A 140,422-nucleotide genomic window follows, 5' to 3' on the forward strand; every position below is an offset into this window, starting at 1 on the left:
AACATCTTCTGCAATACAAACCCCTTGCTTGCTTGCTACCCCCAGCTCCCAAAACACAGCCTGTACAGTCCTGTACTTGAGCACTCCCATACTCTCCTTTTTGCCCTGCCTCCCATTCCAAGGAGAAAGGGAAGCCACTCTCACTGTTTACAGGGCACTGCATCCTCACTCTCCCCCCTGCACTCATCCTGGCCCAGCAGATGAGGACAAGGGGCTGTGGACAAACACCCAAACTCCTGGGGCAGCCATAGAAACCATAACATTGGATAAAGCCCTGCCATGAAGCCCAAGCCAAGGGCTGCTCCTTGCACATGCAGCATGCTGGAGCTGGCCTTGATTTCCAGCACACTTGTGAGGCCAAATCCTGATTTATTTATGGCAGTTTTCCCATCAACTGGAGTAGACCAGGCCTTAGACTGAGACATTCTCACTAATGTTTCAGAGAGCTGTACTTTTTCTTCCAACACGATGGTCTTGTTAGTAGCTGGAAGGCTTCAGAAATGTGCAGAACAGATGCAGGTAATTTGGGATTTCCAGTCTTGGGAATACTTTGTGCACACTGAAGTCAGTGGGAAAGCTACCACCACTTGCAGTAGGTGCTGGAATGCCTCTGAGCTATTTGGCAGAATAAATTCGATTGCCTTAATGAGTAAAGGAGGGCTTAGGTTTTCCACAGGATAAAACATTCAGCAGCAGTGAGCTCTGGAAATGGCTGTGTTATCACTCAGGTCTCTCATAAAAACAGATCAAACCCAACAAAAGCAGCAAAATCCTGGATGAGGGAAAAAGGAAACATTTTTTTCCTTGAAAGCTCTGGGAATTTGGAGCACTGGGAACCATCTCAGTGAAGGGATCAGTTTGAAAATGAAGATGTTTCCTAACCCCAGCTCGTTGTGGGAATATGCAGCCTGGTATTTCTGTTCTGAGCAAAGATCTTATCTGGCAAATGAGCCAAATTACCCAAAAGGCCTGTGTGTATCCCATTTCCATGGCACAACAAGGCCCAAGGCCCACTCCCCAGACTCACATAGCTGTGTGTGCAGCAGAGCTCATTTCAGGAGTCCCTTTGAGATGGAGATTCCCAGGAGTTCCACAGTGTCCATGGGCTGCTTTTTTCCCTCATCATGGGTGTTCCATGCACTCAGCTCACAAAGGCTGTGTCTCCTCAACCACCCAGGGAAGGCTGCAAGGCTGGAGTGAAAGGCTGAGATTCAAACCTTTGGTGCACCTCTCCTGGTCTATAATGCCCTGATTTCCCTTCCTCCAGCAAGGAGGTAACTGTTTTCTCTCTGAAAAGAGGTCCAGCAGAGGCAAAAAGGGCTCTCCATGCAAGAGCCAAATCTCCTGCATGGTGCAATGACAATTCACAGCCTCTGTTACACTGATAGGTAACAAGAGTATCACCTGTGTAGTGGGGAGAATATTCCCAGGAGAGCTGAGGAATCTTGGACTAGACACAAAAGAATCTCACTATGGAAATTGTACATCATGAGGCGTCAGAGGCTGTTTAAAGAAATCATGAAAGCCACAGCCCTCTGAGCTTGCTGCTCAGGGAACTGCACATTTTCCTAATGTGGGAACAGGTGATGGAAAAGCCCCCTTCCATTGTCAAATGCTCATGACTGACCCCAGCCAGGAGAGTGTTTTCCCTATGGTGTATTTTCCCTTCACATTGTGTTATTTCATCAGTTTAATATCCCCTGCTTGTGTTTCTTCAGTTCCCAGCTACAGAAAGCAGCTTCAGCTGTGGCTGTGCTGCAGCCAAAGTGATGTGCTGCACGTAGGAGACCCTGAGGTGACCCTGCAATGACTTCACTGGGTGCCTCACAGTAACCTATAGATCCTGGTGCTGTAAAAATGCTTTTGTGAGAGGCATAAATACAAACACTGTGAGATCACATATTCCAGGCTGTAACTGAATGCAGACTCTTGGAAGGAAAACAACTCAAAGCCCTCCTGGAAAAAGCTGTCAAGTACAAGCACACTCCATAAATTTTTCCACAGCCCCAAATGTACCACGCAACAAACAGGCTACTCTTGGAAAGTGGGGCTGTGAACCCCACAGTGGCTGGGCATTGCTTGTATTGTTATCTAGGAGGAAGGGTTATCTCAAGCCCTTGTTGTGCTGATGGCCTTAGGATCTCCATGGGAACCAAGAGCATCAGGAAGGAGCTGTGCTTGCTCTGCAAAGAGAGCCTGGTGCCTTTGGTCTGGGGCCACACAGCAGCTGCCCCTGCCCAGGGAGTGCCCAGCCTGGCTGCTTCAGGCAGTCCCAGCAGAAAAACCAACCAGGGACTCAGGAGATCAGCACTGAGAGCCCAGCCCTGACACTGGGCAAGGAGGGGACAGACTGTGCAGGAAAGTGATGAACTCTGCCTTGCTGCACTCAAGTGCCACCAAAGGACCTGAGACTCAAACACAGGCCTGCCCAATACTTTGATTTTTGCTGTCTTTTCTCCCTATTTCTAGGCAGAGCAGGACAGTCCAAGCAGGATTCCTATCATCTTGCTCTGGGGCCATCACCCTTCAGATTTCCTTGGAGAAGGTTAACCATCCTGGCAGATGCACCTGCTTGCAGCCAGAATAGCAAACATCTGCTGTGCAGGTGATTTAGTGACAGCTTACCTGGCTGTGCAAGGTGCCCCAACAATGACAATTACAGCATGGCCATAGGGAGCACAGAGCTCCCCACATTCCATCTCACACTTGTCTATTGGTGTCTGGTGATGTTGCACAAATGCCAGGAGCAGGCAATCAAAAAGAATTATGAGCTTAATTAAAACCCACCATGACCATTTAACTAGGCATAATGAAGCTCTCCAGGCTGGAATTTGCCCAGCACTCAAACACTTGCTATTTCAAATGAGTGAGAGTGGCCAGCAGTGGTTTTGCAGTTCAGGGAAAACAGCTTGTCCAGTCCTACAGTCCCTCTAGGTCCGTGCCAAGGCCTCGGAGCAGCACAGTTGTTTGTGCATCTCCCATCGAGTCCTGTCTGGGCACAGAGCCACCCTCACACAGCCCCTGCCAGGAGCTTGGCCCAGCTCAGTGTGCTGCACAGCACCTTCTGCCACTCTGCATGGTTTTCTCCCTGTTTCCAGCAGTTACTCTCTAATTACTCACCGGAGCAGGGGCTGGATGCTGGGACAACAAAGCTTGTGCCACAACCCTGCAGAGTCCCTCCCAGACCAGTAAACAGTTGTGGATATTTAAAATAATCTATCTGGGCTTCTGTTCAGCCTCAGAGGAGGAGAATGCAGAGGCTGCACCCGGCCTCCACTGCCATCTCCTGCTCATGCTGCTTTTAATGAGCCTTAGCCATGCTCCTCAAGGCTCTGTCGAGCAGCACAGGCACATCTGGCTTGGGAGACGTGCCAGGGCTTGGCCATGATGCAGGACCCTGTCCATCAGCAGGGTCAGCCCTGGTGGCTGCTGCAGAGCTGTCCCTACAGGCACTGAGCATGGGCTGGGGGCCCACCTGCACTTCTGGCTCCCAGACCTTCTCCTGTGCTCTGTGAGCACCCTGAGCTAAAGGTGTCCCTGTGCTCACAGAGCACCCTGAGCTAAAGGTGTCCCTGTGCTCACAGAGCACCCTGAGCTAAAGGTGTCCCTGTGCTCACAGAGCACCCTGAGCTAAAGGTGTCCCTGTGCTGTGTGAGCACCCTGAGCTAAAGGTGTCCCTGTGCTCTATGAGCACCCTGAGCTAAAGGTGTCCCTGTGCTCACAGAGCACCCTGAGCTAAAGGTGTCCCTGTGCTCACAGAGCACCCTGAGCTAAAGGTGTCCCTGTGCTCTGTGAGCACCCTGAGCTAAAGGTGTCCCTGTGCTCACAGAGCACCCTGAGCTAAAGGTGTCCCTGTGCCCTGTGAGCACTCTGAGCTAAAGGTGTCCCTGTGCTCACAGAGCACCCTGAGCTAAAGGTGTCCCTGTGCCCTGTGAGCACTCTGAGCTAAAGGTGTCCCTGTGCTGTGTGAGCACCCTGAGCTAAAGGTGTCCCTGTGCTCTGTCCACCCCAGGCATTTCCCTGGGTTTGGAATGTCTCAGCTGTAATAGTTCTGTTCTCTGTGGCCAAGATTTGGGACAGATATGCAGCTCTGGGCATTCTTGCCTCTGCTTTGCTGTGAAAACAAAGTGCTGCCCAAGCCTGGAGGTTTGGCAGAGAGTGCCCACTTTGAGGGGGAGGTTTTCTGCTTTGCCCAATCTGGACAAGTCACAGGTGTCTGAAAAATTTCTTGTAGCACTTGCTCAGTGTGATGGGGCTTGTAGATGCTCACTGATATGGCCGATGTTAATATTAAATTGTGCTCTAGATAGAACAGATATGCCACACTCTGAAAAATCAGCACATTGATGCCCCAGTAGGCACACCAAAATTTGTTGCTATATTTCATTTTCATTTTTTGTCGATTAATTTTATACAGCTAACATGGAGCTAATAATATTTATTTCTATCACAAAGAAATTAATGAATGTCAGAGCAGCATTTAGAGACAGCACAAAACACTCAGAAAAAAAGTTGAAAGTGATGTCCTCAGAGCAGTATTTAAACACTTGCACTGAAGCTACAAGCTGAAGAGGAGAAGACAAAGGATGAAATTGTTTCATATGACATGAACATCTACTCTGTGGTGTGAGCAAACCCCAATGCTGAGGAGGTGGAGGAAGGAAGAGGGAATAATGGACAATATGCCCTGGAGATCTCCTGAAGAGAACTCAGCTCACAGGAAGAGCAGGAAGCAAAATAAAGCACCCTTAGCTCTGACACCTCTGATTTCAGAGAGCTTCTCATTATCCTTCATTTTCCTTGGCCAGTTTAGGAACTGAGAACTTCCTTGCATGACCTGATAAAGGCATTTATTTGTGGTTTGCCTTCAGTGCCCCTGGCTCCTCAGCCTCTCCTGGGCTTGCATCACTCCTGTGCATCTCTGGGGTCCTCTGCCTCTTTCAGAAACCCGGCCAGGCTCAATGTGGGTGTCTTTTCATCTTCCTGGATTACTGGATGAATGTCAAACCCACCTAATCCTGTAACTCACAGTGGGGGTGCATTTCTTCTGCTTTCTGCAAGGTGCCAGGCTGGGGCTGAGGGCAGGGAAGGCAGCAGGACCAGAACTGAGGGCTGGATGGGATGAGAGAAAGGGGGAGCTTCCCTAGGGTAGTCATGAACTTAGGCCTCATCAATTTCTATTTATTAATTTTTCTCGGTGTCTACCTGCTTTCTGGCTTTATATTGTGAGATCCTGAGAGAGGGGGACTGAAGTTTTATTATTCTGGATTTTTACAGCACTTTGCCCAAATCCTGAGTGCTGTCATAACAGATAAATTATGTAAAAATTCCTGTCTATATAATAGGTTATGTTGTTTCCTGGCCTCATGAGCAGCTCCCTAATTAACCTTGCATCTTGTGCTTGGACCAGCTCCATAACTGGTGCAAACCAACACAGTTCCCTGTTTCTTGCCCTGTGGTAGCAGAGCTTGACCTGACAGCCACTGAACTACTCCATGTGTGGAGGGACTTCTGTGTGATTTTCTGACATGCACATGTCACTGTGAGGATCATTTTGGTGCAGGGCACTGTTAGTTACCTCAGCCCTGCAGAGGGAAATAGTTGCCCCAGGGGGCTGATCCTGGACCTGTGTTTTGCTGACCTTACAGGCTGTGCTGGAAATCAGCAGAACCTTTTTGAAATAAATGGGTAGCACTGATGCATGACAAAAATACAGCTCAGGATATGTTTAAGGGAGGGATAGCTTGGTCTTTTCTGTCCAAGCTGTTTGGATAAAGGAGTGAAAATATAGTTAAGACAAAAATAATACAACCAGGATGGTTGGAGGCCTGGGGGAGAAGAGGCTGGGCTGCATTCATGGGTGCCTGCCTGGCCCTTTCCCCCTGACATGCTGAGAGGAGCTCACAAATGCAAGAGTTTATTGTCTGGGTGTCCCATTGCTGAATGTCACTGAAATGCCTCAGACTTCAGGTTTTCTGTGCTAGGTGCAGAAGAAATCTCCATGGCCAAGCCACTGCAGAGATGAAGCACTGCTGGCATCAGCTGGCAGCTGCTTTCTCTTGTATTTGGGGCTAACTCTGGCCACTTCTGTGTTGACCCTGCTCATTGCTCAGGGCAGAAGAAACCCAGCCTTGACATAGCTTTTGGGCTGGACACAGGAAAACCTCAAGTATTGCTTTTTTGAGCACAGAAGCTCATTCTATTCACACAGGAATGTTTGTGTGCTTGCAAAGCTGGGGGTGCAGCATGGGAAAGAATGAGTTCCTGTGATGTTTTGTGATGAAAAAGTGGACACACAGTTAAAGAAAAAAGGTCCCATTTTATCCCAGCCAAGCCTCATTGGGGAAACTCCAACAAAATCAGTGATGTTTGGCCCAGAGATTGAGCATGTTGGCATAAGCATAAAATGAAGCATCCAAATGGTCACAGATGATTTATGAGAATTCCTCCTGCCTTTACTGCCATTTCCTCCAGCTGTCCGAGCTCCTTCCACACCATTCTCCCATTGGAGAGCAGGAATTAACCTCCTTTTTCCTAAATGCTACATTTGGGGAAGACATCTGACTGAGCAGGCCCTCTGTGCACATGGGAATGGCTTCAGATATTCAGGGGTTTCCCTTAACATAAACATGCTGGCTCCAGCTCCCTGGAAAACCAAACACCTCCCTGGAAAACCAAACACCTCCCTTGGGCTCCAGATCCCTGGAAAACCCAAACACCTCCCTTGGGCTCCAGATCCCTGGAAAACCCAAACACCTCCCTTGGGCTCCAGATCCCCGGAAAACCAAACACCTCCCTTGGCTCCTTTCAGGCATTGTTTCCCCTGTGGAAAGTTGGTGTGGGATGGATACAGCATCAATTAGGGAACACCCAGCACCAGCTGAGGTGTTCCCTAATTGATGCTGTATCCATCAGTTTGGTACCTCCCCAGTTGTTTTACTTTGGTTGTCTACTTGCTTGTTATTTCTTCCTGTCAAGTTTGTCCCAGAGCTGGAGAATGCTTTTACATGTGTCCTTCTCCAGTCTTCACCTACATCTTCAGGGTTAGGGCAGGGTCCTCTGGGGCCTCTGGGTTGTTTAATGTCCTGCAGGGACCTGCCATGGCTGCTGAGGGAGGAGGAAGGCCACAGGCTTTTGGTGTTCCTGTCAACCTGACCACCATGAGCTTGAAAAATCTCACTTCCACTGGAGCACAGTGCTCCTAACAGGTCTTGCTGATCCCTCATGCCTGGGGAGCAATGCTCAAAGCTGCTCCTTTGCTCCCAGGTGACCTCTGGCTGAGCTGTGCCATGCTGAGGATAGGAGCCAAAAGGAATGACAGTGTTAAAGCAGCTGGGGCTTGAGGCTGGGGCACCAAAAGCCCTGGGAGGTGCCCTGGGTTGCTGCTCCCTGGTGCTGACCCTGATGTCAATATTAACCCACAGCACTGCCATCACAGCTGGATTTTGCTGTCTCCTCTCCTCAGGGTCTGTCTCTGGCTGTGTTGCCCATGAGCCATCCCCTGGCCTAGGGCTGTCCCCTCCATCTCCACCAGGATGCTGCTCTTTGGGGAGGGAGGAGTTGAAGGAAAAAGCTGTGGGCAGAGCCACTCCAGGTGCCACTGAGATACCACAGGATCCTGATGGCAAGCTGCTTTCATGGAGCTGGGGAAAATCCCCTGAAGTCCTAGCAGGTAGGGAAGCTCTGGCCAGTGCAGAGAGTGAATTATTCTGCTCAGTGCAGAGGGAGAAAGGTTTCCCAGGGATGACTCACAAATTCCTGAATGTGCTGAGGTTTTTCTGAGATGAGGTCAGCTCTCACAGAAGCAGGACTGCTGCAGAAGGGGGTGAGCTGATGGCTTGGTCTCCATCCTGTGTGTGTTCAAAGAGACACCACAACAGCCCTGGTGCACAGTCCGGTTCTGGCACACATCCCTCTCCAGCTGCTGAGCAAATACAAGGATCTCTGCCAGCCTCCCCTTTGCCACCTCTCCCTGCTGAATTAATATCTCCAAACTCATCTGGAAGCAGAATATCAGCAGTTCCTTGGGATTTGCTCAGTGCTTATAACCAGCAGTGTAGCAGGCTTAGAGGCAGACACAGAAGCAGAAAGAAACACAAGGAAACAGTGCAGGCAGTGCTAACATCAGACATGCTTTTATTTCAGCTTTCAAGGTGGTTTTCCAGATCTAATTGTGTTCAGTAGTTAAAAAGCACATTCATTTCTTTGTTACCTGCAGCCTATTGGGTGTCCCTGTTCTTATGTTGTTTAGATTTCCAGGTATTTGAGGATTTAATAAGGTCTTGTGTTTGTTTAAGGAATTATTGCCCACCCAATTGAAAGATAATGGGACGCTGTGGCCTTGCCAAGTGTTTTTATGCTTCAATAAAACAACAAGCAATTTACACAAGGCAATAAAACAGTACCCTGCCTCCTCAATGAAGAAACACAAAGCCAGGTTTGAAACCACGTCTAGCTCAGAGAATAAATCCACCCTTACTCAATGCACTCCATAAAATTAACTGGGTACAGAATCCCCCACACACTCTCCTTTTCCCAGAAGTTTGGAAAATCAGCACAAGATGTGTTTGAAAATCCTGTAATGTAGCAGCAGAATTTGTCCAGGTTGCTGTCTGTGAAACAACAGACTGATTACTCATTGAGGCTTCCAAAGGGGCATAGGTTTGATCACATACCCACCAATCCCTTATTTCTTTTCTCTCTGGGCTCTGTTACTCTTTGAGCCCAGCCTGGTTGTGTAGAATGCTGAAGAACCCCCTCTTGATGATGTAAGGAATTGCCCCTTTACACACTCTGCTGCAGGGCTCAGGCATTTGAGGGCATTTTCCACACTGGCATTCAGAGAATTCTGAAGGCTGTGCTGACCTTTTGCCCTCTGAACGGCTCTGGCATCTCTGTTCAAGGGCTGAGAGCATCCTTGAGCCCTCAGGGTGGGCTCTTGTTGCTCGCCTGCTTCTTCTGTGGTGGCAAAGGAGAATTTAGGAGTCCCATGGAGACTGAAGCAGGGGAGAGCCCTGTTCCCTCAGAAGTCTCTTGCCATGTGTCTTACCTCAGTTTGAGTCCTGAGCTTCAAAGACCTCTTGGCCACAAGGATGCTCTGGCCTCCCTGTTCAGGGACTGCCACAGAGGAGAGATTTCAACCACTACTGTGACTAAAGTGGCAAGAAGAGATCTGAGCCCAAAGTGGAGTAGAACCCCCCTCTTGTTCTCACACAGCACTTTACTCTTCATCAGAAAAGGATTTCTGCTGGCTCTTCCAGTGGGAAATGCCACAGCAAAACTGAGCTTTGGGTTTTGCTCTATGCAGTGCTTTGTGCTGTGAGTGGTGCTGTTGGTAGTGCAGCAGGGGCACCACCTATAAATAAAGGATCAATTTTGCCTTTGGAGATGCCAACTAAACTGAGGCCCTGAAGCACAAAAGGATGGCAAAAAGGATGGTGGACACTCACTCTGGGGCAGGAATACTGCCCTGGATTGCAGCTGGAGCCAGCAAGGAGCACCCTCCCCACACTCCCCAGTGCATCCCCTGCTCTAAAGCCATCGGCCCAGCAAATCCAAGCATGGATTAAAAAGCTGGGAGTCAATCACAACAGCATTATCCCTGCTGTCTCCCCCAGAGTGCCCCTCAGCTGTGGCCAGGGACCTTCTGAGATGATTTTTAGGCCTGCATCTCCACCCAGCCGGGTGCTAATCCTCTGCAAGGTGACCTTTGCTTTGGGGTGCCCGCCAGCCCCTGCAGCAGCTGCTGCTCCGAGTGACCTTCCTGGCTTACAACAATGGAGGCTGCTTGAAGGAATAAATACTCAATCTGGCCCACTGCAAAGCCAGGTTCACAGCAATCTCTCCTGACAAGAAAAGGTCAGAATCTCCTTAAATAGAAACACAGCCTGGTACTAAGATGAAAGCTTTCCCATATCTCTTCTGCCATTAAAATCCCACTTCTCATGAGAAACATCTTTTCTCCTTCCCTAAAGGATGCAGCTCATTTGAGCCATCAGCTTGTCAAAGTATGATGGATTAATGCAGCAAAGGTTGCTGAGGCTTTTAGCTATCCTCCTCTGGACATATACTTCAAAAACCACTCTTGACCTGGCATGCAGAGCAAATTTCACTCCTAGTCCTGAAGGCTTGGCCAGGGGATGCTTGTGAGACCAGATCACTGCTCTCTGCAGAAATGACAGGGGTCAAAGAAGTAACCACAGTCTAATTTCTAACAGCTGAGACCTTCGATGCAAGGAGCTGATACAAAAGCAGCACTGTCTGTGCCTTACTTCTTTTCCATTAAAAGCTGGAACAGAAACCAGAAAATTAAGGAAAACTCAGTCCTTGCTACTGTGTTTAGACATCATCTCCTCTTGGCTACCCTCCAGAATCTTTTTTTGGACAAGTCCCAGAGGTAATGCAATGTAGGAGAGAGGGAGCAAATGCACACTAGGGTCTATTTTTAGTGATTACAGTAAGGCTGAAATCCGTTCCCTCCGCCCAGTCCATCCTCAGCCAAAAAAAAAAGGCCCCAGAGAAACTGCTGAGGCTGTACTGAACAGGCTGTGCTCTTTGCTGGGCTGCTCACCTTCCCTGCCTGAGCCAGCAATGGGTGTCCCCTGCAAGGAGCAGCAGAGCTGGTTCCTCTGTCCTGGGTGGTTTCAGGCTGCTTGCTCCCTGCCTGGGTGCCCAGCATGTGGTGTGCTGGGAATCTGCTCTCTCCACAGCCTCCTGCTGCTCCCCTCAGAGAAGCAGCCTCTAACCAGAGAAACATCAGCTTTCACACAGTGCTACACCACAGGCAGCACAGAGGCCATTTCCCTTCCCGTTCTCCAAGAGTGCTTCTGCTCTGCAACTCCTATAATTACAGGGAACACTCCAGTGAGACAGGGTGTTTGCTCCTCTCCATTATCACCATCTGGATCTGCTGCTCCTGCCATGTGTCCCACGGCTGCTGTTGCAGTCACCCTCTGTGCCTCACTGCTGCCTGTGGGGCAGTGGTTTGCCCTGGAGCCTGGCATCCCTTGCAAGGGCAGGAGAGGGTGGCACAGGGGAGCCTGGGGCAGATCTGATCTCACAGTGTTGCTCTGGAGCAAACTGGAGTCACTCCATATCCTTACATTGCTGCTCCACCACATCCCATGGTTTCCATAGCCAGTCTTTCTGCACTGTGAAACCAGAGTGAGTTTGCTGCTGCAGGGGAGTTTGTCCAGCTTTAATGAAGCCTAAATGTTATCCATGTGGGAAGAGAAGGAAAGAGAGAGAATGAGGGAACTGTCATCGCTTGGATTGGCAGAATCTTTTCCAAAATGAATGTTTTCCACTGGCCTGCAGTAGTTCAACAAATAATTACATTAATCCACTCCTTCCAAGTCTCCTTCCTCCATTCACCCCTTCCAGCCCTTTCCCCAGCAGCAATGGCCCTACAGAGCATCTGTGCAGCATCCAGCTCTCCCCAGTTACTGACACAGGTACAGGGGATGGGATGAGAGGAAGAATGGTGCTGCAATCTCCTGCACACCTTAGCTGGCCACAGAGCCTCAGCTGCCTCATTCCTTTCAGCTGCAGCTCACTGTTAGGAGGTTTCTCATGGATTGGAGGGGGGCAGGAGGCACCTCTGCTGCTCTGTGCTCCCAGGCTGGTGCCAAGCATGGCAGTGCAGGTGTTATGGACCCACTGCCAGGGGGATCTGGGCATGGTCCATTGCAGGATCTGAAACCTTTGTGTTTGCTCTCATTTGCCCCAGGGCCACACGTTGGCTCCAGCACTCTGACTCCAGTATTACATTTGTAAAGACTGACCAAGACCCCCCAGAGGACTCTGCATTACACAAAATGTTAAGAATTCCAGTTCTGCTTCCTTTCCCAGGAGTAATTTCCCTTAAGACAGGATTTTGCTGAGATGTCCTGGGTTGGTTGTTCCCTTCCCACATCTGGGTGGGAAGCAGTGTGCCAGCAATCTGTCTGTCTAGCAGCTGTAGTGAAGTGAGTTTTATGTGTATAGCATTAGCAGAACGTTTTGGGATTCTCTAGGATGAAAACTATGGCCATATAAACCTAACACCTTGCATTAAAAACGATTCAGCCAAATGTGCTCTGGAGTATAATCACCTCTGGGCCTCTCTCTCTGCATGCAGTGTGCCTGTGATCTGCCACAACAGCACTTCACCCTCATGAAGGTCTTTGATTTTTAACCAGGGCAGGTCTTTAAGGAGATCAAAAGCTATTCAAATTTATACTTAAATGTACATAGTTTCTTCTGTTTCCCCTTGTGCTGCAGCTGACAGGGCTGTAGGTGTTATTTGTACCTCTTGGTCAGCTCAGTCAGAACTGCATTAATGTACAGGAAAGATGGACTTAGGAAAGTGAGCCACAGGGAACCCAGTGCTTGTGAAAGAAGTCAGTTTAATGTCTTTCATGGTCTCTCAGCCCCCCACTTTTACACTGAATCATAAAATTAAAATTGGGAAAGGCTGACAAGGCAGAAGTCCCCTCTAGACCTCTGCCATGCCACTGCTGGTGAGAGCCTCTGGTGCTTGCTGTGGTCCTGGCGGGGGATGGATCACAGTTACCCCTGCTGGTGATAACCAGGGAGCTCCTCCCTGCTGAGTGTGCCCTGCCATTGCCAGGTTGTTTGTTCATTTCCTCAGTGGACTTTGCCTTTTGGGCTTCCCCTGCTGCTCTCTTCCCCGCTCAGGTTTCACAGGCAGGACGTTGGGTTCCCCCCCAAGCTCTCCATTCTCTCCTCTTGGGCTGGCCTCCTTGTGGGCCTCTTCGCCCTGCCTGACATTTCCTTCTTCCTTCCCTAAGTTGGGGTCTGGCTCATGTGGAGGGCTCTGTGGGGAAGACAAATATTTACTCTTGGAGTCACAGTCTCTCACTGCTGGGCAATGCAGGGAGAAAGGTCTCTGGATAAAACCTTGCTGTTTCCAAATTATATTTTGAATGGGATGCAGCATCTACCTGAGCTGGCTCAGCTGCCCCATGGCTTCTGCATAATCTTATTTTAAAATGTCTTCTGAGTCCTGAATGATATTTTGAAACCAGAAAAGAGCTGATAAGAGGAATGACAAAACCAAACCAAACCAAACCGAAAAATAAAAACCAAAAACCAAGAAGATAAAACAAAACAAACAAACAAAACAAAAACCAACCAAAAAAAACCCCACAAACAAACAAAAAAGCCCCAAAAAACAACAACAACAAGAAAGAAAAGCATCAAGGTGCTCAGATTATAAATTATTACATACAAAAAATAAGCATGAGGTCATACAGAAATATATGGCCATACTGGATTAAGGGTAGTTATATTGATTTTAATATGGTTTATTTACCATTTCCACTGAAAAAACACAGACTGCTTCAGATAGCTTTTGAGAGGCCCTTGAGCATTTCCCTGTTGTCCCACTTCAATGCCCACATCTGACTTTCACAAACTCTGATTCCTCCATGTCACTCAAGTCCTCACTCAGCTGAGGTGAGGCAGCTCAGGCCAGCCCCATTGCAGCCAGCACAAGGAAACCTGGGGATCAAATCCACCTCATGTTACCCCAAAGGCTTTCAAGGGCAGGATTTTCATGGGAAGCTGGTGGTGAGTCTGCAAATGCCCCCACCAGCTGCAGGTGAGCCTGGGCCTCTCCATCTGCACACACACATCTCCATCCACCTCATCTGGGGCGCAAGAGGAGGTTTGCTCTCTGCGGCCTCTCTGCCATCCCATCTTTCTTCTCCACTCACACACCACCACAGAGGGCTGCAGCTGATCAGCCAGAAGTGTCACCTGTGGCCCTACATGAGTCCTGTGTCCCTCAAACCCACCTCAGGCAGGCTGTGTCACCCCCAGGCACTGATGCATGTGAGCTCCCGGGGCTCAGCCAGGCTCCGGCTGTGCGAGCGCACGCTCTGCACTTGACCCATCCTTTTGGCAGTGTCACCCACTTCAGTGCCATTACAGCAGCCATGAATTGGACCCTGTTCACGCTCTGAAACTGCCACAGCTCCCAGCTAAAGTTCAGACAGTCACACAATGGAGCCATTCACACGTCTCATTAACTCCGGACTATGCATTGAAAATAACTGTGTCATATGAGTCTCCGATTCAATTCTCCCAGTTTATATCATTTATAGGTACCTTCCTGTTCATAACAGCAACTCCAGTTATGTAAAACTTTTTGTCTGTCAGTGGAGGAAAAGTGGTATGTAGAGCACAATAGAATAATTCTTTAGTGTTATTAATTGTTGTCATCCCAAATAACATAGGCCATAGAAGTATTTTAAATCCAAGCTCAAATGTGACAGGCATGGAGCCAACTCCTTCAAGACACCAGTGTGCCTTTGGTTCTGTATTTTAAACTTCTTGAACTTGTTTTTATCCTTTTTTAATTTACAACAGCAGTAAAGTTCAAGTTTCCGAATAAGAAAAGTGTGAAGGCACTTGGAATTCAATAAGGCTCATACCATTGCCTACACATGGGAAGACACAAGGATCTTCTGCTTATGTGATTTATAGGATTGTATTTCTCTGCCGAGTGCCAACAGCAAGCCCTATGTTGTATCTGTCTGTGGTCTTGTATTAAGGTTTTTATAACAGATGCAGCACAGGGGTTTCTGTGTATCACATAGCACTTGCAAACTAAAGCACACATGTCCAAAGCTTCAGGAGGCACAATGGAGGGGTGAGTGCAGAGATGGCTTTGGGGAGTTAGCTTTGGTTTGTGCTGCAGTGGAGAAGCCATGGCAAATTCTAGAACACAAAACCCTGTCCAAAACAGGCAGGGGTACAGTAAATCCCAGAAAATGAAGCAGAGAGATGGGACAGATAAGGACAAAGAAAAGAACGAGCTGTCAAGGCTGGTATTAATAATGATGCGCAGCAGAGAGAGAAGTAGACAAGCCTGTGCCAAGGCAACTTTGCTGGATGCTGCAAAGGAAGTTATGAGATGACCTTGACAGTCTGTGTGAGGATACAAGAGCAGGTCAGGCACTTAGAGCAACACTGCAAGCAAAGCTTTGCTGGCAATCATTTTGTGCTTCTGCAGAGGTAATGTCAAGAGGAAGTCATTAAGGAAAAGGAGGCTGTCATCAGCAAGATATGAGGTGGACATGCATTGGAGAAATGTCAGGACAGAGGGCTGCTAAGACAGAGGACATCCCAGGTTCTTGAGGAAGTAGCTCATGAAATAACAACAGCTGGCATTTGATCACAGGTCAGATGTCCGGGAGAAAGTGATAGCTGCTCCCAGGTCCTGAGCCAACAGAAATATTGCTAGAAGGAAGTAAGAGTTAAAATGCTTTGGAATAAAAATTAAAGACCTGTTCACCTGTGCTGACCTCAAGTTATCAGCAACCCATGCAGAGCAATGCATCAGAGACAGGCCCAAACATACAGGGGGACAGCTGTGGGGAAGCAGATTTGTAAGCCACCAGCAAAGAAACAACAGGAAGAACCTGGAGCAGATGGAGAGGCATCCCTAGCAGGCACCTTGTGTTCTCTCACCCATGTTCTACACTGCTGCATTGTGCTACATCTTGCTATACCAAGATTAAAAATTTACAGAGAAAATTCCTCCTTGGTCACTCATCCTTTCACTCTACCCAAACCCAGACTAGTTTTATACAACTCTGATGATGGATTTTTCCTGAAAGGAGAGTCTCAAAATATGGTGCATGATTAATATTGCAGGACATCTTTTCATTTCGTATAAATTTCCTGACATTTACTGACATTCACAACCACTCTCACACCTTCTTGAATAAAAAAGGTGTTGGGTAGATGGAGGCATTCTATGGAACTCCAGTCTGGATTTGGGTCTAAATCATGAAGTACTTAACTAATGGATGTGATATATTCAATTAACTTGCACTTTTGTACATGAGGCAAAACCCAATGCTCTTTAATAAAGGTATGTTGTACTTTTCCATCTGATTCAAAGCTCTCTATCTCACTTAGGTACATGGCTGAAGGGGTCACCTGTGTTTGATTTGGAATTATAAAGTTTGTCCATGATTAAATATGAAAGCAAGTCTACAAATGAAACAGAGAGGGCTTGAAACCTAGGTCTGCTTATACAGTGCACGTTGGAAAACCATTTCGAAAGGCATTTTAAATTTTGCTCTTATCTTCTTGCCAAATCATCAGTGGTTTGACTCACATATCAGAGTTTTCAAGCAAAAAAAAAAAGCTTCAGATCAACCTATTTACGTAGGAAAAGATTTTTCAAAACAACTGCACAGGGGCCAGGATCAACATCTGAACACGGGCTGAGTTGTTACATTTTTAGAATTATTCCTTTCATTAAAGGCATGAGGGATATCTCATGCATCTTGGGGCATAATTCAGAGTTGTAACATCCTAAACCAGTAATTGCTGTGCTGGGTGAAACTCTCTCTTTGTATTTGTTTTGGAAGCAAAGCTTCCAAAGCCAGTTCCTTTCCAGCTCCATGGAGGAGAGCGTACCTTGCCTGTGATGCTGGTGGCTGCAGCAGCACTGCTGGATGTTATGGTGCAGATCTTCTGCAAGAACAAGACAATAAAGGGACCAGCAAACTTCTTTCCATCTGCTTGCTGCTCTGGCAGTGAGCAGGCTCATAAAACTGAAAGTGGTTGTTCAAGCAACTGCACTGAGTGTCGGGGAGATACACTGGATTAAGAGCCTTTTATGTGCCAACTCTTGTTGAGCTCTTTGCTGCAATTAGCTAACAACAGACCACCAAAGTGAGGGAAAGCCAAATGTCTGTGAACAAAGACAGTGTGACTCCAGGCAGGGAGACTGCCAAGTGGGGTGGTGGCAGTGGTCCTAAAGTGAGTGGCTGCCTACAGAGAAAACCCTGCAAGAAGGGCAGCAGAATGGTCAGAACAAATAACTTTTTCTTCACTGTTTTAAAAAGGACTTTTAATGAAAATAAAGATATGGACTAGAACATGCAGCAGTGTGAAATAAAACATTTTGTTTGACTTCTTTCTCCCTCCAGTCACTCATGTACTTTCTGCATTCCTTCCTATGCAGGGCCTCAGTTATCACTGCAAGTGCAGAGATGTTGCTGACTTGGAAGCAACATGGAATTTGGTACAGCACTTCTGCAAACAGATAATCTGAGATGTACCCTTCAGAACATTCACCCAGAACATTCCCAAGCATTTTATCCCTGTGATTTGTAGCAGAGCTCTCCCCAGCTCTGAACTTCTGCAGTCACCAGTGGCACCTCTGGAGGCCTTGAGAAGGTCTAAGTAGCTCTCTTATAATGTCAACTCTTCTCCCAGAGGAGTGCTGATAAACTTTTCTTTGCAAAAGGCTTTATCTGGACCTGAGACCTTTGTTTTGCACAGGCAAATGGTCACAGCACATACCCCTCCCACTGCAGATACCCTTTCAGGGTTGGGTTCTCCTGTCGTGATACCCTCCCCAGCATGCCAGCCTGGCAGGAAGAAGGGTGGAGGGACACCCAAATCTTTAAAACATGTTGTGCTGATTTGCAAGAAAGCAACAAGGACAATTGTTATGAAATCTTTGCCAGATGAGAAAGATCTTCACCAAGAACCCTAGTAATGTCTAGTCATGTGGGAAAAAACTTCCTTTATGAGAAACTGTGGTAAACTGACTCCATAATCTGACCACTTGCCCGATGAGAGGCTGTTTAGCCCTGTTTTTGATCTGGGACACAGCAGTATAAACAAGGCATGATTTGATCAAAGTCACTGGAGCAGCAGAGGGGGATGCACAGCATGACCGTGAAGGACATCTGGCTTATTGCAGTAACAGAGTCTGCACCAAGTGGATTTCAAGCATCTCCCATTTCCAGCTGTTTTATTCTATGAGAAGATAGGCAATATCTGTAGAGATATTCCTGAAATGTCTGAAAGAAATAAGGCCACAATGCCTTGTGAAAAACCTTACTGAGAACTGTGCTGTATGCACAGCCTTTGGAGCAGCAGAGCCCAGAACATCTTACTGTACAGCACCTAGCCAAATCCAGGGTTTGGTCACTCCCCCTCACTCAGGAACAGCTGATTTCAGCCAAATTAACTGTGTTAATATGAAAAACTTCTTGGTGACAGGTGTTCAACACTGAGATTATTTAAAATGCCAGCTATGATATTTTTTCATGTGTCACCAGTTTGCATTGCCGAGCGTCTCGTCACAAGAAAGCATTAAAATTCTTGCAAAAAAAAAGAAAAAAAAGTAACATTTTTGGCAGGGCACAGCATTGCAGCATTGGAAGAGAGAAATCTTGGAGGAATCGAGACAAACACACAGCTGGGAGCTGAAAAAGCTTCGCCAGCCACTCACTGTGCCCATCCCAGATTATTTATTTGCAGAATTCCCGAAGGCAGGAGGGTGCCGGGGTAAGAAAAGGCGAGTGGGGTGGAGAACCCAGCGAAAAACGGCTCCAAGCAGCAGCGTCGCAGGGAGACAACACCAAGCATCCTTTGAATAATGCCGCCGGCGCGGGGATGCGGGGCGGCAGGAGGAGGTGCGGAGCGCGGCAGGGAGAAGCGGGAGCCAAGTCCGCTGCCGCTGCTGCCTCTGACATCACCGCGGGACGATTTACATTTCCCGACGTCACTCACGAGCCCCGGCGGCCGCGGTGGACGGGGATGCTCGGAGCAGCCCCGGCTGCCGCCGCGCCCCCTGCGCGCCCTGGGCTCGCTGCGGGGGGAGCGGGGCCGGGCCGGGGCCGGGCGGGGCGGGCCGGGCCGGCGGCGCGGGGCCCTTTAAGAGGTGCCGGCGGCGCGGGAGGCGGCACAGGCCGGGCGTGCAAGGAGCCGCGGCCCCGCCGCCACCGCAGCCGAGCCCCGCGCGCGGCCCCCGGAGCCCGCCGCACCGAGCCCCGCGTCCCATTATAGCGACATCCATCGCACGGATCCCCGGAGCCCGCCGGGCGGACTGCACGCCGCGGAGCCCGCATCTCACCGCGCCGGGATCCGCTGCACGGACCGCACCGCACGGAGCTGCCCTGCGCGGCGCGGAGCCCCGCACCCTCCGCATCCCGAGCCCCATCGCCCCGAGCGCGCTGCCCCCGGCGCGGCGGGCATGGCCCCCGGCAGCCGGCGCGGGGGGGCCCGGCTGCTGCCGCTGCTGCTGCCGCTGCTGCTGCTGCCGGCGGCGGGCGGCGGGTGCGCGGCGGACGGCGGCCCGCTGGAGCCCTTCGATGCGCTCTACGCCAGCGGGGTGGAGGCGTACTACGGCGGGGACTTCGCGGGCGCGGCGCGGTGCCTGGAGCGGGCGCTGCGCAGCCGGCGGGAGCTGCGGGCGGCGCGGCTGCGGTGCCGGCGGCTGTGCCGAGCGCAGGTGCGGCTGGAGGAGCCGGGCCCGGGCACCGCAGGGGACCTGCGCTTCTTCGGCTCGGTGCTGCGGCGCGCAGAGTGCGTGCGGCGCTGCGAGGAGCCGCGGCTGGGCGCCGTGTCCCGGCACCGCGCCGCCGAGGAGGTGCGCGCCGACTTCCAGCGCAGGGTGCCCTACAGCTACCTGCAGCGCGCTTACATCCAGGTAGGCACCGCCCGGCCCTCCGAACCGCCCTCTCCGAAGGGTTACCCGCGCTTCCACACTCCCGAGCATCCCACGTGTGCCCCTCTGCCAGCTCTCCCAGCCGTGCGGGTGTGGTCCGCACGACTTTCTCTGTGGTGTGTGCGGACAGTGGTCGTGGCCAGTTCCCCAGACAGGGAATCCTGGATGGCAACGTAGATTCCCTCCAGCTTTGGTTCACCTGTGCTTTTTCTGTCTTGTTTTGGGTGGTTTTCCTATTTGCTTTTGGGAAAGGATATTTTTGTTTTAATGTAACACAGTATAATTCTGAAAATTGACTGCCTTCAGTTTGCAGAGAAAAAAACCCCAGAAACCCCTCAGTAACCCCCCCAACGCCCTCTGCCAGAGGTGTTTCCCTTTCAGACAACCTGAACTGATTCCATGTTTCTGGAGCTGGGGCTGTGGGTGAAGCTGGAAATCTGGAATGTACATAACCTGTGTTCCAGGAACCTGATGGTCATTGTCCTGATGTGATGTGAAATACTTATCAGTATTTCTGCAAAGTAACAGTGTGCAGTCAGTATTTAGCAGCTGCTGATATCCTGAGTACCATCCTCTTATCCCACTAACTTCTGCCTTATAACTGGTGCCTTCCCTGAGAAAAATGGTGTTACTCTTTGAACTTCCTTGCCAAAAAGAAGAAAAAAAACCCAGAGGAAAAAAACCCCAACCCCCTTCCACCAACCCACACCATGATAATGGTATTTTTCTTATTCATTCAAGACTTCTGGTCTGTCAAGCCAGCTACCTGTAGTAAGTCTTCCTGTTCATGACTAGTAAGGACAAAAACTCTGGGAATTTTGTTTCATGCCAAGCAGAATGTTTAAAGCATTTCTGGAACATCTCCCTGTGGATTTCTGCTTTATTTGAGCACATTCATAACCTTTTAGTTGCTATAGGCAACTTAATATGTGAAGACCTGCCTAGTGGTGCACAGGGAGGGTGGTTCTGCTGAAGCCCATTTCTAGGTGGAGAAACAAACATCTTTCCTAGGCAGTGCTGGTGGTGCAGCTCTTATGCAGCAACATCAAGGAGGCAAACAGTCAGCACTCAAACCTAGCGGAAAATCATGGCTACATTGCTTTTCCTGTGCTTCCTTTTCTGTCATTGCCTTAATGTCAGTTTTACAAGTCAGGGACTAGAACTGCATTGGCTTAAACTCTAGTGGCCATGTGATGCACAGAGTTCCTGAAAGAAATCCTGGGGGTGAACTGGAGCTGTAATTTGGCTTGTGTGCAGTGCCAGTGCCACTGATGGTCCTTCCTATAAAAGATACTCTATGTAGTGTCAGCATCTGTGGGAAGTGACACAAAATTTGTCATGCTAAAAAACTAGGTGATTTCCTACTCTGATTTCAAAGCCTTTTTCAGACTCACTGATGTCAATCTCACTGAAGAACTTTGCTCTAAATTAAATAATAGGATTTTTATCTCTCACTTCACTAAAATTGATATATAAAACCCCAGAAAATCCTGGGTTGTGGGCTGTTCTTGCATGTATGCTTCTACTGAGACTAGGGTTATTTTCCTCATTTAAAATGGCATTCTGAGCTTATCAAAGCAATGTGTTGAAAACAGCCCTTTTAAAATTTATTTTATGTGTGACTCATCTTAATTTGCTTTTGCAACATCTGGGGATTTTATGTTCATGCTAACACTGATTTCACTGCTCTCAAATGGAGTAGTGGATGTTCTTGTTATCTGCATGGCCGTCCAGGTGTCAGGCACTGGAGCCCAGGGAAGCTACTCTCTGATTAGACTTGTTTGTGTTTTTAATACCACTTTCTTTAACTCTTTCCGATTCTCTTGGGTTTTGTAAGCAGCACTCTGACCAGCCATGTCCCTCACAGCGCCCTGCAGTGATTTGTCCACGTCCTCAGCTGGCTGCTGCCTGTACCTGAGCTCTGCTCCCAGGATTGCCCTTTTGCTCTGGCTCAGCAAGTCTGTGCACAGGAGAGAATGCCCCACATGGGATTTGCCTGCACTTGCACCAAACACGAGCTCTGCTGTCGTGCACTTGGAGGTGAACCATGCCCTCATGCCAAGGCTGAGTGCCAAGGCTTTGGCATGTTCCCTGGGGGTTGGGATGCATCAGCTCCACATCCTCTGCGTTGACTTTGGCTGCAGCAGCTGCTCAGCATTTCGTCTAAAAAAGGGAGCTTCAAAGTGGGGCTTGTGCAGAGCCCCCCTGCCTTGCTGTGGCAAGCTGCACAGCTCTGGGGGTGGCCACTTCACCCTTGTGTTTTGCTTCTTGAAACCAAAGAGAAATGAGATGAGGTGCAACACCCTGCCGCGTACCCTGTCCAGCTCCTCCCTGGGCTGCAGCACCAGGCCAGGATGCTGAGCACTGGGAGGATGGCAGGGTTTGGTGCCATTTGTGGTTTGAGAGAAGAGGAGCAGCCTGGAATGTGCTTCCCACCTCCCACTCTTGCTGACCTCGTGCTTGTTTGTTTCTCAGGAGGGGAGAAACACATCCCGTCAGGAGGGAGTGACAGAGCAAGGAACAGATGAAAAAAAAGGAAGGGTTTGGCTCTTGTGCAGCGCTTTGAAAAACGGTGCTGAATATACATGAACTAATCCTTGCAACACTCCTGTGGGGTAGGAAAAGCAAAGGCTTTCAGTCCTGCTGGACAGATGCACAGCCTAATGCTGGCCAGCACTGTGTGTGCCTCTGCTGTTTTGGGAGCAGCAGAGCTGCCCAGATGCCCTGGGAGCAGGCAGGGCTCCCCACTGCCTTTGGTGCCCTGGGAACAGGTTGGGGTCTCTCACTGTCTCTGGTCTCAGTGCAGAGCAAGCACCAGCACAGCCTGGCCCAGTCGTGGTGTTGTCAATGAGACTCTGCAGTAAATTGCTGGAAAACTGGTGCTAGATTTAGAAGTTTTGAGCTTTTTTTGCTCCTTTTTTTTGCTTTTTTGGGACTTTTTAATCTGGATTGTAGCAGCAGCTGCACTGGGCTGCATTGCTCCTGCTTCTGAGCAGATGCTGAAGATTTTCGTGCACAGAGCACTGTAAAGGGGCAGGGAGGTGATGATGTGTGTAGGTGAAATACCAGTGCTATCCCTCTACAGAAACATGTTCTATCAGCCTTTGATGTGATCATCCCCATCATCCTATCAATTATTTCCTCATTTATCCATTTTTCTGAAACAGAAACAAGTATTCTTCTGAAGACCACTTTTCTATTTCAGAGACATGATCTGAGTGTTTCTGGTGACTCTGGCACACCTGGGTGTGGCAGGATCACTTTGCCCTCTCAGATATTTTATTAGTCATGTCCTCCTTGCTTTGCTGCTGTAGTCATCTTGTTTCTGTAAAAACCTAGCCTGCAGGCCATGATGTTCCTAATCCTGCTTTTTGGAGCTTTTCTAGCTCTGAGGGTGAGTGGAGGAGGAAATGTACACAATGTATACTGTGACAGTGTTTGCTGCTGCGAGCTGCTGACTCAGGAGCCGTGTTGGAGCTTGCCCTGGATCTGCCATGAACCCTGTGACAGAGCCCTACTTCCAGTCCCCAGTCTAACTTCTACAAGTCAGCTTGGTCCAAAAACAACGAGTAACCTGGAAAAGTTGATCAGTGTGTCAATTGCAAAACCAAATCTTGTTTTTCTTCTACCTTACTGACCCTCCCCTTGAGGTCTCTTTCCTTTGTCTCATCCTGTTGCCAGCCACAGCATTTCCTGGTCTGCTTGCTGGGTTGATCCTATAGCCTATTTTAGTTTTCTGTGGATATTGGTGTGCTGTTGCTGAGCACTTCCTCCCACTTAGTAAATGTGAGTTGCAGTGGTCTTGTCTCCCCACTTCGCTGGATGCCTCGTTGCACATCAGTGAAGCATGGCAGGAATTGTGTGTATGTAGTCTGTAACCACCAGCCTTGGATCTAGATGATGAAAAAGCCTTTTAGCCTGTGCTTGGGTTTAAAACAATAAATAAAACAAGTCCCCAGCATGTTGGACATTGCTTCTCTCTTAGTAATGCCAGATTGTAGGTGGAACAAAAGGGGCAAAAGCCTCACTATGTCTGGCTTATCCTGTCTTTGGCTTGAGCTCCCCCTTGCATGTCTGAGATGTTTTTCAGTTCTGTTACCATCATGACTTCATGTTTGCAAGCATAAAACAATAATGTTTAGGTTTTCTGTGTGTAGGAGAGACTGTTTATTTGTTCTTTAAAGCTGTTTCTTTTTTTTTTCAAACAAGGTCTTGTTTGGGGAGAGCTTCCACTTTTATCTTCAACGCTGGGTTTTCCACAGTGCAGCAGATGGGGCAGTGCTGGAGGCACCACTGGGAATGTGTCCTTGGGTCACACTGGGCTGTCCTGCCCAGCCACACCACCAAGATGTCTGAAAGGCAGCAGGCACAATAATCACTTGATAAAAGAGCACAGGTGAGAAACAGAAGAGACAAGTGTGAGGCCAAACTTCAGAAACACTTGTGATACAGATTATTGCCTGACTCCAGTTCTGCCTTTGAAAACTCTGTATTTATGACAATCCAGACCCAAGGGAGGAGAGTTGTGTATGTAAACCTTGGCCTTTAAGCTCTCCAGTCTGGTTGTTCTGTCCTCTGCCAGTGCTTGTGTGATCTCTCCACCAGCCACATTTGGGTGTCTGAGTGTACCAACCCTCAGGGTAGTGGTTGTTGAGACACTTCAAATCCTTTCCACCTCCAGTAACTGCTCGCTGCCCACCTCTGTGTGTTTCACAGGGCCAGGGATTTCTGTCTCTATGACAGGTATGTGGATCACCTACCTAGGGGCCGTGGAGTAATTCTGGATTCACACCAATGCAATTGCTTAGGGAATCTGGTTTGTTTCACTCAAGGACTGCTGTTTTCCATGAAGGTTTTGCTCAGTTTTCCTTCATACCACAATGCTGCATGGACCTAAGCAGGTAATGGGGTCCTGTCCTGGGATGAGCCACAGCCTTTGGGAAAATGTGGTTTCACATGCAGCATCTCATGGGCACTGACACAGAATAATGTGTAAAACTTCTTACTTTAAAGTCTTTGGGGGAGCAGCTGTTTTCCACCACAGGCACCACCTGTCCTGCAAAGTCTGCCTGTGCAGTTGGTCTTGTTTTTGCAGGATTTATGTGACATCTCAGTTGAAGACCTATAGTAAAACTGTCAGATAATCATTATTATTTGGATTTTTACTATTAGTGGTGTTTATTTATCTTCAATCTTGAGAATTGGTATTACTCAGATACTGGATAAATAAACAGATCTGAGACTTAATCTCTTGGAACGTCTCTTTATTTAGATTTTCTGAGAAAGCATTCCTACTCCTCAGCAGAGGGTAAATGTTAGTGCTCAGAAAGTTAAAATTATTTAGGACAAAAATAAACTCAGTTTATGGGGATGGAAAACTTTCAGTCCTGATGGTTGGGTCACTGTCCTGGGTTTAGAGCAGGATATTTAGTCCTGCCTTAAGCCCGGGACACTGACCCAACTGCCCCTGCTCCTGTTCTCGCTGACCATTTCAAATGAAATGCTTCTAAAATGTTTAGAGTTGAAAGTGTTGTCAAAGAGGGAAAGAGGTGAGCCAGTGGTTCAATTCTGCTGCCAGCAAACGCAGACTAGTTACATCTTTGTCACGAAGCTGTCTCAATGTCCTCACAGGAGACAGTCTTGACTTTCTGGTCTTGAGTATGGGCTTGTGATGTACTAAAAATTAGACTAGTTGGTTGTAGTGATTTTCTGCTGGTTTCTTTTGTTTTTCGAGTGTTTGGGTTTGGTTGTTTTCTTTTTTTTTTAATAGACTAAATCCAAAAGCAAAACTAAGGTGTTAGCAATTTGCCACATCATTTCAACTGGTAGTAAATTAGCACAGCACTGCCCAGCAAATCAGGACACAACCAGTAAACACCTACTGGTCTTAGGCCCACTAAGCTCATTTTATACAGCCTAGTAATCATCTATTTGATAGCCAGGGCTGCTCTTTTTGTCTTGCCAAATTCCTCTCTCCCAGTTCATGGCTATGCAGTTGTGCCAGGGCTTCAAATTATACTAAATACTAAATAGAATAATATAGAAAAACATACTAATTACAGACCCAGTGCAGTGGGTCCCAGCCTGCAATATTTTGCAGTCTTTTGGAAAAAACAAGGTAACCCTGAATTCCTCCTTATTTCTTGGCAATCTCTGGTGATGTGGCTTGGATGATGGATGAGACAGGTGTGACCCACATGGTTTGAGTGGATTTTTTGAGACCTTGATCTAAAGGCCTCCCAGTGCAGGTTAATATCCCAAGTGGAACAAAACTGGGCGCCAACAATGCAGGAGAGCCCAGGCTCCTGCTGCTGGGATGGGACCCAGGAACCTGCCCCTTCCCTGCTCTTGCATCTCCTTAGTTTCTCGTGGATATTGCACTTTCCCCTGCTGGCTGCTCCTTGGCAGAGCCCTGCTGCTCAGCTGCCCTGTCAATGCGTCGTGGTGTGCTGGGATTTGTTAAGTGGCTTTTTGAGCTGCCTGTTAAATCTCATCCATACGTCTGAGAGCTCTGCTCTGGCTTCTGCAGAGCCTTTTTGTTGTCCTTGGCCACAGCAATAACAAACGGCAGCTGATGATGAACTGCATGTGAATGAGCAATGCAACTTAGCCTGCTAAGCAAACTTGTGCCCAGTGCTCTTGAGTTGTGGCTGAGGTTCCAGTAGGGATTATTCCAATTTCTTGTACAACTGGTGATTTCATTGTGGATGGCACTGGCAGTGGTGAGAAACCATCCTGTCAGTAGCTGCTGCCTTACTGCCAACCTCCTGAGCACTGCTGGAGCCTTGCTAGCAGGATTCTGGGCTCAAAGCACTGCTGGACGTCTGGAGCAAGGAATTGAGGGGTTATTTATCTTAGTTTTTTCCTTTGGAGGTGGTATGAATTAGTCATTGTGATTGGGTTTGTTCCCAAGGAGTAGGAACCCCTCTGCACAGGGCACATTTCCATGTGTGTAGTCTGGAGTGAGGCCAGGCTGAGTTGGGATAAATGGATGTGAACCCGGAGTGACCCAGCTGAGGGCCCTGGAGTTACTGGGGAAGCTGAGATCAGGACTTGGCCGGTGTGTTTCTGCAGCAAGGGATGGCAGGAAGGAGGGTATGAACTTCCCTGCACGCTTTGGTTTCCAGCCAATGTATCAGCAAGAAGGTATTGACATTTTTATTTCTTGGCCATGAGCTGGTGGTGACTAATGAAGGCAGGGGGTCTGCCTGTGGGTGGGTTCAGGCAGCAAAGAGCTGTTCCTCATCATCCTGTACCTCCCAACCATCCTCCTCCTTTCCATGACAGCTGGTCACTTAAACAGACCCTCCAGGGCTGACGTCAAGGGTCAGGGATTTGGCCACCAAATAATTACAGCAACCAAAATAGCATCACTTCCCCACCCCTTCCTTCCCACACGATCCTGCTGAATCCCAACTCATAAATGTCCTTTTTTTTCTTTCTTGGATGAGAAGCAAAGCCCACATGTATTAGCTGGAACATATGGCAGGGTTTGGCTGCAGCCCATAAGTTGTGAAGGCCAAATATTCACTTGTAGCTTCTTGTTCACTTAAAAAAAAAAAAAAAAAAAAAAGGGAAAAACACGTTCTTTCAGGATTGGATGAAAGGCTGAGTCTGTGCTGGTGCTGGGCTGGGAAGCAGATAGGGTGTGGGACAGCAGGCTGACCATGCTGTTGTGACAGGGAACGTGTCCCCTCGCAGCCACTGAGAGGTGACCTGGTGGCAGTGGCCACTGTCCCCTGCTCCCTGCCCTAATGCTGTTTCTCATGTCAGGCACAGTTTGCAAACAGGCAGCTCAGGAGAATGTCACCAGCACCAAGGGTGCAGAACAGTCACTAGGTTTTACATGTGGGTTAGTCACAGACAGGAGAAAATTCTGTCTTTGCAGCACTAAAGGTTTTATTAAGGGTCATGGGAACATCTGGGAGGGTGCAGAGAATTTGTGAAAGAGAGGAAAATGAAGGGACATTGTCAGAAATTGACTGTCTGCACCACCAGAATGTACCTGGTGTACCTGAATGAAAAAAATCTGAAACATCACAAAAATGCTTGTTAGACACCAACATGCTGCTTTTCACCATGGATTTTCCAAAGCAGCTGCAGTGGTGGCCTTGATCTCACACCATATCCCTGCAGAAGGATGAGCCTGAGACTGTGCTGTGTCCTGTCAAAGTCAGAGGTGGGAGCACATGAATCCACAGAGCCTTCTGCCTGAAAAGAAAGGGTGAATCCTGCCCCAGAGTATTGCAAGTAGGGCACTGCCTCCACCCACAGCTCTTTGAGGTCAGGGCTGGGCTCCCGAGGGTGCAGTGGGGAGATGTACTGAAGTTCATTGCCCAGGGCTATGAGTGCAGCTTCTTTTGAAGATGGAGCCAGCCATATTCCTTCTCAGGAAAGATCAGTGGTGTAGAAAGAGCTTGGAAAATGTCCTTCAGAATATTTGCTGAAGGTGTTGCTGTGACTGCCCAGGGACTGAAGCACAGTCTGTTGGTTCCCTTGCTTAGAAAGCTGCTTTTAAAGTGGTTTTTGCTAAGGCACTGCCTGTTCTAAGGTTTATATATATTCTGGGGCATCTGTGACCTGAGTTACTCTTTGGAAGCAGATGAGAAACTGCAAAGTTTCATTGAAATAGTCTGAAAGGAAGATTTCAGTGAAATCTTTTAGTGAAAGAGAGGAAAATACTGTGTCTTATCTGCATTTTTCCTATATAGAGCTGCTGGTCTCTGTTGCAGGGGCTGAGAATGGACAGCAGTTTTCTTACCTGTGGGCAGCACTGATCCTGGGGATGTGTTTGCAGGCTGTTAACCAAGAGTTGTGAGATGCATGCACTGAGCTCCAGAGGTGGCTGAGGAAAGGCTGTTTATGTAGAGGGACCTAGGCTGCTTTGGGAGAGGCTTTATTGCATGGTGATGCTGAGAGCAGGTGCTTGGGGCAGGGTTTGCTGAGTGAGTGGTGCTGGTGCATCTTGTGCTCTTAATTACCCTGGTGCACTCAGCACTCTGTGTAGGCACTGCAGGATGCTGCTCTAACTGCAGATCCCATTGTGGGCTGCTGGGGAGGCTGGTCACCACTGCTCCCTTTGCTTTAACTATCTTTTAAATATCTTTTAAATGAATTTTGGCAGATGGTTGTTCCTTGGTTGGCAGCCCTACTCCATTTTCTTTAGCACAAGTGTTGCACCCTGGTACCCGGGTGGCTCTGCTGCTTCTCTGGAGTTGTCACTGCAGGGTCAGGCACAGGCTCCTGCAGCCAGCTACCTTGGCTCACTGGGGTGCTGCTGTAAAACTTGGGTTCAGCTTGGGTCCTGCTACAAGGCAGGCAAGTACCAAATAAAACAGTGATGGGCCACTTTAGGAAGCAGCTTGTCCACTCAGCTGAAAACCGCGTGTCCCTTCTGTGCAGCCCAGGCTGGGCTGCAGGACTGTGGCAGCTCACTGCAGCCATGTGCTGGATGCAGAGGACTCCTCAGGCTCCCCCAGAGCTGTTTCCCCAGGTAATGTCCATGTCTGGGCTGTAGAATCCAGCTGAGTTCCAGCTGTAGCCAGCCTCAGACTGGCTTCCTGCAGCACTTTAGCCTGCATGGGGGAGCAGAAGCTGTTGCAGCCCTGTGTGCCATCAGCATGACCTTTGTGTGCTCTCCAGCCACCCTTCCTGCTGCTGGAGTTTGCTCTCCACCACCCAAGCTGCAGAATCTTCTCAGTGTACCCTGAGCACTCCTTGCCCAGGCTCACCACCCTCTAGAGGGGCAGATCCTACCCACACTCAGTGCTTTAATGATGGATTCAGGTCTCATTCCTGTAGCCTCAGTGACGTGGGTGTAACAAAAGCACAACTTGGGACATCAGTGCCTGGTTGTGCAAGCACTGTGAGAGGAGGCAGCTCTGCAAGGCACTGCTTTGTAGAGGACAAGGCTTGTAGCTCCCTGATGGCCTGGGATGTGCAGGACAGTTTCAGTTTTGGCAGCTGGACTCTTCCATGTGATAGCTGAAGCTCTGGGAGTTGGAGAAGGCTATGATTCTTTGAATGTTGCCAAACTCAGATCTGGGCTTAACAAAAGAGATTTTCCCATCTTGGGAGACTCGTTCCAACCTGATTACTGTTTGGGTTGTTCAGCAAAACAGTCCCTAGAAAATGACTTTTGCACTGTAGCTCAAGGCTCCCATGGTGGCGTTTTTAACTCCAAATCACTGTTTCTTTATTCACTGTGCTTCTGTTTTCCAAATATATTTTTGGATCCTTGCTGGGAAATCTGGCTAGATGACAGACTCGTAAATAAACCATTTTTAGCTTCTAATCCTTTTTGAATCAAACCAAACCAGGTAGAGACCTGAATAGTCATTCATCTGGACTTTCTCTTTGAAAGTTACAGCTCTTAAAGTTGTCACTGAGTTGCCAGCAATCAATACACTCAGCTATACTGAAAAGCACAGTGTAGAAGCCATAGTGTCCTTCATGATGCTTTTGAGAAGTATTAGATAGTGAAGGTTTGCATGTTTCAGGCTTATTGTTTACATTCCTGTCCCTCTGCTGCTGTTTTACATGGTGGCTGTTACAGCTCAGCTCCTCAGTGGTGGAGCCCTGCTCAGAAAGGGTTCCAGGTCCTTTGGGATCTTCTGTGCTGCTCTTTGGGGTTGCTTTGGTATTGCAGCCAACCTGTGCTGAATAACAAAGTCCTGCTAAGGAGGATTGCCAGCTGAGCTCTTGCATGCTCTGGGTGTGTGCACAGATGTGCATGAAGCTGGGGAGATGGACAGCAAAACCCTCCTGGTGTTTGCCTACCTGAGATGGGAGGGAATGCTCAGGTGTAAGAGCTGGCAGTGCTTAGCCCCTGAGTCAGGGATTATTTTATCAGGATAAGAATGTACTCAAGCCCAGAAAGGCCTGTGTTTGGGAAGTGATCAGGATTGCTGTGCCCAGTGAATGCTGCTGTTTAAGTGCCAGTTGGTCAATGGCACAGCTGGGTCAATAGTGCTTTATGTCAATCACTTTACTCTCCATCTTATTTAAGCCACCTAATAACTTCCAAAGCTGCCATTTTCTGCTATTGAGGGAGGAGAGCTAAGCCCAGACAGATGAGAGTTCAACTGTTTTAATTTTACTGTTTGCTCTTGAGTCCTAGGGCTGGAAAGGTAAAAATTGTAGGAAGACAAGGAAGGGAGAATCTTCTTTTCTTTTCATAGTGTTTCCTCTGTGTCAGGAGGATCATCAGGCATTTTGGAGGTTGTCCTTGTAGATTCCCCTGTTGCAAAACTGCAGTAGAATTTTGGCTGTGCTGTATTCTCCCTTTTATGTGCCAGCAAGCTTGGCTCTCTGCTTTTATCTACACTTAGTGCTTTAGCAGTCCTGAGCATGGAAAACTAGATCTGCTTTTGCTTAGCATTATAAGCCAAAAAGCAGCACTCAGCTATCTCTTGTTTCAGAGCCAGGGTGCTGCTGAGTGCAATCAGAGACTTTGTCCAACCAGTGACGGGTGACAACAGAAGGATGTCAGTGCTGGGGAATTTCAGACAGAGATATGTACCAAAGGCTGCTGAAAATAGCCGGGTTTGAAGCCTTCTGAGCTGCACACTTTGATCTTGGTCCATGCTGAGGACAACTGCTCTGACTGATGGACTGCACTGTAAGTTGGTGATGGATTTAGCAGAGTCCTCACAGGTGTCTGGATTTGAGATTTGCTGATATTAGCAGTAAAGTTGTGTAAAATGTCTAATGGTGTATGTGTCCTTTAATCTGAAAACACTGAGATGGAGGTTGTTAGGATAAATGGAAGGGAGTGTGACACAGCTTATTCAGAAAGAAAAAGAGCTGAAGTGGTGCCTGTATTTGCTGTGGGCTCACATCTGTTCTAATGACTCAGGTTGATGCCTGATGACTTACTAAAGCACAGCTGTGCATTGAAGTGTGTGTGTTGGATGCAGCCTGTTGGGTTTTTGTTCTGCACAGAGCTCAGATGAGATCTGGCAGAGCTCGGGCTCAGGCGCAGCAGCCCCTGAACGTCCCAACTGTGCTTGATTTGGGAGCCTGTGAGCCAGACACCAGCACAGTCCAGGAGGCAGGACAGCAGTGGCTGGGTTTGCTCCAGCCCAGCACTCCCAGCCCTGATTTGCCCATGTGTGGGATGAGTTTGATGTGCAGTAATTGCACACCAGGCACTCTGTGTGTGTGGCAGGGCTGACATCGCGTATTTGGGCAGTGTCAGATGCGCTGCGTGGTGTCCGTGCTCCGCGAGGGAGTTCCAGCAGGAGCAGCACACACAAACAGTAGCAGATTAATTAAAGATGTCCTGCTCTGCAAAAGGCCAATTATGGAGCAGCTTGCTCAGAGTCAGTGGTGCTGCCTGGCCTGTTAGCAGGGTGTGAGCTAACTGTCCCCTCAGGGGAGAGCAGCCATCCAGCTGTGGCAATTCACTGTCACAACTGTCCTGCCTGTCAAAGAGGGGATGTGGCTGTCAGCCATGCAGGTCCAGGGCAGGTCAGCTTCCAGCCTCTGTTAAAGCTGCTCCACAGGCAGCAGAGCAGGGTCTGTGTTCCATGCAGCAGACATTTGCAGCCAGGTGTTCCTTACTACCTTTGCAGAGACTTCAGTACCTTTGGTATGTTTATTCCAGATGTTTCTCCTTGAGCTGCTGCTGCTGCTGTTTAAAGGGCCCTCAAAACCTGATAATATTCCTGGGACATGGGGAAATTGAGCATTTCAGATGAGTGGGAGTCCAAAATCATCATCAGGCTGCAGAATAATGGTTGTCCTTGTTTTAGGCCTTCAAAGCCCGATAGGATCATGGTAAAAAATGTGACTCAAGGGTTTTCTTTGGAGTGGTTCCTGAGTTACAAACATTTTCTGGTTGGGACCTGGACTGAATGTGGAAAGCCAGCTGCTTTGTCCAGGGGCAGCAGCTTTCATTTCATGGGACTCATCTGGCTGAGGATGAAGGCTGAAGTGTCCTAAATGTCCCAATGTCCTAAACCCAATGCCATCCCTCTGTCCCACCACTTTATGGCCCAATGCCATAAATCCCATTCTCACCATAAATTACCCTGTGAATCTTTTCTACACACATCCCTGCTTCTTCCTGGTGAATCTCACCAGCAAGACCCCTACAATCAGCATGAGCTACTGCAAGGAGAGTCAGACCCATCAGCCATGGGGCTGAGCAGGGCTGACAGCTCATCCTGTCTCAGCTGCACTGCTTGAGGAGAGTTGCTGAGAGGGATTCTCCCTTTCCAGCAAGGCTTTATCTATTTTTCATATTGCTTTACTTTAAACAAACAAAAAAAAATTGCTGGAAAAATAATTATTTCAATATCCACTGAGATTTGTTTTGGAAAGCTGATACTCTGCTTGATTTCAAATTCACGAGGTGAACTGAAATTTCAGCTCTGGAGCATATTTCACTTTGTCTTCCACCCATGGGAGAGCTGAAAGAGAAGTGTAAGCAAGAAAGAGGGGCAGGGAATAGAAGTAGCAAAGGAATCAGAGAAAGGAGTCACAGCATCAAATGTGTTTGGCAGACTCCTGTGCCAAACTGGAGGAGGAGGTCATGGGGATGCTGTTGTATTGAGGGGCACTTGCCTGTACCAGGGTTTGAGGAGGATGAGCAGTGATGGGTTTGTTAGTTTTGAAAGGAGGAACTTGCCAAAAGGTTGGATTTGAACCTCCTCCTGTGGAAACCTGGAGCAAGAGTTCCTGCTGGGGCTGAAGCAGCCAGGCAGGCTCACTGTGGCTGGGGAGAGGAGCTGGGGTCATAGCTCACAGGCTCTCAACCCTGCACAAAGCACACAGCTGCTGCCCATGTCTCTCAGCTTGTCACTTTGGAAGGTTTTGCAGGCCATGTAGCTCTGCTTTCACCTCTAAAGCCTGTGTGCCAGGGGTAGGGAAGAGCCAGCACTGTCTCACAGGGGATTTGGTCCTTCCTGGGGAGGGACTCATCCTCCAGGCCAGGTAGGCAGAGCGGTTTAACCAGGGTTATTCTCAGGTAGTGTGCATTGGGTTTTCACATCACTGAAACATGTCCAAAAATTGTTATTACTTTTTCTCCTAGTTCATAGTAGATTTAACATTTACAATGGGACATTGGTCTTCAGCAGCAAGCATAGACACATTTCTAAACTACAGAGACGTGGACTGCTGCAAAAGAAAATTCACAATGATTGGTGTTTTGATGGGCCCCAGGTTAGCAATTGGGAGTGTCATAGCCTGTCCATAAACACCTTTTCTACTATAAAGTGAGGCTTTCCAAGAGCTCTTGGCTTTTGCCTTAGCAAAGAGGATACCCTTCCCTGACATGGGATGCAGTACCCCAAACCCTGCTTTACCCCAGACACGCATCTTTGTATCCTATTGCACACGTGTTAGTGTGTTAAACACCTGTGTGATGTCTTCCACAGAGCTGGGCAGGCAGGTTTGTAAATTTGGGAGATCTGGGAGCTTGTTTGTGCATACACACTCATGTGCACTCATAAGTGCAGAGCCTTAGGAAGGAGTGGAACAGCTGTATTCCTTGGATCTTTCCTAGTTCCTCAGTAGAAGAAAACTTGCCAGAAATATGGCACCCTGAATTTGTAACTGCTCTCTTTGTTCTCATTTGCTCATATCTCCAGAGGAATGAAGTCATTTATTTGATTTGCCCTGCTGCTTCACACTCCTGCTTATGAATGGCTGGGACAAGCCTGGCTGCGTGTGGTTTGGAAAGATGTGTTCACTTGCACGTTGGTGTCCAAACAGAGTAGCTGGCTCTGAAATCCTATCAGTAAAGCTTTTGAGTAACTTGAAACCCTTCTCGTAGATGCTTTGAATTTCTTCCACTCTGACATTGTGTAAGCCCCTGCTGAAGTTTCATTACCTCAGTAACCACGGAAAAGCAGCCAGCCTTTTCACTGAAACCTTCCCCACAAAGGTCTGGATTCATTCCCTCACCCCCCTTTTTCCTTGAATGCAGAGCACAGCTTATTGTAGTTTAAATAACAGGGGAGAAGGCCAAGTCTGCATATGGATCTGGGTGGCATCCTGCTAAAGAAGTAAGAATGTGTCCTGTCCCCTGGCTGTCTCTGTGCCAAATATGGAATATATGTATAATTTTAAACATAATTAGGATATTCAGTACTTTATTTAGAGTAACTTATAACAGACCAGTCCCAAGCAGCTGCTGTTTCATGGGCCATTCTTGGTATTTTCTGTGCTTTAAATAACTCCAGAGTTTTGTGATGTGCTCTGGTGAGACTTTTCCCTACTTTGTCTCTAAAATTTGTTCCATAGCCTTGTGTATTGAGTCATTGATTCCCCATTGGTTTAGCAGGGCATTGTGGTGTGAGCAGTCAGAAGATTTCTCTATTGCTCCTTCTCTTAGGAGCAGTATTCCTGGCAGAGGAACTTCAGCCCTGCCCAGAATGGTACAAATCCTCCTCAGCACAAATATCCCTTTCCCACATTCACTACTGAGCCCCATCCAGGTTGCTTCTAGCCTGACTCCTCCTGCTACTTGTAACATAGATCAGAAGAGTTACCCAGGAATAAAAAAATGTATTTTTTTGCCAATTTTTCATCTCATCTGGTTTCACCCAAGGAGACAACCACAGTGTATGCCACTACTATGTAAAGAAGCTAAAATATCCTGTTAAAAAATTGAGACAAACATCTGCCAGCAGCCACTACATGGAGCTGCTGAGGACTTTTCCTTGCTGTGGAGCACTGCTAGGATTTGGGAGAGATTTTAATTTTTGCCCTTTTTTTTTTTTTTTTTTTTTGAGTGGCCTAAGCCCAAACAACTGAAGTTGATGGCAAACTGAGCATCAAGTGAAAAGGTTTCTTATTTGAACCCCACACTTACCAGTTTAAATCAAGTCAAGTTCCACTTGCTGATGCTTGGAGAGGAAAAGGAAAGACCTTTTTAGACACCAGGCAATGCATTATATGTGCCTCCCCAGACACTCTAATTTTCAGCCTTTTTTATATTCAGACACCTATAAAATTAAGGGATTATTTTGTTTGGCACAAGAGCCTGTCTATTTTCAGAAGCACCCAGAGCTGCTCCAAATGCTGCAGTTTCTGCTGCTGGGGGAATTGGTGCCAGGCAGCTGCTTCTCATTTCTAGGGAATTTAAGAAAAGTTCACAGTGCTTAGCTGATGTTTTGTGTTTAGTAAAGCCTTTGTTTTCTCCCTCAAAATTTCATTAATCACATTATTAGTTCCTTAAGCAGCAAGGTAGCAGTCAGGCAGAAATGATTGATGTTATTTGCTCATATGCAATCCAAAGTTGTTGAAGCGAGGAAAGAAGATGAGAAGACTTCTCAGTCCTGAGCAAGAAAAGCTGTTGCTTCTGGCTGTGCTGTGGGAGATCCAAGGCAAGAAGTTTACCTTAGCTGAGTGAATAAGCACAAAAACCCCTCTAACAGCTTTCCTCATTTGTGGTGGTTTTTTTCCCCCCCTCTAAGTAATGATTTTTTGATGTGCAATGTGCGCAGAGCCATTGTGTGATTCTGCTCTGTGCTAGAGGATGGGATGCTCAGAGCCTGTAACAGGTGTATAAACTTTTGGAGTTCTTTCATCTCATAGAGCCTGGAGTGCTTGCACTGGTAGGGTAAATAAATTCCTGAGAGTGTCCGTGTTCAGCAAGGTGAAAGCAGGAGGAGTTCCTGCTCTTGGTTTGTGCCCTGGTCAGAACCTGCTGGGCATCAGGCACCCACCACCCTGCTAAGATCAAAAGGTATGAAGGCACTAAAGTGTGATCATGTGCTTTGCCACAGATCACAGCATGTCTTGTTAGAATTATTCCATTTAGAAGAGTAAAAGTGCCCAGTAAGTTGCCTTGCATAGAAAAGGTTTAGAAAAAGAAACCAAAAAACCAATGCCAGAAGGGTGGTAGGGGGGAAACAGTCCAACAGAATCTGCCCTGCTCTGGAGAGCATGAGCCTCCCTAGAAATCCATCCTTTTCTTGATTTCTTAATTAATTTCAGAGGTGTAGCTGTTGAAACTCCTGTGCAGGTGGGAGGATTTGGTCTGCACATTTTCATTGCAAGTAACTGCAGAAGGAAAGAGGCTTCACCAGACCACAAGGGGGGCTGAGCTCTGTGTGTTGGCAGCAGGACAAGAATCATCTCTTCATTAGCAAGCTGTGAATGTTTGCTCTAAACTGTTGTTGTGAATTGACTCCTGCAATTCGTGTCCTTCCCATGCCAGATGCTGTCAGGCTCATCAGTAAAGCCACTCTAGGCCACCCTGTAATTCTGGTTAGACCTAACCAAACCCACAAGTGGGGTGTGAGGGGAAACAGCTCTTGGTGCTTACACACTTGTGAATGGGTGAGATCAAGAGACAGCTCTTGGTCTTTTCTTAATGTTTCCAAGACAGAGCTTTGCTGTGTCTTTGGGTGGATGCTGGCATTGCCCCTGCATCCCTCTCTGGCTGATATGCAGGAAACCATTTTACCATGAAAGCTGTGGTTCTAGAGCTGCTTCCCTGAGACAGCTGACATTTCACCCTCCTTGCTGAGAAAGCCTTGCTGTAATCTGCTAGATAAGGAAAGTATTTTTATTTCACCTCCAAATACTCTGCTTGCTCAGAGTCTGGCTGTGCCACAATTTTTGCAAGGAGAGAGGGAGGCTCTTGTTTAGCACAGATGCTGATCTTACCCCCTCACAGCTTGCTGAGTCACACAGATGCAGCCCAGACATGATGTAGGCTGCATCTCAGACTCCCCAGGCTTTCCCACCCTTGCAGACCTCCCATTGTGGTTTCAGCTAAAAATAGAATTGAGGGACTTGGTTCATCCTTCAGGGGAAGAGCAGGGGAATGACCTGGATTTTCATGTCTTTTTCATGCAGGAGTTGCAGTTCCAAAGGCAAACATTGGTGTTGGCTCCTGGAGAGATGATTGGCTGCCTGCTTCATTCGTGGGGACTCGGGACACTTTCTGACTGTCACGTTTTAGGCTGGGTGCTGGCTCCTGTGGCACTTAGAGATGGGAAACCTTGCTGGGCTGGGAGTTTGCTGTGGTGCTGATTCAGGAAGGCAGATGGGGAAGATGCTGGAAGATGCCTGTGTTGTGACATGTGACCAGTCTGCTTCCAGGAAGAGAGCTGCTGTGCTTCTTTCACAACTTCAGTGATAAGCAGCCAGCCTGGAGCAGAGCCTGGAAAATGTACAGAGTCATGGGCTTTTTAATTCTTGGTTGTGCACAGCTTCTTCATCTTGGCCCTTGAGAAAGAACAGAGCTCTGGTTTATTATTTTCCAGCTCACAGCCAAGGCAGACTAGTGTCATGGAAACTGGATCCTTGGGGGAGGAAAGTCTAGAGGGTGTTGGTTTGTTTCCTTTGCCATTTATCTTGCTTGAGGGGATGAAGGACTGGGAATGAGACAGGTATATCACCATCTGAATAATGTGGATTGTCTAGTGTGTTTTGGGATGAATCCCAGTTTTCTTTGGCTGTTTTTATCCTAAAAGGTGTCAAGTGCTTATGTGCATTTCATCAAGTGCCTTGTTGATGTTTCCCAAGCAGTAGATGCCTCAGCTGACCTGGGGCCTGTTTCCCAGCAGGAGGACACAATCTGGGGCTCCCCAGTGCCCTGGCTGGGAGCAGTGGATCAGGCTGGAGGTACCAGCTGAGGAGAAGGCTGATGGAGACAGTGCTGCACCAGTGGCTGCCTGCCTGCCCCTTACACACCCGTCTTGCTCTACACTTTGATTTTCTTCTCTGTTTTCAAAGATGTCCATGATATCAGTCCCCCAGCTCCTTTTCATCACTTTTCCCATGTCTATGCCACTGGGTTCAATTGGGTGCCAAGGGGCAGCACAAAATCAGAGGTGCCTGGCCAGCACCAGGGCTCCTTTGACTTCTGGTGTCAGGAGGAGGCAGAGTTGGATGAGAAACAGTTTCCTACCTGGAATTTCCTGTTTGGGTGCTGGGAAAGTTGTTAGGGATTCCAATCTTAATTACAAATTTTCAGTTTCAATTAAGATCCCTCCCAGATAAACTTGAGCCCAATACCAGATGTGTCACAAACTATTGCCTGCCATTCTGCTCCTTTGAAGCTCCTTGCAATAAGAGACTGTGGAGATGGAATGCAGTGCAGAAACTACATTTGGATTTTCTAGTGAGAAAACCTGTTTGTCCCAGGCTTTTTGTCGTTGCTGTTGTTACTCTTAGTAACGTTTGTGTGCACTAGAAAATACATGATTAATGGTATTGGGGGAGGAGGAGGTTTGATTTTGGTTTTTGTTTTTATGCAACTGACAGAGAGAGCAGATGTATCCAGTTACAATAAAGGTCCCCAAGAGTGGCCAGCACTGGGCACTCAAGGAAGGATAGAAAAACATGTTCAGAGCACAAACAGGATGCTTGTTTTCAATATACAAGGCAGTTAGCAATTGCAGTGGTTCATTAAGAACTGGGGCAAATGATCTGGCCTGGCAAATTTTCTGAATTAATAGTGCTCAAGGTCTTTCAGAAATTGTAATTAATTCTCAGAGATCACAGATTCATGTGAATGCTGCATTGAGAGATACTAAAAAAACTTCTGTAGTCCAGCCATCTGCTTGAGATGGGTACATGCCAGGTTATTATATGTGTTTTTAAAATCCTCCTGAGGAGAATCCTGAATTCCCAAAGGAAAATGATCTTGAAGTTGGATATTCTTTTTCCTGATACCTAGATAAACATTTTTACATGGTACAAACTAATCAGTGCCTATACTCTGGTTCCTCACCACCTTTCTTTTTATATGTCAGCCTGCATCTGAAGTGTGTTTTCAGCTCCCCTCTGTGTTTTTGATTCTAGCTTGAGAAAGCCAACTGCTTTCAGACCTTCCAGAGTAATTTTCTCTTGCCTCCTGCCCCTGCCTCACCTCTGCTGGATGTGTGTTTAACTTGGTTCCACTTTCCCCAAAGCACAGACTTGGCATTTCTGGCTGCTGGTGTCCTGCAGTGGGAATGCCAGGACTGATGTTCCTGTGAGATAGGCTCTTTGCAAGGGCAGCCCACATTCCTCAGGTTATTCCAGCCCTTGCATTTCTGCAGAAATCAGATCACTGGCAGGACAGGTGTGGCCTTGGTGTTGGTAGGTCCAAGGCTGAGTCAAAGGGAAGAGTGCTTGTGAAAAGGCTCTTGCTTGGCACAGGCACAGCCAGGGGGATGTGCCCACCCCAGAGCACTGACAGCATGTGCAGCTGTTTTGGAGACAATGGGATGGACAAAGGCAGCGTTTCCTGTCAGAGAAGGCTCATTTGCTGAGGAAGGTGGTTCCAGGGCCAAAAGAGCAAGAGCAGAAGAGTCCCGTGGGTGGTTTCTTGCAGTGTTTTTCCAGAGGAGATGCTGATTTAATACTTCCTGTTGTTCAGTGGGATTCTGCAGCTCCCAGGGCAGGAGAGTTCATGGTGCTGAGCCCTTGTGTAGTGGTGTGCAGTGCAATGGCCACACGTGCTCCCCACACCAGCAGCTGTGGGAGATGCTGGGTGCTGTCAGGCTGGCAAACACTGCCAGGTTCATGAGGAGGGCCTGGAGGGCAGGGGCAGGACTGCAGGGTGCTGCTCTGGAAGCAGCTGGCATTCAGGGATCCTGCTGCCCTGCTGGGAGCTGCTGAACAGGGTAAGGCCACAGCAGAGGGTCAGAGCCAGCTCCACAGCAGCTCCATAGCTCCTGAAGCTGCAACTGCTGGTGAAGACAACAGTTCCGAGGTGTTTGACTCACAAGCAAATTGCCCTGCACTGGATTATGAATTATCAGATCCAGACAGAGGAAGTCTCTCATAATTCTCTTCCTCTGAGGTAACTCAGATTCTTTGTGAATTAACTTGTTTTACAAACTAGAAGCACAGGATACAAAAACAGTGGTTAAGAGTCTCCTCCAAGTAGTACTCCAGTGGATGGAAAGTTAATGTAGGTCAGGCAGCTGTGCCAAATCCCAGCTATCCAAACTGGGTAGCAGACTTTCTGCTTTCCTATTTCCCTTCACATCCTCTGTGATGTAGGCACCAGTAAGCAGCTTGACATGTGTCTGTCCCAGTCATGTCAGTGGATAAAGCCACACAGAATGTGTGCTCCTTGGGCTGAAGTTGTCTTTGGAGAGCTGGAGATGTGTTTTCCACCCCTCCTCCTCACTCTGTTATCTCCAAAGAGAGCTGATAACCTGTCTTCCCTTCCTCCTGGCTTTTTACTTGCCTTAAACTGCTGACAATTGCAGACCAGTCTGTGGTGAGCTGTCACAGAGCAGGGTTATCATCCCATGCCATGCAAAAGTGACAAGTGTTTGATACCATTTGTTTTTTCCTTTTTCCCTTTTCCATTTTCCATCCTATAGTGAAGTTAAAGTTCACTTGTTTATGGCTGATCACATTTTGTCAGCCTTCCCAGCAGCAAGTAGAGCTTGGCAGGGTAATGCTGAGAGTGCACGGACCAAAAATTATAAATACCTTGAAATTTAGGTTGCACGCTCCAAATTTCAGTTTTTATAGGGGAAAAAGTATTGCTTCATGTTACAGAAAGGAAGTGGAAGAAGTGGAGAAAATCAAACGCCTCAAGCAAGGTCTTGTCCAGGAATGGAATCCCAACAAATGCTCTCAGCTTGTGGCCTGTGCAGCCAGAGGCAGTTTGGGAAGGGCACATGAGCTCAGCACTGTGCTCCTGTGTCCAGGGAGGACAGGAGCTCTGCTGCTGCTGCAGGGTGGCGAGGGGGGCCAGGGGGAGCTGGAAGATGCTGTTCCCTAAATGAGGAAGCCTCCTTGAAAGCAGGGATCAGGTGACAAGGGCCCTCCCCACTGATCAGGTGGAGGGGGAGATGGATGGGTGTGGGTGTCCCCCTTAGGTGACCCCTGTGAGTGGTGATGAGTTATGGAAAGGAGGTGTGTGCTGGGGGTCCCATCTGGAAAGAGTTTTTCCTGTAAATTCTGGATTGCAGTGAAACCTAGGTGGGAGGGGAGGTGTGTGTGAGTGACATTTATCCTGCAGAGTTTTGGGATGCTCCAGGGTTATTCTGGAGTGTTGGCTACCTGGATTTGTTGCTGCAGTGTAACCACCAAAGCTCTCACCACGTGCACACCTCTGAAATGAGGCTTGTAGCCATGGATAAATTCATTCTATTTGAAAATTTTCATCATACTTACATAATAAAAAAAGGCCAGATACAAACCTGCATTAAATTCTGGGTGAGAACTGTTAGAAAGAAATTTTAGTAGGAGATGAGCAGTGACTTAGGGGAGAGATGATAGTGGGGATTATGGAAGAGTTGAACTGATATGTTTCTGCTTTGTTAATTGAAAAAATATCCTGGGGAGAAAAAAAAAAAAACAACACAGTAAATTTCTTTCAGGAGCTGGACACCAGTGTTTAAATACCCACTTTGGTTTTGCCCTGTGGTGTGAGAGAGTAACCCCATTCAGCAATATATTCTGATTAATTTGTCAGTTCCCTTCTCTGGAACACAGAGATCAAAGGTTTTATTCCTAGTATTATTTTTGGAACTGGGGTTACCAGAAGTTTTCCAGGAAGAAAATTGCAAATCTCAGTGCTCTGTGGGCCATCTGCTTAATTTATTTTTTTTCTTTTTTATTTTTTTCTTACACACGAGACATTTTGGAGCCTGTACGTAAGCAGACAGTTGTGTTGACTGATTCTGGCATGTCACAGAACGAGCACCTTGTAGCCTGAACCAGATGTGGGGAGGCTAATGAGGTGTCTGTAACCTGAGTGTGAAAACCTGAAGCTGCAACAGAAATTTGGAATTTGATACCTCTTGAGGTAATGGAAATTAGTACTTTAGGCAGAAGAGAAAGTGCAGATTTGGAGTAAAGTGCTATTAAAGGCAATGAAGCAGTACATTAATTAGAAATTAGGGATATTACTAATTACATTTGAGAGTTGAATGCTGGCTAGAAAGTGAGATCCCTGGAAAAGCTTTCATGATACTTCTTTATATTTGGTTATTTTTAACTGCTGGGGAAGCCTGCAAACATGGAGTTTAAATCCATAGTCATGTTAACCTGGAGTATGATTTCCTCTCGTGCACTGAGAGCCAGTGCAGTGCTGGTGGGAGTTGTGGTCCCGGTCCCTGCACAGGGCCTGGAGCTCAGGAGTGGGCCATGAGTGGTGACACAGCCACTTCTTCCCACCAGTCACATGTAGATGGAGATGGGGACATTAGGGAAAGAAACTATTTTGGAAGCTACCTTGGGATGCTGGATTTTCTTCTGCCTTGGCAGGAGCGAGAAAACTCAGACTTCCATCTGTGTGCAGTCCCTTCAGACCACTGTCAGTCATTTTGACATGCTTGGACCTCCAGCCCTATAGCTCAGAACTGTTAATGACACTATTTTCTCTTCACCTGACCTTTTGACAGCTCCCTTGAATTGTGAGAGCCTGTGGGGCAGCACAAGTAGCAGGGGCAGAACCAGCCACTCTCATTAGCTGGAGATGTGGCTTTGCCTTTGCTTTTCTGGTTCTGGATCCTTGGCATGCAGATTGTGGGGCACATCCCACCATCCCTGGATAGCTGGGAGTGTGCAAGCCATCTTCTCAGAGCTAAGGCAGGTCCCCCATAATCCCAGTGCCCATTGCCTCCTTGGGAGCTGAACCCAAGGAGTGGTACCAGATGGGGCAACCCATGGAGCCCAGGACATGCAGTGCACCCTGCTGCCCATATTGGTGAAATCAGGGCTAGCCTGTGTGGTGGCTTTGAATCTGGAACTTGCAATTTGGTGTTCCCAGGGGGTTCAGGCTGTAAGGATCTCCCTGTTCTCTGGGGTAGGATTCCTGCCTACTTGCAGCATAGCACAGGAGCTGTGAGCTGGAGCAGGGACAAACTGCTTGTGCCTGACCTGGGGCTGCTAAACTCCCCTCAGATATGTGAAACTGCACTTAAATTTGAAAGCAGAATTCTTGTGGTGTAAAGTAGCAAGGAGTGTTTTTATCATCTCTTGGAAATAGAAGAAAACCCACATAGCTTGGGGTGCAACCCCAGGCGTTGCATGTGGTACAACTATCTAGACAGATAGAAATAACTACTTTAGTCATCCTTTTTACTTAGGGCTTTTGCTTTCCTTAGGGAGAGGGCTCTTCACTCTCTCACTCATATTCCTTTGAGAAACTTCATATGTTTGTTTTTGTCTTGTCTGTTTGGCATGTTGAAGCAAAATGATGTGATTGACCTTTAAGGGTTACAGATGAAGCCTGGTTTCCGATCCTTGTTAATTTAGGATAACTGCAGCAAGATTTCAGATACACTGAGATAGATATTTCAGATGAAAGCAGAGGCTGAATGGCCTGAAGAGGTTCAGCACTTGGGAAATTTGTAAATATTCAGCTGAGAGGAGCGGAGCATGTGTGTGATTTACTGGGTGTCCTTGGCAGCCTTCGCCTGTTTATTGGAGCAGAGCAGAAATAGCCATTATTAAAAATAATGGCTGAAAAATGTAGCCTTTTTTTTTTAATTTAAAAAACCAACAAGCTAACAAAAAAAAAAAAAAAAAATAAACCCAGGAAATCTTTTTAAATTTTGCTTGAGGCTTGCCTGAGCACACAGATTTGGTGCTCTTAAGTCCCAGGGAATGCCAAGGGCATGGAGAGGAGGCAGAGAGCAGAGTGGTGCTGTTCCCATGGTGCTTCCCAGTGCATCCCAGCCTTAGTCCTGGCTCCCCAGCACTGCTCACTCTGCTGCTGCTCAGCTTTTTTCTCAGGGATCTTGGAACATGTTGGCAGCACCACGTGGATCACATGAAGCCAGGTCCAGTTCCCTGTCTGTGGGATGGAAACCTGCCCATCCCTGTGATCTGCTACAGAGAGAGGAGGGAGCAGCAATATGTGAATTCAGCTCCAAGGGGCTGTGGAAAACCAGCCTCTCTCCTATGCAGTCTGCTGGAATAAACATCAGCCCAGAGCCCCTGGGACAGATGGATAAATCCTCCAGGACTATGCTGAGAGGGACCACTCCAGGTCAGCATGTACAACACTGAATATTCAGCGAGGTTGTTCCTGTCAAGTGTCCTGGGCTTTGGTTTAAGCATCAGATTGAACCCTTTAAGCATCAGATTAACCCCTGCTTGGTGCAGCACCCTGTGTGCTGACTCAGCCCCCGAGGAAGCCAGGGCTCTAATGGAGTGAAGCAATTCACTGGAAGGCATTGGGGTGATTACTGACAAGGCTGTTTACATATCAGGTTCCCTCGTTGTGATGCACTGATTTGGCTCTTTGTACACAGCTGCCGGTTTAATGCTGAAGCCAGCCCTTTCCCAAGCTGGGCTGTGAGAGAACCGCTTAAAAATGTGTTGCCTAATTGCTGTTGCTTAATTAACGGTAGGAGCATGCCAGCTCTGTGTCTTGGCTGTGCCAGGGAAGGGAGGCAAGCAGAACTGGGAGGGGGAAGCTCAGAGGAAGCCTGGAGCCCAGTAAGTTTGTGCAGGTCTTAATGATCTGCCAAACACTGCTGAATTTTTTCTCTGGCCTGCAAAAAACTGTTTCAAATTTTTCTTTCTCTTGTCCTTTCTTCCCACAAGGAGCCAAGTCTGAGAGGCAGCAGCTTGGTATGGTATAGGTTGGAAGGGAAGGGGTTAGGCTTAACAACTCCCAGAATCACAGAATATTCTGAGTTGGAAGGGGCCCACAGGGATCATTGAGTCCAACTCTTATGTGAATGGCCTGTCCTGGAGGTTTGTTTCTGCTACCCCCATGCTTGCTTTCAGTGTGTGGAGCGTTGGTGTCCGTGGTTGCCGGCATCTGGGGTGGGCAGTGCAGTCAGAGTGGAGCAGTGCAGCCCAGCAGAGTTTCCAGAAGGGGCTGGGAGCACAGGGTTTGTATTTCTGCTGTGCACTCAGGGCTCTCTGCACCCAAGCTTGGTGCTTCACCCATCTCACTCTTCAGCTCTCATGTCACATGTTTGGTTTTTTTTTTTTTTTTATTTTTTTTAGAGTTTTACTGTCTTGCTTACAGAGGTAGGAAAGGCTTGCATAATCTCTTCCTCTTCCCTGCCTGTGCAGGGGTCCTCTCCTGGTGAGCTGGAGGCTGAGCAGCATTGTCCTGGCTGCCCTTCCCGGTGGGAAGTGCCAGCAGGAAGGTGCTGATGTTCAGACTCAGTCCCCAGCTCCCAGCTGTTTTTAGCATTAACTGTCTGCTGCACTGGAAGGGCCACGCTCCAGCAGAATATCCCTCTGTGGGTGTTGGATGTCTGTGGCGTGGGTGAAGGTATGAATGAGTGGGTGTTCTGCTGCTGCCTGCAGATGAGTATGTGCAGCTCCTGCCCTTGGAGTTCAGAGAGGGGTTTAGATCCATCTGCAGATGTGCACTGAGCCTCTGCCGTGGTTAAATGGCTGTTCAGACTTGGAAGGAGGGAGTGGAACATAAGATCAAAGGTGGATGGATGAGGCTGTAGGTCTCAGACATCTGCTAAGTGCATTGCAACTGGCTGTGCTGCAACATTAAATTCCCAGTGCCTCTTGCAGAGGAGAATTCCTGCTGCCTGCATTACATGGCAGCCCAAATACACAGCCTGTGCTGCAGTAGAGTTTAATTTTTTCCCCAGACCGGTTTTAAATCCACTTACTTTTCAATAGGCCTATTTGAACATAAATGAATGTAATTAAATGTGTGTTTCCCAGTTGGATGAAGGCAAGGTAGAGGAAGGCAGATGGCCTGGAAGGGAACACAAAGACTTTGGAACAAGCTGCTGTGAGGTGCTCTTATGTGGTTTTTGGAGTTCATGAGCATCCAGTGAGGGAGATGCCAGGGAAAACGTGGCTGACACCCATGTGAATTGCCTTGATCAGAATCCTCCTGTTTGTTGCACAAGTGCGTGGGACTCGTCAGGGGAAGTGGTGAGGAAATGATGTCTTTGGGATCTCGGTTATTGCTCTGTAGGAGTGTGAACATGCTGTGCTGCTGCTGTAGATCTGTTGCAGCTGTGTCATCTGATGAGGTGCTGAGCAAAGAGCTCTTCAGGCCAAGGGGTACTGGTGCCTTTCAGTGTTTCACAGGGTTTGCTGCACCAGAGTAACTTGGGAGAGACCTCAGAGTGTGTGTCTATGTGAAGAGGAGCATGTGGCTATGAGCACAGGTCAGATTTGATTCTCACACTGCCATGAAGGCAATTCTTCATTTCTTGTTCAAGTGTGGAGTCAATTGACCTGGACCAGTGGAAATTACCTTTGACTGGTGGGACAGCAGAGTGCCTGTGATCAGATAAAACCTGAAGCTTGCTACCTGGACTGAGGAAAAGGAGTCCCACAAATTTGTCCATGAGTTGGAGTTGCTTAAAAGGACCTCCTGGAACTGAATCTTTGGTTTGTTTGCCCATTATTCTGGGAGGTGAAGTGAGATGTAGTTTCAGTGCCTGAATTCAGTACTTTCAGAACTAGACTGTGAACATTTTTTGATTAAATTTCTCTGCAAGCATTTAAGGGAAAAACCCACAGTTTGCCATCAAATCTTCTCCCCAGGACAAGGTTCCTCCCAGTAGTGCTCTCAGAATGCTCCCTCTCATGCTGGCACCAGATCAGTTTGACACTGGAGGGGGCTCAGGGCACTGCTGGGAGCAGATCAGTGGCCAGCCTGTGCCTGGGGAAGGTGGCATTGGCTCAGGCTCAGCTGCTGGAAGGGAAGGGAGCCTGAAGGTTAAGGAATAGTTAAACTGTTGGTACCCTAGAGCTGTTGGCCACTGCTGGCTGGTGGAAGATGCTGCATGTGCCTGAAGCTCTGGATTTCTTTCTGTTTTCATGCAGGCAATGCTAAGACATTCATGCACACTGAGGAAACAGTGCAAAGATCTCTCAGGCTGAAGAGGACCAGTTTTGTTTCAGCTGCAAGGTGCTGAGGTGTGTAGCATCTCCCATCAGTGGAACTGGGAGTAGGAGCAGTGGTTTTGGGGTTTTGGTGGTGTGGGCTGTGGCTGGCCTGCTCCTTCCCTCCCCGTGGCAGCTGAGTGGGGACAGGAGCTGTGCTCCCCTCGTGGTGACAGTGACAGCACAGCAGCAGTGCTGGCTGTGTGTGGAGATGGAGCACAGCTGCTGGGGGTGGGTGGCAGAGGACAGAGCTCCTGCCAGGGCCTCCTCAGGCCCCAGAGCTGCTGCGCCAAAGCTGCCGGGGGGGACACGGTCAGGGAGGGCTGCAGGGAAGCCAAGGGCCCAAGAGCTGGGGCAGGGTGACCTCTGAGCTGTCCTGTTCCCTCAGTCAGGGCAGCAGGGCAGGGAGAGGAGCTCAGTGTTTCCAGTCTTGGCTCCTATGCTTTATTGCTGCTGCTTTCAGCAAACTGGTTTGGCCGGAGGAGTTGTGGGGGCTTGCAGACAATGGCTGCTCACATTTTCCAGCTGTCAGATAACTAATGACATTAACTCCCCAGTCACTTTATTTTTTTTACTGATTTAATTTATTTTTTTCTCTCTGGCACAGCCAGCTGAAGTGTTTCCAGCAGCCAGATAGCCCCAAATCCTGGCCCCCATCAGTGCCCTCCCACTCTCAGGGACCCTGCTCTGCCAGGCTGCCCTCCCAGCAGCAAAGGGGGTTCTTGCTTATTGGAAGCAAAGTGCTGAGCATGTGAGGTGCAGTGGGGACCCCTGGCCTTTCCCTCCCCTGGAGGAGCTGTAAATGTGCATTAACCTGATGGATGTGTAGGAGGGAAGCGTCTCCCCCTCGAGAGCAAGGAAATAACTCATTTTGTGTATGGAAAAGGCATCTGTTCTCTGCACAGAATACTGAAAGCAGCAAAAGCCACAGGGTCAGAGAAGGGGAGGGCACAGGGGTTTGCCAGCTCCATGGCCCTGCTCACACCCGTGAGCCACCAGGGTCCCTGCCTTGGACCCTTGTGCCCTTCCTGCAGAGGCTGGCAGGTTCCCTTGGCCCTGATCAGTGCTGGGCTGCAGGGTGAGCTGGAGCCTCACACCCTGGTGCCTGCAGGCATTCTCCAGAGCTCTGCTGGGCCACTTCTGGGTCCAAGGACAGCTGAGCTGGGAGGTGTGCTAGGCCCTGCTGCCGCCCGGTTTGTTCAGTTATTTTTGTCAATTAACAGACAATTTGTATTCAGCTTTTCCTGAAGGAAGGGTGGCTGGGGAGAAGACACTCAGCACACAGAAACAAAAGGAAAAATACCTTTGAACTCTGTCCAGCTGCTTGAGTTCTGGAGCTGAGGTGCATCACACCACTTGTAAACTGATAACTGATCCTTTCCGCCTAGCTTTGATTTCAGACATACAGTTTGCCCTCGATATAATATATAATATATAATATATAATATATAATATATAATATATAATATATAATATATAATATATAATATATAATATATAATATATAATATATAATATATTATATATAATATATTATATATAATATATAATAATATAATAAATATATAATATATAATAATAGTGCATGCAGGTGTGCAGACAGTTGGCATGCTGTCACAACCTGCTGCTGCTGTGTGTGAGCATGCCTGTGTGTTTAGATGATAAGAGCTGTAATGCTTGAGGAGACTTTAGCTTGGGAACATCCTAAAGACTCACAGTGCCTTTATGCTCCACTTGGGGTGTACCTGTAGCTATGTGCTCTGGATTTTGCACAGGGTCTGCACAAAACAAAATTAAAAAAAAAAAAAGCTCATTAGATCTTTAGGAACACTCTAGAAAGTTTCAGTAAGTTGCTTCAATTGCTCTTTGGTACTCCTGCTTTTTATCTTTCTTTGTTTATGATGCTACAGCAGTAGGTAGTCACAGAAAGTCAGTGCTTTAGTTGGTTAATCAGTGTACAGGTGTGTTAGCAAACCCTCTCTGCCCCAGAGAGCCCAGACTCTGTCTGGGCTGTGGGGTGGTGGAGTGTGAGGGACCCAGCACGGGAGAGCCACAGCACCAGAGTCTGGCAAGGTCTAAGCTGTCATTCTGTGTAGCAGCAAGGAGATTTGCTCTGCAGTCTTTGATTTAAGAGCTGAGAGCCTGTGGGTCAGACCTGTGAACCAAAATTCATTATTAGAGTGAGATGCCAGCAAAAGCATCTTTGCTCCCCTTTGCACTGAAGAAAGTGAACTTCAGTTGTTCTCAGAGGCAGCAAGTGAGGATGTTCTTCCCCCAGGCTCAGAGTGGGCAGTGGGACCATCTGGCTCACATCTCCCAGGGCTTGCTTTAGCCTGCAGACACTTGCCAATTTAGCAGCTGTGCAAAGGCAGGAGTGTGGGACGGTTCCCAGGGGTGGCGAGTAGGAGTTGATAGCTTGTACCTCACAGACCTCCCGATGTGCAAGAGAAAAACTCAGCTATAAAGGGCACTTGAGGGCTGTTGCTGCTCCAGACCTGACATTATTCCAGTCCACTTCACCTGAGGCTTCTCCTTTTTGCACCGTTTCATTTTCTGCTTCGCTGCCAATGAAAGCAATATTCTGTTTTGATATTATTAGTGCTAGAAAGCCTAATCAGCCCTTTTCTCTCCTTGACAATATCTGCCCTGCCTGCCAGTGAGCTGATCCACCCTGCCCAGCCAGTCATGCAGCAGGATTTCCCAAGGGCTGTGGCACAGCATCCTCCTCCCTTTCTTGGTGTTTTTCCTATTTACCAGGCACAGAAGGCTGTGGGAAAGAGTCAGGCTGACTGTGTCATCCTTCTCCCTCTGAACTGACACATACTGAAGTCATTAACTTGACTATCAAATCTCAGCCATGGGCTGAAACTTGGCAAAGAAGATTTTGGGGCAAAGTGTGTGTGTGGAACAGGATATAGTGGATTTTCCTGTAGGAAGTCACCTGGGTCAGGGACATAAGCAAGAGGGGTCATCATGACCATGCCTCCAGATTTCTTCACAACAATGTGATTTATGGGCAGGGCAGTCATCCTGGTTCAGATTTCTTTCACTGGTATTTGTGGGCTGTGGTTCATGCTGATCTGCTGTGCCTGACCCCTTCTTGCCAGCTGAACACATAATTGAGTCTTGTTAGGGTCATTCATTACAGTGGTCAAAGTACAGTCATAGAAATATGGATTTCTCCCTGGGAGACTTCACAAGTGCCCCTCTCCCTATCTGCAGATTGGATGTTACCATCCAAGAAAGCTGTGAATTAAGTTGTTCAGAAACAGGCAAACCTGGAGCATCTGTTTTTTGGGCCACTTTACCTAGGGTTGTATTTTGGACTCCCCTTAGTAGGAGATTTGCATAGGAGATTTGCAAATACAACTTAGGAGATTTGCCATTGTCTGGCATGGCTCTAAGTTTTGGTGTTTTCCTGTACCTGTGTGTGAGCTCAGAACCACCCAGCATGATGTGCAATAGTTGGGGGAAGCCTTGGGGCACGTGTTACTTCTTCTGATGTTCTACAGCAGAGGGTAGGCAGGGAAACCCACCCAGCACCAGTGTGGTTGGCAGCACTCTGTGAAATGTGATGCTCACCTGTGCAGGGCACTGGCTTGCCTGCTGTGTGCCAAACACCTGGACATGGCCATCACTCCACTAGAGCAGGTGGTGGAGTGCTGGAAAGGGCATTTTCCTCTGGCAGAAGAAGGAACAGAGCCCATCTGTGTGTCAGTGTGTCACCACTGTGCCCTGACACCTCTCCTGCTTTGCACACCTTGTTTCCCTGCTGGATGCAAGCAAGGAGAGCTGAGGAGGATTTTCTTTCATTTTGTTTCACCACTTTCTGGTTTGAGTCTGCCTGTCACTTCCTTGCTCCAAACTACTTATTTGGCAGGTCAGGAGTGTGAGTCACAGCCATGGCCCAGGATCCTGCCTCCTGCTTTGGCCAGCAGCACTGCAGCTGGGGCAGAGCAGAGCTGCTGCTGATGCTGCAGTGCCTGCTTGCTGCAGAGCATGGAGGCACTCACCTGGAGCAGGAGAGAGGGTAAATTCATAGGTTAATGAGCAAAAGCACTTACTCTGATCTGAGCCCAGACTGTTTTCTAATGTGTTGCTTTCCAAGGAGAGGGTTGTGTACACTTACTTGGTAACTTCAGCAAACTTCTCCTAAAGGCAGGATCACTCTCAAAAGAAAAAGTCAGTGGGAGATGCATCTGCACTCAGGCTCTCTCTAATATCATGGGCTGGGAAATGAAACTGGATTCTAAAAGGAGATATTGCCTAGAGATTGAATGGGCTTTGCAGAATTTGTGTTAAATAGGGATAACCTTTCCATAAGGATTGTAGGGAACATGGGTTTTGTTCTCTCTGCTGGTATCTGAGTGTGTGACTTGTGCTGGACCTGCTGCTGGAAAAGGAAAAGCAGTTCCAGTTGGCAGCACAGTGAAATACAGAGTTTCCTGGAGCTATCCCTCCTGGTGTCCTTAATGGCAGGATCATGTGGGCCATCCTCAAGGATTCATCTCTTGCACCCCACTGCTAAAAAAAGCAGGGAAAGTGAATATGCAGACCCTCAGAAAAACTGCCTGGCAATCTTGTTGGTGAAATTCCAGTGCCTGCTTCTAATAAGAAAGACAGGGAGGGAGGGAGCAATATTTTGTTTCTGGTGTATAATGTTAAAGCAAACAAAAGCCCTCTTAGGGATAAAGGAGGCTCTCAGAAGTGCTGTAGCCTGCTTGAGACGTGCAGAACTTTGTCCACAGCCTTGAGGACTTGCAGGCCAGCTTCAAGCATCGTGTGTGTTGGCCAGACAACAATGAACCCTTTGAACACACTTTGGGTCAGGGTACTGTTTTCTTGGAGGGGGAAAGGGAAGGGAGGCTGGTGCTTTGGTCTTGTATCAGCAGCCGTCTGTGGTGAGCCGCAGATGGTTTCAGTGGATGGCAGGGCTGGCTGTGGCTTCTCTGTGCAGGGCTGGCTCTTGAGGCACTGAATCTGCAGCAGCAGGTCTGCTGCAGAGCCATTGCTGTCTGTGCAAGACTTGAAGTGCCTCTGCCCTAGCTCTGTGGTTTCAAAGAGAGCTTTTAAACTAACGTGGGAGTCTGTGAAATTACCCTGCTGCGACGTGTCAGCTGTTGACACAGCAACATGACAGTATGTCATCACTTATTTCCTGCTTGAGGGATCATAAAGCCTTTTTGCATGGTTTGGTGCCATCTGTTTTCTAAAAGAGAAACTTTATTGTATTTCTCTTGCTCTCATTGTCCTCCTCCTCCAGACTTGGCCTCTGGTGCCTTTTCTGAACGTCGCTTATGAGCTCTCTGGGGTGAGGTGAGAGAAGGAGTTACCCACCTTTCATCCACGTTTGGGGCTGCACTGGCCCTGCTCTGAGCCATCTCTTTGGACTGCTCTCATCTGCTGACAAAGAGGACTATTCTGTGCAGTTCATGGGTACCTAAGTCTGACCTCTTTGCCTGAACAGCCTGGGATCAAAAATGCCAGCAGGCCAGCTGACCAATTGAGCATGAGACAAAAAAGTGTAGTATGGTACTTGGTGAGCAGCAGTTGCTTTGCAGCCCTGGTTTGAGCATCTGGGCGTGCTGGGAAGCCCTCATCCCGTACCTGAATGTGAGTTTGAATCTCTAGCTGCAGTGGGAAGCCCACCCTGTCCTGGGCAAACCAAGGGGTGCAGCTCCTGAGGCTTTGGTCCTCCTGGTGCTTCACTCAGAGCAACACTTCTTTTGCATCAGTCAAAAGCTTCTACTGTTGTTGGTCTGGTGTGAAATCCAGCCCAGAACTGATGGAAAATTGGAGGTGGTTGTCTCTCCTGCCCCATCACAAGACAGAGCTTTTGCTGCTGCTGTCTTGCACAGCAGAACCTTTCCCCCACCAGGGCAGGGGCAGTTCTGTGCAGCTGCAGTCGGACGGACGGGCGGTCTCACGGCAAATCCTTCCCAGAGCTGCTGAAGGAGCTTGGCTCAGGTCTCGTGTCAAGCAGGATGAGGGAGGAAAACGCCTCCAGCTTGTTTGTGGTCTGGCAGGCAGAGACCTTTCTGCTGCTGTCACTGGGAACCAGTGTTCCTTTTCACATGTATGTTGTTCCTGGATTGTTTCTGCTGCATTGAATGGGCTTTGCCACAGCCCAGCCCCGTGAGCTCCAGGGAAGCACTCCCAGGGAGCCAGAGGAGAGGGATGCTGCTGTCATGGACAGCATCTGTGAGTAATAACCCAGAGAGCTGCATGCAGCACTGACTCTGCAAGTCTGCCCATGCCTCTGTTTGCCAAGTCACCATTTAGGTCAGGCAGATTTTATTCTGTGCCCCAGATTTATTTTGGATGGAAAGCCATGTGTTTCCAATGAAGTTACACCTGCAGGGATTTGTGTTTTGAATTAGCTTCAGAAATGACCAAAACACATTTTTCAAAAGTTCTTCATATTTGTACTTTTTAAAGTACAATTTTTTTTTTTTTTTGGTAGTGTTAGAAGGATGCTCTGCATTTTTACTGGTAGTCAGATCTGGGAGCAGATGAATGTTTCTCCAAGAGCTTCTTGAAATGAACAGCTGTTGCTCACTAAGTTAAACAGAAGAGTTTTGTGGAAACTAAGTCCAAAGTGATCCTCTTAAAAAACAAAACCAAAATTAGATGCGGTATTATGGTTAGGTGCACGTGCCAGAGGCTGAGTAAATTTAACAACAGACTTGTGACTTAGTCTTCACCCTATTTAATCCATCAATAGTTGGCTGTAAATCTCTGTTTAGAATAGAAATGTTGGAAAGTGCTGCAGCTCCTGCACTCTCCCTGGGATGCTCTGAGCTGTTGTTAGAGGTGTGTGGTGGCAGATCCTTCTCACTGGCTGTGATGGGATTTCTCAGCTTTTGTAGTTTCCCCTCAGGGGTTTGGGGTGAGTCCCATAGGATGTCATTACTTCCTGCCTGCCTCACTGCCCTCTGTGACTTTCTGTCTCTGCCTGCCTGTGTTGCCACCCTGGATTGTGTTTGACCAAGTTAAAGGATCTTTGTGAGCCAGATGATGATTAGCATCCTTACCAGAAGTTTTGTTAAAATACTTACCTGTATTTTCTTTTAAAAATCCCTGCACTGACATATCTGTTTCTTTCAGCTTTATATTTTCTGTGCCAAGGAAAGCCAGACTTGGTGCCAGTGAGAGACTGGTTCCTCTGCCTTCATCCATGTCATGTGCTGCCATGGAGGTGCTTGAAGGTTTTGTTTTCTAAATAAATAATTTTTAAGGGTTCCTGAGTTTGCTGGTTGGGTTTTCAACAAAATGGAAACATTTGCAGAAATCAAAAGGGTGAATCAACATCTGGCAACTTCCTCAGCCACTATATTTTTTGTTGTTTCTTGTAGATAAATGCAAAAAAGAATTCAAGTGAAGTCTTTGTGCTCATAAAACCCTCAGTGTCCAAGCATGATTGATTAGGGACGCTTGCTGTTTCCCTAATTCTCTTTCTTAATCTTGGCATCACCCACATTTTCCGTCTTAGCTGTTTCCAGTGGAGATGAAATGTTTGTGGAGGGGCAGGAGCCACCCACCCACCCACGTTGGAGGCTCCTCAGACAAATGGGTCAGTGTTCCCTGCAATCACGGGTGGGAGCAGGAAGCAGCCCCTGGCCACAGCTCAGGGCAGCAAAGCCATGGAGAGCCTGACCCTATTTGACTTCTCTTTTCTAGATCTCAGTCTCTATAAACAGCTTTTTATGGTATTTGCCTTTCAAAGAGGATCCAGGGTGTGGATGGGAACAGTGACAAAGAGCCACTTATAAGGACTGAGTGAGCTCTTACAGGAGTGCACTGCATAATTTTCAGATCAACAGAAAAATCTTGCAATGTCTTAAGCCCTGACGTGTCATCTGAGGTTTTTGAATGCTGTCATTCTGCCTCCCAGCAGTCAGGGCCAGAAGGTTTGTGCTCCTGTTTTACAGGGAAACTGAGTCATGGGGATGCTCAGTGCCTGCAGAAGAATGCCCAGTAAATCAGAACAGAGCCAGCAACTGAAAGCAGAACCCCAGTGCTTGGAAAACACTGGCTTCTCACAGGAGCATGACTTCATGTGTCCTCAGCAAGGGCAGACAGCTCCTCATTTTCTGCACAGTGGAGCACAGCTCTGCCCCAGACAGCAGGTACTGTCTCTCAGGGTGACATCAGTGCTGGGGCTGCAGCAGGGGCACAGAGCTGCAGTGCTGTGAGCCCCTGTGCTCAGGGGGGTCCCACAGCATCCCGGGGGGCACAGCACTCCCTGGGTATCCTGCTGCATTCCTGTGCAGTCCCCACGGGCTGTGGATCATCCTGCAGCGGCTGGCAGGGCTCCCTGTGCAGAGGGAGCCATCCTTCCCTGGAGCTGCACCAAGCAGCTGCTTTCTCCATCTCAGGCAGGCAGAGCAGTGCAAGCAGTGATGGAATCAACACCTGTGTCCTGCCCCAAGTGACACGTGCATCCTTCAGGATGTTGCTTCCCGGTGCCAGTTGAGAACTGAGGAACTGAAGAGCTGGTGATTGGGTAGGAGCCCAGTGAAGGTCATCCATCACCATGGATGCTTTTCAGCCCTTGGTGTGAAGAAGGTTGTGGAGGGGTGTGTCTGTACAGGGTTTCCAGCAAGCAGGATCATAAGGGTGTGAGAAGATGGAGCTTAACATCCATCTGTGTGTGATTAACTTCATGTGTGATTAACTTCATCCAGGCTGTGGCTGGCATCCTGCCTGGCTCTATCCACATCTGCCCCCAGTACAGGAATGTGAGCAGTCCAAGTGCCCAGCCTGTGCACTGCTCTTGCCCAGGGTAGTGCTCTCTGTCTTATTTGCAGCTTGTGAGGAAGAAGGGTGAAGGTACACACCTGTAGGAGAGCACCCAGAGTCAGACATGTGGGATGTGCCCCTGATCAGCCCTTGGCAGAGGACACATCTCTTGGCTGCCCTCAAGGACAGACATGTGCCCACTTCCCCTTGGGTCACTCACTCCTTTGGCCACCTGTGAACTGGTCAAACTGGGAGCTGACACATCCCATCCATGTCATTCTACCAATTCTTGTGAAGGGAAAACTGCACCACTGGGAGGACACACTCTGCATTTCTGTAGGTTCTTTACCAAGCTGGGAGAACAGAATCAATGAGGATGCCTGGAAGCCTCAGTCAGGGGAAGCACAACCCCTTAGCTCAGGTCTCCTTGCCTTTGTTCTCCAAGCAGGTTTGCCATAGGTCTGTCCCATTGGATGTGGATGTTTGGCAGCCCTCCAGGATGGGCAGCAGCTCCTGGGCATCTCACAGGGTAAAAGTGACGCTGCTGCAGCAGCAGATCTTGTGATTTGGTGCTAATGGCTCTATAAGTCCATTACTGTGCATTTGTAGGGGGATTTTTTGTACACTAATTAACCAACAGTTTGATTTGGAGGTGATACTCTGGGCTCTATTACAAGTGGGCAATTGTGACTCAACGTCCCAGTGGGGCCCCACGGCACAAAGGAGGGGTTTGAAAGCGCTGCTTTTGGCAAAGGCTCCTTCATCCCACCAGGATGGAATGTCCTGATAAGGGGATGGAGCTGCAGGGCTTGTTTCACTCCTTCGAGGAACGGCATTAGGAGGCAGCCCCGAGGTCTGGTTCTGATTTGCTGTGAGACATCAGACTCCTTACCTGCAATTGAGGGAAAATGATACCTCTGTGCAGGGGCCTCGCAGGGTTCAGCTAAGATTAATAGGGGAGGGAGGGGAGATGAAATATCTGTGGCATTTTGTTGTTACTATTAATGATGTAGAGTGAAGCCAGGGCATTTCTGTGAAGGATCACTGCATTTGCCTCTTGAGATCTGGCTGTGTTTCTGCCCTCCCCTACCCTCTACTAATCAGAACAAAGTTAAACTTTGTAGTAGAAGGGCTCAGAAAGCAGCATTTTTCAGTGTCTGAAGGAAAAGCAGCACATTTCCTGGTGTAATTAGGTCCAGGCTCTCAGGAAATGAAGGCTGTCTAGCTGATAAGTGTTTAGTAATGATTACCAAGCCAAGGCTGGGGAAAGCAAGCAAAGTGTTCTCATTTCAGAAGCAGCAAATCCAGCTGAGATTGTGGTGTGTCATGTATGGAGACAATTGTCCCAGTGGTATGTGGCCTCACTCACTGGAGCACGAGCCAAATCTGTCCTGGTGTAAGTCCACAGGAACCTCTGGAGCTACACCAAGAGCCTGAGCAGCAGAGCACACATCTCCAAACAGTGTCCCTGGGCTGTCAGAGGTGCCATTCACCCAGACTGGTGTCACTCTGCTCTCAAAGCCAGCAATTCCTCTCTCAAATTAGTAACAGTGCTCATCAAAGCTGGGGGAGCTGGAGGAGGGTAAGAAGCACGTTTGCAAGGGTAGAGTTACATGCTCTCCAAATGAAATACACATTTCTTCAGTGGTGCTGGGTAAACTGAATGTGGCAATGCACAAAGGTGGGTTCTTCAGTGTGCTGTGCGTCAGCCCTTATGAAAGGGAACCTCTCCCCTGAAATTTCAGGGTCAGATTTTGCAGGGACCATGTCTGGAGGTTGCTCTGCTTGAAGTCAACACAATCCATCACATGCCAGCATCCTATTCTATCAACAACCCTTGAGACCTGATGTGCTCTCAGTGTTCTGGGTGAGAAGGTGCCTTGTGGACCCCTTCCCCTGCCCTGTTTCGTGTTTCTTCATTTCAGAAGATGCCTTTTGGTGGGAAACCCTATCCCTGTTGTATTCAGATGGGTTTGAGTTTTATGAACATTGAGCATTGGAGGAACTGAGGAGTTTTGCAGCACTGCTGCATTTCCTCTTGCCTTGCAGATGAGTACAGAGCTGTACTTTGCAGCTCCACGTTTTCTGAAAACTCTACCATAGCCTAGTGGTAGGTCATTCTCTCCCCCACGTGTACTCTGGTGAAAATAATACACTGATGTCTTAAAATCTCCCAAATCCCTTATTTATTGCAGCCTGTATAAATGAGTTCCAGAAGGGATTACACAATTCCCAGGAGGACAGGGCCATCAGTGGCTTTTAAGCACAGTGCTCCAGAGGCAAATCCTGGTTCAGGAAGCCTGTAAGCTGCTGGACATTGCTGACAATGCCCTGTGTGTGAGGGCCACTGTGTACCCACCATGTATTTATGGCTTACCCACAAGTGTCCACCCCTGGCCACTGCTGGGGGAAGATTCCTGGGATAATCAAACCTTTGGACTGAACTTGGCAGCCCATGCAGGCAGCGCTCCTGGCAGGACCTCTCCTTTGCTTTCCAGACCAACCAAGATTAAATTGCAGAACTATGGATATATTTTCTCATCCCCTTTGTCTGCAGACTTTGTTTCCAGTGTAGTGCCTTTGTGCTGGCCCAGTAGTGGAGAATCAGCACAGAAATCTCTTTTCAAATATGGCACTTTTCTTCAAACCCACCTAAGGCATAAGCTGAGTTTGCTTTCCCTTGGTGTCAGTCAGTTCCCCTCATGGTGAGCACAGACCACCCCCAGTCTGTAGATCTTCTACAGACTTTGCAAAATGGTTGAATTGGAATTTGATGGGTTTATTTAATCAGATCTGCAGTGCCCTAATGTCCATCACCATCATGATGGCTTCCATGAATTCAGCAGCTGTCAGTCATTATTTGCTCATTTAAGACTTGAGCCCTGGAAAAGGTATCCAAGAAATATTGTGTCTGGAAAAATATGAATTAAAACCATTTCCTTGAAGACTTTCAAGGGTTTTGGGTGAGGAAACAATGCATGGATATGCTGTGAGTCTGCATTCTTGTTGAAATCTATTGTTTGTTTGCTTTTCTCTTTGCTGCCCCATCACAGCTCAGGGCAGGGAGAGATAAGCTCTTCCTCAGATAGCACAGTCCTGTTTGCAGCTCACCCTCAGGGCTCTGCACTCTGCTTTTCAAACGAAAGCTCTGGTGCTAATACCATAAACTGACCATGAGTCAGTCAGCTCCTTCTCCAGGAGAAGACCTTTCTGTGGCTCAAGGGAAAGGTAGGGAGGCAGTCCTCAGGCTGGCACAGGCCTTAAGCCTGTTGACAAAATTCCATTTACAGCATGAAAGGGCTGCAAAACACAAGTATCATTTATCACCAGGTCGCTGTGGCTTCCTGGCTCTAGGATGGAGGTGGAAAGCCATGTGTGTTCTGAGAAGGGCGTGTTCTGGGGACACAGGAGCTGTTTGGATGTTGTTAGGTAGCAGCAGACAAGCATATACATCTGCACAGGAAACTTTGGCTCCCAAAGGGCATTCAACAGCTCATCATGTCTGACTCTCCTAAGAGGTGCTGAGCCATTGCTAAACTGTAGAAAGGGAGGAAAGTTTCTGCTGTAGGAATTTTTCTGCTTGTGTCAGATTTTTCTGTTGTGTTTTTCTTAAGTGTTTTAGTAATTACTGCCATAGAGATACCAGTGTGGAGACAGCTGGGTTAGGAGTGTGACCCAGTTATCAGTCAGTGCAGCCTGATTAGCTGCAGTGTGGCTGCTGGAGAAAATTCACATCTAAACTGCAAAGCTGCTTTTAACTGCCTGCCAAGTTTGTTTTGTTCTGATTTTCCCCTAAAAGCATGAGGCCCTCCTTTGATAGAAAGGCTTCCTTCACTCCTCCCCAGTGTGTTCAGTAAGATTCACCTTCCTTCTCCCAGGTATTTCCATGACTCTGGGGACCACCTGCCTCTCAGTTATCATTCATAATATCAGATGAAAGCTCATTATTTGTCTATCAGGCAGTGGCCTACAGGAGTGCTGGGAGGGGATAGTCACATCCTGCTTGTCCCAGTTGCTTGATTTCATTAGATTAAAATGCCTGGGTTAATCTTTGATACTTTTCCAGGTAAGCAACAGCTCAGGCTGCCACAGGGATGTTATAACAACAGGAGGAAGGGCATGCAAGAAGAAATTCTGCTGTGGAAAGCCTGGCTGGTTTTATGCTGTCCACCTTTTAGTACCAAGCACTGCTTGTTGCCATTAGTGTGTGAGTGTATTGCTTCTCCCATGCTACTCATCTCTAAAGAACTGGTTAATTATCTGGCCAAGGAAAACTCTGGGGTGCAGGAACTTCATGGGTAACCATCTGCACAGATTCCTGAGGGCTGAATACACCCCACCTTTTCCTCATTGAAAATACTGTTTCACACACAACGGAGCTGCTCTCAGGGTTTGTTGGGCAGTGCTGAGTGTCTACACAGGACAAAATGTGGCTCAGAGTGTATTTCACAGTCAGTCAGATCGAAGGTTCAGTAAACACAAACACATTTCCCACTGCTTGCTCTGCAGATGAATCTGCAATGCTTCAGTGTGTTGGAGATTTATATGGGAAGGGTCCTTCCCACTGGGAAGTGGTTATGCTGTGAGTAAATGCCCTGCTCCTTGTGCAGGATTTGTTACACAAGTGTGCACTGGAGCATATAATGCACAGCCAGAAACGTGTGGAAATCTTCATTCTTACATGCCTGGGAACAGTTCAAGAAGAGCATGTCAGAGAGGGAAGGAAGGGAGAATGTGAGGGTCAATCTAATTTGTTTTTTTTTAATGCCAAATGGCCCTTTCAGACAAGGTTATCCAGTCATTCTGCTCAGCATGGACTCGTGCACATATAAAATAATGCCAGCATGGTTCAAGTGAGAGATTCATTAAGAAATATAATTTCTGTCTTCATTAATTTAAAGAATTTTTTTCCATAAAGAATAATGAAGTGGTGTTTGCTTTTAGATTTCCAAGTATCTCCCACTTTCTGAAGACTAAACTCATCATCTAGTTAGCTCATTTGACCATGCAGCTACCAATCTACATATATCCGTGTCCTGAAAATTGCTTGTTGGAATACCAAAAAACCCCCAAGCCATTTCTAAATTTCTTTCTCATGAGAGATTTTCCCTGTGCCAGTTCTGCAAATTTGTTCTGTTTTGGATTTGGAGCTACCAGAGTGATTGGTAGGCAGCCGCACACAGGCTGGGGTGATCTAAGTGTCCAAAGCAGGCTGGAGGTTGTCTTCATTTTGAAAATGAAAAAAACTCTGAAAATGTACATGGGGAGCCTCCATCACAGCAGTAGCAGGGGTAGGAGGCAGCCCTGTTTATCTCGAGTTGGAAGACAAGAAACTGGTAGAGGGTGTGGAGAGCAGGGGATGGTGTGGTACTGAACTTAGAGATGGCCTCACACCTTTGGCTCCTGGTACCTCTTCCTGCACTTGATTAAGGCCCTTTCCTGCTGTGTGCTTGCCTTGCTCTCTGATTTTGGTGGTTCTGTGGGACCAGTTGGTGCCATAGTGGGCTGCAAACACTTCAGCAAATGTGTGACCCATCAGCAGAAGGAAAATTTCCTGATTAATTTCTCTGAAGAATTTCATCCTTCTTATTTGCAATAATAAAATAGTTGAGATAAGGTCAGATGCTATTTATAACCATCTCACTGCTCCTTCTCTCCTGGGCAGTAAGCTCTGCACAGACACAGCAGGATTAATCCTTCATGGCACTGAACCTTTTATTTCCCTTGTTGTGCTTGCAGGCTCCAGAGCCTCCTTCCTCTGCAGAGCCCAGTGCACTAAGCCTTCAATACAACACAGCAGCAGTGGAGCTGTGGAAGAGTTTAGAAAAACATTATCTGTTCAGCAAACCAGGGATTGTCTGCAAGGTTGGAAACTTTGGTTTCTAGGTCAGCTGAATGGTTTGAAATTTTTCATCACAGGCTCCATGCCAGGTTCATACACTCTGCAATTAACTGAGGTTATGTGCAGGTAGGTCCAGTCCTGGCGTGGTGAGAAATGCTGAGGGATCTGCCATGTTTTCCAATAAATAAACCTTACTTCTTTTCCCCTAAAAAAAAAGTTTTAATTGAAACTATATTTTACGTGATGAAGAAACATTGATACAGAAGCAGATTGGGTTAAGGCACTTAGACACAGAATGCATGACAGCTGCCAATATCTGATATTAAGTTCAATGCAATGGGTACTCTATGAAAAATAGTCTGAGGTCTCGGTTATATCATACCTGTGAGCTCTTTTCTCAGGCAGTCAGGATCTGTATTGCTTTGGCTACCTTCTCTCTAACATCCTCTGACTTTCGCCCCTCTTTCATCCTTGCTTTTTGCCCTGAAAGCTCAGGATGAGCTGGGAGCAGCTGAATACCTGTAGTTGCTGTGGTTGCAGCTGCAGAGTGTCAGTGTTCAGCACAAGCAGGTGGTGGTGGGAGAGCAGCCCTGGCTGCATGAGCTGACTGTAAAGCTGTGCAGTGCCTGTCTCACAGGCCTGGCACCCTGCCTGTTCCGCTTCCTTATCCCCACTGCCAAGCTCCAGAGAGCAAACCTAAAGGACTGTGAGTTTTGGGTCACTGTGGCTGAGGCCATGGTGCTGCTGTGAGGCTTTTTTCCTGGGGAAGGGCACAGGAGTTTGTGCCAGCGTGCTGAGCATCTGGCACGAGAGGGGCTTTGCTCAGAATTCATTTGTCTGCAAGGGGTGAAGGCAAGTGTGAATTCAGAACATGAGCCTGCACGTGGAGCTGAGCCAGTCTGAGGTGTTTGGGGCAGCTGTCAGTGATGAGGTGAATCCTCTGGGTTTCTCTTTAGGCACCCAGCAGCTGAAGTGGGGGTAAAATCTAGCAGCAAGTTAGACATGTTCCAGTGAGACAGCTCGTTTCTTAAGCCGAGCAGGTTGGTGACTGTGGCATCACAGGTACAAATCAGGCTGCTCAGCATGGAGTTTGCTGTCTTAAACATACCTTGACAGGTACCAGAATGGCAATGAATGGTAAGGGTCAGTTAGAATTGTGCTGTGTGTCACCATGCAGCCCATGGAGGCTCCATAAAGGCTTTTCTCAATGATTATCAGTGAGAATTGGATTCAGTTGTCTAGTGATGATCAAGATGCTCACTCCAGGTCCTTTCTCCAGCCTGTGTTTGTTCCTGCACAATGCTCCAGTTACAGCAGCCTTCCTAGTCCAAGCCACCTCTGCAGGCTGGAAGCCACAATCCCACTGAAGCCCAGGCCAGCACTGTCCCAGCTGGGAGTGAAACTGCACATTGCAGTTTGCTGAAATTCTTTCATCTGAGGTTCTGCTGCTTAAAATATTTTTTTTTATGAACCACTCCTAAATCTCATTGAGGAAAATAAACATCTTCCAGCATCACAACCCAGCAGCACTTACGTGTTGTGTTTTCCCCTTCTCAGCTCCAGGTGTTGGTATGTTAAGATCAAATGGACAGGACAGGGTGTTCCCAGGGCTCTCTCAGTGCTGATGCTCTGATTTCTTGTGTGTTCTCTGGCTGAAATACACAGGGTTTGGTGCAAAGCTGCAGCAAGAGTCCAGCGATCTCATTCCAGTGGGGTGAGCAAGCAGGGCTTAGAGCACATACTGAGGTTGTGAGTCCACATTTGTCATTTTTTCCTTGCTCGTTTTCATTCAGCAGTTGTTGTGCAAACATCAAAATTTCCTTGTATTACGTGCTTGCACATGCTTCTGGCCCCCAAGTTGCTTGCCATCCAAATAAACAAAATTACTACTCTGTGGGAGAAATGCTATTATTTTTTATTGTTATTAGTTAAAAACCATGGAAAATCAGGCACAAAGAAAACAAAATTATTTTTTTCCAATGACTGCACAGTGAGATTGTGACAGGGCCAGGAACTGAGTCCAGGTGTCCTGAGTCCCAGACCAGACCTTTAAGCACCAAAATATCCTGCTCCTTCTGAATTCAAAGTGTTTTGGCAAAAGTTTCCCCAGAGTGTTTCATAACTAATGTCAGAGCTAGACACTGAACGTGTCTTACCAGTTAGGAATTTTGCTTTTATACACACTCACTGACTTAAAAACTCTCCCTAACCTTAGCAGCTGTTGGCTTCTTCATGTTACTTGAATGTTTCTAAGGCAAATATGGAACGTGATAAATTGAAAAGCATTGAGTTAAAATGTTCTGCTCCGAGTCCACTTAGCAAACTCCAAAGGTCATCTCTGCTGTGTAGAGCCAGCAGGACTAGACATAGAGTGAGCCTTGTTTGAAAGGGATTTTCTGTTGTCTAGAAATCAGACTCGTCCTATTTCACAGGGATGGATGTTATCCAGAACTAATCCCATCCTGGGATCTCTGACAGTTTTTGACAGTTTGCTGAAAAGGATCTAGAGCTAAGGGGAAAAAGAACATCCCACAGCAGAATATTGCAGGTTGTGTCTCGAGGGACCACTTCCCCTTCTGAGAGGTCTTTAGTCCCTTTTAAATCTGCACAGGCAGGGTGCTGTTTGTGAATAGAAATCTGTGGTGTGGAAGAATAAAATTCCCCCGGGCAGCTCAAATAGTGGCTTCTTAGCAGTCCTCTGGATCAGGTCAGCAGCTCACAACTCCCAACAAACCTTTTGTTCCATCTTGACTGTCTCTAATTACCAGCTGCAGTGGCATTCCCACAGACACTCAGCAGGACCTGAGAATTCCCTTTGTGAGATGCTCTGGTGAGTCCTTTATCCCACATCCGATGGTGTCCAGCTGCAATGACCTTTTCCAGAGTGGGATTATGTTGAAATGATCTATTTCAAAATGGAACCTATGTTTCTGAATAAGAATGTCTCTTTAAAAAAAAACCAAAACAACCCAAACTTCTACTCTGGAGGGGTTTTGGTTTTGTATGTGCTGTCCCGGTTAAAAATTTCTTATAGTCATTTTTCATGCCTGCTGGAAAGCCAAGGGATTATTATGGAGAGTGGTGTCCTTTGGAAAACTCCAAATGAAAGACTGGAATAGATGTTGTTTTTGCAGTAAAATCTGGCTCCCCTGCACATGTTGTCAGTACAGAGATAATCCTTAAAAACTTCTGAAGTTTACACAAGGCAAATTTTTTGCGTTTCTGTGGGCACTGCAGCACAGCTGTGCTGTGGTGTGCAGGGGGGTGGGCTGAGATGCTGTGGCTCTCACCTTCCTTTTGGGGACATTCCTGTGTGCTTCCTGGGCTGGCTCTGCCCTGGAGCCACTCTGCCCTGCTGCAGGGGCACAGGATGTGAAGCTCATGCTCCCCTGCAGGGCTCTGTTCCCACCCTGCTGGTGGGGTTTGTCTGCTGGCTGCCTGTGCAGGTGAGCTGCTGTTCCTGGATGTGCCAGGGCTTGCTGTGGGTTTTGCTGCCAAGGAGAACACTTGGACTCAGCCTAGCCTGGGCTAGCATTAGCCTGGCCCTGGCTGACAGGTTTGGGTTGAACTGCTGATGTATCCCAGGGACCTGACTGCAGCTTGCTGGTACCCAGTGGTGCTGGCTTTCTTTCAGAAGCAGGTGTTTTAGAGACTTGTCTCATGCTATGTCGTGCAGAGGTTTCACCTGAACATCTGTTCTGCTCCTGATACTCCCAGCAGCTGCCATGGATATGTTTAGCACTAGCAGTTCTGTTTGTTTATGAGGCTTTCTCCAGGGTGAAACTGATGTCTGGTCCTCAGTTCTGAATCTCTAAAGCCAAAATAATTTGGAATATCAAAATAAACCTCTCTTTATACCTCTGCCACCATCAGCAGAGTCTGGTCTTTTGCAGCTATACACAGCTGAGCTTCATAAATGGTCCTCAGTCCCTGTCTCCAAGCAGAATCCCTCAGCCTGGGCAAAGCTCAGCCTCCAAGGCTTGTAGAGAGAGGAGTCTTTGCAGCTGCTCCCCTCCTCTCTCCATCTCATATCTCATGAGAGCATCTTTCCACCTGGGACTGTGCAGGGGGCTGGAGTAGCTGAGTTGAGAGGATGTGCTGCTGGAACACAGGCTGGATCCCATCATCAGCAGACCCCATTGCAGTGACTTGTCTGGCTCTCAGGAGCTCCAGCTCTTTCCATTTCACATATATGGGGCTTTCCTCTCAATTCAGCTTTTTTCTTTAGCCTCTGCATTCAGGTTTTCCTTGGTTATCCCATCATTTCCCAATCCAGTGGTGTCAAAAGGATGTCAGAGGATGCAGCATAAACTGCTGTGTTCACCTTCTACATCACCAGTCTCACTTGGTGTTTCTCACCTTGTTGCAGCTGAACAAGCTGGAGGAGGCAGCAAATGCAGCTCACACCTTCTTCATGGCAAACCCTGAGCACATGGAGATACAGCAGGACCTGGAGAACTACAAGATCACATCAGGGAAGGCCACCTTGATTGACCAGGAGGCCAGGCAGCACATGGTGAGTCTGAGGCTGAAGAGGTGCCCAGCTTAAGTATCAGGAAGTCTGGAGAAGAGAGACTAGGAGGCCAAAAGAAATTAATCTATGAATGGGGAAATTCTTACCAATACAGCAAAACAAACTCTCCCTTTCTGCATTTTCCCTTAAGGCAAGCCTGCTCCTGCCTTCTCTAGGCACTCTGCTCTTTGTTTGGTTGCTACACCCCCAGCCTGATCCTTCTGTTCAGAGAGCTCTGGGGTTCACATGGCTGTGAACACACACCAGCAGACAGCTTTGATGGAAGCCTCCATGACATCTCAGCTCCTGTGTGTTTCTTTTGACCTGAGTTCTCCCACCTGGGCAGGGTACATGCACATGGGTGGCTGTGGTGGTGAGGATGCAGAGTGGCAGGCAGGAGAGTGTCAGCTGCTTCCAGCTCCACAAAGCAAAAGCCCAAGTCAATGCCAGGGCCAGCCCCAACTTCCCAGTTCCAATTTCACAAGACTCAGGGGAGCAGGAGTGGCTGTTGGATGTAATTAATGGAGGTGCTTATTAGGGGCCATTCTAAAAAATGAGCAATCTGTTCTCTTGGCATTCAGTGTTGTTGTTTGGTGGGAGGGTAAAAACAAAAAACAAAAAAAGATTTTTTTAAAAATATAATGCATACTGTAAGAGTGGCACTGAGGATTCCCTAAGTATGGAGGATTCAGAAGAGCATTTAGGCAGGTTCCACTGGTCCAAAGTCCATCAGTGGCTTAAACATGGTTTGGTACAAGTGGTTATATCTGATAGGTGTCTGGGGAGATTGTCCTGTCCCTGTCCCAGTCCCCTTGTCCCTTCCTTTGAGAAGTACTGCAGGATGCTGTGCTCCAGCAGCATGGCCTGCTCATGGTTTGTGTTCTGGCTGCCTGCTTTGCAGGAGGACTACAGTGCTGGGGTGAGGCACTATGACAGGGAGGAGTATGAGCTGGCCATTGAGCTCCTGGAGCGAGCCCTGCAAGGATACTACTCTGAGGATGAGGATTGCCAGCTCATGTGCGAGGGACCGCAGAGGTTTGAGGAGCACGAGCACCTGGATTACAAGGCTGGTCTCTATGAAGCTATTGCAGGTGAGATATTTTTGCATTTTTAGAGTTCTCACCCTTGGCCCTGAAGTGTTTTTAGTTACTGAGTTTGGGCCTTTGGCTGGATTTGTGGAAGTGTCTTCCCTCCCATCTCCGCTGCTGGTGAGTAACGCTGCAGGAGGCACCTGGAAGCCCAGAAAGTGCAGACTCAGAGCTAGAACATCTCATTTTGGTCCTGAACAGAAGCTGGGCTAGAAGAATTGCATTTCCAGATGTGTGGAGCATTTGCAGCTTTCTGTTAGAGCTGGAAGTTGAGGTGCTTTATCTGAACTGCTTCCATTTCCCCTGTACACAGTCTCACACACCTCGCTGGAATCCAGACATTGCTGGCCTTTGTTTATGTTTTCTGTTTCTGAGAGCATACGAAGAGAGCAGCAGAGTTCTCTTGGCCGTGCTCCAGGTGGCCAGGAAAGTTGCCAAAAAGGCTCGTAACATGGATTTTCTCCCCATCCAAAAGGATGGATTTGTCATTAGTGGAGGTCCACCTAATTATGATCTTGACTGAAATCTCTGGAGAGAATGGAACGCTGCTGTGTAATCTTCAGATTTGCATGTGTGGCTCTGAGCCAGAGAGGATTAAAACAGTTCATTCTCAGTGGAAATGAGATTACATTTAATTAGTTGTAAGGGAAGGAAGAGCAATAAATTAAGGTTTGTTTAGTGACAGAAATCTTATTTATCTGCTTATGGTCTTGGAGTTGCATCAAGCCCTGAAATCTTGCTTCTTATGTGGAAAATACTTCACTCAGATGCAGAATGTTTTTTGGGTTTGCATAATTCTGTTTGTGTCGAGACAGGAAATCTAATTGAAACAACCAAGAGGAGAAACCACCAGCATACCGGATGGGAAGCTGCCCTGGTGGGGCTTGTTTACCATGCAAAAAATAGAAGTATTGGAAAGGCTGACTTGGTACCAGTGTGGCTGTCAGCTGATCAGGCCTGCTTTTAGAGCCTTGAGCAGGACACCCATCAAGAGAGCAGCCTTCAGTGGCAAAGCAAGCCCAGCATCCTTCTCACTGGAAGCTGCTGCTCTTCAAACAGGACAAACTGTTCCTGTGCTGTGCAAGTCTAGTGCAGCCCCAGAGGAGGTGTTTCTGTGCTGGCCCTTCCTGAGCACTGGCAGGCTCATGGTGTTGCTCAGAGCAGGACATCTCCTGGGGGGGGACAACAGCCAGAGGGTCCCTGCAGGTGCAGAGGCTTGGCCATGTGTGCCTGGCCATGACTACCCCAAACCCCAGGACCATCCAGGCACCCAAAGGAACCTGGAGCTGAGGGAGGGAAATAAGATCCTTGGTGCAGCTGCTCTTCTGTAGGAAACTAGGTGGCTCCTTCCAGGACAGCATAATCCAAAGTTCACCCCTGGTCCAAGGCACTCAAGGCCCAGACATTTCAGTAGGGAGTGGGAATATGTAATATACCAAGAAGAGAGAGTTTAGGTTTCTTCAAACTCATTTCTTTTTAACCCAAACTGATTTGCTCTGCTGCTGCTTGGGGTTGAAACACTCTCACCTTTTCCCCCCAAGGACAGATACATTTCAGTGAATTGATTACAGTACCAAGAAAAAGCAGTACTTCTCATTGATGGATTGATTATTTCAGATCTAGGATGCTTAAAACAGGTTTAAATTACAACAATATGATTTATGTCCTTTCCTTTCTTGCTTTTCCTAAAGTAATACCCTGGATATGCATGGTAAGTCAGACAACTACTCAGACTACCTGTCAAGAGCCAAGAGCACATAGGCACTGTTCTGAGTTTCCACTTGGTTTCATTGCAAATTCCTCAGGTGGTTTTTATGGCAGCTCTAAGAAATGCTTTGGTAGCTGAGCACATGATTATTTTTCAAGCCTGTGTTTGTTTCTTAAGGTTTTTAATGGTGTGCAGAGACAGAGCAAGCAAATTAGATTCGTAAGTACATTGCAGCAAAAGCTCCAAAATGGAATCAGATGTCAGTGTTGGCTTTGAAACTGTACAGCTGGTACAGCACCTATACTATGGAGTCCCACTAATTAAGAAACTTTGTTAATGGCAAATATTTACCATGTGCTTGTGATTCTCTGGGGGGTGCCTCATCTTTGAGAAGCAGCAAACAGGGATTTCTGCTGCCCAGATTTGCACCTCAGACCTTTCAGACTGGCCTTGCTTGGCTGTGCTGAGAACCTGCACCAGCCCCTCTTAGCTAAACCTCCCCGTGCCCTCCGGAGCTTTCTTGCTGCAGGGAAGGAGAGGATTAAAATGAGCTGAAGGAAGGGAGTCTGGAGCTGGATTTCGTGTGGCAGCACATGTGGCCACCTTGTCTTCACCCCTCTGCTTGCTTTGTGGGTTTGTCTCTTGGGGCTGAAGTGCTACCTGCCACCTGCAGTCCCTGCACGCCGCAGCAGCTCCTGACACACCAAAGAGATGCTCAAGCTCCCTCTACAGTTGAGAGAAGGAGGAAGGCGTTTCCTAAAGGGGGCAAAAATGTAACTACAACTCTGTCAAATTGGCTCTGGGGAGGAGCCTGAGCTGTCGCCACATTTCTCTTCACAGAGAAGAGCAAGGCACAATTCTTCCCAAGGATTTCTGAGATTCATATTCTCTGAACCTCAGAGAAAGGGAAAACACAATTCTTATCACTTTCTGTGCCTGTGTTGTGCTAAAGTAGAATGCAATATGGAGATTGTTTATCCAAAGTGAGGATGTTTTGTGTCCTTGGCCTATCAGGGCCAGCTGTGTGTGTGTGTGTGTGTTGGGACTGTTGGCTGACAGTCAGGAGATTCTGTGCAGTGTGAGCAGTGGTGTGCAGAGTGAGTGCTTGGCAGATTCAATTTAGATGAAATGTATATAATATAGTATAATAAAGTAATTAATTAGCCTTCTGATATCCATGGAGTCAGATGCATCATTCTTTCTCCCTCACCAACGTTGGAGTTGCCTTTGAGTTCCGATATGAGCTCTTTCCCTCGGTGCACACTCACCTGCCAGGCCAAAGCAGTGTGAGTTGCACATCTTTCAGCTGAGGAGTTTGAACCTCTGTCTGTCCTTGTCTGGGCACCATTGCCATCCCCTCAGCTCAGAGCAGCTCTCCCTCTTTTCCTGGCAGATCACTACATGCAGGTCCTGGCCTGCAAGCACGACTGTGTCCGGGAGCTGGCCACGCGCTCGGGCCGCATCTCGCCCATCGAGAACTTCCTTCCCCTCCACTACGACTACCTGCAGTTTGCCTATTACAGAGGTAAAGTCCTGGTCCACAGAGCACTGCTGAGTTCTATCCATTTTGTGCAAGTTCTTCCATATGGGAATAAGGCTATTTCCCCCAGTGCCCACACTACAGTGATGCAGAGGCACGGTCTGAAAGAGAAGCAAAGGACATTGGAAATGGTGTCTTCAAAACTCAGGTTGACTGAAATACAATGAAGTAGTTTTATGAAGGTGTTTTAGATGATCAGTCAGGTCTTAAAAGCCCAACCTTTAGCTTAAAGATTACTTTTCTTTAAATAAATCATGCTTTTTTAGGGTCCTTTCATTTGCCTTTTAATAGTAAAATCCTTGGGATTCTTGTGTTTCACATTTTCTGAAATGAACTGATACATCTTCTAAATTAATAAATAACAGACATATGACTTGGGTCAAGCTTATCCCAAGATGCCAATTTTTGACAATTAACCAAATAGTTTAGGATTCGCAGCAAAGTTGCAGGAGTTGGCAGTGTGGCAAAATGTCAGGGGCTGGCAGTGCTAAAAAATCATGCCAGTTGTGTGGTTCTGTGTGCTATTTTATTATGTTTTGTTACATAAAAGAAAATAGACATCTGCTCTCTCAGGCTTGCTAATAACTTTTTACTGAAAAGGGCAGACTGCAAGGGTCAAAATTTCTACTAAAACATAAAGATTCATCATCACAATGGGAAGAAAGCAGGAGGAGACAGTTCATGTGTGGTGTACAGGCTTCTTTATTCCTCTGCCCAGTTAGAGGTTTGCTGTGGTGGGTGAAAACCCCTGGGCCGTGAGAGATGCTGCACAGATGGATGGGAAGCAGTTTGATGCCAGACAGTATCCACTGTCTTGCAGTCCTGCCCATCCATCTGGATGCAATTGGATACCATCTGATCTGTGCATGATGGCAGACAAGTCTTGTTTCTGTGCCTCAGTTTCCTTGCTGGGCAAGTGGAGTGGTTAAGACAAAGAGGCATCAAGAGAGCCCTGTGAAGTTTTGGGCTGCTGCTTCAGCTGATGGGGAGCTCAGGCTGTGCTTCCCTCCCTGCAGAGTCCCCTCCTGGGCTCTGTGTGAGCCCCCTGTGCCCTCCTGTGCCCCCCTGACCACTGTTGTGTCCCCCCAGTTGGTGACTATGTGAAAGCCCTGGAGTGTGCCAAGTCCTACCTGCTGTTCCACCCGGACGATGAAGATGTCCTGGAGAATGCAGGTTATTATGAGGGTCTCTTGGAAGGCACAGTGGATCCAGCCACCATCAAACCCAGAAAGGTGAGACTGAGTGACACCTCAGAGCTCTTGATGGGACACGCTTTAACAAAAAAACCTGGTGGAAATAAAAGCAGCCTGGCAGCTTTCCCCCAGTGGGACCACTTTAAAAAGAGAAGCAGAAGTGCTGGGCTCGCTGGTGATGCTGAGCTGGTGATTTTCAGGGTGCAAGTTCAGAGTCACTGGTGTGGGGGAGACACTGGTGGACAGAATTTGCTTTAATGGGGACTTCAGCCTGGTAAAGCCTGAACAAGAACAGGGAGGGCAGTGAGCAACAGTGTAAAGCCTCCTCTTGCCCAGTGCTCCGGCAGACACACGGAAGAGGAATGCAATGAAACACCAAGCAAAGGGCAGCATCTCTTCAGACAGGGCTGAGAAATATTTCCCAGGGGAGGCTGAGATCTCAGCATTACTCTCAAATCTCTTTGCTTGGAGTTCAGAGCTCAGCCTGTTCTGCAGGCAGTAGCTCTGCTATGACAGGGTTAGGCTGGGGTCAAATAACCAAACTGTGTGTGTTCCATCACCCAGCAGGACTGGCTTTCTCTCCAGTCTGGGCAGCCCTTATCTCTGGCCCTGGGGCTGCCTTCCTCACCATACAGAAGTTCATCCCATCCCATCCCATCCCATCCCATCCCATCCCATCCCATCCCATCCCATCCCAGCCATTCCCCTCGCACCATAAATAAAGTGTTGGCAGGAACTGGTTTTTCCATTCCTTTGGGAATTCCTTGACTTCCAGGCAAATCAAGGTGAACTTGGTAAAGTACTAAAAAATAAAAGCAAAATTATAAAAAGGAAAACAAGAAAAACAGTTGTTTTCCCTCACACAATGAATTTAGGAAAAGAAACCTGAAGTTGACAAAAACATTTAATTGTTTACAGTGTTTTGACGTTTTCTGTTAAAAAATGAATTTATTTTTACTCTGTACAATAGTTTTCTAGGAGAAATACCAGTGTTTGCAGATTTTTCATTCAAAATAAAGCCTTCTGATGGACAATTTCCAGCTGGCTATGCTTTGTGGCCCCCATCCAAGCACTCTGAGTGCATCCCAGGGCCAGGCCATGGGCTCCATGGGGGGAACTGAGGCACAGCCCAGCCAGGGTCCCTGCCCCACCAGCCTGAACTTGCCCTCATTCTGCAGCTGGGGTTTCTCTGGCCAGCTTTTGCCCAGATATTTCGAGGCTCATCAAGGTGTTCAGGAATTTCTGCCAGCTTTGGACACATGTTTTGGGGATTCAGGCTTCCTAAATGAGTTGCTGAACACCTTCGGTTGTGTATTGAGTGTCTCAGCCTTGTGCCTGGGGCTGCTCCAAGCATCCCTCAACCTAAAGAAACCAGCAGCATTGCATGAAGCGCCTCTGAAGCAGAGGTACATTGGCCACTGTCTTGCAGAAGCTGGCCTTGTGCAACTGCTGGTGTTCTCCTTCTCTTTGCAGGCAGCCAGAGCGCTGCTGCGGCGGCACAAGCTGGAGTCCCACCTCCTGCGGGTGGCTGCGGCCGGCCTGGGATTCGCCTACACGGAGCCGGTAACGCCTGCTGTGCTGGGCCAGCAGCTCACAGCTCTGGGACCAGCTCCCCCTGCCCCTCTCCTGTAAATCCAGCCCTCTGTAGCTGACTCGGGAGCTGGGTCTCGGCCTGGTTTGTTCCCTGTAGGAAAAGAGGGATGGCAAAGCAAAGGAGGCATTCCTGGGGTGAAGGGGAGGCGCATACAGCCCCGTCGACATTTTCAATGTGGTGAACTCAGGCCATTCCCCAAAGTTAGGTGGGATGGAGCCAGAGAGGCTGGCTGATGTCCCTGGGAGTCAGGCAGAGCAGGTAATGCCCTGGCTTTGGCTGGAGCATTAAATTAAGAAGTTTGTCCTCTCTTTTCCCACAGAATTACTGGAACAGGTATGGCGCCCGCCAGGACGAGCACAGGTGAGCCACAGCTGAGCTGCAGCTTTACCATTCCCCATGGTGGGATCATGGTGGGTTACCAGCCTGTCACTCAGTGTGTCCACCCACCTAGCACACCATCCTGGTTGAATTAGTGCCCTTTGCCCTTGCCATTGCAAACATTCCCACAAGAACCTTATTTTAGTTGAGTGCCTCAAAACAAGCAATGGTCTAGAGGGAACTTGATAGCTGAGGCAAGTGGTGCTGGTCAGATTTCTTGGTGGAAGCTGTTGCTCTCATTACCAGAAAAGCAATGTTTGCTACAGGACGGGGTGAGTGAGGGCTTCAGCTTGTATGGCTGTTACATTGTACAAAGTACTGACTTGCTTGGGGTTTTTGTGTGTTAGTTTCCAAAGGGAGCAAAAGTGCAAGCTGAAGAACTTGTGGCCAAAGTCATGATGTTCCTCTTCTCTTTTGCTCCTCAGCGTCCCATCAAGCATCAGCAGTGAACCCGAGGATGGGCCCCGGCTGTCCCTGACAAAGAAACCCATGCCAAAGCCAGATCGAGAGCTGAAGGAGGGTAAGGCTGATGAATATGTCTCAACAAAACTGGGATCTTTTTTCCTGTTACTAGAGACCTCAGACTGCAAAGGCTGGCCACTGGGCAGTGAGGGCCACTCCTATTTGAGGGAGTTCAAGTTTTGTTTAAGAGACAGACAAGTCTTCAGTGCTGCCACAGAATTTCTGGGTCTGGGGATCCCAGGGCACTGCTGTGCTCTTGGACTTGTTTTTCCACCTGCTGGGCTACTCAGTACAGAGCCCTGAGATGTGGAGCTGGGTCTTCCTTACCATGGGGAAAACAAACCTGCAAACAGTAGTTTTCTGTCCAGGTGCTTTTAAGATCAGTGTGTTCCCTGTTGTCCAGGCTGCAGAAGGATGGGTGCTGGAAGCAGCCTGTCCTGATGCTTTGCTAAATGTGCTGGATCTCACCATATTAGCAACCACTTTTCTTTGCAGACTAAGCTTATGATTTCATGTCTTAGCTCACATGAAATCACTTTGTTTATAAGCCTGTCAGCAGACATTTCATCTGATTTCAGCACATTTTCGGCAGCCACAGAAAATACCATAACATCTACTAAAGATAGGATTTTTCCCCTTAACAATTTTGAAAAACAATATTGTAGCCAAGCACCAAAGCAGAATCCTTGCTGCAAAACAACGGGGTCTCAAGCCAGGAGGTGTCTTGTGTCTCTAGTGAGCCAGCTCCACAGCAGCAGGCAATTAAACCTCCCTGTAATGCAATGGGTGGTAGCGCTTTTTGGGGAATTTCACAGCTTTCCCCAGCCCAAGTTGTGTCCAGCTGCTCAGTGTTCTGTTCAGAGTGTTGTTATCCCTTCTCTAGCTGTACATAAAATAGACAAATACCACAGGAAGATACCAAAGATCTTGCTTAAGCCAAGAGCTGGTTGAATTATATTTGTTGGCCTGTTTGCTGTTTATAACCCAGTAATTTCAGAGTCCTTCTTTCTGTTTTTATTTCTTTTTATGCTCTTATTCTGGTTTACTTGCAGAATGTTCTTGTTTACAAAGAAAACTGAATCCATCAAAAAGGAACTGGGATTTTTGTCCATCCAGCTTCTGCCTTTTTCTGTTGTCTTTTTTTTTCTTTCTCTCTTTTTACTTGGAAAAAGAAAAGGCCGAAAGAGAAAAGGAATTTTAATTTTGTACTCTCCTGTACTTCTACCCTTCCCCCCTTCCTCCTTTCTGCCAATTCCTTCTCTCCCAAAAGTCCAAAGAATTCCTCAGTTTCTCTGGGGTGTTTTTCACAGAGCACAGACACAGGAAACAGGTCTGTCTGTGCTGGTACTCAGAGCAGGCAGAGGCAAGGAAAGCAGGTGGGAGCACACTGTCAGTGTGGGACAAGGGTTCAGTGTCCATGGCACAGAGCTGCCCCACTTGTTCCCTGGGAGGAACCAGGAGAAATGTTGGAAGTGTTGAGCAATGCCTTCTGTGTTCATCCCTCATGTGCTTATGGCTGGGGAAGAGCAGCTGAGCTGGAGAACTCAGCCCTGTATTGGAGCATGCCAGGAGTTTGGATTTGAGAATTCTCATTCTGATCCAGCTGCATTTGCAGTAAGTGTGGTTATCAAGCAACAAAATCAGCACAGTGAACACCAGAAACATCCCATATTTTCCATTTCCAAGAAACCTAACTCTTCAGAAATAAAGCTGTGAGCTAATGACAGGGCTTGTGGGGTTTACGTGTCCTCCATAGGCCAAGGAGACCTGCCAAGAACACAGTTTTGACTCAGTAGACAGGAAAAGTAGAAGTTACAAAAGCATTGTCACAGAGAAGTTTCCTTGTGCCACATGGTGGGGGGAACTCTGCAGCTCTGTTTCCTCTATTTTATTGCTTGTCTGTGACAACAAATAATTTTCTTTACAGTTCAGATGTATTTCAGTTTTTTCCTGGAGAGACATCTGGTTTAGGCTTTTATTGTTACCATTTCTTTCCTTTTCTTTCTTTGAGGAGATGTGTGGAAGAGGCTTCAAAAGATGGTGGTTTAGGGGCCTTGCTCTGGTTTTTGGATCAGTCAGATTTGATGGGGATGGATTGAAACCTCTCATAAAAAGCTTGCAGGCAGAGGGAGGCAGTTCAGAGGCAGGATGTGAGGGATGGCAGGGACAGCCATGGAAGCTCCTTTGCCTCAGTGGAGGAGGATTATCCGGAGAGTTCTCTGGCTCACCCACTCCCTGCCCTCCTCCTTAGAGGAAAGCAGTGCTTGCTGCAAGCTCAGCACCATGTGAGGCTTTCTCTGTGTATGGCAGACAAAAAACACTGATGATAGTTGCAGGGGGTGGCTTTGCATGCCAAGCCAGCAGCATCCACACAGCACAAATGCAATGGAACCTACACTGGTGTTGACAGCTGGGCTGGAGAGCCAAGTTAGCCACTGTCCCTATCTTTCCCTATGTCCCACTGGGGTTTGGTGTTCCCAGGCTGTGGTCCCTGCATTTGCAAGGCAGCTGTTGAGAAGGTAGAAAAATGCTGATGCTCCTGCAGCAAATTGATGTCATCTCCTTGTGTTCCCATTGCTTCTGTTTCTTTTGTGACTGAAGGGAGGCCACACTCTGCTGTGGAGCTCTTTGCCTATCACCACCAGCACACCTGGGTGGCTTCAGCTGGCCTCCAGCCTCTGTACAAGGTGTCAACAAGGCCAGGGCACGTTCAGCAGGATGGTTTTGTGTCTCTCCTCAGGGGGCCCTCTTCTCTACAGCGATGTGAAGTTTGTCTACAACTCTCAGCAGCTGAATGGCACCCAGCGAGTGCTGCTGGATAATGTCATCTCAGAGGAGCAGTGCCGGGAGCTGCACAGGGTGGCCAGTGTGAGTGGGCAATGTTCCTGGGCTGAGTGTGACACCTGGATGTGTGATCAGCCCCTGGAGACCATGGGCTCATGCCTTGCTGAGTGTTACAGCTGAGGGCAGGATGCCTGTGGAGAGCAGGTGGATCCTTGTCCCCAGTGCACACCCATAACTGCAGCATGGGAGCTGCTGCTCCATCCTGGGCTGCAGGACAGAGCCTGTGCAGAAAGAGCTCTTTCCCCATGTTATAACAATCCAAAGGATGCTCATCCACAAGTCTGGCTGAGCCTTCTCATTCCCCATTAACTGAGCTTGGCAAGGCTCTGAGGGTGGCTGAACATCCCCAGTTAGGAGGTGGGTGGTTGATATCCTGCATCTGTGCTCACAGAGAGCTGCAGCACCTTTCCACCCCAACTGACCTGGCCCAGCGAATGCAGCCCTGGGGGATTTGGGGAAGAGGGTGCCATGTACTTCCATTGCAGATCCCTCTCTCCTGACACACCAGTTCACCCCTCATCTGTATTCCTGTTCTCCAGGGGATCATGTTGGCTGGAGATGGTTACAGGGGCAAAACCTCCCCCCACACTCCAAATGAGAGATTTGAAGGAGCCACTGTCCTCAAAGCCCTCAAGGTACAGCTCCCTCCTCCTTCTCCTCCTCTCCTGTGCCCTCCCTCCCAGTGTGCACATGACACTGACCTCCCTTTGCCCCTCTCCTTGCCCAGTATGGCTACGAGGGCCGTGTCCCCCTGAAGAGTGCCCGGCTGTTCTATGACATCAGTGAGAAGGCTCGCAGGATTGTCCAGTCCTACTTCCAGCTCAACTCCACGCTCTACTTCTCCTACACGCACCTGGTGTGCCGCACCGCCCTCTCCGGTGAGGAGCAGGGAGCTTGGGAGGGCTTCAGCCCTCCAGGGGGGCTTTATGAGCTCAGAGCAGCTCTGTTGTGCTTAATGCTTAAATTGGTGGCCCAGGGCTGGGCAAAGTCAGCATCCCACAGCAGTAAAAAGTGGGACTGCTGTTCCCCAAAAAAGTAATTTCTGGGATGTGTCTTGGTTTTCATATCTGCAACTCTTCCTATTTTCTCCTCCCTTTTCTCTTGCCTCCTCTTGTCTGTCCCTTCTCCTTTCCACTCCAGCCCCAGCTCTCCATTTCACTTCCCTGCAGCCAGGAACAGGCAGAGCTGTGCAGATCTGAGTCCTCAGATGTTGCCTTTTCTCCCCAGCCATTCCTTTCCTCCTCTCACCTGTGAACACCACCTGCAGTGGGGCCAGGGTAGGCTCCCACCCCATGATGGGACCCCATAGAGCATGGCATTCCCATCTCATCCATCCCTTCTCCTTCCCCCTTCCTCCACATGGCCCTGCCTAGGCCAGCAGGAGCGCAGGAATGATCTGAGCCATCCCATCCATGCTGACAATTGCCTCTTGGACCCCGAAGCCAACGAGTGCTGGAAGGAACCTCCTGCCTACACCTTTCGGGATTACAGGTAGGAAGGAAGGGAAGGAATCTCCCCGGGGACCTCTGTCCCTCTGGCAGTCCCCCACCCATGTCTTCATGGAGCAATGTGGGATCTGTCCAGGAGGTGGGGGGTCAGCCTTGACCTCCCCAGTGCTCCCCTAACTGGGATTTCCCACTTGCTTCCCCAGTGCCCTTCTGTACATGAACGCAGATTTTGAAGGTGGCGAGTTCATTTTCACCGAGATGGATGCCAAAACTGTGACAGTGAGTTGGTGCTGTGGGCCAAAAGCTGTTCCTCAGCACTCCATGCTCAGGGCTCTGGGCTTCCCCGGGCAGCCTGTGGCTCCTACCTTGCAAAGAGCCAATACAAAATCCTGCTGCAAAGGTGCACAGACCATCTGCTCCCTCCCTAGAGGCCGTGCCAAGCAGTAAACCTGTGGATTAGGGATTCTCCCCACCCCCAGTGCAGGCAGAGGGATGGCTGGTAGTTGTCCCTGGCCTGGAGGACTGCTGAGCTGCCACCCCATCTCGTGGTCAAACATGAGCTGGTGTTTCCACACAGATGCAGTGCCTGATCCAGGTCTCTTGTTCCAGAGTGGGTCACAGTGCTGGACATCAGACCCTGGGAGGGATGTGGCTCAGGCATGAGCCCTCACCTCTGTTTGGGGCCATTAAAGAATCTGGGCACCCACTCTGTGGTTGGACAGAGGTCTGGACACCATGCTGGGGTCTCTGGAGAAGCTGGAGGGTAGATTGTGTCTACTTAAGTGCCTGAGGGTTGGTTTGGTTGGCAATTCTGCTCCCGAGGTCCTGCAGGACTCTTGGGGACTCTGCCAAGAGAAGAAAGAGGTATTTGATAGCCATGCCAGGCTTATCCTGGACCTCCCTGGAGTTATGCCATGGCCCCATTGTGCTCTAGGTGGTCACCTGTAGGCTTTGCAGAGACTCCATGCCATCATGTCCTTTCTGCACAATGTCTGCACAGCAGGAGCAAGCTTCACACCCCCCTGTTTACCCCACACATTTAGCGAGCCATGCCCAGAGCTCTACATGTCCCCCCGAGCAGCTCACCAGGTCCTGGGGTGATGCAGAGGGATGCTCAGTGAGTTCCCAAGCCCTGGAGCGTGGTGAGCCCAGCCAGGCCAGCGTGTGCAGCCCCTTGCCAGCCTGTTGTGCTGTTTCCCTGCAGGCCTCCATCAAGCCCAAGTGTGGGAGGATGATCAGCTTCTCGTCGGGCGGCGAGAACCCCCACGGGGTGAAGGCGGTCACCAAGGGCCAGCGCTGCGCTGTGGCTCTCTGGTTCACCTTGGACCCTCTCTACAGAGAGCTGGTGAGTCCCTCCATCGTGTGTGAGGGGAGTTGGGGCATACCCAGCATCCCACAGGAGCCAGGACCATCTTATTTTCTCTATTCCCAGTCGATCTGTTTTTCTCCCATTAAGCCCCCACCGCAGCACTCCCATGATAGGAGCTGGCCCCAGGGCAGGTTTTTCCTGCCTTTCCTGGTCCTGGGCACGCATTGCCCTTGGCCCGTGGGGTGCAGTGCTGGGCTGCGGTGCTGAGTGGGGCGTGGAAGGGCTCCGTGCAGGGCTGGGCTGGCCATTTCTGACACCTAGTGGCAGCAGCCTGATGGATGGGGAACTCCTGCAGAGCCATCCACAGCTCAGAGTGCTCTCACAGTCCCGCTGCTACAGAACATCAGCTCTGCCCCAACCACTGCAGCCCTGCAGGGAGGAGGGAATCAGGCATTGAGGTGGAAAGGGATTTGATTAATTTTGCCCAGCAAATCCCTAGGCTCTCCCCCATCCTCTCAACTACACTGCTGGTTCTGGAGTAAAATCCTTGCTGTGTGTCCTCCCAGCAGCCTGAGCCTCACTGAATTAGCTGGAGCAGGCACTGAAGCTCTGCTGTTACCATTTCTTCCCTTCCCCTCTTGCAGGAACGAATCCAGGCAGATGAAGTGATTGCAATGTTGGACCAGGAGCATCTAGGACCCAGTGAAATGAACATCAACCCAAAGGATGAGCTATGAACTAGGCCAAAGACTTTTTCTATTAAATATTTATTTAATATTGTTAATCTTATTAGAACCCTTCTATTTTTGTACAGAGATGCTGTATAAATTAACAGGTTAATATGATTGTGGAGTTTCAGGAATGCCTCTTCTGTGTTTAGCACAGCTTTTGCTGGAACCCTCATCCCTGTGCCAGCATCTCCTGGTGGGGCTGCCTCTGCTTCCAGCATTCCCTGTTTTTCTCTAGCACTTCTCAGGACTCAATTCAGGCCCACTCTACCCCCTTGTACCCCCTTGGAGAACCCTTTTTTTTTTTTTTTCTCAACCAAAAGTAGCTGCTTCTCTTTTAGCATCTGCTGGAGAAAATTCTCAGGTGTTCTAATGCACCAGTCTTCCTGCTCCTACTTCCTGCTGGGGGAAACTGGACTACAAAAACTGGAGTTATGACTGTCTCTCACCATTTGAAATATGCCTTTTACGGGAAAAAACAAAGGAAAACCCAAGTCCTAGCAAAATGGAGATTTCTCTGTAGCCATGTGAAGTTGGTGTTTGGGCATTAATTCTGAGCAGAGCTTCTGGAAATCAGCTGCTGAGCAGGGCCATGAGCTGTGCACAGGGTGAAGGGATGTGATTTGCAGCTGACTCTGGTGAAATAGGGTCTGTCACTCATGTTCAGTCCCTTCTCTTGCTGATGGCCTGGGAACTGAAGGATGCTGCTTCACACTGCATTCTTTGAGCTTCCAGCCCAGTCTGCTGCTGGTAGAACCCAGAGTTTGTAGTCATAATTTCTGGGACCTGTTGGAAAGCAGCTTAGGAAGTTACAGTGCCATGGTGTTGGATGGTGATGGTGTAGCTCTGCCCTCTGGATGTCCTGGCTGCATCCTCCCATCCTGGCAGTGCAGAAGCAGCAGATGTTCATGGTGTGGTAGTATCTGTTTGCTCAGAGGAGTTCTGACCAGCCTGAGGATGTTGCAGTGAAAGCAAGTAGTCAAGTAACTGCTGCTAAGCCAGTAAATAATTCCTCCCCAACCATTAAATTTAGTCCTGTGTGTGGGATCAGAGCAGCCCCTATCTCAGTCAGAACAGGCACTGAATCACAGGATTTCTGCCCCAGACATAAGGGCAGCTTTTATTTTGACCCAAGAGCTGCTTCTGCTGCTGGAACACAGTTCCTAAAAGGCAGGTTTCAGCAATCTTTACTTGAAATTACTGCAAGGCTGCAATCTATCCAGAAAACACTACAGGGACCTTTGCTGCAGTTCACATCCTTGAGCTGCTTTGCTCAGCTCCCTGCTGCATGGGCACTTTCATCAGTCCTTTTCTACTCCCCTCTGCCAGTTTTGGCATTCCCAGGACTTAAAATCTGCCACAGAGAATTGTCTTTTCTCTTTACTCCTGTAGCTTGTGCCTGTTCAAACCTCCCAGGCTCAGAAGCCCCCTCTTCCCATCCAGTCACTGGCTGCAAAGGCTGTAGACAAGGATTGGCTTTCTGTAGAGACCTCAAAAGTTGCTCCTGGGCAAGGTAGAGGGAAACTCTGCATCTGGAAAAATAAATGCCCAGACTGGGAAGAGGGAACTATTACCACCCAGAAAATGTTGGAAGAGTTACTTGCTGCATCTCCTCCAATGCTGCATCTGCAGAGGAAAAGGCTCTGGCCATTCTAAAGCTACCAGCATTGCTTATTCCTTTGTTGTTATCTCCCTTCCCTCATAGATTGTTCAAAAGATTCATCCCCAAAGAACTGCCCACAGGTTCCTGCCTTTGAAGAGCCTTCCCTGGTTAAGTGCCTCTTCTGTAAATGCTTAACTCCATCCCCCTTTTCAAAACAGCCAGAGGAAAAGCTGGGGAGAAGAAGGGGAGGGCAGCTGCTCACTTTGGAGAGCTGACCCCCATTTCATGGTCCCTCTATGTGCACCACACTGCTGCATCCAAGGCTTGACTCTGAATGCTGCACCTTCCATGTGGGCCTGTGCTGCCATCCCCCAGCCACCACTGCCCAAGTGCATCCTGCAGAGCTGCCCCTGTGCAGCCCCAGCCCTCCCAGGGGTGCCACCAGCTGCTTCTGCTGCAAGGAGAGGTGCAGGGGCTGGCACAGGTCATGGTTGGTTTGTTCCTGTGGTGGTTAGCCAGAGCTGTGTCTAAATCCAGGGAAAATAAACTAAACACATCTGGGCCTGTCTTTGTCTTTCTTCAGTCAAATATTAGATGGAGAGACTGGGGAGTTTGGGGTCTGTCTCATGATGGTACCTGTGCCTTTGGGGTTTCCTGCCTTAGATCTGAGAGCACAGCCCCCTCTCCCTGCTGGAGCAGTGTGGACAGTGTGTGTGTGTGTGCTTTTGGCTGCCTGTCCCTGTGCCTTGCTGTGCATCCAGCTGTGCAGAAGCTCCCACAGCATGGACCTGCTCCAGGCAGTTTGGTGAGCAGGAGGGACATTCCCTGTGCCCTGCTGGCTGTCCAGGGCCACGGCCACCCTGGTGAATCAGCCCTGCTGCAGGGCCAAGGAGCAGCCTCAGGGGATGCAGCATTGCAGGACTCACTGCAAACGTGCCCCAAGAAGGGAGAGGACTCTGGGCTGCCTGGGCCATGCTGCTCTGCCAGTGAGACCTGCAGCAGCCTGGGCCACGCTGAAGCCAGGAAACAGGAATGCAGTGAGTCAAAGGCACTTTTCCCATTTGTTTGTTTTTCCAGCTCTGCTCTGGCAAAATCTAGCTCAGAAGTGGATTTGTATTTCTGCTGCAACAGCAGAGGTGGGTGCCAAGTTTGTTGGCACTCTGTAGCCTCACAGGAGCAAGCTGCAGAACTCTTTAGGGTATGCACCAAAATACAGCATAGGTTTTTGCATCTGTGGTATCCAAGTGGGATGGGTTGCCACCAAGGTGGCTTGGACTGAGAAGTGATTTTAACTCTTGGATTTGAGGTAGGGCCTGGTATCTGCCAGAGCTGTCAGGGTCACATCCAGAGTGCCTGCAGGGCACCTGCATCCCTGCTAAAAGAAAGCTGTCAACAATACTAAATGTATATACTCCTCCTTGGTCAAATATGCCCCAGGGACAACCTAGTGCACTTATATTTTTGTTTCCTTCTACTTGGGTTCATGCTGTTACTCCTCTCCTGACCTGCCAGTCTGGTAATTGCTGTTTCCTAAAGCCCCATCATGAAGCAGCTCCCCAGGGAGGCAGTGCTTGCAGCCACAGCACTGAGCTCAAAACTGATGTGCATTTCAGAGCCCACCTCATGGCTCCCAGGCCAGCTCCAAGGCTTGCCCACCAAAGGGAAGCACAACCCATTTAGATGTTGGCCATGTGTTGTTCATTCCCCAGTTCTATCACCAGCAACAGGAGCCTTTTGGACATGGAGGTGGTTGAACCATGCCTTAGTTCCTTATTCACTCACCTGTACCCTCCCTAGTAATAATAATAATAATATATGTAGAGTGGGATTAGCAGGGTTGATTTATGACAGTCCTTGAGGGAAAAAGCAACCTACCCATAAAGGAAACATAATGGAATTTAAAAGTATTTAAAACAACAACTGAGGTGGTTCTGTGTGTGTGTGTCTGGGTGTGGATGTGGTTTTGAAAGTGAAGCCTGCATGCTGTTAATCCATGCCAGGGGACCTTTACTCCCAAGGAGATTTGTTTTTCTTTCATGTCCAAGTGGGCCCAAGCCAAGTTCACTCAGCCCTTGCACAAGGCTGCTGCAGGTTGTGGGGGCACTGTGGGAGCCTGCTCTGTGCCACAGGCATGTCTCAGCAAAGGGGAGCCCATCATATTTCAGGACAATACAGATGAAATGATGCCTTCATTAGGGACAAGATGGCACTTTGCAGTCAGGGATGCAGCTACAGAATGTGAAGAGCCAGTGACAGCAAAAGCACCAAGGCTTGGGGAGCAGTGGCTGACAGGAGTCATGACAGCTCAGCAAGGCACCTCATGCAGAGGGTAGGAGCATGGGAAACACCTTGTGTAAGTAAAGAACCTCCAAGAAAGGCCAGCAGAAAGCCTAAGGCTGAGCCCCCTTGGGCTGTAAATGCCTTATTCCAAGTGGCTGCTAAAAGCTTCTCTCCAGCCAAAAGCTCACCCCTGAAACCTCACCTGAAAATAAGACTTGGGGCTACTTTCAAATTTCTGCATCTATAATCAAGGCTGAAATACCTAAAGCTCTTTATGTCCAGTGGCTACAGTCTAAAGGAACCTGGACATTCCATAGGCATTAGCCTGAGAGACTTTCTGAGGCATTAATTTAAAGCAACTGAACCTTGCCAATGTTCTTGTGGACAGTCAGTCTTCAGCAGCTTCACTGGATGATGACTAATCCGCATTATTTCCAAGCTTATAAAATATGGTGTGTTTGGTCTTTTTGTATGTCCTCTTTATTTCCCAGGCTCTAGACTGATACCCCCAAAATACAGCAGCTCTGATCACCCTGTGAGCCCCTCTGACAAGCTCTGTCAGCAGCCAGCCTGGCTGAAACCCTCTGCTGCTGCCACTCCATCCCAACCCACAGCTGCATCCATCCCTCCTGCTGTGTCCCCACCCTGCTGCTGGCCCTCTGACCTGGTGATGGACAATTTGGGTGGCACCATCCCCACCGTGGGGTTGGCAGTCCCTGTGCAAGGGTGTCCCCACCTCAGAGCTGCTGGGGCCATGGGTGGCAGCAGAGCCTGCTCTGGTTTGTCAGCTTTGCATTGCAGCTCAGCCATAGAAAAGAGTGGCAAAGCAAGGAGATGGAGTTTGCACTGAGCCCTGCTCATCCTTCCTGCTTACACCTGGGCAGAGCCTGGGCACTCACAGGCAGCTGAACATCTTCCCATGAAAAACTGTCATTAAAAAAAAAAAAAAAAAAAAAAAGGTTGTTTCCTCCTGTCCACGCCCTTGCCCAGCCTGGGGGAAAAAAAGAACAAAAAAAACCAGCTGGCAGTGAGATAAAAATGGGCTAGTCCTGCTTTGGGAAGAATTATATAAAAAGAGGAAAGAAGTATGTATGTCTTTTGTTTCCACAACTGCTCCTTATGTCTACACCTCACTGTAAGAGCCACCTTTTCCTGGGAGAAGTGTTCCTGCTTGTCTGTGCATTGGGGTTTGACCCAGGCCAGGTTCCCAGACACTGTGCTCTTCCCCACATGTGGATGGCTCCACATATGTGCTTCCCCTCCCACCACTCCATTTCCAAACCAGCACCCAGATGGATGAACTGCCTTGGTGTCAGTGAGAGGACCAGAACCAACGCAGTGCAGCCTTGCACAGTGAGATCCTGCACTGCTGTTTGACCCAAGCACAGCCCTGCCTTCCCTTGGGGCCTGGGGCTCCTCGTGGACAGGTCCAAGTGAGATGGTCCTGATGTCACTGAGAGCAGCAGAGCTCCCCAGTACCCTCTGGGAGCCCAGCATGTGTGGGCCACCTGACCATCCCCCCTGTGGAAACTGCTGTCTCCACAGCTCTAGAGACTGCTGTCTCCACAGCCAGCCCAGAATTGCTTTTATCTTGTTTTAAACACATGGTGAAAGCTGGGACTGAGTTTGTTTCCTTCTCATTTAGCAAAACTTTTGTTACGCAGAAAAAGAAACATCATAAATGTCAGCAGGTCTCAACCACCTGGCCAGTGTCCAACCCCATCAAAAATAACTGTAGCACACTAGAGGAACTTGAGCAAGCTAAACAGGTGACTCAGAGAGCTGCCTGGCCACCCTCACCTTGTTTCTGGTTGAAAGCACCCTGAATTTCAGGGGAGAGGGTCCAGCTGTGGTCTGGCCGAGCAGCAGTGTGTGGGGCTGTGATGGTGCAGCACGAGTGCAGGAGCCTGCAGTGTGTGCCCTGGTGGGAGCAGGCACTCTGGGGGCCCTGTGGGCAAACAGAGCAGGCTGGTGAGCAGACACACTTGGCAAAGGGACAAGTCAGCTAACGATTGTTTCCAGGGATGGTTTGGATAATGAGAATGGCAATTCTAGTAGGTATTTCCTGAAGCTGAGCAGGGCAGGGCAGGGGGAATTTATATGGGCTCAGTTTAGCTTCTACTCCTCCTTTATTTGTAATGAGATTAGCAGCAGAGATGGCAGGGCACCCTCACCCACTGCCCTGATGGGGTGAGCTGATAAGCACCTCCTGGCCTGGCCTTCCATGCCAGCCCAGCAGCTGAGCCATGGGGGAAAACACCAGGGAAAACCATCCTTCCATCACACAGGGCCTTCTTGCAACTGTCCTAAGCCTAGGGGTAAAATGCTGCAGGGGACTGGCCAGCCTGATCCTGGCAGTGCCAGGAGTGGTGCTGGTATCCCAGGGCAGGACATCCCAGTGTCACATCCCCTCCTTGCAGTGCTTCTGCACCTGATGTCAGCTGGCAGCATCAGGTTAAACGCTTGTCCCTGCCTTACTGCTGAGATATGAGGCCACCACCTGGCCACCAATGTGCCTTGGGCAGCCCCAGTGCAAGAAATGAGTGTTTGATTTGACTGCATTGTGGCAGAAGCTGTGAAGAAGTGTGACTGCCCTGCAGAGCATCTCCCAGCTGCTCACAGTGCTGTAACTGGACTGTAGCAGAGGTGGAGAAGAAGCTGTCTTGTCATTCCCACCCCCAGAGAGGAGAATGTGGATCCCCTGCCCAATTCTGAAAAAATCTTCATAGCGCCCATGACAAGGTCTGTTCATGGCAAACCCAGAGCCACCTCTGAGTGTACATAGCCCTAAGCAGGGGAATTTTGTCTGTAAAACCACTGAAACCCCCCCCACCTGTATTTAAAAGACTCATATTAGTTACAGCAACCAAACAGGCGTGAGCCAAGTGTATCCATCTGGGGCAGAAGCTCCAGCTCCTGTGGAGCACCTTGGCACCTGGTTTATTCTTGCAGGGCTCCCTACCACCACTGAGCAGATCTGAGGTGATGGCTGAGCCTGATGTCCCCTTCACCATGTTGTCACTGGCTGCATTGCCCCAAGCCAGGATGTTCATGGAAGCCATATGTGGTGACATGCATTCCTCACTCAGCCTTTTTCATTGAGCCAAATCAACGTGTGCCCATAGCCCAGGGGTGACCAAGTTGCTACAGGGGGCAGTTTCCCAGTCATGTGGTGATTGTTGGGAGCTGCTCCCACCACCACACAGGAAAAAACAACCCACCAGCATCTTAAAACCAGTTTGCAACCCCCAGGCACCTGGGAGTTGTTTGTTCATCTCCTTTCATTTCAACACCTCATGTGAGAGGCTGGGAGCTGGCATTCACTGCTCCTGTGGTGCCAACTTTGAGATTGTTTTATTTGATTTGCCAACCAAAATGGGTGGAAGGGTGGAGACTGTATTTTCCCCTTTATTTTTGTTTTCAAAAAACCCTTCTGGCCCTGGGTGAGGCAGAAGAAGCTGAGTAGTTTCACGTCTATCTACTCTGTGACAGTTACCTGCCTACAGCACAGCCTGGCTCCTCCAAGCAGAAGAACTGGGTGTGGGTGGATGGCCTCCCTGTCTAGGTGGGGAGAGCTCTCAGCCACCTCCCACAGCATTTTTCTCCCCACCAAGCACACTGGAAAAGGCTGTTGTGTGATCTCCTCCTTCCTTCCTCTGGCCAGCAGATCAAAGGAAAAATGAATTCAGCCCATGGCCCTGGGAGAGGATGGGGCAGGCTGTGAACTCCTCAGAAGCAGTGGGGTGATCACTGCTCTCATTTTGCACAGCTGCAGGGAAGGGGTTTGTCCCTGAAGTGCCCAGGGAAAGCCCTGGGCCATGTGTGGTTGACACCCTGAGGTGTTGTGAGCAAACACAGAATGCCCATCCCCACACCAAACTGTGTCCCAGACAGTGACTCTCAGGGATGGGATGAAGTGCATCTGGACTTTCTCTGGGGCCTGGCTGCACCCTGGGCTTCCCCAAGTGACTCACAGAACCTTCACAGCATCTCTGCAAGCAGAGCAGCCCAGGAGGGTTTTTCCATCTCGCTCATGGCTGTGAAGAGACAGATGTTCATGAGCATCTTCCAAAAGTTCAGCCACAAGCAAATGATGCGCTGTGCTCTTCTGTGCCCAGCAACCTGCCAGGTCCACCCTGCCAGCCACAAGCCCGCAAGATGCTGCCACAAGGCTTTCCTGGCATCTCGGGCTTGCCCACCCTTCTGGAGCCTCCTGAGAGGCTGTGGGGAAAGTAAACGTTCCTGCACCAAAGCCAGGCGCTGCAGGGAGTGAGAAATCCTGGCTGATGAGCACACACCCTGCCCTGCTCAGCTGGCACCGTGCACGTCCCTCCCTGTTTGCCGTGGTGCTGCCCCTGCAGCCACGACCCACACCCTGCTAATGCGCCTTTAGTTCCCCTGGAGGTGGAAGGTGCCACATCCTTTCTCCCTTTTCACACTAATTACACTGAAACAAAAGGGGAGATGCACCACACCGGGAATGCTCCCGAGCCTGTGAGTCCCCGACCCAGCGGGATGAGGTGGGAGCTCCTGATGGCACGGATACAGGAACCAGCAGCCAGCCTCCCACTCCTCTTGCTCAACTGCTGGCGCCACCAGGCAAAAGATAACAAACATCTCTCCTGCTCTTGTGATGGGCCTAGCAGCAAAAGGAAATTTCCAGGTCAGAAGCTCCTGCTGGGTAGCCCATGCTCCAGGCTATGGGGAAGAGCTGCAATCCATTTTGCTCCCACTGTAAGCACTGCATAGGACTGGGGAGACCCGTGTGCTGCACACCCCAGGCACTGCCTTGGGTTCTCCCCTGCGGCCTTCAAACTTCATCTCACTTCCAGCACTTCCACCCTTCCCAAGAAATGACATGGCTGCTGCTAATTCCTTCTAAATACCTGCAGCTTCTGGAGAAAACCCAACAGGACTTTTTGTTTTCTCCTCCTTCAGTAACTCTGCAAGCCCATAGTCTCCATGTGCCAGGCCATGGTAGTCTGAAGGCAGCTCTGCCTTGCAGGCACACTTGGTATGAACAGGGATAAATGCACCAAAGGGATCATCCTGTTCTACTCTAGAAAGGGGAAAAGGGCGGAGTGCTGCCTGGGAACACAGACCAGCTCTGGGAGCATCACCTTGACCTTTTGTCTCCCTGTCATTCCTGGGCCCCCCTAGCCAGCACTGCTCTTCTCTCACTTGCAGGGGGGGTGCTCACTGCCAGCTACAGCAGCATGAATGGGAAGAAAATCAGGCTTAAGAAATTGGCCTGAATTAGTACAGATGTCTGTCTTGGGCATCCTTTTCTGCAGCCTCTCTGGGTTTGATTTGTGTGTCCCAACTGTCAAAGCTATTCCAGATGCCCTGGCCTAAGCAGGCATGCAAGGATTAATCTGTGCTCTCCTTGGGCCCAGCGTTGCCTCACTTCAAATGGAGATGTGAGACTCCAGAGCTAGAGTTTCTTTCCAGCTAGATTCTCTCCATGGGCTTCATCTCCTGTGAAACATCTCTATTCTGCTTCCTGGCCATGGGGGCACTACTGCAAAAACAACAGCAAACAAACAAACTCTGATTTCATTCAGCTTTCTGGTTCCTGGGGCCTCCTCAGACAGCAGCTGGTCACTGCCTGTGTAGGATCCAGGGTGCCTTCACCTCCTCACCTGCCCATCTTCATGTGGCTGCTGGCACCCCTGGCAGGGCTTTCAGTCATGTCCAATTTCCTCACCTCTGAGGCAAGGCTGAAACCACCTGAGACAGCTGCTGCCCATGGCCTGGCTAAAGCACTTGGCTTAATGGTTACTGGCTCATATTTACCCCTGGGTGAAATCATAAGGTTCTGGGCCAAGTGGAACACGTTCAGACATCTCTTCTTCGGGGCAAGCTGAGTCTCTGCTGTTAGAGTTGTGCAAAATGAAGTTTGTGCGTGGTTCTGGTGCTTGCCTTTTTACTGTGAGCCCTAAACCTCCGATGCACAGCACAATCCTGCCCACTGATAGCTCCTAAACAACTGACTTCCTCCTGTTCAATCACTAATTAAGCAGCAGGAAAACTAGAATATAAACCATAATAGAGACAACTGTATTGCTACCCAGTCACTTAAAGCTGGAATAAAACTTTTCGCTAAGGAGAGCAAATCACCCTCAGTGGCAGGCAGAAGCCACCACAGGCTGCTCCTCCAGCTAAGGGAAGCCCTGATCAGGATTGTCAAAGGATGTTGTGGGTTTGAGGCTCCCTAGAGAGGGAGGACTGGCCTCCATCAGTGATTTGCTCAGCATCAGCCTTGAGATGGCAAATACTGCCCTGAGGGGAGGGCACTGAGCACTGCTCTGGGGCCAGGCTCATTACACACGGGCATTGTGGCATCTTTTAGGCACAGCGTGGTGGAGGTGATCCCTTACCTCCTGTTTCTGTGGAAAACATCTCCATGGAAACACTCCTGTTCACCTTCAGGCCAGCAGCTCTCTGCAGGCTTGGCAAGGGCTGCTTGACCGTGTCCTTGGGATAAGAAATCAATGCCTTTATCTCGCATTCTGCCACGGCGCATGGATAATTTGATGCAATTGTGTAGCCACCCATGCCTTTAATTAATCAAAGAGTTTTTTCATGCAGCACTGTGCAATATTTTATTTCCTAACACCCCTGCTACAGTGTACTAGGGTCTGTTGTAACATTTCTTACCCAATTCCAGCACTGAGGGCTATGCAGCCAAGAAGAAGATGGATCACATGTGTGGAAATCTTCAGCGTTGTCTCCAGAGGCGACTGCCAAGGAAACAGAAGCTGAATTAATCAGAGGTTCACAAAGAGATTTGGGAAAACAAAACAAAAACAAAAAAGAACCAGCCAACAAATGAAAACAACCTCAGGAAGAAAACAAGAAGAAGTCAGCAGATTTCCTGGGGTTTCAATTAGGAAGCTCAGGAAAAATTGGAAGACATCAGAGAAGCTCCTAAAAAACTGGGAAATACCTTGCTAGAGTTCACTGTTCTAGGACAGAGCTGAAAATCCCTTCCAAGGGGCCACCACAACATCTTCCCCTTCAAACCTTCTTCTGCCCAGCTTCATGTTGGTGCTGCTGATGGGGAAAAGGGAAGTGCAGGTAAAGCCTGGAGATTGTTGGGCCCAATGATGAATACCTGAACAGCAGTGCCTGAAAAACACCTGTCCACACGTGAGAGCTGAGCAGCCCTCCCACACCTTTCAGTGCAAATTGGTACTTCTTTCCAGGGTCTCTGAACATTTCCAGCCAGGAAAACTGGGACCTGGAGCCCGAGGCTCCAGTGGCAGTGCCTTGCTGCTGAGCAGAGACGTGGCCCACAGAAGCACTGCCCATGACTGCCAGCACAGCACCACTCTCCACCTGCCAGCCAAGATGGGTGCCATCCTCTCCAGCTCCCCAGCTTCTCCCTGGGAGCTGCACAACATCTCCACAGCACGGCCCCGAGCTGCAGCAGTGCCTGCCCAGCGGTGGGGCCTCTTCTCACATTTGGCCTCCACAGAGCAGGACCCACATGTGCCAGGGTGAGCTTTGAAAGACGCACCATCAATCTGAGGCGCCGCCAGCTCGCAGCTCCCGGCAGCGGCAGCAGCCCGGAGCCGCACAGGTGCGCCCGGGGAGCCGGGCCGGGCCGGGCCAGGCCTGAGGGGGTGCCGGGAGCCGGGCCGGGCCTGGGGGCGTGCCGGGAGCCGGGTCGGGCCTGGCCGGGTGCCGAGTGCCGGGAGCCGGGCCGGGCCTGGCCGAGTGCCGGGCTCCCCACCCAGCCCGGTTGTGCCGTGGGAGCTGCAGCCAGGTGCTGCTGTGGGAGTTCCTGGCTGCGGCGTGTGCTCTGGGCAATCACCCGCCGGTGTTTTCTCAGCTGGAAGAAGCGATGTGTATCGCTCTGGCAGGAGCACTCCTGCAGCCGAGCTCTGTGCGTGCGTGAGGGGAAGGGGGAGCGCCCCTGCTGTCCTCGGGCACGGCACGCACGGTGCTGCGAACCCGGGGCTTTGGCTGCGGAGGCTGCAGCACGGGGCACCCATGCAGGGCTGCTGCCTCCAATGTGCCTCCTGGGGTGGGTGGGCTCTGGCTCTGAAGGCATCCCGGGGCAGAGGCTCACTGCCTGGGGTGAGAGGAGTCATCTCTCCTGCTTTGGCAGGTGATGGGTTTTGGTCTTCATCTTCTGAATTTCCCATTTGTGCTGGAGTGGGTTGGGATGGGCACAACACTGGGGGACCCCCTGTGTGCACAGCAAAGGGCAGGAGAGCAGCAGCTTTCCCAAGAGGCGGCCGCAGGAAGATTTGTTTTGCAACACCAACGAGTCACTTGCTTATTCCGCCCATATAAAATAAATAAACAGGAGTTGCTGCTGCCCTTGCACGTGGGGTGCAGGGGGTGAGAAGAGGCGGGTTTATAAACTCGTGCCCACGCTGCGAGCGCCGGAGGTGGCCGGGGGGGACGCGCGGCTCCCGCGGGGCTGGAGCGGAGCCCGCACCCCGGGCTGCGGGGCTGCGCGGGGCCGCCAGGGGGCACTGCCTGCCCGGCACCGCGCTGGGCTCTGCCCTCTTTTTCGTGATTTTTTGTCAGTTTTTGCCCCGCAAATCCCCTCGACAGGGAACCAACGCGGCGGGAGACGGCACACGGAAGAGTCCTGGCTTCTGTGCAGCCAGCTCTCACTTTGTCTCAATTGTTTGGGTTTTTTTTTAAATACACGTTTGGATTTATTCTTTTCTCTTCTCTTCTCTTGATTTCACTCTTTTTTTGGGGTTTTTTTTGGGTTTGGTTTTTTTTTTTTTTTTTTTAGCCTGCGAACTTAGCAAAGCGGATTGTATGGACAGAGCCACCCTGCTAAATATTAACTAACAAACTTAGTCTTCCCTTGGCCTTGATGCCGGCAATAATGAGACTGCATGTTCCAGGGCATGATTCAGAGTGGGAATCTAATATCCCCTGAATGGCTCCCCAGGGACTTTCTTGCCACTGCTGATGTAGAGAGCCTAATCTCCTACCCTAGGCTGTTGGGAGAGACAATGTAAGCATCTCCCTTGCATGCTGTAATGGTTGGTATCAGCCCAGCTGCTGGTGAGTAATTGCTGAGCATGCCAGCAGGCACACACCTCCTGTTGCAGCACGTATCCCCATCATCCGGGGAAGTGGCACAGCCAAAAAGCCACTGGCTGCTGTGCCCACATTACCACAAAGGCAAGGGCAGGGCACTGCAACACTGGTGAGAAAATCAGCTGAAAGGTTCATGGAGACCCTTCCCGAACAATCTTGGAGCACTCAAATCAACCGCCAGTGGTTCATGGGCCTCTTACGGATGTGGCTGTGGGAACAGGGTGGGGCATGGCACTGCTGTGACTGCAGTGACCAAGGCAGACGGACACTGGGCACAATCAATGTCCTCAGGTGTAGCAGGGACCCTTCAGGCCTTGGCTTCACTGCTACAGGTACACAGCCACTGTATAGCACCCTTAGTGATACCTCTCAGTGCTCATCCATGCCCTGGACCTGTAGCTGCAGATCCCTTGTCCTGCCCCAATTCCTGCATCTTCTGCCCCCTAATCCCACAACATCTTTCCTTTACTCACCTGTGGCCCCAGGCACCTGGCTTATTTCATGAAGGCAGAGCTGATGTTCCTAAGAATAAAATATATGACTAGGAGTGTTTGCAAGGAAGTAAAAACATTTTAACAAAACCAGTTAATCCTCCAAACCCTCCCCCAAAAAAACAACTTTGACGACTTTGAGCCAAGGAAGTCCATAACAACACTCACCCAGCAGAAGGGCAAAGGACAACTACTGTATACCTCTGAATAAAATTTTGGCTCCTTCATCTTAGGGAAGCAAGCTGGGAGAAAGCCACAGCCAGTCCTTGCCAACAGAGCATAAAGATTATCTTCCTTCCTGTTTATTTGACCTTCATGGCTAGTGTATCCAAATATCAACAATAAGGCTCCAAAACTCCAGCCTCCACCTTCTGCTATGTGCTCAGGAAGACAACTCTGCCATGGGTCACAGAGAGGCAAAACAACTCAGGACCCAGAAACCACCAGCTGGAGCCTGGCAGGCAGAGAGAGCTGTTTGCCAAATCTCCATGGCACAGACTCAGCACAGGCACAGCCCACAGGGGCCAGGCAGGGCAGCCCTGCAGGGCCTGCCATGGCTCCCCTCCGCCCCCCACCCAGCAAATGACACGAGGTACACATTCCACAGCTCAGTAAATCAGAAGGGCAAACAGCCCAAGCTCTGACTCCGTGCAGGGCTGGGCTGCCTACATGGTTTTCCCATGGAGAAACAACTTGGGAAGAGGCAGAGTGGGAGGCAGGTCCTGCAATCCTTCCCCCACGGCACAGGCAGCTGCTGTGCCATCAGGAAGGGGGTTTGCTAAGGCACACAGGACAGGAAGAACATGATGAGCAAGACACCCTCCACAGGCTCCACTCAGGCACTTGCCACGTTTTGTTGTGTCCAGGAAAGCTTCATTCCAGGGGACTGCCAGCTTCAGCACACTTAGGACTAACAGCAGAGAAGGGCATGCTTATCTTCAGACGTCCACCCAGGCTTGCAAAACACAGGTGGAAGCTCACCATGGATCCTTGCCCTGAAAACTTTGTGCTTGCCTACAAAGCATCCCAATATCCAAAATTCCAGTGGGTATGGGTGGAGGGCAAAAGGGAGAGAAGCAGCTTGGGATTCCTCAGCACTGAAAGCCTTGCTGTAACCTAAGCAATGTAAAGGTTCCCCACTTCAGCAGTAGAACGCAGCAGTCAGAAATGACAACCATATTTGAAACCTACTCGTTAATGGAAACTGAAATCTTGTTCTACGTGATCCAATTCACTCATCTAGAGGCAGCATGCATCAGCTGAAATAGCAATTCTCACAGCTGTTCTAGTAAGTAGCACTTCTCTCTTTTGAGACCGACATACTAATTTTTAATACCACATTCATTCATTCTGCCACAGTACAACATGGGTGCTGTTACCTCTGGATATTGATATCTGGAGTCAACTACTTCTCTAGTAACTTGGAAAAAGAGAAAAGCAACAGCAACCAGAACCAAAGAAATGGGGCAGGCATTCCCTACCCCAATTAAACCTGCTCCCAAGTGAGGTTGGGGCAGCCTCTTCTTTTAAGACCTTTGACAGGTTTTCTTTCCACTCTCCCTGTTCCTAAGCATCATCCCCTAACCATAACCCATAAAAACTGTAAGACAGCCATGGGGCCCATGTCAGAAACCATTGATGAAGCTGGGATGTTAATGTGGTGGTCCATGGACAGAATGAAGCTCCCAGCTGATGGAAGGGACTCCACTCCCATCCCCTTCAGGACATACATCCCATCAGCTCTGACCTGTTTCTTCAAATCCTTGGAAGAAAAATTGAGATGCAAAGGAGAAGGAAACGGCTTTGCTAGGATGCATAGGGTGATGCACAAAGCCTTTCGTGTAAGGCTATTTCCCAGGTGTAGACATCAGAGGACTGTCTGTTCCAAGCACACACACCTTCCCCTCCAGCAGGACATGGAATGTGGGGCACTAACTGGTGCCCTGCTCAGAAAAAAACCACGTAAATCTGATGAAAGGCCAAAAAAGAGCCATGCCAAAGGCTGAAGACCTCACAGTTCAGCAAGAAAGAGGCTTAGGGAGCTGACCTGATGCATCTGTCAGAAAGGCAGCAGATGAATGTGTGATGGCACTTTGGACCACACCCTCAGGGCATAGATTCTGTAGGGACAGAAAATTTCACCCATGGGCAAGGGTGACACTAAGCCCCAGCTGGTCAGAGGAGGATATTTCCAAGAAGGCGCACAGGAAGGAAAAGAAGGTGCTTAGGAATTCAGCGTCATTTTCAGTTCTGGCTTTTATTGTCATTCACTTCAACAACAAAGTGTTCAAAAACACAGGGGCCCCTTGGTGCAGGTAACATGGTCATTGCTACAAGCATTGGCAGATTCTCAGCTCCATTAAAGCCATAACACTTTGATGCATCAAAACAAAACAAAATCACACCTCTATAGGGGAGGGCAAAAGCTACAGCAGTTCAAACTCACTTAAGGATTCCAGTTATACAGAAGTGGCCTCCATAGTGGCATACGGTAGAAAGGTTTTCACAGCATCTATTTTAATCATTAGTGATGCAGCAGAAAAGCTCCATCTCGCTGCTGAGTTGAAAAGCAGATACGGAATTCTTGTACCGATTCTGGGCACACCATTAACTGCATTAACCTTTATAGTCAGAAGCTCCCTAGATCCTAAAATGACAGTGTCTTTTGCATCAATGTATGTACAATACTGAAGCAGCTCAGAAGGACTACACAATGGAGATGCAAAACCTGGGAGGTGAGAAGAGCACAGCCTAATTCACCTCCAGGGATTTGTAAAGTATCTGCTCTAACTCTTTCCCCACACTAACACTGCCCTGCTGAATTAATCATTGCATCAAGTCAAGAGCAGAACGACTCTCGTGCTTTGTACCATATAGAAAAAAATAAAGAGCTATAGTAAGTTCTCACACTGAGCATGTTAAATACTTTGAAATCTAGGACACTGCTCTTTGAAGTGTTACAAAATAAAATGATACCACAGGCTTTCAGTAGGTGCTCACTCCCCCCTCAACTGCAAAGTAACACAGTAATCTCAGTATGAAAAATACAAATATATTCAATCCACTGACTGGCTGTTTGTTACAGGATTTGTAACTATACACCTTACGCATAAAAATAATAATTAAAAAACAGAAAAACAAACAACAACATTTAATTGTGGTTCTGTCTGACCCAGTCGCTGAAGAAGAAATGAAACAGATCATGAGGCACTGTAGGAAAACCAAAAAATACACATACAAAAAATATTTATATAACAAACTTGACAGTGTAACCATGTCGCATTACCATTTATATCTAACCAAAAGAGGCTTGCAGAGCCACCAAAAGGCAGTCTTTGAATGCAATACACTTCTGGCACAACAGACGGAGCACCCTAATGACATCATACTCTTGAAATACACAACAAAGCAGGGCCCACAAACAGCCACTGCATTGAGTCAGGAATATTCAGCTGTAGTAAGGAAGGATAACAAGTCATTTAAGCTGCTTTTTCCCTTTTTTTTTCCCCAGCCAAAAAAAAAAAAGTCAGGCTTACTGTTAAAAAAGAACAAGCCAACTTGAAAGCAGCTGTGCAGAGCCTTGCTCCTCAGCTTAGGTTGTATACCTTTAAGTATGAGTACTTTGGCTAATAAAAATGTGAAAACACACATTGTTCAGTTATTCATGCACAGGACCACTGGCAGTCAGAGGAAATGCCTCAGAGCACTACTGTGGTAGAACCAGTAAAGAAAAAAACAGAGAAAAATGAATTTCTCATGTAAACATGGCTTATTGTGATCACAACACTCATAATTCCCAGAAATTATCTTTGTTTTAAAACATCTTATGGTTATTCTTCTAGTTGCTTGTCACTTAACCTATAGCAACAAACACAACCAGTTCCATCCCTTTTACAGATACATCTAAAGACAAGCCTGCCTCCCTCCCAAGTAATCTAGCACGGTCCAAATAAAAGGTAGTCTGAGTTTAGCGCAGCTCAAGTCCTACAAACTGGTGTGCAGCTCTCACTCCTCCATTTAACTGGAGGCTAGGTGAGCAAATCCTTATGCTAAACTAGGCAGGCTGCATGTGTGGCAAAGCCTAATTCTATAGCTTAAATGTCAGTAGTATCGTGGCATATGGTTATATGTACAGGATTACAGTATACGGTTAAAAATCCAGTGGGGACAATTCAAGAGTGACCAGTAGTTTTATTTACACTTTCAAGCCTCAAAGAGGCAAACCAGGACATACATATAAATGTATACCCAAAACGAGGAGAAGCAGACGGCGTGGTTTTTCCAGAGAAGGTGAGGGACAAGGCAAAAGTCAGATGTAGGTGCTGTCAGCGCTGGCCTGCCCAGCAAAGTGCATGTGCCGTCTCCGCTGGAGAATATTACACATGAACAGAGCACTCAGCTCCGTGGGAAGAGGCTGTTTAAGTGCAGCGTTCAGCAGACTAACTCCCATTTATTTTTCAGATTAACTGTCAGTTCAGGGTTGGGTTGCTTTGGGTTTTTTGCATTTGGTTTCCTTGCTGTAGCATGTTTGGATGCTTTTTTTTTTCCCAGGGTTTTGGGGTTTTTTTTAGGCTTTTTATAATTTTATTTCAACCTTCCTGCTTTACAAAGTGGGATAGCTGGGTGAGAGAAACATATTTCAAGGTCAGGGCACCCACAAGGTGTGTGAGGATTCAAAAGTCAAGAAAAGAAGCCCTATCCCCAAAGGAAAACACAAAACAAGTTGGCCTTCTTGAGAAGGTCAACGGTAGTCAAGGAAATACCACCCACCTTCCCCCTTTGCTCAGCTCTTCCCCTTGCAAGAGCTGGGGTGGAGGTTGCAGTCCAGGAGCATGACCTAAACAGCACCCAGGGCATGACGTAGCAAGAGAGAGCAAGAAGGTTCCCTCTGCCCTCCGTCCAGGGGTGCAGTACCAAGCAGAAGGAAGGCAATGAAGGGCTGAGCAGTTCGTGGCCGGGGCGGGGTGGAGGGGAGCCCGGGGGTCTCACTCCCCCTCCTCTTTGATGCGTTGCTGTTTGTTGCGCCGGGCGTCCATGTCGAAGTTGAAGTCGTTCCACTCGTCGCGGGGCGGGAAGGAGATGGTCTGGCGCAGCGTGAAGCGCACGGCGTCGATGACACGCTCCCCGCGCGTCTCGCTCGAGCCCACGCTCACCGTGGAGGCGCCGCTGGGGGTGCGCAGCAGGTGGGGAGGGGAGGAGAAGTCATGGAGCTGCCGGTGGTCGAGGATGCCCTTCCAGATGGCATGGCGGAACTGCTCCGGGATCTTGAGGCTCACCAGATCCTGCAAGGCAAAGAGCAGAGCTTAGCAGGGGGGTCCCAGGGCAAGCTGGGCTCCAGGAGCGAACACAGCCTCTGCGCCACCAAGCGCCACTAAAGCTACTAAAACCCAGGTGGCCATGATGCGCAGCAGAAGACAAACCACTGCTCCTGGAAGTGGTGGTCCACTCTGGAACAGGCATGTGCGGCCACGAGGCAGCAACGGCCTGTTTTGAAGGCACAAATTCCATTTTTAACTTGCACAAAACACTTGTTCATGCATAAGATGTGGTGACCTACAGCTAGAAGCTTAACTGGACTGCAAGGCCTCCAGACAACCTCAGGTAGATCTGCTGGCTGTCAGTGGTGGGGGATGCTGGGCTCCTGAAGGTCAATGACCTTGAAAATTTCCATGTTAATTACAAAGCCGGCAAAAGGATTTTAGAATCCAAGCCTGAGCTCCAGTATCCAGAGCTCTGGGTATCACTCTATAGGAACCGTCTTAATTACATTAACAGAACCAAATTTAGTAACAGACACATAGCCTTAGAAAACTTGTAGTTTGAGGCCCCATCATTTCTGGTGCAAAACATGAGGGTTGCATTACCTGAACTCTGGGATACACAGTATTAGCTCTGAAAAAATTAGCCACCAACTTCAGTTAATTTGAGTAAGCTTTTCTAATTAGAGCAGCAGCAAAAGGAAGGCAGCCCATGCTAGGGAGCAACAGCACCACAGTCTCCCAAAGTCTTGGGGAAAAAAAAAGGGACAGCCAGCTCAGAAGAGAGCAATGGCCCTGGAGAGGAAGCAGCAACCCTGCAGCAAAAGCCATGCAAGAGTAAAAAAGTGAAAACAACAAACAGGGATGAGATGCCAGTGGCAAGGGAAGATGATTAAGGTAAGGCCAGAAAACAGAAGCAGGGAGGGAAAATTGCAGACCACTTCTGGAGAGCCTACTTGTCTGCAGGCGAGTGAGGTGTAAACTGAAACCAAGCCTTGCAGAATTAACAGGCACGTGGGCTGGGGCCACTTCAGGGGCTCAGACAGAGCTGGGGAAGGGGAGACTCTTTCTCTGTGCCAGGCAAGGCAGTTATAGTCCTGGCCCCAAGTCCAGCCTCTCTTCACCTCACAACATCTCTTCTATATGTCCAACAGCCTTAAATCAAACTAATCGTGTAAAAATAAAAGTATACTGAGTCTGGATTTCTGACCTGTTCCTAAAGCAGGGCCAAGAGCACAAACAAAGGAAACGGCGAGGAGTTACTTACATCCATGGAGTAATGCTCAATCTGATAGATGGTGGTCAGCCCCTGGGTCGTGAAATAATCCACACAGGATGAGCAGCCCAACCTCGCTAAGAAGCTGCAGAGGAGGAAGGAAGGAAGGAGAGAGAAAATAGGATCACCCTGGCTGCAACAGCCCAAACCTCAGAAAAACCAAACACTCAGCCAATCTGCAGCAACAGGAAACAAAGCTTTCACCCTTGGCTTGACCTCCTCCAAGATATCCCAGGCCAGCAAGCCACATCGCTGCCACATCAAACAAATGAGGGAGTCCTTCAGCTCAGCACCCAGCAGACAGCCCTCATGGCAGCATCTTGCCTAAGTCAAGAGCCAGTGCTGCATAGCCTGGGTCTTGAGGCAGGAGGGCTCACACAGATCCTCCTGCCAGGTGGCATCACCCAGAAGGTGGCTGAGCCCACAGCAGCCTGGTGCATGCACAGAGGGCTTCAGCAAGGCATGGGGTCTAGGGCTCAGACACATCATGCACTGCCAATCAGCACATTCTACCCTAAGTGTAAAGGATTCCTCATTTACGGGCAGCATCTTTCAACTGGTTTGGCCTCACAAAGGGCAGAGGGGCTTCTGACCCCAGCCACGGCTTGTCAAGGGGCCAGAGGGGGAAAAAAGAAAAACAAGAAATGTTTGCAAGACAGCCTGGCATCCTCAAACTCCACCAGTCCAACAGATGCTGCATCCCTCAGCTTTCTCACACTCCTAACATCCCTGTTTCTCTCAGCTGCTCAGAGGTGGGGATTTGAGGCTCGGTGCCCAGAGGGTGCCAAGAGCCCAGTGGGATCCGGTGCTCCAGGATCATTCAGGCTCCAGACCCAAGGGCTCTCTCTCTTGGCGTGGGCAGCGTGCCGGGCAGCCTGCTCCCGCTCACCTGACGATGCTGCAGTCTGAGGGGTATGGAGGAGGGGGGGTGCAGTGGGACGTTGAAGGCATGGAGAGGGGAGGAGGCAGCGCCTGCGTGGGGCTGAGGCCATTCATGTCACCGGTCATGGCCATGTGGGTGCCCATCATGGGAACTGGAGGAGAGAAGAAGGAGGAGCACATTGTTACCCAGGCACGCCCAGACCCTGGCTTTGCCCCCAGCACAGCACCCAAGGACAGCACCCACAGCTGAAGCAGCCTGAAATCCCCTGAAAACCCTGCACAGGATGAGCTCATGAGAAGTTTCAGGCAGGGCTAAGGACCAGTTGACAGACAGTCCTTCTGGAGCTCTCCCCTCACAGGAGAAAGTGCCACTGTCATGTCACCTTCCCTCCCAGACAGGCTGGATAGAAACCCTGGCTTGCCCTGCCACAGGAGAGGAGCAGGACAGAGCCAGCAGAGTAACCCAATACAGCAGCCAAACAGCTTTGTTTTCAGAGACAGCAAGAGCACCAGAAGGGGCTCAGCAACAGGTGTGGGCAAGAGTCCAGCTGTTTTGAAATAAATGAAAAAACAAAACACCAACCAAAAAAGCCCCAACAAAACTCCGCCCCAGAACCCCAGAACCATGTCTGTCATCCTGGATTTACAGGGCTGCTGAGCACACAGCAGCAGCCAGGAGGAATAGAACTGTGAGATGTTTCCTTTAAAATTAAGAACTGTCTTAATTGAACTGAGGGAAAAAAATGCTGCCAATGTTTGCATCTCCTCTGCTGGGAAAGGAAGAAGAAACAAGTCTCAAAAGCCAGAGGACAGTGCAGCCAGCTAGATCTGCAGCAAGAAGCAGCTCTGATCACCCTGTGAGGCTCTGAGCAGGATGCTGAAGCCTTGCCCTGTGGCACACCAATGAGCAATATTTATTTGGCTCTGCACGTTTACAGCAAATGACTCCAGGCTCTCCAGCTTAACAGTAGCCATGTGGAGATGCCAAGTTTCCTTGTCCAGACTAGCAGAGAGCACGCAGGCACCAGGAGAAGGAGGAATAAGAGTTTCTTACTGTTGGTTCCCATGCTGTCGGGGATGGTGGTTGGGGTCAGGGCGTTGCGCTGCTGGGGATTGATGAGCTGGCTGACCGAGGGCAGCTTGTTCATGCTGTTCATCTTGCTGAGGGGTGGAGAGCTGGAGCCATAGGAGGACTGTGACTGCATGGAGGTCCTGCAAAGCAAGGAGATGTTAGGACAGGGATCACAGCAGGTGGTTGTTGAGAGTGTGCACCCAAAGGGCTACATGGCCAGGGAAATCACTGATACCACAGGATCATCACAGTGAAAGATCCTTGGAGAATGAGTCAACAGGAAATAAAAGGTTTCCCAGATATTCTCAGCACTTTAAAAAAAGTGAAATACCAAAAAAAAAGGAAAACTTAATTTTTGGTTGAAACTTTTTATTTAAGAAGTGTCTATGCAAGTTTTTCAGTTGAAAAGTATATATGGAATGCCAGCAAACATGTGCCAAGATTTGAAGAGTATTTTTAAGTTAAACTCTCCTTGTAGTCAAAAACTTTTTCATAGGAACAAGAACCGAGGAAACCATCTCAAACCATCCTAAATGCCCCTGAAACCTGACTGCAGAAACAGTTTTCAGATTGGGTCTGCTTATCACCTTGTTTTTTCCAAAATTCCTATTTATAACAGCCAGAGGCTCCTTGCTGAAGGCAGATTCCATGCACTTCAGGGACCACTACTGAGATGGTCAGAGCTGCCTGGGATGCCAACAGGCAGCTTTTGCTGGTGTTAATGCAAACCTGGTATCCAAACCCTGCAGGCTGCTTGCAATGAGGATCGGGTTCCTGCCAACACCTGACAAGAGCACTAGCCTCCCTCAAGTCCATCCAGCCCCAAACTCCACCCAGCATACTCATGGAGTGGGCCAGAGAGGCTTGCCAGACTCCCTGCTGCCCAGCCCGAGGGTCCCAGCTGCAATCCTGCCATGGCAGTGATCCAGACTGCCAAGACTGGGCTGCTTCTGAAGGGCAGCCCAGCTCCCAGATCAAGTTATGGCTGTGGCATCCCATTTACAGTGGGGTCCTATGTGGGACATGCAGAAAATTATCATTAAAGCTGGCCCAACAGCACAATTGGCATAGCACTGCCATGCCACAAGGGAACAGGTTTTTCTCCCTCTGACATCAGGGGCATTTGTAGGACTGGGCAAAGGTTTGGGAAATGTGCCTGCTCCCCTGGCACGAGTACCCTCAAGCTGTGGTCACCCTGCAGAGCAGAGGTCACCCAGGCTCTGTGGTCACCCACCACAGAGCCTGGCACTCCTATCACACTGACCCCATGGTGAGTGTCCAAGGGCACATTCCCATCTTAGTTCCCACTGGGAAACTTGTTCCCATCTGGGTATAACTGGTTACACCAATTCCTGGGAACTGGCTTTTCTTCTATGCAAATAAAATAATTATTACTCCAAATAAGCAAAGTGTAAAAGGAAAGAAAAGGCTTATTCCTAGACAATTTATTAAAACCTTCAGCATTCAAGGTCAAGTTCCACACAATTACATTGTCTCCAGCTTCCTGCACTTTCAAGACTTGCAGTGTTGGGTGGAGAAAACATCTATGCTAACAGGCTAGAGTATCTAAGGCCCTGAAGAAATGTTACCTAATTACACAATTACAGGAGGTACAGAAGGGTGTGAACTGTCCTTTGGCAGTGAAGATGCAGGACAAGATCCAGCAAACTTCACAGACTCAAGGAAGTGGAAAGCACAAGAAGCTTCACAAATTAATATTAACAATGGCAGCAGCTCCCAAGGGGAAGTGAAACCGAGCCATGAAGTTCAGACCTGACTTTTCAGAGAGAAGAGAAAGATTCAGATCTGACATTTTCATTCCCCAATTATGAAAGTTGAGACCAGCCATGAAATTCAAGTTAAGCTGACACCACCCTTAGCCCAAAAGGCTTCTGGATTTAGGACCAATCAGTATTTTACTTCATGGGTTCATGCACTTATCTTAAACTTCAGCTGAAATAAACACACACCTGGAAGAGTCTCTTAAGGCAAAATCTGCATGATCTGCAAGTAAGGAGGTCAATGAACACAGCAAAATTCCAAATTAAATCAACAAAGGCTTCCCAAAGGACTCTGAGTTGCATTGTTTGAGGTCAGCAGTGGGCCTACCTTTGCCCTCTCCACCACCAGTAGTGATCTCAGCAAAGCTAATTAGGAGACTACAAAATACTTGGGGGTAAAAGAAAAACAAAAAGCAATCAAGCACAAGCCAGCCCAAAACTTTAGAAAACAAAGGCATACTTTAACATATAGCTTAGGGACTCCATGCTTATCTCATTCATACTCGTAAGAGTCAAGATTAACATCATCAAGTTCAAGGGAGTAAAACAGTAAACAAAAGCATTCTTCTCTGTACTCACACTAGTTACAACTAAGCTATTCCATCACATGAGCAGATGTTTAAAAGGCCATCTAGCCAAAGAGAAGTCTCAAGATAAACCAAGATGCAAAATTTTATTGAAAATTAATGTCACACATCAATATAGCACGAGCCTTAGAAACACAAGAAAATGTTTTTGGTATTAAGCACAAGAGCTACATGGTGTTTGAGGACCCATTTAAAATATATTGCTTTTTTTCCTCGATTTTTAAAAACAGATACAAGAATGTCATGCACAGTGATTTTCATTAAAATTTTACTTGCTAGGTCTCAAGAAAGATTAGAAGTCAGAGCATTAACATTTCTTTGATATCAATGCCAATGAAATGAATTTTAATATCAAGGTATAAGGGCTTCAATTAAGAGACTATTATACTTCTTGGAACAGTCTGATACAAAAGGCACTGAGTCACATTCTGCAACTGAGTTTTCTCTCTTCAAGAGGCTATGTAATTATTTAACAAATAACATCTGTAGTTATGCAAGCTCATATGAGGGCAATCAGTCTCTCATGCTTCAAGGCATATACTGATCATCTCAAGAGGTCAGGAAGGAACTTTCCTGTCCCATATATGAACAAAGTTCAGTTCACAGCCTCGTGTAACTCTACATTTTCCCAGCTCACTGGATACCAGCCCTTCACCAGAGGCAGAAAACTGCTGGGACAGACCAACTACCTGACTGAGCAGACCAGAGTTCTTGTTGGCTAGAGGAGCACACAGCTTTGTAAGCAACCTTAAATGACATCAAAGGTTCATTAAATGCAATTGGGCAGATCAGGCTCAGAATTTAAGATTTCACCCAAGCCCCTGTGCCTGCAGTTTGCTGTGCCTGCAGACCCAGAGCCAGTCAGTGCAGAGACACACAAGTAGAATCAGAGCTGCCCAGTTCTGTGTCTGCCCTCTCTTTCAGCAGCCACACCAAGGATCACATCCCAGGCTCACACAAGGCCAGAGTGCTCAAGGACAAGGGTTTTTAAAGCAAGGCTTCCCACAGGGCTGTGTAACACTGGGGTGTCACTGGTGCAGTGTAATAAGGGCACACAAGTGACACAGATGCTGCTCAGTTTTATTCCTCTGCTTTGAAGGCCCATGAAGCAGCAGGACACTGAAAAGCAGAGAGATGCCCTTACTCCCCCCATCCCAAACTGCATCTATTCTAAAGCAAACAACAGTGCACCTTTTCAGTCACTCCAGGGGTTTGAAGGCTTGGTACCTCACTGGGAGCAGGGAAAGGAGGAGCTCCAGCAGTTACTGGGCAGACAGGAACTACAGCACAGGGCTAAGGGTGGCAATAATGACTCCCCTTAGATTTCAGGTATGGGAATTTCTCAAGGCAGGCCATGGATGCAATCTGCTCTCCAGGGAATGGAGCTGTAATACAGGGAGTGGATATATATCAAGTAGTTGACACAGACTGATATGACCTCAGTACCTGATAAGGCCCAATTAGTCCACTTGGTTATTCCTTGAAAGGAAAAGGCTTATTTTCCTGAAGACACAGAGATGGCAAAGAAGCAATGAAAAGACAGCTGGGATAAAGTTTTCATTTTATCTGCAGAGGACAGACTACAAAGTAACTCAAATTGCTTTCAGCTCCAGGTATTTGATAAAAAAAAAAAAGAACAGCACCTTCTAATATAACCACCTGGTAGCTGGAAAGCAAATCAAGTCACCACTAAGATCAGCATCACAATCATCATCTTCTTACTGCCAAGTGGGACAAATCAGAAAGGCTTTCCAGAAAACAACACGATCCAAATAATTTACATTCTTGTTCAGTGGAAGTTTAAGATGTTGTATTGCTCATTACAGCACAAAGCATTTCCCAGAGGCCACACCAAATGATGAACTGGAATCTTCCAGTGCAGGCTGTGGATGCCTCCTCAAACTTGCTGGTGAACAGGTCCAGGAGCAGTGCTCTAAATACAGATCAGTATTTCCCTGTCACAGTACTTTCATATTGCCATCCAGAAGCAGAAAAAGCAAAAATCCAAGAATAAACCTTCACTGGAAGAACAGAAAATAGTGCCAAATATAATCCTATGTCTGGGCTGCATTTACAGTTCAGGTTCCCACCTCTCACAGGGAAAGGAATCACATTGCCTTTCTTTTCCCAAATAAAAAGGCACAGAACAATAGTGACCTGCTTTGTGATCTGAAAGAACTTCCTGGAATTTCCAGGCAAGGTAACAAGGCACTTGATTTTAATTAGCTTTACACAAGGAAGGACCATAGAGCTGCAACTATATGACACGGGCACTGCCAGTGCTTAATTAGCTGTTATTTACAGACTTAACCCCAGTTTTGGGGGCTCTTTTCCATCAGCCCTCCTCCACACTGCTATGGTAGAGCAAGTCTTGCTAAGGCATTGGAGACAGCCAGAGATGGGATATGGCTCCCAAAGGTGATGTCAGTACAACTCATCACCTGCTCAGATCCCCGCTTTGCTGCCTGGAAGCAGATGTTGTGATGGTCAGAGAGAAGAGTCTTCTCCAACTGCATCAGGCTTTTTTTCCAGAGACAGAGTTTAATAAAAGCAGTGTGAGAATTTACAAGTCCTTGCTGAGAAAAAGTCTTCTGTGCAGGAACTGCTAAGCCCAGAAGTACTTCAGACACAATTAGCAAGACTCTCTGGTTGCAGGATTAATGGGCAAGGTGGACATGGCCTGAGGCCACTTGGCTGAGTCAACTGCAACATGTGATGACACTGCTTTCCTTTGAACTATGAGGCTTGGAGAGGTGGGGCAAAAGATAGGAAGGTTGATGAAAATGTTAAGGCAACATCTAAACTTCTGAACATCTGTAAGGAGAGGGGCTAGCTCCAACCCCTTTCCACTGCTAGGGCACTAGGGAGTTTTGGACACCCCGGGCTGCAAAGGGACAGGGACACCAGGCACACATGGATATCATTACAGCTCTACCACACATTCAACTTGTGCAGGTCAGCCCACCACTTGGGTCAAGCCCACAGAGTCAGGAAGAATTCCCTAAGTTCAATAAAGCTGGATCAAAGTCAGCAGAGCTGGTGCAAAGTCAAAATCGCTCTGCCTTCCTTACAATTCTGATGTACTTTACATCAGACCCTTTAGGGTTGGAAATAAGTGGAAACAGCTAATGATGCCAAAGTCGAGGGCTTTTCTGCAGAAAAAAAGATTTCTTAGCAGTGCCAGTTCATATAATTATTACCTCTCCCTGTCCAGCAGTACAAAATACATCATCTACTTATACTAGTGCATGACCAGCACTGAAACAGGCCAAATTGACTATCACAGACCATTTAAACACATATCCTCTGCTTCCATCCCCCCAGTCCATGGACACATTTTTTAACTTAAACAAGACAAAAGGCATTTTAAAATTGAGACCTGCTCAGAGAAACCCTGCTGAGTTTCACAAATACAGAAGTAAGAAGAAAGAGTATTAACACATTACAAAAATGTTACACCAAGGGGAGAAAAGTTACACCAAGACAGACGAAATTGTGGTTCCCGACCTCACAAGGCTATGGGTTACAGCTAAGAGGTCTGTACAAGTGTCTGTTGTTTTTGCAAAGTTTGAGTCCCTTCAGAAGTTTACTCTCACTATTCACTCAGCTGCTATCAGGCTGTGTGTTTGCCCCACTGCTCCTAGTCCTGCCAGCTGGGCAGTGACCCTGCCAGCTCGGTTTAGGGATATACTGATGGGTTTGGGGGGCTGGAATGTTTTAGGATGGCATCGGTCTGTTTGGGAGGGTCTCTCCTTGAGTCCATGAGTTCACTCCTGAAGCAGGCCGAAAGGAGACTGTAAAGAAGGAACCAGAGAAAAGAAAAAGATGAATGTACAGGACCCTTTGCCAGCCACCAAGAGAGAAACAGTTACTTTTCACCTTCATGATCACAGTATGGGCTTTCAAAGAGGGAAAAAGCAGATGTCTTAGCACCTACAGGGAGGGTATGTAACAGGGAGATTTAGGAAGCTGGAAAGCCCCAGGCACAAGCAAGTGCTTGGCAAGGAAGGGAAAACAACCAGCTGATAGAGAAACCTGATGCTGTCCTAGTCTCATGGGTACAAATAAGGCCCTGATAATGTTTCCAGTGACAAATCTAGGAGGAATAAAAGCACTCAAAGAGGAAAAGGAGTAGCAGCTTCCATTGAGTCCACTTCTAACTACAATCACTTCAAACCCAGAAGCTGGTGCTAGAGAGGGAGAACAGTGCCTATTGGCCATACTGACTACAGCTCAACTCTTCTCCTCTGAGAAGCTGAGGGGTCCCTGGGGCCACCAGCTGATGCAGAGGGCACTGCATCCTCAGAGCCCATGAAGCACTTCTATCTGGTTCCTTTCATCTTGGCCATTCTGTAGTGAGAACACTATCCAGCTGCCTGGAGTTCACATGCAAGCACAGCACCACGAAACCAAACCAGATCATGCAAAATCCACTGTTAGCTTTCACACCAAAAGTGAGATTAATGAGGTGAAGGTACAAAGAATGCCTTCCCCACCAGCCCCCTTCCCACAACAGCAAGCACTGGGATCCTCGCAGCTCAGCTGGAGCACTCCAGGCATTAGATAGCTCAGTTCTGCCACAGCTCACTAATGAGGTTAATTCCTTCTCATTTGGATAGTGAGTTGTGCTGCTCACTAGACTGAAAGGCAGCCAGTGGGCTCATAGCTGCAGCCCTGCTGATAGGAAAGAAATCTTTGCTGGGGTACAAGATCCCACTTGGATGTAAGAGACCCCTTCTTGGTAGCCATTGGAAGACTTTGTGAAAACCCTTCAATCGCAGAAGTTGGGTTGGGTGTTCCTTATGAACTTTATGGGTCCCTTCCAATTTGAAATATTTTGTAATTCTCTGCTGTAGGAAATTGAAATACAGATAGTTTTGAAAACAGTGCTCAGCAGAGTGAAACCCACTACATGAAAAGGTGTTTCCTAATGAAACCCTTAAAGACTGTGCAGGTAGCTCTGTGGGAATATTGATGGCAAACATATTTCACAGCAGGGTAATGAGGAAACATTCCCTCCCCAAAGCATGAGCCACCTCTGATCTCTCTTGCAGCAGTAATCATCTGGCAAATCTATGTTTTACACAAATGGTAGCAGACTATGAACTCTTCTAAATAAATGTGTGTGCTGCAGTTCAAGTAAGGGCCCCAGGATTTGACAGTAAAAAAGGAAGAATAGAAACTGAACGCAAAAATCCCAACAACTTGCCACCTATGATCATGAAGGTATTTGACATAACAGTAAATAGGAGAAAACCATGCACAAAGGAGCAAGCAGAGAGAGGAGATGAGACAGAGAAATATTGTGGTCTGGCACAATGTGGAGCATTGCAGTACTTTGGTCAACTAGTGGGACACAAGAATGCTGATTGTCACCAGATTTGTCCTTCCTATTCCAGAACAGTCAGACAGCTGCATCTGCTGGCCTGTCAAATGCAATGCTGGTCTGTATGTGCATGAGAGCCATTATACAATTGCTTTCCAAAATGACAGATTTATATTTTTAAAACTATCTTTCACCATGATCATCTCAACCTTACTTTTCCTACTCTTCAAAAAAGATGAAGTTTCCATGTTGTAGGAGTTACAGGGAAAACTCTTTCCACACACCTGGATAGCTTCTCTATGTTTACCACTGCCCCAAAAAAATAAACTGAAAAATCCAGCAGTTCTCCACCAAGGTGTGACTCTGGAGCACATGTGGATGCTGCTCCATTTTGAGAAGGAAGAACCAAAGGAAACTTTCAAGCATTCCATTCCCACAGAGCCCTGCTAGGATCTACAGCTTCCAGCACATTCCACCTTGTTCACAGCATACACAGTTTCCCAGCTCCCACTTTTCACATGGGAAAGTGACCAAACATGAACTGGGACCAAAACTTCAAAGTACATCCCTGCATACAAAGTGAAAGGCCAGAACAGACTCAAAAAGGAGCCCCTGTGCTCCTGAGTTTGGCCACTCTGACAAGGAAGCAGTGGCAAGACATCTCCCAGCAACCTGCTCTCATGCAAGGCTGCTCTTATCCCAACCAAGCCCTACAAAGCAGCTGCTTTCCCCACTCTCACACTGAGACCTGAGGCTCCTTTTTGAGGTGCAATTGCATCTTAGAGTCTTTTCAGCCTAAACATCCCTTTGTCCTGAACACATTCCTTCAGATATTAAGTCATACCATGGATTACTAAAGAAAAAGCACCAAAACCCAAAGTGCACCTAACAAACTGCCTGAATATGCATTTCAGCACAGAGGACACTGCTTGATGGCAGGCTGTGGACAGAGACAACTGCAGCAGCTCTGGACAAATACTTTAAGTTATTCTTCTCCGTGCTCCTGGCACCCTTTAAAGCTCTTAATCTTTCTCCCCTGCATGAGCACACTCAGCAACTGCGAAAAATGAGTATATAACTGGACAAGTGCCAGGAGACATGCCAAAAGAAGTTTCATTAAATTAAATGACTACTGAAGTTCTACATGCTGGTCTTAAAGGTAACACAAATTCCAACCTCATTTGCCAGGAACCTATTCTACTGATATAGAAAGAATGAAAAAAGTAATTATGGCAAAGCCAACTGTCAGCACCAAGGGAAAGCTGTCATCTGCTACTGTCCATTTCTGCTTACAAAACCATTTCTCAGCTGAAATGGTTGTGGTTCAGGTGAAGCTTTGAAGACAAGCAGTAGAGCACACAAATGCCACAATGCCTAGGAGCTAGTAAATACAAGCTATAGTATACACAAACAGGGCAGATGACTGATAAAAGTAAATAACAATAATGAGATTTTTAAATGCCCCAAAAAAAGAGTCCAGAGCCCCTGGATGCTCCAGACGTTTTGGCAGAAAGCTTTTCTCACACCTCCACAAGACTCCAGCTGACACTAAAAACACACAGGCCAAAATGTGAACACATGCAGAGATCTGGCAGAAAGCTGTGGTATTGCAGAAGTCCTGAGACAAGGCCAAGGCATTGAAATAAATCCCTACAGGCTCAAGTGGGACTTATGTGGTGCCTTGGCCCCACACTAACCTCTGCAGAGGAATGAGTTATACCCACAGCCTCCTGACACGAGATCCCAGCACTGCCACTGGCAGCCACCTACAGCCCGGGGCCATTTGCTGTCACCCCAGACAGCAGGTGAAGCAATGCCCATGAATGACACTGCTCACTGCAGCCTGGGAAGTCATTCTCTGCCCAAGCCTCTGACTGCAAAGCTTTGGGAACCCAGACACCTATCTGGCCTTTCTTTTCCCCATCCTCCTCACACTTACAGCACCCAGAGCAATCAATCCCTGCCAGCTGAGCTCAGAAAGGACAGAAAATTTCTCATGAGCAATGGGAAGAGTCATCTGGCAAAGGGCAGTTTGTGACAATACTTCAAAAGTGTGTACAGAATCTTTTTTTGAAGTACTCACTAGCTGCAAAGGAATTTTTTTGTTTCAGCTTTGCTCTCAACTTTCAGCTGCCTGTTTTAGGCAGTTTAGTAGTTGAGCTGAACAACCTGAAGTAGTGTTGTACCACTGAAACACCAGCCCTCCAATGCACAGCTCAGCTGAGCTCGTGCTCACAGTCCCAGCTCTAGACACTCTTAGCAAGGTGGTCAGATGGATACCCTGGAGAAGGCACTGGAGATGGTTCATGTTTGCTGCCATTCCCATGAGCAATGGGACAGGAGTGCAGCCATCCCCCAGCTGGGATGGGCACACACAGCAGGTTTCTGACCACAGGATGTCAATGGCTCTGCCTTGGGCTCTGGCTGGAAGTCAGATGAGGCACTGAGCCCATCCTCATTCACCCTCTAGGGCCAGAAGTTGTAATATGTGAGATTAAAGACTAGAGAGGGACCTTGCCAGCAGTCAGGATGTACACTGAGGGAAGCAGGACTGCTTTGTCCACTGCCCAGCCCTCAGCTGAGCACCATGTCCCTTTGAACACCTGTGCAGAAGCCTTCTGTGTCTCTCTCCTCTCTCCCCACTGCACTGACACTGCAAGCACACGGGTACTCACTGCTTCTGGAGCAAGTGCTGGTGCTGTTGCTGCTGCTGCTGCTGCCTGTAGGTCTCAATTGTGTGCTGGGGAAGGAACTGCATCAGCTCCAGGGACTCTTTGATCTTCAGCAGCATTTCGTAGGTCTCCCGTCCCCTCACCTGGGTCACAGGAAAAGGACAGGGATTGGGGGGAAAGAAAAGCTTTAAAGGACTGCATTTATAGACCTTATTGACAGTCACCTTAGAAAGTCTCCAAAATGTCAATTAAACAACCAGAGCAGGATGCAAATAATCTGTTTATACTGTATGCTCACACAATAAAAATGCTAGCTTTGTTCTAGAGGTGCAGCAAATAATGCTGAAGAGTGATAATCTCACACTGCAGGCTGATGAACATCTTGGGGTTGTCATATGGCTCAGTGTGAATCTATGCCAGCCAAAAGCAACATTCTGATCCAACCTATTTAGAGAGAAAATGTCTTTACTTGCCTAAGATGTAAGCAGATCTGGTGCTGAATCTTACATGCCCTCAGAAAAGACAGCACATAAATTTGGGAGCTGGGTTTGGCTCTCCCTTCTTCTCCAAGCACACCATGACTTGTGATTTAAGCAACTAAACATGGCTCATGGGAAGGAGCTAAATGGCCAATTAGAGATATTTCTTGCCCTTTCTGAGTCTGCACTTAATACAGCATATTTCACTTCTATCACTGCATTACAATTGCAATACACATAAAAGCCACAGAAGCATCCACCTATCAGTTTTCTAGAGAAAGGTCATGTACCACAGACCTAGAAATGACAGAGGAGGAAACCTAGTTATATCTTGAAGACAGTGTTTCCACCAGGACAGAGAGATCCCTTGGGATATTCTCATATGCCTTGCATAAACCATTCTCAGCACCTAGTGGGATTTTTAATATTGTTTATTTGGAATATGTATTTAAAATTAGTAGTTCATGGAATTAAAGAAAATAAAAATTATTCTTTCACACCCCAACCCCATCCTCAGGTCTTTCTAATGCCTAGGTGAACTTCAAGTCACCATTAAAGATGCTAAACATAGGGTAAGTAAAAAGAGAGAGAACTCACTGGCAAGTACAAGAGCTCATCATCTGGGGAACGTCTTTTTTTGATAGATGTCATCTGTATGCCATGAGTTCCTTGTCGAAAAGCTGGAAGAGAAACCCAAAACACATCCCATTACCAAAAAAGAAAGAGGTAGGGAGAGGGAGGAGAGGAGCATACAAAGAAGAAAAAGACAAAAAGACAGATACAAGAGATATGAAGTGCATGACCAGCTCAGATCTGCAGTGCTCTGAAGGGATCTCTGCCTGAGCCACTCCAGAACTGTCCTTGCAGCTCCAGGCTCCTTAAGGCAGACACGATTGCAGATGCTGGCCGGCCATGTCACTTGGGGAAACTCATCAGCCAAGGAGTGCTGGGTATATGACAAAACCCTGGCAAGCCACACTTTGAACAAGTGCTGGCTCTTGACAGGAAAATTACAGCAAGTTTTGGTACTACAAGGCTCACAAGTTGTTGGTGAACTAGTGATTCATGAAGGTGAGACCATTTGCAGGGAGCAGAACTCACTGAGAAAACAAAGCTCCTCTCTAGTCTGCCTCCAGTCATAACCTGTGCCTGCTGTTCAGCCTGCTGCCTACACTGAGTACAGGGGAAACCAAAGGTGGATTTCCACACCCTGCATGACCAGCGAGGACTTGGCTCCCTTCAGAGCACACAGAGGCTGCTTGCCAGGGTGTCTGTGATGCACAGCAGGCTTTGTGTGCAGCCTCAGTCTAGATCCCTGTGGCTGGAAGACACCTGCCACAGCACAGAACACTGGCTAGATAAAGCAAAGAATAACAGCACGACCCCAAACAAGCAGTAAAGGTTCAAAAGGTTAGAGTTCCAGACATACAATTGGAAGGTGGCAAATAAACACCCCCTCCACTCACCATGGCAGGGCGAATCTAACACCAGCAATGCTGCAAGGGAGCCCACACACCCAGACTGTCAAACACTGCTTTGTGAACACCAGCTCAATTTCTAGGCTGATTCACCCTGGGAGAACAGATGCCTAATGCCCTCCTGCCTGCAAGGCCATGCACAGCACCACTCTGTCCCTGTGGCACAAGCACCCAGAGACAGCCCCCTCTGCCCAGCTGTGCAGCTACTTACGGCGCTTCGTACCATCACCATTCTTTGTGCTGTCGGACACTTGCTGCTTGCGGATGCTGTCCTCGTCTGCCTTGCGGTCTCTGCCTGGGCAAGCACAGATACGGGCTTCGAAACACCGCCGGCCCAAGACCTGCCCACTGCGAACAGAGGTGAGGGGAAACATCAGCTGACATCTCAGACACAGGCCAGCAGCTCTCCTCAACGCCACACCACACTCTGCACCTGCCATTTCCCAAGCGCTGGGCAACTCCCAGCTGCAAAGATCTAAAAAATATCCTACAGCTCCTTGAGTTCCACTGTTCTAAGGATATGGAATGCTGTCCTAAGTGGAAGAGGAGCCAGAAGGGTTACAGTCATGATGCACAACTTACTCTCTGGTTTCCAGGGTCACAATGATAAGGATTGGGCGGCGGTTCATCCCGCCAACGCAGCTGCTGTTGCACATGAAGTTGTACAAGACTGTGGTGAACTCAGTACCGACCTGGTGAGACAAAGGTGGAGAGGAAGAGGTGGTGGATGGAAAGCTCTGCTTTTTCCAAGCCCTCCTCTTGCGTTTCCCAAGCTGGGCTGCAAGTGGACCAGCATGAAATAGGCCCCCAGTACAAAGCTTCCTTAAAAGGGATAAGGAGGGTTTCACAGCTCATTTCTGACAGAAAGGAAGAAGGGATTCATTGTGATGAGGATAGGGAAAGCCCAAGATCCCAACTCCTTTGATCAGGGTTACAACCCCCAACCCTTGCATGCCAGGATGGCACCAGCTCGAGCTCACAACATACCTGGGGTGGCTCATAGGGGACCAGCACACTCTGCCTCCCAGTGATGGGGTCTTCTACATACTGGGCATGGCTGTTCCCTTCCACTCTGATCAGGTGGCTGGGAGGTGCAATCTGCCCTGCAAAGGCAAAGAGGAAAAAAAACAAGAGACTGTTCAGTAAGATCATGCACAGGGTGGTAAGATCTACCATCAAGGGAGATGCATGTGGCCCCAGAGGTCCATCAGAGCACACACAGGTGCCTCTCAGCCCTTGAAGCATCCCTTCCCAAGATCCCTGCCGCCAGACACCAAAGGCAACACAGGCTTTCCCAAGCTCACTCTGGACACCTGTGGCTAAACTTGAACAAGGGCTTCCCAAGATCCCAGAAGAAGTGAGCCAAAATGTGAACTGAATGGCAGCTCACAGCAGATAACTCCTGCTGGATTTTCACACCAGCTGAAAGCCTTTATTTTCCTCCCTCTAATGCATATACAAAGCAAATTACTTCAAGTCTCAATTCCTACTCATTTTCCTATCAGTTGCTAGCCCTCTTCTGCTCCCTTTCATTAGTCTTAAGCCTTAAAAAAAAAGAACCAAGAAGCAAAAGAAATATGCATTTAATTAATAGTCAGCTTGAAAAATCATGCTTGCTTACAGCAGCAGCAGAAGGGAACATGATCTTCTTGGTTCCTAGGCCACTATCCAATAATTAAAAGCTTCCTTCCTACAAATTATCTTTAGTGTTTCTACAACATGCAACTAAATTCTGAGGAGAGGAGCCTGCTATGGGTTCATCTGAAGAATTTGTTCTGGGTATTAACTGTTCATTTCCTACTCAAAATACAGCCTATTTCTACAGAAATAATTATTTCAGAATAAGGAAAAAAATCCTATAAATTCTTTCTTAAAAGATCATTATTGAATGGTGTCAAACCTCAATAAATCCAGTCCTATCAGAAAAGCACTTTTTAATATAAAAAACCGTTTTGAAGAACTGTCTTGCTCCACTCCAATTTTACACTCACAAGTCCTTGCTTATTTCTGGGGCTTGTCTATCTGGCTGCACTGTAACCAGCAATGGGATCCAGACTCCTTAGACATGCTGCTAACTGACACCAACCGGGTTTTTTTACAGTAGGAGATAAATAATGTATGTAGAATAAAACAGATGCTCATCTGAACTTACGTGAACTTAAATGACCAAGGCAAAATGGAACCCAGCCTGTGAGCTTGCAGAAAACCAAAGGACATTTTAAAAACAGCTGCTATTTCACCATCATGAGGAGAAGCAAGTAAAAGATTAAAACATTTATACTGAACTGGGAGTGTTACATGTAGAAGAACGTTCCCTACAGTTGATGCTGGCACTTAGCATTTCCCTGCCAGAGATAAACAGCCCCTCCGTCTCTGAGGCATGGATTAAGGATGGAGATGATATTGCATCCTGTTACTAGATCCCTGTCCCAGCCACATGGAAGCTCATTCCTGAGCACAAGAACAGCTGCTTCTCATTGCAGGAGCAAAAGCAGAGCAGAGAAGGGCTGCCAGAGGAGCAGTGCCTGTCACGGGGACAGACATCCATCCGACCTGGGCAGGCACGAGGTTTATTTCAGTGCTTTCCTCCCAAGGACGAGCGTGCACAGGGGCAGCTAAAGCATTGATGGCATGATCCTTCCTGCCAAGCACAGGAAATAAAAAGCTGCACAAGGTGTCACAGGGAGGTCTGTTTCCAGAAGGTTTGCTCTGAAGCTGCTGTCACATCCCTCAGTGGCTGCTCATCAGCCAAGTAGCTCTGCAGAGGGACTGCCAGCAAAGCACTGCCCTCCTTACCCTCGTTGAACTCCCGGCTCAGCTCGTGGTTCGGGCAGCGTTTGACCACTTCAGTGACGTGCTCAGCTTTCTTGTAGACTGGCATAGCCCTGATGACAGCTCCCTGAGGCGGTGGGGTCATCACTTTGATCTGGATGGGACATGTCTTGGCGATCTGGCAGTACAGCTTTTTCAGTTCAGTGGAATACTGAATGGGGAACAGAGCAAAAGAGAGTCAGAAGTTCAGCTAGGGATGAAGGCACACCAGGAACATGGAGATGGCTTTGTACATGTAACTGAAAGCACCAGCCACTGGTGCACAGGCACTGCATTTGTTTGTACAACAACCATGCTTCCAGAGAAATGACAAAACTCCTAGACCTTTACCTGCTGTAAAATAGCAGAGCATAAATCTACATCCTAGCTTCCCCAAAGGCAAAAATCTTCAGATAAAGAGCACTTCATTTACTCGAACAAATAAAGCCTTTATTTCTCTTGGGCACACACTCCCTCTTGCAAAGGACACCCAACACCCACCTAACAAAACAGATGCTATTCTTTTCACAGCATCCTGTAATCCTGGAAGCACTCAAAACCACAGACATAAAAGTGTTTCATCCTGTTTTCTAAGAAGCCCTCCTACTCTTGCAGAGGGATTAAATAAAAACACCAACCGTGGAACTGAACAGTACTCGAAAACAACACCCTGATCAATTTGAGAATTATACCAAGTTTGACATTTCAGCCATCTTTTAAAATCATCTCCTACATCTCTGTAGTAATCCCCTCACTTCTGAACTCAAATCATTACATCCAAAAATGAGGTAAATAAAATGCTTTGTTTTTTAAAGGCCACAAGAGTTGAGCAGCCCCCAAAGACCAGCCCACAGTGACCAAAACCTAGAGCATAACCCAGCAGCTGGCTCCAAAAGGGACGTTGTGCCCATGCAATGAGCTTGGAACAGAACAAGATGCTCTTATTCACTGTGCTAATTTGGAGCATATTAGATTTCTCTTAAGATGTTCTCCACTACAACAGTAAACTAATGCAGCATTTTCATGGAGTGTGTTCACATCTGGAAACCTTAACTCAGCAAAAAATCAAGGTTGAAGTTGGTGGTTTCTTTTCAAAATCCCTCACCAAAATAAAGGCATCTGCTTACTCCCAAGTGGTTCAGTATTGTAGAACCTAAACCCATTTTGCTGGATACCTCCCATGAAGGAGACTGTCTAGTCTCCCCTCCTGTGTAAGGCTGTTCCAAAACACAGCAGGTTTTTCAGAACCTTGCTCCAGAGGCATTCAGTTTTCTCCTGGTATTCAGACATTTTTGAGTGCAGAGCTCTCCCTGTAACAACCTAGCCCACAGGAATTGCTGGCATTTCCCCATCTCCATGTCCTCAGCTCTTGCAGACAAAGAAAAGTGAAAGCCCCAAGGTGGTTGTTTCCTCACAGGAAAAGGTCTCTAGGAGCCCTGGGCCAATAGAGCCCTGTTCCCAGCTGTTCAAACACAGCAGTGACAGGTTCATACTGGTCAGGAGCACCCTGTGGCCATGGACCCACTGGGACAGGGAGAGCCAGCGCGTGCAAGGGTGGGTGGCAGATGATGCAGCAGGAAAAGGATTAGCTAGTGATAGTCGGGGATTATTTGCATTTCAGAGTGTACACACTGCTAACATAGGAAAAACCAAACTTGCAAGAGACACTGGGTAGGAGAGAGGGATTAAACATAAGCCAAGCCAGTCCCTTCCCTCCTCACTCAACACCATCCTGCCATGTGGCAGAAAAGATGCTACAGGTATTTAAGATACAAAAAAAGATTTCTTTAAAATGCAAAGGCCAAATTGTGCAATGCATTTTATGTGCCTGCAGGCTAGAGATTAAGCCCACAAAGGATTTACCCAGCCTGCGGAAACGGGGAACATGCCAAACAATTACAAAAAAAAAAGTTGCGAAACACATCTAGATGGTGATTTGTATCATACATCTTTTAAACCTGAAATTCCTTATTGTTTTTTAATTAAAAAGCAATTCCTTACTGAAGGTAAGAGTGAGCTCACCATGTTGTCTTTCCATCTCAAAAAGCAGAAAAAGAATCACTTATATTTAAAAAGGAAGAAAACTTGTAAAGCACGGTTTTCTTCAACACATCAGTTTGCTCATAGCACTGTGAAGGTTTCAAGGACAGAAAGCCTCAAAAATCTCAAAAAGCCAACTAAATCACTTGGATGCCTTAACATCACTGAAGCATAAAGAATTGGGCACCCAAAGGTGATGGGCTGAAATGCAAAGATAAATATTGAAGAGCAGGGGTGCACAGAGGGCATGGCATATGCCAGGAGGCAACGTGTCCAGTGTCTGCAGGCATCCAGAGAATTGAACAAATGGAAAGAGATACACACCCTCAGTCACTGATCAGGACTCCTGGTGCTGACTGTAATTTTACATATAGTATCTTCAAAGACGGAAAGCTGGGGTTACAAGGAAGGGGAAAACCAAAAATCACTGCTTTCAGAAGGACTGAGATGTACACAAAACCAGCACAAATACTGAGGCTTGTGATCAGACAGCACAGCTCTTCTGTGAGCAGAGACAGGGATCTGCTCTTCATCCACCCTTTGGCACCCCAACTGCTGGACCCCTTTGGCTACAATCAGCAAGGAAGGCATTGGACCTACACCCCAAATTCACAGAAAGCAAACAGCCAAGAGTTAATGGGTTATGATGAACAAGCCCATCCAACAAAGAAATGCAGGGCAGACTCAAGAGCTTCAGGTTCTAGCCAACAACTTGAACTTGGCATGTCAGGAGAGGAGGTACCCAGGAGCCCACCTCTGCCTCAGAGCACAGTCAGGACGTGGGAAGATTTAGTGACGGTGCCCGGCAGAGTCAAAAGAGGCAATGGGGGCTGAGCTGCCTTTTTGTCACCTGACTGCAAGAGGAGTTCAAGCCTCACAGGCACTGCACAGGGCTTGGGGACATGGCACAGAGCCATGATTTCACATCTACCCCAGGCACAGCTGCCTGGGAGCGTGTAATCACTGAAGGGACAGTCATTTAACACCGGTGTAAATCTGTCCACGGGGTACCTGCTGTCAGACAGAGACGGGCTTGAGTTTCCCCACCCCGCCAACTTTGCTGCAACCAGGAGTAACCTGATGCACAGCCATTTACTGGCATAAATAGATGCCAACAACTAGGTCATAGTGACTTCGTCCTGGATCAGTGATAGTCGCTATATCCACAGAGGAAGACAGGATATTGTATATAGATTTCAAAGCAAAGGCACTTCAGAAAGAAAACCCAAGGTAGAAGCTGCCTGTGCACTCAGATGGTGCCTGAAAGCAAGGATCACCCTCTTGGCACAGGTGCTGCTCCTCAGTGGTGCCACCCCACCTCACCCTGCAGGAGGTGACCGTCCCCCCGCTCACCATTTTGCTGTGAACTGACACTCACTGTATGAGGGCTAAGATCGTGAGCAATTCCCAGAAACCCAAAGCATGACTATTAATCAACACACTTGAGCAGGAAAACTAAGTTAATTAGGAGTAGCAATATAAAAAATGAGTTTGACCAAACAAAAAGCCTATCAGGTCACAAGATGACAACAACCATTATCTAGCAGTAGGAACAAAGCTGTGAGGAGCCTGAGGAGTGCAGCACCACTTCCACCAGAGTACAGACGTGAAAGCCATTTAAAACAAAAGAGCTGAGCCTGAAAATGTGCTATCTACTCAAGAGGGAGAGGAAAGAGCTTTGGCATTGGACTTTTCCTTGGAGTTTGACTGCTGCCTGTCAGAAATTTAGCATTTTGCTTAATAATACATTTTAAAATGAAAGATGCAAATGTTCCAGTGCCTGCAGCTCTGCTCTCCCCACCTGCCTGTGCAGACATACTGTATTACCCACTCTTGGCACCCTGGCTGGTAATTCAGTATCACAATACACACACCAGCTACCATCAGGCAACACCTGTCTGATTTCTTAGTAAGCCCCTTCTACTGAAGGTGTGTCAACAAAGAGTTGAAAGGCAAAAACAAAACACTTCTTGACTCTCAAATGGAGAATTTTTGCTAGAAGGGACTGTAGTCTCCTGAAAGGAAGTGCTCAATGTAATACAAGCCACAATGGCTTTTTACTGAGTACTCAATTCCTCTGCAAAACTCTGATGCAGTGAAATCCCCCAAACACTACTTTCGAAATCTACCTCTAATATCTGTTTTACCATCTGATCCAGCAGAGGGATTATGGCTCCTAAATCTTTAAAAGGAGTGGGGTTCAGTCAGCTCTACAAATGCTGATAGATGTCAGCTTGAAGGTGATCCCAGAGGTTGGCTTAAGGCATTACAGCTCCCTGAAACCCCTCCTGCTCACATCAACAGGTCTTTCAAATCTTTTGCAAGCTTCTTTCAAGCAGTCATGTTTTAGTTCAACTCAGTTAACTAGATTCATTTTACTTGATGTTTTCAAAGCTGTCAATCAGCTATGCTTTCTCCCCTACCAAATTAACTCCCTAAGAAGGGGAAAAAAAGAACAGGTTAGAAGAGTGGGAATGGAATAGCTATCTGCACCGAAGTATTCACAGGTGAAAACAAGGAGAGTCACAAAGAAATAGAAAATAATTTGAACATGTTTTAATTATTTAGGAGAACAAAAGGCAGTGGGAAGAAAGGAAGCTACCAACTAAGAACAAAAAGTGAAATTTACACAACCACTTTAAACATTTTTGCTATGCTTGACCATGATTTAACTTTTCATTTACAAAAAACTGCTGGGAGCGTGTGGGGGCACGTCAAACATATGTGTGCACATGCACACACACCCTTAGGAACCAACTTGTACCCAGAGGACACTCAGTGAAAGAGGAGTGATGCACACATCGACACCTTCCAGATTTAACCTTCAGCTCAGCATAACCGTAACCACATGGCTTGTGAGCTGACTTGTTACAGCTTCAGTTTGAAGTCCTCTGTCCCACCAGGCTCCAGAGAAAAGCAGACAGCTTGCTGCTAGTGGGCATAGCTGGCATTCAAACCATGGATGGGCACGGCCAACAGGTCCAGTAACACAGATCTACCAGGTGTGGCAACAACCCCCAGCCACACAGCCCCGGGCACCAGGGAGCCAGGCACGCCTGCGAGCATCCCCTATCTGCAAGGGAAGCTCCCGGAGCACGGGAGCAGGAGGGGATGCTGATGCTGCCCCACCAGTGCTTTGCAGGCATTTACCAAATTTCTCTACCCCGGGGCAAAGGAAAAACCATGTCACACTTTTCCCTCTTGAGGAAGGGCAGTGAATCACCCAAGGGCGTTCGCCTTCGCAAAGACTTAAACTTCATTTTCCCCTGGGGCTCTCCTGCCCCCTCCCCGTCCCCACCGCCTCTCCAGGCGCTCACGAACGGCGCTGATGAGTTATTAAAATCCTTCCTCCGAGCGCTTTTCCCCGGGAGCCGCAGCCAAGGGCCGCCTGTTGCCACCTGTCAGTCGCGGGGATTAATTACCTGCGCCGGGCGGGGAGCGGCACATTCCTGCTGGCCTCGCCCGCCGGGATGTTGACATCAGGCAGGTGGGCCCCGCATCCCCCCGCGCCCGGGGGTAGCGAGCGAGCCACGGGTGTGCGGGGCCCGGAGCGCCGCGCACAGCGCCGGGCAGCGGGCACGGGCAGCGCGGGGTGCCCGGGGCGGGCGGCACTCCCAGCCGGCAGCTGCTGCGCCTGCAAACCTTAGCGAAAAAATAAATATATGGGTGCGCGCGTGTGTGTGCTGACCTGCTTAGGTAAACGGGCAAGGGGAGGGGTGGCAGGGAGGAGAGCGCAGAAACGTAGCCTGCGGACAGGGATTCAGGAGCCGCTCCCGGCCGCGGGCATCGCGCTGAGCGGCCCCCGAGCTGCTCCGGCCCTGAGCGGCCCCCGAGCCGCTCCTGCACAGTCCCCGAGCCGCCCCGGCCCTGAGCGGCCCCCGAGCCGCTCCTGCACAGTCCCCGAGCCGCTCCGGCCCTGAGCGGCCCCCGAGCCGCTCCTGCACAGTCCCCGAGCCGCTCCGGCCCTGAGCGGCCCCCGAGCCGCTCCTGCACAGTCCCACCGCAGGGCAGGGACGGGGAACAGCAGCTCTGCCCCTCTGCAGAGGCACAGCCACCTCTGGCCTTGGCACACTGACAGCTCCGCGCTGCCCTGCCCGCAGGAGCTCCCTGTGAGCAGCACTGCCCGGCCCCACCGCCTGCCAACACACCCCGACTCGCAGGGCGGGATGAAAAGGGGACATGCACACCTGGACATGGTGAAGAACACCCCCTGGAATTCCCAAAAATACTGAATTGACAGCATCTTCCAGTGTCTCTCACATCTTTAGAATAATAAAGATAATATTCAGCATCTCACTTGAGGCTCCCCAGGGGTTTTAATTCAAAACTGCCTCCATCAGGATGTACCACCGCTCCCTAACACTGTCAGCAAAGCCACGATAGTAACAGAAGTAACACTGATAATTTCCCGTACTGCTTTTGCACTATGAAACCTTTACATATGGCAGCTTTTACATTTCAGTTGCAGATCTACAGACTTACTTCATCAACAAATGAAAACCTCTTGAGGTTCAGCTTGAAAACCATTCTAAAAACAAACAACAACAAAGAATCAGCTAAAAAGTATCCTGTATCAAGAGGAAAAAATCTCTTGATGGAATGGAAAAATGGTAAACTTTGGAGGCAAGCTTTATACATTTTTTGATACAAAGTGATAGGTGTAAAGGAAGGCTTTACTCTTTGGTTTTGAGTTCCCTTCCTTTGCTAGTCTATTATTTAAATATTTTTGAAATTAATTTATTTAAAAACAAAAATCATTTAGACTCCTGCAGTAAAATGGCCTTAGCTTGTGCACCCAGCTCACACACTGCTTGTGTATTGTATCCAGTTTCTCTGCCAGTTTCTAAATCAAAACTTCAGCAGTAGCAAACAAGTTTCAGATGCTAACAATGCCTAGTAATTTACATTTCCAATAGATTGCTCTGCAGCAGAGACTTTTTGAGGTAGAAGTATGAAATGACAGCAAATCTGCTGAAAGGCAAGCTGATCTGATGCTGAACATCGTCCTCAATATCTACATCTGCCAGCAAATTCTCCACTATGAATGCACAACAAATTAGCAACCTATTTGCCTACCATAGAAAATACAACATTAAGAAACACACACTATAGGAGGTTCACTCTCATTCTACCCAAACTCACCTACAGGCTATGATGTGTTAAATTCCAGCAGAATAGTGAGGGGTGATCAACGTTAGTCTAAAGTATTACTTAATATTGGATCTGGAAAACATCCACTTCAATTATTAAGAATTAATTAGTATGGCAACAAAACTCAAAAGCAAAATTTTTAATCATTACAGTGATTGCCAAAGCAGATTTATGGATAATTGCATTTTTTCCCTCCTTCTACAGGCCTGCTACTCTCAAAGACACTTGGCTACTTCACATCCTCCTAGCAAGAGGGTAACCCACTGATAACAAAGCACTACACTGAAGTTACAAATATTTGCATCTCTAAATAAAATACACTCACCTGCTTGCAGGTAATGCAAGTGAGTGGACAGTACACATATGACCACAGGTTTGCCTACATGAAACTAAGTTGATTGTATGACCTCAAGTATCAGAGCAGCTGAACACTGCAACAGTGACATAACTAGCAATAGTCCTTCCAGGCAATTCTACTCATTACACCAGAATGTATACTCCAATGCTGCAGGCAAAAACCTCCAGGACTTGATTTAGTAAAAAAGTCTTCAACATATGCTTAATTTTTGGTAGCACTGTTATGCACCACCTGCTCAAGCCAATGTGCCTCTGTGTAAGGGAATTTGTGAGCTCAAACCTGAATTTAAGATCTGATTCAACCTGTATTTTAATGAAAATCTGACTTCTGTTATAAAGGACTCCAGAAATGAGCTGAAAAGAACATATGCAGGCTCCCAACAGCAAAACCTCCCCATCACATACTGCCCCTGACTCACATGCCTTGGCCTCTGATACTGAGCACCAGAACCTGTTCTGCTCATGGACTACTTCATTTGAAGTCCAGGTTGGCCATTTCAAACCTCCTCCTAGCTTGGTGTGGGGGATTCAACTTTCTTAGAGTCACATGTTCCAGGCTCAGCCAAAGAGGAAAGCTGCTGAGTGTTTCCTATTAGCCTCCCAGATCCCATTCAAGTTTGTGTGTTGCAGCATGCTCCATCCTACCAGCCAAACTCCAAAAACTCTAATCAGCTAGAGGAAACATTGTCAGGAGTAACCAGACACCAATTTTTAGTGCATCTCCCTGTCACTTTTGTCCCCTGCTGAAAGTCAAAGGGTGATGAACTCAACCATGAGGGAAGAAGCACAGCTATACATAAAGGTTGCTCAATTAAGAAAAAGTAAACAGCAAAGCAAAAATCCCAAAGCTCTCCAAAATTAATCTGCTCCCACCATTTCTAACCTGCTTTCAAAAGCCTGAGTCGGCAGTAGAAGTCCCAAACAAGCAGGTCAGATCTTGCAGCCCCATAGAGAGTAGATAGTAGATAGATTGTCACTGCAATTTGTGACACAGCCACAGATTCAGGTAGTTCCACAGCAGCTAAAGATCAGGGGAAGAAGCAGGGCACAAGCAAATGCCCAATGTAAGATGTTAGTACAAAACTCCTTTTAGTTCCTCCATCTGCAAATAAGGGGATTTCATTCATAACTCAGAGGAAAGTGAATGAGTCACTTGTACAGTATCTGTTACACCAGAGGGAAGCCAAGCTGGACAAGAGAACACATTTAAAAAAAAAAAAAAAACAAACAACAACAAAGTTAGTCTGGCAACATCATCTTTTCAATCAGCAACATCCTAAGCCTGCACATTAGTGTCAGAGTCAGGCTCAGAACTATCAGGCACCGTGCCACAGACTGCACCAGCCATTCAACACCCTGGGAAGCAGGACACTTTACTAGATGGTTACAGATTTCCACCCAAATTCTGGCTCATGCCAAAGGACTGGCCTACTTGTAAAATACCACAGGGTCAGCACGTTGTGAGGGTAAGAATATTTACGTCAAATGCTGGCCCAGCTTCCTAGCTGGGGCACGGACAGGGTCACAGGAGATGCAAACCAGTCTTTGCACATTCATTCTGATACAGGGAAGAAAGTTCAAGCAATTCCAAGATAAAAACAGGTTTAGTGTCTTGTGACCTCTCATACTAAACACATTTACCCAGGTACATTTTCTATCCTATTTGCTCTTTCTTGAACTTAGGTTTCAGATCCAATGTACTCTGCAAAAAGGGCAAACAATCCCTGAAGAACTTCACATATAAATAATTTTTTTTCCCTTGCCTTCCTAGAGAGCTATGGCTGTTGTGCTGTGACCAAGTGCAAGACTGCTCCCTGACTGTTTCTGGATGGGGAACTGGCCAATGCACCCCATGAAGCAGGGCTGGTAGCTAACTGGGAGGCCAAGGGGCTCACCTGTGAACTGGAATAAATCAAGGGGCCAGCAACCAAGTCAGAAAATGAGTGCTTTTCTGGATGTGCACTCTCAACAAAGACCAAATGGCTCAGATGGACAAAGGTGATCCCCTTTCTCCTACTCACTGTGCTTCCCCTCCTGTTTATTCCACCTGAGGGAAGGTGTGGATACCTCTCCACTTCATCCTTCTAATAGACTATTAATCACACCGATGGGAGGCAATGGAAGGAAGACAAAGTATTAAATCTGACAGGCTCTCAGAGTGGCAATGCCAGTGAAATGCATCATTAAGGTGAGTAATTTTCCTGTTTACTTCATAGGCTCTGAGCCCCCCCGCTCCTTCCTCCCTGCCTAGATGTGGGCAGGACCCATCAAGGCAAAGCTTTGGAAGCAAGCAGCAGCGTCCCCAGTTTCTACATAAATGCTGCAGGCCAAAGAGCAAAGGCAAGTTCCAACTGAGTCCTTGACAGTAATCAAGCACTGCGGCGCCTCTGGTCTTGTCTTGTGCATACCTTGCAAGTAGCATCATGTCTTCCCAGGGAGATTTCACTGGCACAGCACGCAAGCGCCTTGTTCCTTGGCTTCTATCTCAGAAAAAGAAAGTCCTGAAAACACACACACACGCCCCTGCTTTTCTGCTCCAAGGGACACCATTTCCCTCTAAATCGTCAGTGCACTGTTAGAAGCCCTTTCAGAACAAATGTATGAATTCGCCAGAAATCTCTTTTGTTCCTGTGCAGAAAGGATAATGCCAGACCCTTGCCAAAATGGCATTGAGTCTTCTCTGTTAACGTCCAGGAAACTAGCCTGAGTCAGATCTTATTACATTTTAAGCTAAGTGCAAGTACCAGCAAGTCTCTTCCATGATAACAGCCAGGGCCTGTCCCATTTCCTGATCACATTACGCTCAACTTCCAGAATTACATCTATGCAAATATTGTTCTCCTGCTTGTCGAGCATTTCATTGATAATTAAAGTGAAAAGTCAGCAAAAGCTTTTCTGTCCAGGATGGTGAGCAAGGCAACAAACTCATACAGAGACACCAAGCAGGAACAAATGTTCTTCCCATGAATGAAGACTAGCAGAAAAGGGCCCTCTTCTTCTACTAGGCAATAGAGAGTCCAGACTGAACCAAATCATTTCTGCAAACATCACTCTGTTTTCTGGAATTACTGACCCAACGAGGCCACACTCTAGATCTGAGTCACAGTGAAAACATAAGGATTAGGAAAGACAAAAATTAAACCTAACTGAACAAGTCATAAAGATGCAGTAACTCAGATCTTAGGTCAATAAAGCATGACAGCAGCTCCAGAATATTTAGGATGAATAATGACTAAGTCAAACCTTTAAACCTTTTATTCATACAATTAAGCTTTGGGGATGAATGGCAAGAAAGTCAGCTATTACCAGCATCTGCAGAGTTCTGGGATCTCTATTTTACCCAGATTTTCTTCCTCAGCCTTCTCCTTCCATCCTCAATGACCTAGCTAAGCACAGTCCTTGAGTCAACTGATGTGGTTTCTCCTGAGCCTACTTTCAAAGTCAAGACATGATTCAGCAAGGTGTTTAAGCAGATGCCTACCTTTAAGGTTGGGAGCAGCCTTGCTGACTCCAACAGAACCCAAGAGATTTCACTGGGAATATTCACGTGCTAGAGGTTATGCACTCACTCAAGTGCCTTACTGAACTGAGACCTTGATTTTCCTACGTACCGTGGGAAACAATTCATCAAGTTCCATGCTGAGGAACACAGCAGAGCTGCTGCAGCAGCCATCAGGACATTCCCTGCTCAAAAACACAGCACCTCACCTCCAGCCAGCCAGTGAGGTCAGTGCTGTGGCATCTTCTCTGCTAGGAAGATGAACAAGCCCATGCCAGGTTTGGGGTACTCCTTCATTTTGTCTCATACTCCCTGGAGCTGTACAACTGCAGCAAAGGGAAGAAAGGGGTCCCACAGAACAGCCTTTAGAAAAGGAGGAGGGCTTGCAATGAGGTCAGAAAATGTTAGCAGCAGTCCTTCCTACCCCTCAGAGAAATAACTAATTTTCAGTTTTGCATCTCCTGCCCCCTAAGAGTAGAATGTAAAACCACATCCCAGTGAACATGCAAGCCAAGGGGAATTGTGCAGTAACATGCCACAGAAGAAATGGAAGGCTTGGACACAGCATAGTCCAGATCTCTGATTTTTAGGCTGCTTTGGAATTTCAGCAAGAAAGCACAAGTGTATAAAACAAGCTTGCATGGAGCTGGATGCACTTCACAGGCAGATCTACAAAAGCCTGCTAGGTAAACTCCAAAGGAATGACTACCTAAATACTCCATGACACAGCAACAGATCTATAAATTATTGGAAACAGATTACATCAAGTCTCTCAATACCTAGAAATTGATTTATTTCACTTGGTAGCGCAGATAATAGTGCCATCTGCATGATCTAACTGGAAATATAAAAGGAATTAATGTGGACTTCAGATGCAAATCCTTGCAACCACAACCTGAAGATAGCTTTCCAAAGAAAACACCAAACAGCCCTTTGTCCCTGCAGACCTCACTACTCTGCACTGCTTCATTTGCAAACTGCAAGCTCTGAAGACCCCAAGCAACAGATGCTTTATGAGAAGACCTAGCAAGACTGCTTTCCCAACCAAAAAGCAGTCTTTGTTACTGGATAACAATGAGAATGGGAATAGTTCCCTGGGAAACATAATTTTAAAGTCAGATTTCCCAACTAACCACACCCAATTAGTAAGTAATGCCATGTTTTTGAGTGATTATGGAGTCCCAGCAGATTTTTTACCAGTTTCAATTTTGTGATTTTCTCTATTGCCACAACAACAGCAAAAAAAAGGAAACAAAACCCCCTCATGATCTTATATAGGTGGCAGGTAACAAAAGGCAAGTCCCCTCCTCACTAAAAATAGTAAAACAAAAGGCAACAAAACAAGACAGAGTTGCAACATCAGAAGTTATTCACTCACACTGTCTGGCACTCCCATTTTCCTTACAGCTCATACGTGGTGCATCAGAGAAAGGTGCAAAGTCTCCACGGGCAGAACAGGCTGCTGCCCTGCACCATGCTGTGCAGATGAATTACTGCCCTGGCAGAAAGCAAGCTTTGTTCTGAGATAGCTACCATCAATCTCATAAGCCTGCACCACTGCAAGTGCTATCAAGGGCAACACTTAAAAGCATCCCCTTAGCAACTCTGAAAGTAATGCTGTCCAAATGAAAAGGCAGGAGAAGGGCTGGACTAACACTAGCAAGCCATTTTCAAGTGCGGCCCACTGAATACAATTAACTGGAATCAAAGAAGTCAAGGACTTGGAACCCTCACAAGTTCACTGCCTCTCTAGAATTTTACCAGCCATTATGTAGAGGAAGACACCATTGAACAATCAACTCTTTCCATCTATCAGCTTCTCAACTGAACAACAAGAGGAATTTCATAGGGGAGTAAACATTTTGCCCTCCAGTTGCAGACAGCAAAGCACCAGGATGCAGAAAATCCCTAAAGAGCATCAGAGATACTACAAAACACACACAAGCATGTGACCATGCTACTGCTACGATGGACAGCAGTTCATTGTTGTTTAAGGGAGAGTGCAAGGCTCCTTTGTGCTAAGCACTGGATTAGAAGGAAAAAAAAAATCCCAATTTTACAAAGTGTGGAGGCAACAGATTCAAACACTCCAGAAGGAAGCATGTGGGAAGAAGGAAACTGGTGAGGGAGGGAGGAGAAGCCCTAGCCACAGCACACCATCTATCTGACCCTGAAGGACACCAAGAAACAGAGAGGCCCAGATAGACTGTAACTGTTGCCATGTATTTCTTATTTAAATACAATTTGTTTAATCTCAAATTGGATTCAACCATCAAAGGCTCTCTCCTGTAGCACACCGACAGTTCTCTCTAAATCTCTGCACCTTTAATCCTTTAATTAGCCAAGAAAAATGTGATCTCAACTCTTCCACCAACCTAAGCTAATTTTCTGCATGAAGCTTCCAACTCCTGTAGGTTACAGGTTTTAGCTGCTTGTGTAGCCAAGGGGAAAAACACTAAACAAAACACACACCCCCAACACCCCATTCCCACACAGGCTGTGTGCTTCTCCAAGGAGCAAGCTCCATGAAAATTCCAACAAGAGGAACCCATTTTCCCATTGCAATAGTGGGCTGGGAGGCATAATTACATCACCCAATTCAGATAAGGAGCCAACAGAGATTTCTGGGAACAAGGCAATGTTTGCACACAACAGGGATAAAACTGGAGTGTTAAGCCAATGCTTGGCTAAGAGAGTGCCATTAGTGGCTTCAGCCATCTTTCTCAGTGATTTTGGGATGGGAGCTCCTAAGCTAGCAAACAGAACCCTGGACAGTCAATCACTTTGGAAACGCCCTCTAAAAGAGGATTTCTCCAGAGATGAGCCCTGCTATTTCTCAAAAGTGTCACAGCAACCCAGCTCTGAAAGAAGAAATAGAAGACTGCATAAGCTGCCAGAGCATCAGAACAGAGACCCATTTGGGCAGCCTGAAATACGTATCAGGCACTCTATGCAGCCCCAGCAAGAGCAAACTCAAGGAAGGACAAGAGGGCTACCTAAACTCTTCTTGTCTGAAGCCCTAAGCACACTGGAGTGAGGTATAATCTGCACCTGAACACAACCCTGACTGTCTCTCCAGGTCAGGATGAGTTTTGCAGAGCAAGGCATGGTCATGGTGCAGCCACAGGGGCTGCTGGCTGGCCACATGCTGACCCTGTGTGTGACATGCAGGAGAAGTTGTTCAAGCACAGCAAGCCATCCCCGCACAGCCCCTAAACCATCACATTCCAGCTGCAGTGTGCCAGAGCCAATGACCCTGCCCATTGCTGCAGCCCTACACAGACACAGCACATCTTCTAGGCACAGCCTGCGTGTCCACACAACACTGCACAGAGCCCAAGGCCATGCCTCCCCATGGGTGTTTATCTGCCAAGTGTGGACAAGCTGTAGGAGGCCTTCCTGATAGCTGGCCACATGTGAATAGCAGCACCAAAAGTAATCTTCGTGCCTTTGACAAAGGCATGAAGACTTGGGAGCCAGAAGAAGAGCCAGTGCAAAGTGGAAGAGCCCTGCTGACATCAAAGGCAGAGGACAGGCATATGTGCATCTTGCTGTTCTTTAATTTGCTTCTGTGTTGAGGTCTTGACAAAGATCAGCACATGACCAGGGCTGCCCCACTTACACAAGCACTTTTGGTGAAGTCACAGTAGGATTTGGTTTGACAAAAGGGTGGAAAAGACCTCAACAGTCTGCTGATTTTAAGCACTAGCAAAATACTACCCAGGTAGTACTACAACCCCATCTCTTCCTTTCAGAGGAATGCATGCACTTTTCCTCTGAAAAGATTTTAGAGGCATTGTGTTCACAGTCTCCACCTGAATCAGCCCAAATCAGTTCTCTCATCTCCTCAGCAAGGAATTCAGCCTATTAGACAAGCAAAAAGATCTGACTAACTGTTGCTACATTCCACTGACAACAAATCCCAGTCATACACAGTCCGCATCTTCAACACCCACATTAGCTACACGTGCAAACCAGAAATACAGCTGCATGTACATCTCTGGGGTTGTCTTACAAAAAACACCCCAAAACAATGCAGAGCTCAATATGATGATGAGAGCCATCAGTGCAATGATAAGAGAACCTCAGCATGAAAGCCTCTATTGCCAGCCTCACCACTCCAGCCGGTCCTGAGTCATCTAACTGTTCTCTGCTGCCACAGGCCTTCAGAGGCATTTCAAATGCTCAATTAAAGGCAGGCAAATGAGCTCTGCAAGCTGCAAGACGTTCATGCTACATGCAGTTCTGACAGGACAAAGGGGACGGGAGATGGGAGTAGCTGGCAAGGAGCTTTGGGTGGGAAGCTGCATTCCGGGGTCCAGGCAGGCAGCCTGGTAACTGAACATTTGCCTTTGATCAAATGTATTACAGAACATCCTTCCACCAACAGTCCTCAGGGTGAGTACAGAAAAGCAGCAAACAGCGGATTTGCTCCAGGTCACAAAGCAAGCTCATCTCACAGCACCAAGATGAGGAGAGTTTTTCTCTTTTAAGAAAAAAAAAAAAAAAAGAAAAAAAAGGAAAGAAAAAAACTGTTCCATGCTCTGAAAGCAGCTAATCAGATTATTAAAGTGCTTAAAAGTTTAATGAAGAAATCAAGGCTATTAAGCAAACATTCAGCTTGATGTCTCTTTTCCTTCTTACCCACCCTTCCTCAATGCATTCAAAATCTCTTTTTGCTATGGTATAACATGTTTGAACAGGTACTGAGATACAAACAAGTCTTGGCCCCATCTCATACAGAATGGATTGGTTGCAGATGTTCTCCTGCAAGCTACATCTTGCCTCCTGCAAGAGCATTCATCTCCAAAACACATCATTTCACCTAGTTTGCCTGAAGCCAAAACTCAAAGGTTATTTAATTTTTAATATTTTTTTTTATTAACTCTAACATACCTACAGCTGTGCAAGCAAAACCCCATCTGGTTTTTCAAGGCACAAAGAGGCGAGCAACTAAGTTTAGATAAAAGTAACAAAGTTGGGGCAGTCATCTTTCTGCTCACCTCTGCAGGAGCCAACAGCAATGTCAGGAGTGCAATAAAACAAAAAACCTGCTATATTTCAGAGAAGCCTGACATATTTCACTATCTTCCTAGGACAAGTCAGACATGAGCTCATACAGTGGCAGGTGAGTCAGTGACAAGTCAGACGAGCTCCTTAATTAAGCTTTAGGGGCAGATGATCCCTCGAAGGTGTAATCAGATTGGTATGGCCAGTGGAAAAAGGGAAAAAAAAGAAAAAAGAAAAAAAAAGAAAAACATTTTAAAAGGCTGAGTGAACTGCTACACCCTTGTTGAGCCATTCTGGAAAGGCTGAAGGCAGCAAAGCTGCCCTGAGACCCCAGCATACAGGAATACCTGGCCATCCTGCACCACCCCCTGGCAGCCAGCACCTGCCTGTGTGCTCAGTTCTGCCCCTCCAGGGATCAGAGAAATGCTGACTTCCCCAGCAAGCAGGTCACACTGGGGTTACACTGTGGACAAATCCTGGGGGTCCAGTGTAAGGGGCACCCCAGGAGCTCCCCGCTCAGAGGCAAGGGTTGCCAACAGCTCTGACCTGTGTGGTGGAGAGAGAAGAGATCATAAGTCAGTTGTTCTCAATCACTAACAGAATCAGTCTTGGCCAGGTGATTTATCAACGTTTAACATGCTAACAAGCCATCTCCCTTAAGAGAAAGGCCCCCATGAATTCTGTGTTTCGGAAGCTTCTCTGAAATAAGCTGCAAAACACGCATCAGAATATCAGTGCACTGCAACAAAATAGTGCCATTAAACAGATTGAGATCAGCAGGGTGACTAACAGCATCAGAACATTTTTGTTTCTTGACACCAGACATGCAGCATGGAAATGGTTTTCTTCCAGCACGTGTCCCTGCAAATTCACCCTGGAACTCATCTCGCCCATGCAGCTGCTCCTCCCACGCTGCAGCAGCGCTCCCTCTGAGTGCCAGCAGCATCAGCACAACCCAGCTCTCCCCATCTTTATCTTGCACAGATCAGGCTGCTGAAAAACAAGCCCAGAAAGACAGACTCCAACCTCAAGAGGCATGGCAAAGGAAATGGGCAAAAATGACTCATCAGAGAAGTCAGCACACAAAGGGAATGCCAAATAAAGGTCAAATTTATGAATTCCCTATAGAAACTGATCAGTCCACACGCTTTGTCTTCATCAAACCGTACAGAACTAATGATAACACTTCTGAAGATTTTCTTAGGGCCTCACCACTTTCTTTTCTGAGCACCAATACCAGAAGGGGTTTTAGTAGGATATCTAGAAGTGTGCAGACCTCTTTTTTTTGAAGTCCTGTTTGCTCATATGCCTACAAGAACTCACCACGTATGGGTCTAAAAAAATGACTAAGAATGAGTTGTATGAGAGGTTTACAGGAGAAGAGATGGGAGACAAGGAACTCATTGCAAAACCAGCCACCACCCTGCTGATTAACGAAGAGGGATCATTCAGTGCTCAGACACTGGACAAACATCTCATGGGAAGACTCTGTCTCTCCCACCCATGGCAGTGCTGATGCTCAAATGCAGACAGAGTGGATGCACTGCCTGCTCTGGCTCTGCAAACACCTTTCAGGCTGGGCACCAAGCCCAGTGGCACTGCTCACATCCCCTCCCCACAGGAATCCCTTCCAGCCCTGCCTTTTAAGGGGAGGGGGTCTCAAGGAGTTCTGGGTGAAGGTCAGATAGCAAACCTGAGCTCATTTTCTCCCACTGTAAGGTCAGGAGGGAGGCAGCTCCCAACCACAGCTCACACAGTTGAGCTAATGAGCCCTGACAAGCGGCAGGATGAGTTTATTAAGGCCCAGCATCACAGCTAACACAACACTGGTACAGCTCTGTGCTCTGCCTAGAGAACAGGAACAGGCTTTCCCTCTATCCACAGCCCCCAAATGGCCTGTGTGTCAGGAATTCTCACACCTGGCAGGCCCAGTGCTGGTAAAGCTCAGTATCTCAAGCAGGGGAAGCAATAACCCAAGCATCACGTTTTAGCCTGAAGACACATTTCAGTTGCCTCAAAAGCAAGTCTGTAGAAAGACTCTGATGTCCTGTAAACAAAGCAAACTAAGAGACCTGAAAGCTAAAGCTAGTGATAGGGCACACACAGCAAGCAGCAGTGTCCAGTTGCCCCCTTCAGGCATCTCACATCAGGGGTCTAAGTGTTTTACAGCATGGAATCACAGTTCTGTATTTGAAGGTGGGTATGTGGAAAGGGGGAAGAGGGGGAGCAGAGGCAGAGGGAACGACTTGCACAACGTTACCCAGATCACATCTAAATCACAAGGCAGGAGTGGCTCCGAGGCTGGGCTGGGAGCCAAACACAGGCAGGGCTGCTCCTGAGCAGGGAGGGCATCTCCTCTCCAGGGCATCATCTCCCCAGGAGCAGAGCACGGTGCACCCCAGGGCACAACACATGTGGGGAGGAGAGCCCCAAGGCGGTGTGGCTAATGGGGAAAACAACAGGGCCACAAAATGGAGACCCAAGTCCTGTCTCATTTGTTTAGGAAAGCCAGGTCAGCCTTCAGGTGCTGTTTTCCTGTTTCCTCTAGCACATTTTTCACCTTTCCGCAAAGCTGAATTTAGATGGACTTCAGCAGCTAACACGTGTAGCAGACCATAAAACATTGCTTCATATCAGACATGTAATATTTTGCTCCATCAAAAAAACTCTCACAGAACATATTTAAAAAGAAATAAAACAATACAAATGAGGGAGAAGTAGCACCCTCCTCCTACAGCTCCACCAAGTTTTGTTCCAATGTTTAAGTGTTATCTTGAACAACTGGAAATGGTAACTTTTTTATCAATACTCAGCTCTGTTTGCAAGAGGATCTAAGCTCTTACTTGGGCAGCTATCCTGCTGTGTTTACAATAACAAATCTGACACACCTGCACATAGAAAAACTCCATGAAAAGATTTCCATTGCATAATAAAGTTCATGCTCTTTCTATATAGAAGCCATCCCTACTCAGACACTTCTTTTTAAAACAAAGTAGGAATTTCTTCACAGTATATGGCCTGCCAAGCACTGCAGCTAAACCCTCAGCACACAGAGCATCACCAATGCAACACACAGAATTATTCTCCCTTCAACTCACCTCCAAACTGCTGTGTGCTCTGTGTAGAGTTGGCAGGCACATAAAATCTATGACAAATCAGCATTTCAGCTGACCTAAAGAAAGGAATGATCACCTCCAAGGGCACTCTTTGTCTACGTGGTGAGCAATACCTCTTGCACCAGCCTCCCTCAAAAAATTTACCCAAAAGCAACTTATTCAACAGCCACTCAAATAGTTTTTGCACTACTTTTTTTCTTTTTTTTTGGTAGGGTTGAAATATCTTCTAACAGTGCTCAGTTGGTGCAGTTTAAGTTAGAGATATCAATGGTGTGGGGGAGACTGGCAACCTATTAGGAAACCCTCCTTGCCCTGGAGCTGCTGCCTCCCTTCTGGGCCAGCAGCCGTGACCTTTGGAAAGGTAAGGAGGCAACTGTGCTGATGCCTCTCTCAGCTCTGCCAGGCTGCTTTGCGTGCCTAGCACTTGTGAAATCCAGGAGAGCTCAGCAGCTTTTACACACCAGCCCAGAGGCAGTCCCAGTCTTGAATGCTACAAAACCAAAAAAAAAAAAAAAAACCAAACCAAAAAACAAACAACAAAAACAACAACAAAAAATATCCCAAAAAACCAACCAAAAAAAAAATTCACCAAAAACCCAAAGCATAAAAAGGAAAAAAAAAAAAATTCCACTCTAAAAACTGCTGGTTCAGAAACTTTGGCACTTCTGGCACCTCGGTTTCCCTTCTCTAAAATGGCGACTCCACTCCTGATTTGCCTACCAAGCAAAGGTGTTTGCTGATTAGGGAAGTAATGTTTGTGCAGCACTTTGAAGATTTTAAGTACTACATTAATCCTACATGTTGTTCTTAGTAGAAGCCAATTTTTAACTAAGAGGAGGAAAAAAAAAAGAAAAGCTGATTTAAATAGTGACCCTCCCCTACTTCAAGATGTTCACTCATCTCCCAACATCAGCTATTCTTATCTGTAAATGTTTTTTTAACCCTTCCTTCTCACAGTTCTCAGAAACCACAAGTCTCATTCAGCTTTTATTTGAAAAATGGCTTCTTTCCAGGCTGTGGCTGTTTCTTGTAAAGTTAATTCCTTTGGTAATACTGCTGGAGGCACATTGGTATGTTTGGTGTGTGTATGTACACATATATATTTTCCCCCTTTTCACACGGTGTTGTTTTTATATATGTGTAGTGAAAGATACCTAATCCAGGATTATGATTCTCTTTATTCCTTTCTCATGAAAGTAGGTGGGGCTTTTTTTGTGCAAGTTGCAATGATGAAAATTATGTTTAATTATGCTTTTTCCTCTCCATATAGACAAAAAAGTCTCCTTAAAGACCAAAAAAAGCTTCTTGCACCCAATTTTTCCCCTCAGAGTTCTCCTTCAAAAACAGCTCAAACCTTAAAACTAAAATTATGAAGAAAAAATTTATGATGCCAGCAAAACTAGAAATTGCTTGTACAAAACAGCAGAGGGATCTTCCGCCCCAGTGGGGGACACAAGCCCTCCCCATCCTCTGTTCTAATGCCTCATGGTTTTTCACTTGCAGATCCCAGGAGAAGTGTAGGATCCCTGTAGTGAGCTCTAACTCATCTCCAGTTACAGTGGGAGGGAATCAGCCACAAACATTGCAACCAAGAAGCTAAATCCTAGTGGGCAGAGGAGTTCATGCACACCATCTGATGCTTTCTCCCAGCAGGACAGGCAGGCTGGGTGCTCCACACCTACTGTGCTTTTTGAAGATCACACTCAAAGCAGGAAAGCCAAACTTTCAGTTCCCAGTGCTGACAAGTACCAGTTCATACAGTAAGTAAATAACTTCCCTTCTCATTGCACGGGGTACAGATGTCCCTTACAGCACAGTCCTGCACCACAGTTCAGCTCTGTCACCATGGAGGGCACTGGTCTAACAGCATAGAGCAAAACTCCTGCTCACACAGAGAGGATATACTGCCTTAGTAGGATTTACAAAACAATCTGGGACATAAAAAAGCAGAAAAAAAAGCAAGACAGCGTACATCACAAGGCATTTTCTAGAAACTGCTCCACAGGTCTGTACAGCTGCTTGTAAGGAGTAACAGAAGATAACTGGTAATAAAAACAAAATATACATGACAAAGATATTATGGTGAAAAAACACAATTACATTCTAATGGGAACCTAATGCACTGAGATCTCATTTTACTCAAGCATAAAAACCCAAACAGAAGCCAGCAGTCCCCTCCTGACTGGTTCTCACAGGTGAACTGGTTCTTCCCAGCTTTGTGAGCTTGAAAACACCTCCCTGCCGTGAGAAAGGCACCTCCTTCAAAGACAATAAGCCTGGCTCCTCTCTTTCCAGGTAGATGACCCAGGACAAGTTACTTATGCCTGAACAGCCTTGGTGTTAGGGCTCTGTAATGTCACACAGAGGGAAACACGCCTCAGGAGCTCCTCAAGCAAGAAAACACAAATGCCACCTCTCCCTGCATGGTGGCAAATGACACCTGCCCTGGGCCAAGAGCCCACACGTGCTGCAAGCAGCCTCTTGAGGCAGGCACAGCTGCTGAGGGCTTAAGGAAGCCAAATCTGAGCCACTTTTCACCTGAGACAAGTGCCCAAGTAAGCAGCACTGCTGATCTGCCACGAAGGCCTCGGCTCCCAGCACTGCACCGGCCTGCAGCGCCTGCACCCCAAACTGCAACCCATCCTCTCCTCCAGTACCTTATCCCTCCAGGTGGCTTCTTCCCCTTTGGATTGCACCATCTTCTCCCTTCCTCTCTGCCATAAAAAGCAGGGCTATCACCAGTGAAATAAGTGCTGCTGGGGAACCTGCTGGGCTGCAGACATTTACTCCCAGAGAGGCCCACAGGTGCCCGGTCTGTCTGCTCGGGGAGGCTGCAAAGCCCCTGCACAAAGGAGCCTCACAAGGACCCCTCTCAAGTGCCCTGTGCAAACAGGCACAGCCTACACCCCTGCTGACCAGGAGCCTCTGAGGAGGAGAAAACCCAAAATCCTCTAAGCAGGCCACGTTCAATCCCTCTTTCCCGACAGCTTTAAATACAATGTTAAAGGGTGAAACTGGAAAGCTCAAATGACACTGACCAACACCACCAAGGAAGCTCAAAGCTAAGATTCCACAGGAACACTCAGCACAGCCTCCAGGTATATTCACTGAGAGAATCACCAGCCTTTAAAAAAAGTTTTCCCTTATGATACTGAGAGAAAATCAGCAGTCAGGACATACTAGACACAACCACAGCTACTGAAATGATGCACTATTTGAGCAGATTATTTAAGAGAACACTGAACACATAATTAGGAACTGTTGAGTCAAGGCAATGCACACATCTAATTGCCCTTGCACTGCTTCACTATGCTTATGCACAGTCCTCTAATTCATTTTATAGAGACTGGCAAAAAATATCCCAAATTTACTACATGGATCAGAACACAGAATGCATTTAAAATAAAAATGGAATGAGTCAATCTGAAATAGAAATACAGAGATAGCCCAGCCAAGGAATCTGTTCTCTCAACCACAAAAACCTGTTATTGCTTGTGTGGACTAATTTAAGTGCATTCTTTTCAGCTTCCTTAAAATGCAGCTTTTCCAAATT

At 48.0% G+C, this 140,422-nt stretch overlaps 2 protein-coding genes across 3 annotated transcripts; one reads left to right on the forward strand and one right to left on the reverse strand.

The window, feature by feature from the left end:
- The first annotated feature begins 18,407 nt into the window (after nucleotides 1-18,407).
- On the forward strand, nucleotides 18,408-82,789 carry P3H2 (prolyl 3-hydroxylase 2). 2 transcript variants are annotated; one of them, XM_071437783.1, is made up of 15 exons: nucleotides 18,409-19,468; nucleotides 66,190-66,336; nucleotides 67,235-67,424; nucleotides 70,523-70,654; nucleotides 71,759-71,901; nucleotides 73,336-73,425; nucleotides 73,776-73,816; nucleotides 74,260-74,354; nucleotides 77,037-77,164; nucleotides 77,680-77,775; nucleotides 77,868-78,018; nucleotides 78,514-78,631; nucleotides 78,792-78,867; nucleotides 79,793-79,933; nucleotides 80,542-82,789. In XM_071437783.1, exons 1-15 carry the CDS (start codon nucleotides 19,013-19,015, stop codon nucleotides 80,632-80,634), a joined length of 2,097 nt encoding a protein of 698 aa, XP_071293884.1. In that variant the 5' UTR covers nucleotides 18,409-19,012; the 3' UTR covers nucleotides 80,635-82,789. The 2 variants fall into 2 exon arrangements, with proteins under 2 accessions (XP_071293885.1, XP_071293884.1); XM_071437784.1 differs by lacking the exons at nucleotides 78,514-78,631; nucleotides 78,792-78,867; nucleotides 79,793-79,933; nucleotides 80,542-82,789 and adding an exon at nucleotides 78,281-78,479 and having other exon boundaries at nucleotides 18,408-19,468.
- A 13,533-nt stretch (nucleotides 82,790-96,322) lies between these two features.
- On the reverse strand, nucleotides 96,323-117,862 carry LOC139594990 (tumor protein 63). The gene is made up of 10 exons (XM_071437785.1): nucleotides 117,682-117,862; nucleotides 115,873-115,988; nucleotides 115,468-115,577; nucleotides 115,097-115,233; nucleotides 114,005-114,087; nucleotides 112,932-113,071; nucleotides 102,545-102,702; nucleotides 101,498-101,642; nucleotides 100,600-100,693; nucleotides 96,323-99,356 (listed from the first exon to the last, which is right to left on the reverse strand). The coding sequence occupies exons 1-10, from the start codon at nucleotides 117,800-117,802 to the stop codon at nucleotides 99,060-99,062; spliced, it is 1,401 nt and encodes a 466-aa protein (XP_071293886.1). The 5' UTR covers nucleotides 117,803-117,862; the 3' UTR covers nucleotides 96,323-99,059.
- Between the last annotated feature and the right edge of the window lie 22,560 nt (nucleotides 117,863-140,422).

This window comes from Agelaius tricolor, unplaced genomic scaffold (assembly GCF_023055355.1).
Source record: "Agelaius tricolor isolate 1412-34295 unplaced genomic scaffold, bAgeTri1.0.p SCAF_12, whole genome shotgun sequence".
NCBI lineage: Eukaryota > Metazoa > Chordata > Aves > Passeriformes > Icteridae > Agelaius > Agelaius tricolor.

Coding starts and splice junctions, on each gene's coding strand:
- P3H2 (XM_071437783.1), top strand. CDS start 19,013: ATGGCCCCCGGCAGCCGGCGCGGGGGGGCCCGGCTGCTGCCGCTGCTG. Junction 77,776..77,867: donor CTGTCCTCAAAGCCCTCAAG/GTACAGCTCCCT, acceptor CTCCTTGCCCAG/TATGGCTACGAGGGCCGTGT. Junction 79,934..80,541: donor ACCCTCTCTACAGAGAGCTG/GTGAGTCCCTCC, acceptor CCCCTCTTGCAG/GAACGAATCCAGGCAGATGA.
- LOC139594990 (XM_071437785.1), bottom strand. CDS start 117,802: ATGACCCCACCGCCTCAGGGAGCTGTCATCAGGGCTATGCCAGTCTAC. Junction 101,643..102,544: donor CGACAGCATGGGAACCAACA/GTAAGAAACTCT, acceptor TCTCTCCTCCAG/TTCCCATGATGGGCACCCAC. Junction 100,694..101,497: donor TCAGACTGCAGCATCGTCAG/GTGAGCGGGAGC, acceptor CCTCCTCTGCAG/CTTCTTAGCGAGGTTGGGCT.